This window comes from Myxine glutinosa, chromosome 14, assembly GCF_964187855.1.
Source record: "Myxine glutinosa chromosome 14, kmMyxGlut1.1, whole genome shotgun sequence".
Taxonomy (NCBI): domain Eukaryota; kingdom Metazoa; phylum Chordata; class Myxini; order Myxiniformes; family Myxinidae; genus Myxine; species Myxine glutinosa.
This window is the reverse complement of record NC_136274.1, coordinates 38,416,751-38,560,929: the sequence shown is the minus strand read 5'-3', so window position 1 is coordinate 38,560,929 and position 144,179 is coordinate 38,416,751. Positions and strand designations below refer to the sequence as shown.

The 144,179-nt window shown below is 44.0% G+C and overlaps 3 protein-coding genes and 1 long non-coding RNA gene across 4 annotated transcripts in view; all 4 read left to right on the top strand.

Moving 5' to 3' along the window:
* The window catches only part of LOC137439641 (sodium/glucose cotransporter 1-like), a 61,129-nt gene extending 42,042 nt beyond the window's left edge, over positions 1-19,087 (top strand). The window contains exons 11-16 of the mRNA XM_068135594.2: positions 1,798-1,948; positions 4,798-4,966; positions 12,218-12,433; positions 15,296-15,422; positions 16,320-16,385; positions 18,698-19,087. Coding sequence (XP_067991695.2) covers positions 1,798-1,948; positions 4,798-4,966; positions 12,218-12,433; positions 15,296-15,422; positions 16,320-16,385; positions 18,698-18,927 — 959 coding nt within the window. The 3' untranslated portion in view covers positions 18,928-19,087. The remainder of the gene's footprint in view (positions 1-1,797; positions 1,949-4,797; positions 4,967-12,217; positions 12,434-15,295; positions 15,423-16,319; positions 16,386-18,697) is intronic.
* Positions 19,088-57,605: 38,518 nt separating this feature from the next.
* Positions 57,606-58,680, top strand: LOC144888770 (uncharacterized). The gene is made up of 5 exons (XM_078767963.1): positions 57,606-57,641; positions 57,738-57,977; positions 58,130-58,223; positions 58,358-58,447; positions 58,582-58,680. Exons 1-5 carry the CDS (start codon positions 57,613-57,615, stop codon positions 58,678-58,680), a joined length of 552 nt encoding a protein of 183 aa, XP_078624089.1. The 5' UTR covers positions 57,606-57,612.
* A 122-nt stretch (positions 58,681-58,802) lies between these two features.
* Positions 58,803-59,455, top strand: LOC144888815 (uncharacterized). The gene is made up of 3 exons (XR_013621347.1): positions 58,803-58,895; positions 59,030-59,119; positions 59,254-59,455. It is a non-coding gene; the product is annotated as an uncharacterized LOC144888815 (long non-coding RNA).
* Positions 59,456-83,464: 24,009 nt separating this feature from the next.
* On the top strand, positions 83,465-142,495 carry LOC144888769 (sodium/glucose cotransporter 1-like). The gene is made up of 7 exons (XM_078767962.1): positions 83,465-83,639; positions 96,773-96,844; positions 102,051-102,155; positions 108,327-108,386; positions 117,660-117,764; positions 134,795-134,900; positions 142,395-142,495. The coding sequence occupies exons 1-7, from the start codon at positions 83,514-83,516 to the stop codon at positions 142,493-142,495; spliced, it is 675 nt and encodes a 224-aa protein (XP_078624088.1). The 5' UTR covers positions 83,465-83,513.
* The last annotated feature ends 1,684 nt before the right edge of the window (positions 142,496-144,179 follow it).

The window sequence follows — 144,179 nt, the reverse complement described above, 5'->3', positions numbered from 1 at the left end:
AAACAGCAGAATATAACAGCCGAAGGGGAAGGGGGAAAACACTAACAGCAGAACAGCAGAAGGGGAAGGGGGAAAACACTAACAGCAGAATGTAACAGCAGAAGGGGAAGGGGGAAAACACTAACAGCAGAATGTAACAGCAGAAGGGGAAGGGGGAAAACACTAACAGCAGAACAGCAGAAGGGGAAGGGGGGAAAACACTAACAGCAGAACAGCAGAATGTAACAGCAGAAGGGGAAGGAGGAAAACACTAACAGCAGAACAGCAGAACGTAACAGCAGAAGGGGAAGGGGGAAAACACTAACAGCAGAATGTAACAGCCGAAGGGGAAGGGGGAAAACACTAACAGCAGAACGTAACAGCAGAAGGGGAAGGGGGAAAACACTAACAGCAGAATGTAACAGCAGAAGGGGAAGGGGGAAAACACTAACAGCAGAACGTAACAGCATAAGGGAAAGGGGGAAAACACTAACAGCAGAACGTAACAGCAGAAGGGGAAGGGGGAAAACACTAACAGCAGAACAGCAGAATGTAACAGCATAAGGGAAAGGGGGGAAAACACTAACAGCAGAACGTAACAGCAGAAGGGGAAGGGGGAAAGCACTAACAGCAGAACGTAACAGCAGAAGGGGAAGGGGGAAAACACTAACAGCAGAATGTGACAGCAGAAGGGGAAGGGGGAAAACATTAACAGCAGAACAGCAGAACGTAACAGCAGAAGGGGACGGGGGAAAACACTAACAGCAGAATGTAGCAGCAGAAGGGGACGGGGGAAAACATTAACAGCAGAATGTAGCAGCAGAAGGGGAAGGGGGAAAACATTAACAGCAGAACAGCAGAACGTAACAGCAGAAGGGGACGGGGGAAAACACTAACAGCAGAATGTAGCAGCAGAAGGGGACGGGGGAAAACACTAACAGCAGAATGTGACAGCAGAAGGGGAAGGGGGAAAACATTAACAGCAGAACAGCAGAACGTAACAGCAGAAGGGGACGGGGGAAAACACTAACAGCAGAATGTAACAGCAGAAGGGGAAGGGGGAAAACACTAACAGCAGAATGTAACAGCCGAAGGGGAAGGGGGAAAACACTAACAGCAGAACAGCAGAAGGGGAAGGGGGAAAACACTAACAGCAGAATGTAACAGCAGAACAGCAGAAGGGGAAGGGGGAAAATACTAACAGTAGGGCCAAGGGAGAAAATAGACGGAGACAGACAAACAAGGGATGGGGGCAACAATGAAGGGTAGGAGAGTACGCAATTCTTCAATTGCATGATTCTTCTTCTATGTTCGTATGCAGCACAAGGCTGCAGGGTCGCTTCATTGGTGGTAGCATCGCTGTGTCACTGATGCAATGCCCTCTGTCGGTCAGGGCAGGAATTAGGAATTTGTTCATGGTGGTGGCGATAGCTCACCTACTCTTCATGAAGGACACCACGGGATCTTTAATGTCCACTAAGGAATGCTGGCAGACGGAACGCCCATTTAACGTCAATCCGAGGGATCTACTGGTTGGTACCTGTACCTAATTGGTACCGTTACCTATGATAAAAATGTCAGACAAAAAGCTTTCAAGCTGAAAACCCCTTCTCAAAAAACCTGGATTTTGAGGAGGGGATTTCAAGTTTGGGTCGCGACCCTGGATTTGGGAACCCCCTGCTCTAGGCCGTCCTGCAAGCCCAATTGCATGATGAAATGGTGTTTTTGTTGCAGCTTTAATACATTCGCCTGACATTGAATGTGTTAAATTACAAACGATTCATGCTGAGATTTGGAATCAAAGAGTGTAACCCATAGGTCTGCGTGGCCTCATGATGGCTGTGATGTTGGCATCTCTTATGGGAGCTTTGTCAGCCATATTTAATAGCGCCAGCACCCTCTTCACCATGGACATATATGCAAGGATTCGATGGAAAGCAAAAGAGAGGGAGCTCATGATCGCAGGACGGTAAGGAACACACATTTTATATATTCAGGTGATGTGTATTTTTATTGTTGAATAAATATTCAACAATCGTTGCAACCCTGTTTTAGCTCTAACACGAGCCTCGAACTTGTATACAAAAAAAAAAAAAATTACTCTTATGGATAAGCTGCCAAAATCAAAACTCTCTGCTCACCTTCACCCTTTCATTCCTATTTTCTCCCGCCTCTGGAACAAATTTTCTCCCGCCTCAAACTCCCTCACTTTCCTCAATCCCTCTCCTCCCTCCAGGTCTTTAAAACAGCTGTTTTAAATTATCCCCCATCGAAAACCTTGATCTTTTCTACCCCCGTTAATTCACCCCAGATCCACTTTTTTAAAATACGAACTTCTTTCCTGGAAGTCCTAGCTGTGTCAGTGTTTTTTTTACCTCTCCCACCTCCCCCAAGCCCTCTCCCTCCCACAGATCTCCCGATGTCCCTGCTCTCAAATGTTGTACTTGTGTGCTTCTCTCTCCCCCCATCTTGTCTCCTTCTCCCTTTATCTTATGTTTTATGTGTCCGGTTGTCTTTTTGTGACAAACTAACGGGTTAGTTCCATTTTTTTTCAATAAACCCCGATGGCAGAATCCTCCACTCATGAGCTGATGTATTGATAATAGGCAGTATATGATCTAGATTTTCTAGATCACTGTGATATTTGTTATCCATTTCTGGAGTGTGCACAAGATAATTGTATGCCGACCAGACTGGTACTCCTTCCACTGTCTCCACTGAGAATATGGTACAAGTAGCCAGGCAAGATCATGCTGTGTTGTATCAACAACTTTAGGTTTCCAGTAATAGTACATGATGATGTACAGTGACTGTGTGGGGATTGGAGAAAGGGAACATTTTGCAGGGTTGCTGATGTTTTGTCATCCAGTTTCATTGGCTCATCCAGTCTCATATTCTGATACATGTGGAGGGACTCGTTGGTGGATTGCAAGGGCAGTCCCATGGACCGTGTTGCGTCCATCAGCCGTGTCAATGTTGGCATCTATTTTATCAGCTGAACACCAAATTGGAAATTTCTTCAATAGCCCTGGGGGCACATATACACCATTGAAAATTTTGAAATTGAAGATGGCCACCATAGGGTTTTTTTTTGTTTTTTTTTGGTATACAGAGTCGAGGCTCGTGAAAGAGCTAACATTTATCAAACAAACAAATCAAACAAACAAGCAAACAAAGTATATAATAAGGGGAGCGGTCGACAAGATGGGGAGAGAAGGGGAGGAAGCACACAAACACAACATTTGAAGGCAGGGACATCGGGAGATGTGTGGGAGGCAGAGGGCCTGGGGGGAGGCAGGATAGGTATAAAACGCAAGGACACCAAGAACTTCCAGGAAAGAAGACAAAAGTCACCTCAAAAAAGTGGATTTGGGGTGAAATTAGCGGGGGTAGAAAAGATCAAGGTTTTGGATTGGGGAAGATAAGAGATGGTGGTGAACAGCCGTTTTAAAGACCTGGAGGGAGGAGTGGGATTGAAGAGAGTGAGGGAGTTTGTTCCAGAGGTGGGAGAAAAGAGGAATGAAGGAGTGAAGGTGAGCAGAGAGTCTTGATTTTGGCAGTTTAACCATAAGAGGGTTGCAGGCAGATCTTGTGCGACCTGTAGGAATATTTGGGGGACAGAGCCCAGAGAGAGAGAGCTGGAGGGGCAAGGCCGGAGAGGAGTCGGTAGAAGACGGAAAGACCACCAACCTGCCTGCGGTGAGTGAGTGAAAGGCCCTTGGAGTTAGCTTCATCGCAGGAGATTCCAATGATTCTGAACGCTTTGGTTTCAACAGCGTGAAGACGAGCTAGGTGTGAGGCAGGAGCACCAGCCCAGAGGGGAGAGCAGTACTCCATTGAGCTGCGGATGAAAGCCTTGTATGTGGTGAGGAGCTCAGGTGTGCCAAGGGAGGACTTCGCACGACGGAGGATGCCCAGTCGGCAACTGGCTTTGGAGGCCAGCTTGGAAATGTGGTTTTCCCAGGAAAGATCATGGCAGATAGTGAGACCCAAAAGCTTGAGTGACAGAACTTCTTGGAGAGGATTGTTCAGAAAGTAGATGGGAGGGTTGTCCAGTCGGTCTTTTCGGAGAGACATCGTGAGAGTGTGAGATTTGTCAGGATTGAAAGACATGTTCCACTTGTTTGCCCAGTCTGTGATGTTGTCCAGGTCTGCAGGGAGTGAGGAGGCTGCAGACTGCCGATCTGAGGGATGAGGAATGGAGCGGCAGATTGTGGAGTAGTGGGTTAGTGGAGTAGCGAGCAGAGAGTGGGTTATTTTAAAAATCAGAACCAAACTTCGTTCTGCTATTTAAGATATAAGGTTCCAAGGTACCATTGGTTCCAAGAATGTAGCAAAAAATTCTACAACATCAATGTTAAGAGTGAAGACTCCTTTCGGAACATTTTCAGCGCATTATCTATGTCACAAATGTTGTACCTATAGCATTAACCATTTTGAAGCGATGAATGACACAAAGTTCCATAAATGTCAAAGTCAATGAATAAACTGCTAAAAGAAATAAATGTAAAGAAATGAATGAATGATAATTCTTTAACATCGTTTTTTACAATTAGAAGCAGATTTTCAAAGTTTGTTGCAAATATTATTTGTCTAAGTGTCAACCTCGTACAGTATCTGTTTTCAGAAATTATTGATAATTATTTTTCATTTGCATTGTTATTTTTCTTTCAAAAGTTCAATTTTTTCTTCTATTCTTCTGTTTTTACTATTTTTCTTTTTCTCCATAATTGAAAAATTCTATTTTTAGTTTTTCTTTCAATTTCAAAGTAAATTGCAGGATTATTTAACATGGAGTGATTCAATGTGTATTTTCAGTGTATTTATCTTGGTACTCATTGGTATCAGCATCGCCTGGATCCCAATCATTCAAGGAGCACAAAGTGGAAAGCTCTTTGACTATATCCAGTCTATAAGCAGCTATCTAGGTCCCCCCATTTCCGCTGTCTTCTTCCTTGCTGTCTTCATTAAACGCATCAATGAGCAGGTGAGTTGACAGATCAGATTATCTATCTATAATTCCAGTAATCTCTGTACGTTTGTACGTCTGTTTGTCTGTGACCGCTGTTTCTCGACAACCACGGGTCCGATATACTTTTAACTTGCCAGGTATATTGCTGGGGACCCGAGGATGTGCCTTTTCAAGGTTTCATATTAATCGGACAATTACTTACCGAGCTATGTCCAAAAAACGATTCAACCAATCAGAGAGCAGCGAACGATCGCGTGTGCCGAACGTGGAGGACACACTCTGCCTCGGATGGCACATTTGAGAGCGTATTCATTTATTTCACGTTTGCAAACTATGTTGGCGTTAAACTATGTTTTAAAACTAATAAAACCGAATTTGCGATTCATTCGCTTTCCTGCGCGTTTGTGCACGCGATGGCGATTTCTTTACCAAACTCCGGAAGCCGTTCGCTTTGGACCAAACCATTGCATGTAAATAGAGGGGGGGGATTGTCACCGTACTCGCAAGCCGTTCGCTTTGGACCAAACCATTTCATGTAAATAGAGGGGGGGGGATATAATTTTAGATATAGATATAGTACGGGCAATGCCCTAGTGTATTGAAATGTGTACACACAAATGCAAATACAGAAACATCATGTGCATGCAAACTTTATCTGTTTTTGTCCCCCGTCGCACCGCGGAGCGAAAGGGGGATTATGGTTTTCCCCTCCGTCCGTGCGTGCGTGCGTCCGTGCGTGCATGCGTTAGCAAAGGACCGAATTCGAATTTGGTGTGTGGGTGCAACCCACGTCAAAATCCAAGATGGCCGCCGCCATGTATGTCTGAACCTTGTGAGCGGAATATCTTGAAAAATACGCGAAGTACCAACTTCTAATTTGGTGTGTGGGTGTATCTCGGCATGAGGAAGAACGCCATTGAAAATTGGATCGCCACGTCAAAATCCAAGATGGCCGCCATCATATATATGTCTGAACCTTGTGAGCGGAATATCTTGAAAAATAAGCGAAGTACCAACTTCTAATCTGGTGTGTGGGTGTATCTCGGCATAAGGAAGAATGCTGTTGAAAATTGGGTCGCCACGTCAAAATTCAAGATGGCCGCCACCATATATATGTCTGAACCTTGTGAGCGAAATATCTCGAAAAATAAACGAACTACTAACTTCTAATCTGGTGGGTGGGTGTATCTCGGCATGAGGAAGAACGCCATTGAAAATTGGATCGCCACGTCAAAATCCAAGATGGCCGCCATCATATATATGTCTGAACCTTGTGAGCGGAATATCTTGAAAAATAAGCGAAGTACCAACTTCTAATCTGGTGTGTGGGTGTATCTCGGCATAAGGAAGAACGCTATTGAAAATTGGGTCGCCACGTCAAAATCCAAGATGGCCGCCTTGCGTCTTCCACTTTGTGAACTCACATCACTTCACCGAAGGGGGACCTAGGCGTAACGCTTGTTTATTAGTCCCCTACCGGTGTACACCGGAGGGGACTATAGGTTTGCACGCCGTCCCTCAGTCCGTCAGTCTGTCAGTCCGTCAGTCCATCACGCAAAGAACAGTTTTCCGGACTATTTTTCTAAACGCTTAATGCTAATGATTTCAAACTTGGCTCATGGTTTCTTCATGATAAGATACATGTCAAGTTCAAACTTCACGACGTTTCGATCATTTTAAACAAAGTTATGGCACTTTGAACTTTGGTAATTCTGATAATTCTGATGATCCTTAACTCAGTGCCATTTTAAGTTCTAATTTCCTTTAAAAACCAATTTCTCTGCGATCATTGGACCGATTGAGATCAAATTTTCACCATATGATGGACTCGGTCTGTAGAATATTTTAATGGTAATTATGACGTCACAGGTCACGTGGTTCTGCCGCCATATTGTTTTTCGTGAAAAAACGAAAACCCCTTTTTCTCTGCAACGGCTGAACAGATCGAGGCCAAACTTTGCAGGCAGAATCGCATACCCATGACGAACAAAAAAGTCAGCGAGCATGACGTCATGCATCACATGGTTTCAGAGTTATGACGTTTTTAAGCATGAACCTTTAAAACTGAGCTCCCTCATTTTTGATCCAATCGAGGGGAAACTTCACAGATCTGTTCAGCACTAAAATGTCCTTTTGGAATTTGCGATAGGGCACGTGGTTTGGCAGATATCGTTAATTAAACGAAAATATTTTTTAAAAAATGGATATCTCTTGTTTATTCTCGAGTTCTCCTCAAGCCGCACTGCGCGTCCTCAGCCTCGTCTCGCGAACGTCAACACAGCGCGTGCTTTCCGGAGGGGCGGAGCCAAGCCGAGCAACATATATATACACATCGATCATTGATCGTGAACCGGAAAATATGATAAATTACTGATGGTTTCAGAGTTATGACGTTTTTAAGCATGAACCTTTAAAACCGAGCCCCTCCCTCATTTGTAACCCCTCAAACCCTCCCAGCCTCACAAATCTGTTCAGCATGTCAGTCTACTAAAATGTCCTTTTGGAATTTGCGATGGGGCACATGGTTTGGCAGATATCGTTAATTAAACGAAAATATTTTAAAAATGGATATCTCTTGAATCGCTAGTACCTCAGACCGTGAGTTGGTAATAATTTATATAATTCACACAGTGCAACACGTGCAGGCCGCTCCACGGAGCGACCTTGTGGGCTTATCAATGAGGCGAGGCGTGACACACGTGTCTCAGCATACGTCAGATCAAGTTTGAAAACCAGCATCAACCGTGCATACATTTGCATATTCGATCATTTTTGACAAAGTTATGGCACTTTGAACTTTGGTAGGGGACATGTATTGCAGCGCAATACTCAGAATGCTTGCCCAGAACTTGCAGAATGCTTGCAGAATTGCAGAATTGCAGAATACAGAATGCAGAATTCTTGCAGAATAGAATTGCAGAATGCAGAATTGCAGAATGCTTGCAGAATGCCCTTGTTTTATTTAAAGCAAACCAGTTAGTTTGACTGAGGCCGAGCGAAGCGAGATCAAGGCTGTTTATTCCTGATATGTGAAACACCCTGCAACCCGTGCCTACAGAAACCAGAGTTTTTGGGATGCAAGCCGCATTTTCCATCCAATCATCATGTAATCAAATGGAAGACCAAATACTGCATTGAACCAGATGGAACCCGAATAAGCAAAGAGCAAAGATGGAGTCATCAGGAGGAATTGGATTGGGGTTGCAGTTGCTACTCCTCTATCCTCAAACCCATCCTTTATTAAAAAACAAATTTTCCATGGGTAAACGCTCCTGTGTTGAAAGTTTCGTTTCAACCGCTCAAGCGGCTGTGGAGAAAATTAATTTAAAAAGGAATAAAGGTGAAAAGGTGAGGGCGGAAGAAAAAAAAAAGTAAGGGCCTCGGCTGACGTTCTTCCCCATGGTAAAGGATGGTTGTGGTAACCTACTACTTGTTACAGTATATAATTTTACTATTCAAGGGCTGTGAATATTGGTATCAGAAAAATAGTTCAATTAAAGTTGCAAACTTTGTTTTTGGTAAAAAAAGAGAAAGAAAAAAAAAGAAGACAGTTACAGTGCCTTCAGAAAGTATTCACGTCCCTCGACATTTTTCACATTTTGTTGCGTTACAGCCTAAATTTAAAGGCTGTAACAACAAAATGTGAAAAATATCAAGGGGTGTAAATGAAAAAAAAAGGAGTGAATGTGAAAAACTAATTATTTTCATTTCTTGTTTAAATGCAACGAGCGAGGTATAGCCGAGTCAATATATGGTTTAACCTTAAAGAATTGCAACAAATTTTGGTGGATTTTGGTTTGTTGGGGTGTACTGATGAACAAAAGAAAAGTCCATAGAAATCTGACCACCAGAAAGTTGTAATTTCCAAGATGGCGTCCAAAATGGCCACCAGACACTTTAAATATGGCTTTAAGTCATTTACTATTTACCCTAGAGTGGTTATTTTGGTTTCTATCCTTGAGTTTCAGGGGTCAAGGAACACATTAAAACCAATTTAAGTAACATGAAGTTACTATTTAGTATGAAATGTAACATCATCTGATTTCAATACAGTTTTATACACAATTACCCATTATGAAACCTATTAACGTTCTCACTAGTCATAACTGTCACCTTCCTCAACTGCAGTATTGTGGGATTGTCACAGTAATTGTCTGGCATTGTCCACATTAGGGGTGCATGGAAGTCCATATGTCTTGCAGCTACATCGTTGGTTGCTACAGCCAGTTGTGCAATTGCATTGGATGCCCTTTAGTAGGGTTTCCGGGGCAGGGTTCTTTTTCATCATGATGGGTTGTAGGTTATTGTCCTGGAGACCCCAACCCCAATTTGTTGGGGGGTCATAACAGCATCCTTCCCCAACCAGACTATTGTCTGACAATACAAGCGGAGGCCATGATACTTTGTGGCAGAAGCCGTAGGAGGAAGACGCTCTGGTGTCACAAATTATTTTGTGGTTATAACCTTTCTACTAAGTGCAGAGTTGTGATTACCTACCTTAGTGATGTGAGTTGTGATTGCTGTTAGCCCCATTCAAATGAAGTATGCTTCATCACTGAACTACAAGGAGTTGATCCAATTTGGGTACCTTTCCATTCGGTCATTGACCCAATTACGCATTGTTACTCGTCTTGCCATGTCATTCAGAGTTAGTTTATGCCTTACAGTTATGATGTAGGGGTGAAGTTTGAGTTTAGAAGTGAGAATGCGACACACAGATGAGGGTGAGATCACCAGTTCTTGGGAATGCCGATGGTGGTATTTCTTAGGAATTTCGATAGCAGAATCTCTCACAAGATCAATGTTTTCTTGGTCCTTGGTAACACTTGGTGAGTGGCCACTGTTGTCTTTATTTTTATTTTTCATGCTTCCATGTACTTGGAAGTGCTCCACAAACCGCTGAATGCTCCCATTGGAAGGCCCATTACGGGCTTGAACATCGTAATACTGACAGTATCGTTGGCGCACCTGCATGTAGGATTTTGTCTCAAACCACAAAGTCACGATTTTCACTTTTTGTTCCACTGTGAACACCATAGTTGACTTAGGGTCCTACTGACTATTTGTTGGAAATGGCATAGCACCGCCACCATAACCTGCAAGAGAGAAGGGTATAGCATTAGAAATGACAGACTATCAGTCTCCTCAAATAGTCCACCTTTTTTGAAACAACCTGTACTTAGCTCATATATGAGAACATCTTTCAGTGAAAGGCCTCCATTTTGTGACACAACAATAAATCATTGAAACAGTAATGCAGGGTCAATTGTCTTCTCACTCCCAACTCTGACAGCCGACGCATCCCCGAGAGACTTAGCTTTGTGCTATTCTTTATATGAGTATGAGAATATGGGCTGGTCTACCATTTTTTCAATGATCTTATTCCACACGGTTTCTGACCCCTGTATATTAACATCATCCTCAGCCACAGCACCAGTGATGATGTTTCTAAGAGATGGATCTTGAGAGAATGGAGAGCAGGTCGCCAGCTTAGAATGTATCTTTTCAAGATCAGACAAGTCTCTGTGGACTCTTGATTCAGTGGCCTCCTTATGTTGTTCACTGTTAGTGTACGAGAGATTGCTTAGCTCTTGCATGGCACTATTGTACTCGTAGGATATTGGGGATGACACCTTTTCACGTATGACAACGACATCTTTTTCTCCAATGACTTATGACAAAGCGGACAAACCTCCTGAACATCACTGCTGCTGATCATCGTGAAGATCTGAAAGAGTATCAAAAGTAATATTTACCAAATTGAAATAACAAGGAACATCTACTCATCAGATTATCTGGGCCGATACACATATTTTAGACGAGATTAATAGTTGAAGGTGAGACATTATTGTGAACGGCACAATTCGTAAGGTATGGGATAATACCTGATTACTCAATCGTACTTTAACTGGTTTTACGGGATTCCGTGACCCCTAAAACTAGGCATAGACACCAAAATCATCACTCCAGAGTAAATAGTAAATGACTTGTAGCCATTTTATAGGACTGTCGACCATGTTGGACGCCATCTTGGAAAAAGACAACTTTCTGGGGTCGGATTTCTATAGACGTTTTTGTTTATCAGTATGACCCAACAAACCAAAAACCATCAAAAACCGTTTGTTCCACTTTTTAACAGTCAGCCCATTTTTTTCATATATTGACTTGAATTGTACCCTGATATTGTACCTCCAGGTCTTTAAAACAGCTGTTCACCACCATCTCTTGTCTTCCCCCATCCAAAACCTTAATCTTTTCTACCCCCGTTAATTCACCCCAGATCCACTTTTTTGAAATATCGACTTCTTTCCTGGAAGTCCAAGCAGTGTCCATGTGTTTTATACCTCTCCCACCCCCCCCCCCTTCCCATGCCTCCTCCCCCCAAGCCCTCTCCCTCGCACAGATCTTCCGATGTCCCTGTTCTCTGCTGTTGTACTTGTGTGCTTCCCTCTCTCTCCCCATCTTGTCTCCCGCTCCCTTTATTGTATGTTTTGTGTGTCTGTTTTTTTTTTGTGATTAATGTTAGCTCCTACACGAGCCTCGATCTTGTATACAAAAAGAAAAAATATATATGCATGGGTGGGAGGCCAAATGCAAGAAGACAATGCGGAAATAGCGAATCCAAAACCATGAACCAGTAAGTTCTACATTCCTGTGCTACCTGCAGTCAAACGTCAGGCATGGAGACCAGGTTTGTGAAGGACTCAAAATCTCAAAATCATAATATCATTAACATTTTTACAAAACCTCCCACCCACCTAAGGACACAGCTGAGAACCCAAAAGGTTCCACAGAAGGTTTGGCGGGGCTAGCCCTAAAACTGAGGGAGTAGTTCGGGGGACGGAAGAACACTCCTGCTTTATAACAGAGATATAATCGGGCTTTTAAAACCAAATCAAGCCTGAAATTTGGATCTTTAATTGTTCACCTCTTCTTAAAGTATTGCCATGCACTTCCAGATGGGAGTTTGCTCTGCCCTGTTGGTGGAGCTCTTAATAATGCGAGGTCAGATGCTGGAGTGGAAACCCATTCTGCATATATGGACACCCAGGTCATGTCTGGACTTGCTTTACTGTCCTCATTCCTTCTTCTCCACCCCTACCCTCCCAAACCCCCACATGAATTTAAGTCCATTAACTGTTGGATTGAATGAAAGTGGTGTTGATGTAGCGCAGGCTTGATGAGCCATATGGCCTTCTCCTGCATGAAAGTTGCGACAGTGAAGTATCAGTGGCTCACTTTTGCTTTTTTGGTTTTGTTTTTCAGGGAGCATTTTGGGGCCTCGTTTTGGGATTGTTTGTTGGCTTGGCTCGGTTGATCACAGAGTTCGCTTACGGCACGGGAAGTTGTGTTGAAAAAACAAACTGCCCGACAATCATCTGTGGTGTTCATTACCTGTACTTCGCCATCATTCTTTTCATCATAACCTGCATCATCACTGTGGTTATTTCATTGTTAACGCCTCCTATTGATGAGAAACATGTATGTAAACTTATATATTTTGCTTCTTCACTACTTGGAGTAGCTTTTTAAGTATTTTCTGTGAAAATGTTATCAAATTGAGCTGATATACAGTGCCTCCCATAAGTATTGGAACGGTGAAGTCAAATTTGTTATTATTGTTTTAACTCATGAAATTTGTATTTGAGATCAAAAGATGAAAATTAGGCAAGAGTGCAGGACGTCATCTTGTATTTCTTGGTATTTCTATGTATATATGTTTTACCATTGTACAACAACAGCACTTTTTATGTTCAGTTCCCCCATTTTAGGTAAGCACAAGTTTTGGAACAAATGACTGACAGGTGATTCTTGGTGCTCAGGTGTTTCTTGTTGCACTGATTGCTCACACATAAAAGATCTGTGAATGTCTATTCTTGGTTTTAGCATTTGCTTTTACCTCGGGAGTCTGCCTTTGGAGTCAGTCGGCATAAACCAACAGGAAGACCAGAGAAATGTTTATGAAAGAAAAAATAAGCAATTTGGAAGCTGAAAGAACAGAATAATTCAACTAGAATCACAGCACAAAAATTGGACATTGCAAATGCAACAATTTGGAATATGTTGAAAAAGAAAGAAACCACTAGTGTACTTAACAATAGACAATGGCCAGGTCTACCAAGGAAAACAAGCGTTACGCCTAGGTCCCCCGTCGTTGAAGTGATGTGAGTTGACAAAGTGGAAGACGCAAGGCGGCCATCTTGGATTTTGACGTGGCGACCCAATTTTCAATAACATTCTCCCTTAATCGTAGATACACCCACACACCACATTAGAAGTTAGTAGTTCGTTTATTTTTCAAGATATTTCGCTCACAAGGTTCAGACATATATATGGTGGCAGCCATCTTGGATTTTGACGTGGCGACCCAATTTTCAATAGCGTTCTTCCTTATGCATGGATATACCCACACACCAGATTAGAAGTTGGTACTTCGCTTATTTTTCAAGATATTCCGCTCACAAGGTTCAGACATACATGGCGTCAGACATACATGGCGGTGGCCATCTTGGATTTTGACATGGGTTGCACCCACACACCAAATTAGAATTCGGTCCTTTGCTTACGCATGCACGCATGCATGCACGCACGTTCGCACGCACGCACGCATGGACGCACGCACGGACACATGCACGCACGGACGCACACACGCACACACGGACGGAGGGGAAAACCATAGTCCCCCTTTCGCTCCGCGGTGCGACGGGGGACAACAACTGCAGTTGATGACAGAAAAATCATAAGAGCTGTGAAGACAAACCGTAAAATAACTGTCAGTGACATCACCATGAACCTCCAGAGTTCAGGGTGAAAGTATCAAAACCTACCATTTGCAGAAGACTTCAGCAGCAGAATTACAAAGGCTACATAGCAAGATGCAAACCTCGCGTCAGCACCAAAAATGGAAAGGCCAGATTAGAATTTGCCAAGAAGTACATAGGTGACCCAGTGACTGCTGGAACAAAGTTTTATGGACAGATGAGACCAAGATAAACCTTTACCAAAGCGAAGGAAAGGCAAAAGTGTGGAGAAAGGAAGGAACTGCATTTGATCCAAAGCATACTACCTCATCTGTGACGTGTGGTCGAGGTAGTGTCATGGCTTGGGCTTGCAGGACTGTCTCTGGAACGAACTCACTTATCTTTATTGATGATGTAACTAATTATGGCAGCAGCAGATTAAATTTGGAAATGTACAGAAACATTTCGTCTACCTACGGACAAGAAAATGCCTCCGAACTCATTGGGTGGCGCTTTACCATGCAACAAGACAATGATCCAAAATACACTGCCAACACAACCAAGGAGTTAATCAGGGGAAGTGAAAGGTTTTAGACTGGACAAGTCAATCTCCTGATTTAAATCCAATGGAGCATGTATTTCACTTTCGGAAGAGGAGAATAAAATCAGAAACCCCACAAAACAAACAACAACTGAAAATGGCTGCAGTAAAGGCTTGACAAAGCATCTCAAAAGAAGACACCAAGAGTTTGGTGATGTCTGAGTCACAGACTCGATGCAGTTCTTGTATGCAAGGGATATGCAACCAAATACAAACTATTATACTACTTTAATTTACTTTCAGTTAATCTGGTCCAATACTTATGCTTACCTAAAATGGAGGAACTGAACATAAAAAGTGCTGTTGTTGTACAAAGGAACCACCTATAGAGGCCATTTTTCCCTGCAGAGCGGGGGTTGTTCTTTTCAGGCACCGTGGTCCCCATTTTTGAAGCAATGTTTTATGGCCGGATGCCCTTCCTGCCGCCAACCCTTTAAGTCGCCTCTTGCGGCGACACACAGGGAATTACCAGTGAACTGGTACTCAATTTGCCGACATTGGAAGGATGACAGTCTGAATCAACCCCCCTGGCGTTAATTCAGTGATCAACCAAGATTCGAAACCAGGATCATACCAATCGAAGTGCTGCTGATGGAATTGTGGCAATGCTAGGGGCTGTTTGGTTTGGTTGCAAATCTGAGAGAGTTTGTGATGCATTGGTACCTATGGACAACTCCATCACATGCCGGCACACCGACCATCTTACCAGGTGTATCACTTCAATCCAACTCAAGCTGACTGCCACCACCCCAAAGAGATCGTCTGAGAATCAAGCAGGATCTGACTGCAGTCTACATTAACCTGATCCTTTCCCCTCAAGTCATCAGATACTAGAAAAGATTGAGTAATAATCGCTTGGAAGTGCCCACGCTGAGTCTTCATCAAGGCCCTTTACTCAAACAAAGTAGGATTATCAAAATGCTGGCAAATGATGAACAAATGTCTAGGCGGTGTACACTCGTGTAACCAGTGTTTGCTAAATTGTGTTTTCCTTTTTTGCAGCTGCATCGCCTGTGCTGGACAACTCGACACAGCAAGGAGCCCCGTGTGGACTTGGATTCAATGGAGAACAAACCACATCTGGAGAATCGAAACATCGTTATGAATCCATCATATGTAGAACATGACGGTATTCATTATTCAGTTGATGAATGTTTGTTTCTCAATACTTTATGACATTACTTCAGTCTTCAACCTTACAGTGCCTTCAGAAAGTATTCACACCCCTTGACGTTTTTCACATTTTTGTTGTGTTACAGCCTGAAAATAAATTAAAATAGATTCAATTGAGATTTTTTTTGGCACTGCTCTACACATAATAGCCCATAATGTCAAAGTTGAATTTTTTTTCTTCGCTGACCAAGGTTCTTTTTTCTCCATTGCTCAGTTTGGTCGGATGGCCTGCTCTAGGATGAGTCGAGGTCGTTTCATATTCCTTCCATTTCCTAATGATGGAGCTCACTGTGCTCTTGGGAACTTTCAACACTCTTAGAAATTATTTTATACCCTTCCCCAGAGCTTTGCCTCCTCACAATTCTATCTCGGAGTTCTACGGACAGTTCCTTGGACATCATGGTAGATTTTCTGCTCTGCCATGCACTGTCAACTGTGGGACCTTATATAGAATGGTGTGTTTCTTTCTAAATAATATTCAATAAATTGAATTGGCCACAGGTTGACTCCAATCAAGTTGTAGAGACATGTCAAGGATGATCAAAGGAAATTGGATGCACCTGAGCTCAATTTAGAGTGTCATCGCAAAGGGGTTGAATACTTGTTGACTCAAGACATTTCAGCTTTTAATTTTTAATTATTTTGTAAAAATTTCTAAAATATATTAAATTAATAAATTACATTTTGACATTATGGGGTATTGTGTGTAGATCGGTGACAAAAAAAATAATCAATTTAATCCATTTTTAATTCAGGCTGTAACACAGCAAAATGTGAATAAAGTAAAGGGGTTTCAATACTTTCTGAAGGCATTGTACATAAATACTCATGATGGGTGTTCAAATATTTGCAGAGGTGATTGAAGAACATCCACAAAAAAAAGAAAGTGAAGTCCATACCACAGAAATATCCAACAACGGTGGGTGAAAGAACCTGATGTTTCAATACTTGTTGTTGATTTAATTTTCTTAAAATAATATCCAGGCCATGCTGTGATTCAAATACATTGATGTACTGCCAATAGGCCATTTGCTCATTCCAATCATGCTGTGAAATGAATGTTATTCTATTTTTTCCACATTGCCTTTCACTGTTCTTCAGAATGTGTATTCATATACATATTTTATATATATATATATATATACAATCATGTGAAAAAGTAAGTACACCCCATGTAAAGTTTTGACTTTTTCAACATATTTCAACATACAGCTATTTGATCTTCATTTCAACAATATTGAGAGATAAAGGTGATATAATACAACAAATATCATGAAACATTTACATTTTGTAGTCCATTGTATAATTTAAATAAACATAAATGCAAATTTCGCATGTGGAAAAAGTAAGTACACCCCAACATTTATCACTACTTCAAATATCTAAAATTAGAATCAGGTGCACCAGCTCAGGTGCAAATGATTAGAACATCGTTAGAGAGGATCTTGGAGGAACCTGTCTTATTTAAACCTCAGACATTTAGTTTGGTTTGCTCTTTATTGTTGAAGTGTGCAGCGTCACCATGCCTAGATCAAAAGAGCTCTCTGAGGCCTTCAGAAAGAAGGTTATAGATGCCTACGAGTCTGGGAAGGGATTTAAAAAGATCTCCAAACAATTTGAAATCAATCATTCGACTGTCCAGAAGATCATCTACAAGTGAAGAAGATTCCAAACAACTGCCAACTTGTTCAGGCCAGGCCGCCCCAGCAAGTTCAGCCAGAGAGCAGACCGCAAAATGCTGAAAGAAGTCTCTAAGAACCCCAGAATGTCATCATGGGACCTACAGGTAGCTCTTGCTACTGTTGATGTCAAAGTGCACGAGTCTACCATTAGAAAGAGGCTGCACAAATTTGATCTACATGGGTGGTGTGCCAGGAGGAAACCTTTGCTGTCCAGAAAGAACATCAGGGCAAGACTAAAGCTGGCCAATGAACACCGAGGCAAAGATCAGCTCTTCTGGAACAATGTGCTCTGGACAGATGAGTCAAAGGTAGAGCTATTTGGCCACAGTACCAGAAGACATGTTTGGCGAAAACCAAAGACAGCATTTGACCACAAGATCCTGATACCAACTGTAAAGCATGGTGGTGGAAATATTATGGTTTGGGGCAGCTTTGCTGCATCAGGGCCTGGGCAATTCACCATCGTATAATCCACTATGAATTCTTCATTGTACCAGAGGGTGCTTGAGGATAATGTGAGGCCATCTGTCGGAAAGTTGAAGCTCAACCGAAGTTGGACCTTGCAACATGACAATGACCCTAAACATACCAGTAAATCCACCAAGGAATGGCTGAAAAGAAAGAAATGGAGGGTTCTGGAATGGCTATTCGCAAAAAGTCAAAAGTCAAAGCCCGGATCTAAATCCCATCGAGATGTTGTGGGGGATTTGAAACGAGCTGGGCATGCAAGAAACCCCTCAAACATCGCACAGCTGAAAGAATTCTGCATGGAGGAGTGGGAAAAAATTTCTCCCAGTCGATGTCAGAGACTGTTAGACAGGTATAAGAAACGCCTACTTGAGGTTGTTTTTGCCAAAGGAGGCAATACCACCTATTAGAGCCAAGGGTGTACTTACTTTTTCCTCATGTGAAATTTGCATTTATGTTTATTTAAATTATACAATGGACTACAAAATGTAAATGTTTCATGATATTTGTTATGTTATATCACCTTTATCTGTCAATATTGTTGAAATGAAGATCAAATAGCTGTATGTTGAAATATGGCGAAAAAGTCAAAACTTTACAATGGGGTGTACTTACTTTTTCACGTGACTGTATATATATATATATATATATGTATATATATATATACATACATACATACATATACACACACCGGGGAATTGTGCTTGCATACTGCAAAAACATTAATAATTAATTAAATGAAGAATGAGTGATTAGAATGAGCACTGCCAAAGCAGTCTCTTTGCAAGGATTACACCGAGTGGTTTGCCTTCCAAGAGGTAGTCCTGGCAGGAACTTGGAGCTTGGCCAGGGTGCCGGCGACAACTCGCCTATAATAGACAACAGACAACTCGAGATCTTTAGTGTCGACAAATTAATGCTACAGGTGTGTCCTCAGCATAACGTCCTTAGAAAGATGTCACACTTCGGGAATCAAATCCAGACAACTTGGATGGATTTGTTGGTCATGTTTGTGTTTTTTATTGTTCATATTGGATCATATGATGAAAACCTCATGAAAGCCTCCAATTTTTGTGTGCAGAACCACAAGAGGCAGAAGAGAACTCCTGTAAGAGATATCTTATGCAAGCTTTGATGTGGTTCTGTGGCCTGGGAGGCAGTGAAGGGCCAGAAATGAGTAAAGATGACCTGGTAATGCAAGAAGAAGCCATGACGAGCATCGCAGAATTTCCATTTTGGAAAGCTATTTGTGATATCAATGTTTTTATCCTCCTAAGTGTGGCTGTATTCTGCTGGGCGTATTTTGCCTAAACTGAAATCAAGTTCCTTGGGTCCAATTCAGGTGAATTCAGGTCTGCGGTTTCAGCAATTAGCACTTTAAGGTAACATGCTACACCACTGTGTTCAACTACTTCGGCATCACAATCCCCTTTACTTAAAAAAAAAAAAAAAAAAAAAAATGTTGTGGAATGATCATAGCTAGTAGATAAAAATAAAAATTATTATACTTTAATGATGCATTGGATGCTGAAGTGCATTTGGGATGAAGTTTGTTTCATGAAAATAAAGTGAAAGCTGCTGCTGCTGCTGCTGCTGCTGGCATCTCTCAACATCATCCAGTTTGTGCTTCTTGACGTGTGAATATTGAAATAGTCCAACAAAGAAAATTTCCTGTAATTTGTCCTGATGCTAACAGCAAAACCTTTGCACTTGGAAACTATAACGGCACTCAGTAGAGAGCATACCTCCGCCAGGCTGCAGAGTTTACGCTTTGTATCCCACTGATAGGTCAGATCTGGATTCGGACCTGAACCAAAATTGAATCGGCTTGTTCTTGTCACCTATCCAACTTGTCCACCAAGTTTTGTCATAAGTCAAACGTTCAAACAGTACATAATTAACAGACCAATTGTGGATGGGGGGGGGGGGGGGGTGGGGAGGAGGAAGAAGGGAAGGAGGACAAATTTACCTATGCGAAGAGTGCTTTAACCTCAGCGTTGCCCAGGTAAAAAAAAGGAAATTGTACTACCCTCTACCACCACCACCAGGTGGTGCTACATGGTACATATGTACATACGGAAGTTAAGCCCTTCCCGGCCCCAACACCCCCACGTGAGGCCAGAGCCACATCGCCACATGTTAACCCCACACAAAGTTGTATTTGTACTCAGAGTTTGGAGTTTGTAACTTAAAATATGTGGCCCTGCATATAACACATACAAACAAAGAGGGAGAGAGAGAGAGAGAGAGGAGAGGTTTTTGCCTTTTATAGGTATAGATAAATATACATACTGTAGATATACAGTGACTCGATTAGAAATCGACGATTTATGTGACTTTGACCTCAAAAACAACAAGTACATAATATATATTCAAAGTGCACCACCCCCATGCGAAATAAATAAATAACATATCTTCCAGCACGCGGCATTGCTGGGGCGCCTTCAGCACCCGGTGATGCCGCTGTGCAGCACAAAGAGACGGTATTGGGAGGGAGAGGTGTCCAATAAATAATTGCGTAATTAAAATAAATAAATATCGTAAAATAATTAATTTCTTAATGAATTGGCTATTAGCATACCTACACCACCAGGTTTTTTCATCTGAACCTCTAACTTTAGGAAAATTAATTAAATAACTGATTAATTGAAAAAAAAAATGCATCGATTAATTGATTAGTCAATAAATCAAAAATATCTTTTATAGCCAAATCACTTTTTTTTTTCTTTTTCTTTTTTGTATACTGAATCGAGGCTCGTGAAAGAGCTAACATTTATTTCACAAACAAATCAACCAGACAAACAAAATATACAAAAAGAGGGAGCGGAAGACAAGATGGGGACAGAAGGGGAAGCACACAACCACAACATTGGAGAGCAGGGAGAAGTGTGGGAGGGAGAGGGCTTGGGGGGAGGAGGCGTGGGAAGGGGGGGGGGGGGATTTGGTCACTGTTGTGTCCGAATATCAGTTTCCTAGCTCAAAAGGTGCCTGAGCTATTGCCCAGATGAGGAAGAAAATAAATACGTACTTAATAAATCGATAATAAATAAGTAATTAATGTATTAAATGATTAATCAAAAAATAAGAAGTACCGTTTTTGCCAAAACACGTGCTCACTATTTTGCTCAAATTTCAGCTTCCTAGCTCAAAGGATGGCTGAGATATCGCCCAAACAAAGAAGAAAGCAAGAAAACAAACAAGAAAGAAAGAAAGAAACCGGAGTGAAAACTGAGTACTCCCTTTCAGCTCGCATCATCGCCGGGCACCCTTAGGTGCCTGGCGATGACGTCATGCAGTGCCTGGGGATGGAATTGGAAAGGAGCGGTGTACAATAGGCTTTCAGCTCGTCACTACCTCTACCAGGAGGTGAAGTTTCATGAAGGTCGTAGTAAAGATGTGACCTGTAGGCAATTGACATACAAACAAGAAAGACTTTGGGCAGATACTTGTGAAATCCCCAAAACAAATTTGACCTTAAAAATAATTGGTGGTTGAAATCACTGATCAAATATGCAAATCCTCTTCAAATTTCAAGTCAGAGATGAAAATTGAGGATTTTAGAAATTCGACCTAAGTTGTTGACCTTTGACCTATGTTGACCTTTTGGCCTATGTTTACTTCAAAATAATTGGTGGTTGAATTCAATGACCAAATATGCAAATACTGTTCATATTTCCATTCATTCAGATGAAAATTGAGGATTTTAGAAAATTGACTTAACTTGTTGACCTTTGGCCTATTTTGACCCTTTGGCCTATGTTGACTTCAAAATAATTGGGGGTTGAATTCAATGACCTGACATGCAAATACTCTTCAAATTTCAAGTCAATCAGATAAAAATTGAGGATTTTAGAAATTTGACCTAAGTTGTTGACCTTTGGCCTATGTTGACGCTTTGGCCTATGTTGACACTTTGGCCTATGTTGACGCTTTGGCCTATGTTGACACTTTGGCCTATGTTGACCTCAAAATAATTGGGGGTTGAATTCAATGACCTGACATGCAAATCCTCTTCAAATTTTAAGTCAATCACATAAAAATTGAGGATTTTAGAAATTTGACCTAAGTTGTTGAACTTTGGCTTATGTTGACCTTTTGACCTCAAAATCAATAGGCTTCTTGGTTATGACCAAGTCTACTATTTGGTGTAGTTTAGTGAAGATCGGTTTAAAATTGTGACCTGTACAAACAGACAAACGACGATTGACATAACACACACGACCAACCAATATACTGTACTTGCGAATGACAGCCACGACCACATTGTTGTTACCGTCAGTGGATAGTGGAGGTCCTCCATGACAGCACATCAGGGTGTGATGGAGATGGCTGGATAGTGCTGATTCCTGCATTAAAAGCCACATAAACACGAGGACATTGCGAGTTGCAGACTATCCTAAAATGAATCTGTTGCTCCCACGGCCTTGTGGGAAATCCTTTGTTAGAGCCAGACTGAAGTTCACCCTGAGAGGAAACTACAGTGGGGTCCTACTTTGCTGATAGTGTGACCAACTTCTAAACATCATTCTGTAAGCTGTAACCCCTGCAGCTAAGCTTACTCTCAATGTAGACCTCGGAATTGGGTCAGAGTGCCCACGATAACCCACCTATAAATTGACACCAGACAACGTGAGATCTTTACTGTCCACTATACTAAATGTTATACAGACACGTCTGCAACTTAACGTCCAAAACCTGTTGATATCATTTTCTCAAAAAAGATTCTTCCTTTGCATGCAACAAGCAATGCTGAGACAGAGGCTCTCATGCTGGACAAGTTGCAATCTCTATACTTTTTCGTGAGCTTTACAATAAAGTCATCTTGTAGAGGACACTCCGACCTTACCGTTAATTCAGAGTAGACACAACATGAGGCAACAGTTATGAGTTATAGGCTGACTCAGTTGTTTAGTTAGCCTGGGTGGTCATTGCACTTCACTGGTCGGTCATTGCTCACCAAAGCTTGGCAGCTGGGCGGCTACCTCCTGCCAGCTCAATCGGGTGTGTGGAGCTCATAGTTTTAAATCGACTTGCCTACTCCACTGACTCGGTGCACTTACAAAGCCTGAAGACAAATAACACCTTCTTTGAAGACCTATATTTATTACCTCCTCCACCAAAGGTGGATGGAGGTTATGTATTCATCCCTGTCTGTCCGTTTGTCCTTTTGTTACTTGCAAAATCGAAGATTTTTCAAGTATATTGGTTGGTCTTGCGTGTTATTCTGTCTATCTGTTTGTTTGTTTGTCTGCATGTCAGTCGTCTACTGGTCACAATTTTCAACCGATCTTCACAAATCTTTACCAAGTTGTAGAGGTCATCACAATTAAGAAGCCTATTGATTTTGAGGTCAAAAGGTCGAAGGTCAACTCAAGGTCAAATTTCCAAAATCATCAATTTTCATCCGATTGACTTGGAAATTGAACAGTATTTGCACATTGAGTCATTCAATTGGGAAACCAACTATTTTTGAGGTCAAAAGGTCAAAGGTCAACTCTAGGTCAAACTTCTAAAATCATCAATTTTCATCTAAAAATCATCACTTTTCATCCTATTGACCTGAGCTTTGATGAAGATCGTCAATTTTGATCTTTATGAAATGGACAATTTGCTGGATCAATTTAAACCTTTTTCCGGTGGGGGGGGGGGGGGGGGGGGTAGATTTTGCAAGTATCGTGCTCTGCATGACGTCTTCTTGTTTGTTTGTGAACAAGATATCTCAAAAAGTTGTGGACGGCTTCGGGCGACATTTGGCAGAGAGGTAGTGTATGTGACCAGGACGAAACTATTCGATTTTGGTTAAGATCCGGATTCGGATCTGGCTAGTAGAATTTTTTAAGTGATTCTTCACCATTAGGAGATAGGGCCAAAAACGATATATAGCAGGATATCTCAAAAAGTTGTGGACGGATTTGGACGAAACGTGGTGGAGCGGTTGGGTATCTGGCAAGGACTAATCGATTCGATTTTGGTGAAGATCTGAATATGGATTCGGATATGAGAATTATTAAAATTTTAAAGTGATTCTTCACCATTGGGAGATATGACCATTAACGATACATAGCAGGATATCTCAAAAAGTTAAGGATGGATTTGGCCGAAATTCGGTGGACCGGTTGGGTGTGTCACATGGACTAATCGATTCGATTTTGGTGAAGATCTGAATATGGATTCGGCTACAAGAATTATTTAATTTCTAAGTGATTCTTCACCATTGAGAGATCGGGTGAAAAGCGATATTAAACATGATATTTAAAAAAGTTATGGACGAGTTATGAATAAACTTGGTGGATGAGTTGGTTAGATGACAAGAACAAGCTGATTAGATTTTGGTTTAGGTCCGAATCCAGTTCCGGCCTATCAGTGGGATACAAAACGTAAACTGTTCACCAGGCGGAGGTATGCGCTCTACTGAGTGCTGTTCTAGTTAAGAATGTAACACCTAGAGAAAAGCTCTACATTCTTGGTATCTTCAACACAAGTGTTAGTAGACTATGATTCTAGGCCAACACACCTTGGACCTTGGAAAATTGGAAAATCAATGGAAGTGCACAAAGAGTGCTGGAAATTTTTGCCTCTCATGGGTTTGTATGGTCAGCAGATACACGCAGGGCAAATCTACCACATAAAACACATTGTCCGTTTGTTTGTTTGTACAGATGTCTGTCCACCTTCATAAAAGAAAGTTTTGTGGTGCTGTGCACACACGACTCGATTGCCAGAGATGTAGGCCACAACGCGTTGATACAAACAAGAGTCTTTATTAAGAGCTCACTTATCAGCACTCGGCGGGCTCGAGCTTAGAGCCCGCATTTTTGTCCCGAGGCCACGCCTTACCCCCGGGCGTGGCCGATTGGCCGAAAGGCGGGGCATGCATTTCAGTTCCCCACCTGGACGCTCGCGCCACCCACTGGTGCGCGGAATTATTACCCCTTGTGCCTGCCACACGCGCCCCCCCAGAATTCCCGCGCACCTGAAGGGTGAGCTTGCGGGGAAGCCGGATGACCCGGCCAAAACGCCCCCTGGCGATGCGTGCAGGGCTGGGGGGTAGCGGGACGGCGGGGCTGGGGGGTGCCAGGGTCTGACCGCTGGGGGGAGGCCTCGACGCGGAGGCAGAGCTGCTTGCGGGGGGTGGTCCAGATCGAGGTGGGCCGGCTTGAGGCGGTCCATGGAGATATGATCCGGGGCACCGCCGATGTCCACGGTGAAACAAACGACCATTGAAGCGCTGCCCTCCGAACCACAGTGAGAGGCAACGCTTCCCGAATGTGCGGATGGGTGTACCGTTGGCGGCAAGCAAAGCGGGGCCCCGGCCCGCGGCTTGCTTGTCGGACGAGGAGGCAGGGAGGGCGCTTACCTGCGCTCCCATGTCGCAAAGAAAACGGCGCCCGGACAAGGTGTCCGTGATGAACAGGAGGCTGCCGGAATGGCCGACGCTCAGGGCCGCAAGTGAGCGCCGGCCCAGTCGTTTCCCGACCCGTCAAAAGAACACGGCGGGCGGCACGTTTTAGCCTTGCGGCCGAACCTGGCATGGTAGTAGCACCAGGTTTGCGGCAGTGGCGGCCGCGTCGGCCGTGCCGGCGGCGGTGGTGGTGGCGGCGGCGGTAGTGGGCGGGGCGCAGCAGCGGCCACGAGGGAAGCCGGGGGCGCTGTAGCCTCTGCACCGGGATCCACTACGGCAGCACCGTACACCGACCGCGTGTCGCAGGCCGCGAAAAACTCGTCGGCCTCTCCGGCCAGGGCGCGGGGTTCCGTGATTTTGGAACCGGCCAGTGGGAGGCGCACCTGTATCGGTAGCTGGCGGAGGAAAAGTGCGCGGAACAAGAAATCCGGGCGCTGGTCTCCAAGCAGGGACAGCATGAAATCCATCCGGACGGATGGTCGTGTGTCGCCGAGGGCGGGAAGGTCCAGGAGGCGGTCGGCACGTTCGACCTCCATGAGCCCGAACGTGGCGAGGAGGAGACGTTTGAGCGCCTCGTACTTGTGGTCACCCGGCGGGCGCCGAAGGATGGACACGACGGGAGCGGCAGTGCCGGGCCCGAGGGCAGCGACCACGTGGTAGTACCGGGTCTTGTCCGCCGTGATGCCCCGGAGTTGGAACTGAGCTTCGGCTTGCACAAACCAAACGTCGGCTTGTGCTTCCCAAAACTCCGGGAGTTTGATTGCGACGGCGTTGGTAGCCATGGCGGGTTCGGGGGTCAGCAACGGCTGAACCAATCGGGGTCACCAGTGTGGTGCTGTGCACACACGACTCGATTGCCAGAGAGGTAGGCCACAACGCGTTGATACAAACAAGAGTCTTTATTAAGAGCTCGCTTATCAGCACTCGGCGGGCTCGAGCTTAGAGCCCGCATATATGTCCCGAGGCCACGCCTTGCCCCCGGGCGTGGCCGATCGGCCGTAAGGCGGGGCATGCATTTCAGTTCCCCGCCTGGACGCTCACGCCACCCACTGGTGCGTGGAATTATTACCCCTTGTGCCCGCCACAGTTTTAAGGCGAATCTTTCGACACGAATGTGTGTTCACTATGGTCTATTTTTGAGGATAAAACAAACTCGAAAAACATTTTCCATAAAAGAGTAACTAAATCTCTTCTATTGGAATTGTAGACGGTGGCTTGCAAACAGAGCCTCAAGGGCGGTGTACAGAAGCCATTTTTAAAATAACAATAAATACAAGGCGCCGGGAGGTGAAATTTGCTGCACATGATGTGCAAATTAGCTCTTTCACGAGCCTCGATTCAGTATACAAAAAAAAACAAAAACAAAAAAAAACAAAAACGCATGCAGAGTAACGAGGGGTCATTTCCGTCTGCATGACATCTAATAAATGAAGAAGATATATGAACACCTGACACTAGGCCGAGACTTCAGACTTTAGCACACTCATGAGGCGGCACCGTCGAATAAACTGTTCCAACCCTCTATTTATGACGGGCTTTTCAGTAGTATCAATATAACGTATAATGGCAACACCAAATAGACCAAATCACAAGAAATAAGGATCATCTTGTCCAATGTACTCCAGACTCAGACCTATAATTATCATAGTTCTGATTATGGCACAGATGTGTGAACACGGCTTATACTCATCTGTAAATAGAAACCCACAAAACTTCTCAAGGCTAAAGACCAAAGTCAACTGCACATTGTCATATCCATTATCCAATCAAAACAATCCAGAAAAGTGTCAATAGTTCTTGAGGCATATTAATCAAACTCCCCTTGATGGTTCACCACCAGGTAATGGTTAACTACTCAGACCTATAATCATAGTTGTGTGATTCATTCAAGGGACGTTTTGTACATTGTGCAAGGGACCTTTTAAAGATAAATATCTACACGACAACTGTGTCAATATTTGGGAAAAAGACAGCTCAAAACTGGTTTCAAGCACAGGTGAAAAATACCTCGTCATAGAAATTAAGGGTACAGACCATTTTAATAAAGGACCTGGCAGCAAACGTCCAACTGGAAAAAAAGTAGCTCCATTTAATTGCGGTTTTTCTTCTTCTTTTGAATGCAGCACAATGCTGTGAGTTGCATCATTTCCTGGGGGCGTGGCAATGCCACTGATGCAGAGCCTCTAGGTAATGGTTAGGTATGAATTTGTAATTCATTTAGGGTGCCAGCGATAGCTCGCCTACTCTTCGCCAAGGACACCGTGGGATCTTTAACGTCTATCAACTAAAACCGGCGGAGGGATACCTCGGATACCCCGCACACTGATACCTCGCCCTGTAGTCAGGTTCACTATGCCAATAAATTATATTTCGTTCAAAATCATGGTAGATTAGCAAACCTATACATTTTTGGAAAGGTTATAGCATAAGGAAACTAAAAATCAATGTTTACATTTGGAGAGATACCTGTATGGCGGCCATTTTGGATTTTCAAAATGGCCACTGTAAAATATATATTTTGTTCTATTTCTGCCTCTAATTACCCTAAAAACTTTAAAAATATATACTAAACCTATATTTTCAGGGTCAAGGAATCCAATGAAAGTATCAAATTAGTGCTATGGGGAATGGTAAGACACGAATCAAAGGTTTTGAATTGCAAAATACTGTCTTTATATTCGCGATAAGTTGCATAATCAAATACATGTTATCATTTTGTACAGGCAGTTAATAACATCAAAATGTGTCACAATAATTCATATCACCAAACATACACAGGCAGTCAGCAAAATCATATATACACATGCAGTCAGTATAACTTCACATCTACACAAGCGGTCAATGACAAAATATACACAGGCAGTCAATGGCATCAAACATACACGATTACAGAATATGCCATTTAGAGTTCGTCATCACTGTCCTGTGTGTCGTATCCGACAATATAGTCCGCATCGTTTTCACAGTCCGTTCCACACAAGCAAAGGTCGGTCAAATTGATTGGCAAATCGAATTGGTCGAATGGTCGATCGAATCGAGTTCGATGAATCGAATCGAATCGAATCGATCGAATTGGTCGAATGGTTGAATGGTCGATCGAAGCGATTGGTCGAATGGTCGAATGGTCGAATTGGTCGAATGGAATTGGTCGATTGGTCGAATTGGTCGAATTGGTCGAATCGAATTGGTCGGAATTGGCAAATGTAAACATTGATTTTCAGATTTTCCATGTAATAACGTTTCCAAAAATGTATAGGTTTGCTAATCTACCATGATTTTGAACGAAAAAACATAGTGAACCTGACTACTGCCTGCGAAACATCAGGACGACACTTTATAGCTGGGTCGGGATTCTAACCGAGGCCCGATGGCTCACAGGCAAATGTGCATACCTGTCGACCATCCTAGCAGCTCCTCTATTGATGTTTTATTTGAATGTACGTATTACGTAAACGAAATCTTGGTTGACAGGTCGGTAGCCTCTCTGTATTCTCCCCTCTCTCGGCTCTGGCTATTCCCTTTCCTTGTGGATATCAAAACTACAAATGGTAAAGAAATTATTTCCGTTGAAGTTTAACTGAAATGGAGAGAGTACTTACTGTAAATGATCGAAACATAACCTCCATCCATCTTCGGTGGCAGAGGTAATGACATACATAGGTTCCGTACAGTATTATTATTATGACGTCAAAGCAGTCCCGCAGGTTAACGCAAGATTAACAGATCTGATGGCACACCCCTGTAATCCGAATTACATTTATTTAATAAATTCTCTATTCTCTGTGTTACCTCATCAGAAGTAATGAAATAGTCCTTTGTTGGGTGTCGTGGTATTACATGGATATATATATATACCATGAAACAGCACGTTAACTATTCTGAAACTTTCTGTGCAAAGCTGTTGTGAAAAGTCCACAGACAAATATAAATACAGTCACGTGAAAAAGTAAGTACACCCCATGTAATGTTTTGACTTTTTCAACATATTTCAACATACTGCCAAATACTGCTGCCAAAATATACTGCCACAGTATATACTGCCACAATATACAAAATATACTGCCACACATACTGCTAAAATTTGATTTTCATTTCAACAATATTGATAGATAAAGGTGATATAATATAACAAATATCATGAAACATCTACATTTTGTAGTCCATTGTATAATTAAAATAAACATAAATGCAAATGTCACATTTGGAAAAAGTAAGTACACCCTTGGCTCTAATAGGTGGCATCGCCCCCTTTGGCAGAAACAACCTCTGTTGTGGAAAACCATTCAGGTCCACACAACTTTAGTCCAACGGTTTGGTTTAATTGCATTTAGATCATCACATCATTCCTGTAAGTAGAAATACACAATAAGCATACGATGCGACATCTCATAAAGCCATTCATATCAGTCAATGCAAGCAAGCTAGTTATTCTATAAAGGCGTACCATAAACGAGGCTACAGATGTAACATGTCACAAGGGAGAAGTCTCGGAGCACTGACACAGCAACGGGTCTTATAGTCACGCCCCTAGCGGTGACAACAATGACAGCGAGCAGCGAGCATCCCCACCCGGGTTCAGTACGGATACGATTTCACTACATTCACCCCCCCCGTCAGAATTATACGGCCGCGTGGCTAAAAGCGAGTGAGCGTCAGCATGAATAGGGCGCGGAGTATCAGTCGGCCCAACCGTAGCGGGCCGGGCGGCGAATTTCTCTGCCAGCACGCGTTCGAAACTCCCCGGGTACGGCGTCTCGTAACCCTGTATCCCCGGTGTCAGAGGCGTCAACAGGGTCGGGTGATGAAGGGGGTAACGCCAAGTCGTCGGACCCGGGCAGTCTCGACGGGGGGAGGGTCGGTGGACTGTCGGCGATGGGAGCGTCGGGAGAGGCCATAGTCTCATAGATGGGTTCGACCGGTTCGTCCGATTCCCTACTAAGGTCGTCGACCCCGCAAGGGGCAAGATGACGAACGGAGACAGTAGTCTCACGACCATCAGACGTCATCACACGAGCATGCTCAGGATTAGCCTGGAGAATCTGCACTTTGTCCACAAGGGGGTCGTACTTGCTCGCGCGAACCGCCCGTTTAAGGTAGGCCGGCCCGGGCCCAGCGAGCCAACTGGGCAAAGACCGTATACACCCCGAGCTCCTGGGGTGGTGGAAAAGTCGCTCGTGGGGAGTTTGGTTAGTTGCCGTACTCAGGAGTGCCCGGATTGAGTTCAACGCCGCAGGTAGCGACCAAGCCCATTTATCGAGGCCCCGGCCGTGGGTCCGGAGATGGAGCATGACGGCCCTCCAGATAATCCCGTTGAAGCGTTCGATCTGCCCATTAGCCTGGGGTCTGTACGGCGTGGTGTAACTAGACGCAATGTTGTTTTGGAGCAGATAGCCGCGCACCTCCTGAGACAAGAAGACTGCACCCCGGTCGGTATGGACATAGGCCGGGTAACCGAACATTGAGAACAAGTTCTGTAAGCATCGCATCACCGTGGCAGCAGTCATGTCCGCGCACATATAAGCAAAGGGGAATCGTGAGTACTCATCAACGATAGTGAGCAGATGGCGAGAGCCGCTCGACACCGGCAAAGGGCCCTTGAAATCCATCGCCAAGCGTTCCCACGGGCGTGTAGCCTTCACCAGAGTCCCCATAGGAGGGTTATAGAAACGCGGTTTGATTTCCGCGCAGATAGCGCAGTCGCGACAGATACGGCGGATATCGTCAATCGAGTAAGGGAGATTCCCACTCCGCACGAAATGAGCGAAACGCGTTACGCCGGGATGGCCCGCAGTAGCATGCAGCACCCGTAGGCCCTCCAACGAGGTGATACCAGCACATGTAGTCGGGCGTGATAAGGCATCGGCGGCCTGGTTATCCTTCCCTGGGCGATATTTGATGGTGTAACAGAAGTCGGCGAGTTCGATACGCCAGCGAGTGATTTTCTCGTTCTTAATGCGCTGGGCGTGTAAGGTGTCGTACATGAACGCAACGCTTTGCTGGTCCGTGATGATTTGGAAGCTCCGCCCGAGTAGGTACGGGCGCCATCGCCGAATAGACTCGACGATCGCATACGCTTCCTTTTCAACGGACGAGTGCCTCCGCTCAGCGGAGGTAAGAGTCCGTGAAAAGAAAGCCACGGGACGTCCCCCTTGGGAGAGGGTCGCCGCGATGGCCTGATCCGAGGCGTCACTTTCGAGGACGAACGAGCCGCTCTCGTCGATGGTCGCTACGGCGGCTCGGGCGATGTCGGTCTTAAGACCTTCAAAGGCCGTCAATGCGGCCGAACTCAGGGGAAAAGTGTCGCAGGCCACAAGGGGGCGAAGTTTCGCGGAGAAATTTTGCACCCATTTGGAGTAATGGGCGAACAGCCCAAGGGCGCGTTTCAGGGACGCCCGATCGCAGGGAGGGGCCATGTCGAGCAAAGGTCGCAGACGTTCCTTATCCGGAGAGACAGAGCCATGGGTCACGGTGTACCCCAGAAGATCTATGGTGCGTAGGGAGTATCGGCACTTATCCTCGTTCATAGTTAAGTGATACCGTTGCGCGACCTCAAGGAAGCGCTTCAGATTAGCGTCATGGTGCCCTTGGTCATATCCACAAACCGTAAGGTTATCGAGGTAGACGACAACATCGGTTAAGTGCTCCCGCGCAACGAGGTCATCCATGGCCCTCTGGAAACAAGCGACCCCGTTCGTCACCCCAAAGGGCAATCGTGTAAATTGGTACAACCGCTGCCCCGACTCGAAAGCGGTATAGATACGATCCGCCCTAGAGATAGGGATCTGGTGGTACGCACTACGGAGATCGAGAGTACTATAGACCGAATACTGGGATACCTGTTGCACTAGCGCGTCCATCCCCGGAAGGGGGTAGGCATCCAGCTGTGTAAAGCGGTTAATCGTTTGGGAATAGTCGATTACCATGCGTTTGCGATGGGCCTCGCTGCGCACCACTAAGACCTGAGCGCGCCACGGCGACCTGCTAGGTTCTATGATGCCGTCCTTCAAGAGCTGAGCCGTTTCGTCCGCAATGAATTGCATGTCCGCGCGAGAGTAGCGTCGCGATTTTACCGCGACGGGGGTACAGTCGGAGGTTAGATTGGGGAACAGCGAAAGCGGCCGGACGTCCATTTGCGCTAGGGCGCACACCGTTAGCGCGTCGTCCGGCCCCACAACAAGAGTGTCAGGCCCACCGAACTCCATTACCAGACGTCCATGCAGCTTAAGAAAATCGTGTCCTAGCAGAATATCAGCACATAATGCGGGTAAAACCATAAGGTGTACATCAGGGAAAACCCGTCCCTTTAGCACGAGTTTCAATCGGCATTCCCCTTTCGTGCTGAGCCGCAGTCCCTGGGAAGCCATGAAGATCCGTCTCGTAGACCGCCCGATCCGCCATCCATGCCTGAGCACAAGTCGTTGGTCGATAAAACTATCCGTAGATCCGGTATCCACCAAGGCCTGAACACAATGGCCCTCAACCATAAGGGGAATAAGGGCTTGAGCCAGGCCAGACGAGGCAGCTGGGAGCGGGACTGAGCCCCCCGAATGGGTCGGTCCAGCCTCGCGGGTGGATCCTACACCAGCAGCAGTTTTGCGAGCGCGGCCGGAGGCTGTGTTGGCCATGGGGATCCCATTATCGTCATCAGAGGGCTTTCCCCAGCATTCCGGTGTTTCGCGATTCAAAATCCGACGAGAAAAGGCCTCCGTAGTATTTGACATTGCCTTTTGACACTCCTGGCAGATAAAGGCTTCCGTAGTATCCGAAATCGCCTTTTTACATTTTTGGTCGCTTTGACAAGAGGCTTCCGTAGTATTCGAAATTGCCTTTTTACATTTTACAAAGGCTTCCGTAGTATTCGAAAGTTGCCTTAACTCTTTTGACGGGGCGGGGGCCGCCGTTAGCTCGTGGGCGACTCGAGGAGTACGAGGGGCTTGGTGAAGTGTGGCCCGTGGTTTGGCCAAGGACGCGGCCTTTGTCCCCGATGGAGAATGAGACGGTGGTGGCTGTCCGGTGGCGCCAATCAAGGTCGTCTGAGCGCCCAGCGGGCCGCAGAGAGCGGCCCTCCCCTTCGAAGTCGGGTAAGGTGCTGGGCTCGTGGGTTCTGCTACGAGCCCGTTCAAGGTTGCTGCGCCCGCGCGGCCGCGGCTGCGCGAGTCGAAGGGCCGCGAGCCGCGTGCCGATTTCTTGCACACTTTCGCGTAATGTCCCTTTAGCGAGCACAAATGGCAAATAGCGTCACGTGCCGGACACACGACTCGGGCATGACGAGGCCCTCCACAAAAAAAACATGCGGCCCCGCGCAAGGCCTTGGGTCTGCTGGTCGTAACGGCAGCTGTCAGGGTAGGGTCATCCTCCGGAGCATCCCGGAGTTCAGCAGGCGGATCCACGTCCTCGTCAGTGGTACTCTCCGGCCGGGCGTGTAGTGAGGTGCCCGCCAAAAGGCGCGTGCGATCATAGGCGTTCGATTGCATCCGCGCTTCGGTATACACCGTCGCTTGCTCAACCGCCGTAGCGAAGGTCAGGTCGGTCTTCTCCAAGAGTTTGAGACGTAGTTCCTGGGAGGAGACCCCAGCTATGAAGGCATCTAAAAGTCGATCATCTTTAGCTTGCTCGGGAGTCCGTGGCTCCTTGACGCTGTCCAGCATGAGCTGCCGGAGCTCCTGGGCGTAATGATCCATAGGCTCGTTGGGCTGCTGCCGTCGCGTCTGCAGCAAATAACGCGCATACACAGGGCTTTTTTCTTTTATGTAAAGCCGCTTGAGCTCCGCGATGGTAAGATCATACGTCGTGCATTGAGCGACCGCGTGGTAGACCCGGTAGTCGATTTTTGAGTGTAATATCGCCAGCTTCGCGGCAGGCGTCGGAGCGGTCTCAGGCTCGTCAAAGAGATGCTCCAGTTGTCGGAGCCAGTGCTTGAGTTGCAAGCCTCCGTCCGTGGCTTGTGGGTCGGCGCTGAAAACGGACACCGTCAACGTCTTGTTGCCAGCCATGTCAGCAGATCTTAAATGCAATTAAGTGTTGTGGAAAACCATTCAGGTCCACACAACTTTAGTCCAACGGTTTGGTTTAATTGCATTTAGATCATCACATCATTCCTGTAAGTAGAAATACACAATAAGCATACGATGCGACATCTCATAAAGCCATTCATATCAGTCAATGCAAGCAAGCTAGTTATTCTATAAAGGCGTACCATAAACGAGGCTACAGATGTAACATGTCACAAGGGAGAAGTCTCGGAGCACTGACACAGCAACGGGTCTTATAGTCACGCCCCTAGCGGTGACAACAATGACAGCGAGCAGCGAGCATCCCCACCCGGGTTCAGTACGGATACGATTTCACTACAACCTCAATTAGGCGTTTCTTATAACTGTCTACTAGTCTCTGACATCGACTGGGAGAAATTTTTGCCCACTCCTCCATGCAGAATTCTTTCAGCTGTGCGATGTTTGAGGGGTTTCTTGCATGCACAGCTCGTTTCAAATCCCCTCACAACATCTCGATGGGATTTAGATCCGGGCTTTGACTTGGCCATTCCAGAACCCTCCATTTCTTTCTTTTTAGCCATTCCTTGGTGGATTTACTGGTATGTTTAGGGTCATTGTTATGTTGCAAGGTCCACCTTCGGTTGAGCTTAAACTTTCCGACAGATGGCCACACATTATCCTCAAGCACCCTCTGGTACAATGAAGAATTCACAGTGGATTCTATAATGGTGAGCTGCCCAGGCCCTGATGCAGCAAAGCTGCCCCAAACCATAATATTTCCACCACCATGCTTTACAGTTGGTATCAGGTTCTTGTGGGCAAATGCTGTCTTTGGTTTTCGCCAAACATGTCTTCTGGTACTGTGGCCAAATAGCTCTACCTTTGACTCATCTGTCCAGAGCACATTGTTCCAGAAGTGCTGGTCTTTGCCTAGGTGTTCATTGGCAAACTTTAGCCTTGCCCTGATGTTCTTTCTGGACAGCAAAGGTTTCCTCCTGGCACACCTCCCATGTAGATCAAATTTGTGCAGCCTCTTCCTAATGGTAGACTCATGCACTTTGACATCAACAGTGGCAAGAGCTACCTGTAGGTCCCGTGATAACATTCTGGGGTTCTTAGAGCCTTCTTTCAGCATCTTGCGGTCAGCTCTCGGGCTGAACTTGCTGGGGCGGCCTGGCCTCAACAAGTTGGCAGTTGTTTGGAATCTTCTCCACTTGAAGATGATCTTCCGCACAGTCGAATGATTGATTTCAAATTGTTTGGAGATCTTTTTAAATCCCTTCCCAGACTCGTAGGCATCGATAACGTCCTTTCTGAAGGCCTCAGAGAGCTCTTTTGATCTAAGCATGGTGACGTCGCACACTTCAGCAACAAAGAGCAAACCAAACTAAAAGTCTGAGGTTTAAATAAGACAGGTTCCTCCAAGATCCTCTCTAACGATGTTCTAATCATTTGCACCTGAGCTGGTGCACCTGATTCTAATTTTAGGTATTTGAATTAGTGATAAATGTAGGGGTGTACTTACTTTTTCCACATGCGAAATTTGCATTTATGTTTATTTAAATTATACAATGGCCTACAAAATGTAAATGTTTCATGATATTTGTTATATTATATCACCTTTATCTATCAATATTGTTGAAATGAAGATCAAATAGCTGTATGTTGAAATATGTTGAAAAAGTCAAAACTTTTCATGGGGTGTACTTACTTTTTCATGTGACTGTATATGTATATATATATATATATATATATATATATATATATATATATATATATATATATATATATATATATATACAGTATATATATATATATATATATATATATATATATATATATATATATATATATATATATATATATATATATATATATATATATATATATATGTATACATATATATACATGTATATATATATATACATACATATATATATATATATATATATATATATATATATATATATATATATATATATATATATATATATATATACATACACACTAGCTGAGGTACCCGGCTTCGCCCGGGTTGAATAAGAATAATACAAATATATGATGAAAAGAACATGTATATTTTAGAGCAATATCACAGTACATTTCCTACATGACGTTTTTTCAATTTTCAATTTCTCAATACCTCTGGGTATACAACATTTCTGGTTTTCTTACTTGGTGCCAAGACATAAAGATTGCTTGGTTTTCCAACCCTCGAGCAGCCCACGTACAGCTGGCCATGGGCAAACACTTGTTCTGTGAAGTTCAGGCCTACAACCTTCATTGATTGCCCCTGCGCCAGAAATATGTCTTGAAATATTCCTGAAATAAGTTGTTGACCTTTTGGCCTATGTTAACCTTAAAAATAATTAGTGGTTTAATTCAGAGATCTGATATGCAAATCCTCTTCAAATTTCAAGTCAATTAGATGAAAATTGACGATTTTAGAAATTTGGCCCATATTGATATTTTCACCTTTAGACCTCAAAAATAATTGGTGGTTGAATTAGGTGACCCGATATGCAAATCCTGTCCAAATTTCAAGTCAATTGGATGAAAATGTAGGATTTTAAAAACTTCACCTTAAGTTGTTGACCTTTGGCCTATGTTTACTTTTTGGCCTATGCTGACCTCAAAAAGAATTGGTGGTTCAATTTCAGTGACCTGATATGCAAATCCTCTTCACATTTCAAGTCAATCAGATGAAAGCTGAGGATTTTAGAAATTTGAAATTGTTGTTGACTTTTGGCCTATGTTGCTCTTTTGGCCTATGGTGATCTCAAAAATAGTTGTTGGTTGAATTCAGTTTGCTGATATGTAAATCCCATTCAAATTTCAAGTGAATCGGATGAAAATTGAGGATTTTAGAAACTAAAAAAAAAGTGGTTGACCTTTGGCCTACGTTGACCTTTTGGCCTACGCCGATCTCAAAAATAGTTGGTGGTTTAATTCAGTAAGCCGATATGTAAATCCTATTCAAAGTTCAAGTCAATAGGATGAAAATTAAGGATTTTAGAATTGAGGCTGACGACTGTTGAGAAACTCAGTTGGGAGGTTTACTGCCTGATCTGCATGTCACTTTGTCAAGAGAATCATAATTTCTTTCATGACCGGGCAGCGAACGTCATTATGTGCGACTTTACGTCACTCCTACGGACGTGAAAACATTTGTTTTCCTTAAAAATATATTTAAAATAAATAAAATAGTACATAAATTAACAATAAAAGAAGCTAAAAAACAATTTAAAATACAATAAAAAGCACATTAAAAATATATAAATATGTACGTACAGTATACTGTACAACCGCTGATTCGCATTCAAAACAGGTGACGTACAGTATTCCTTTACTGTGTCTGTGTTAAGGTGGGTTTTCACGGGACACGCGAACGGTTCGCGAAGGATGCGAATGTCGAAAAAATGGCAAAATCCAACATTCGTATTTTAGGCTCCAAAAGTTCGCCAAACATGCGCGGGGGTTCGGAAGCGTCGTCAATTGTTCGCAGGAGTCGTTTTTTGTTCGGCGGGTATTTCAAAAATGTTTGAAACAGGATGCGAACAATTGACGACGCTTCCGAACACCCGCGCATGTTTGGCGAACTTTTGGAGCCTAAAATACGAATGTTGGACTTTGCCATTTTTTCGACATTCGCATCCTTCGCGAACCGTTCGCGTGTCCCGTGGAAACCCACCTTTAGCCATGGGTCCGAAGAAGGATAATGCTAGTGTTTCCAAGCGTAATGTGGTTACGATGGACGATAAGGTAAATCTGATTAAAAGGTATGGAAAAGGTGGAAAAGTGTCGGTGATAGCGCATAGACCTTATCGCGAATCGGAACCGCAATGCGTCATGGGATCGGAAAGGGGCAATAGCGCCGCCACAAACTACACCGTGGAATTGCAGCTGGTGCGATTTTTTAAACCATTGATATTAAAATTAAAAAGTAGCCTATAACCACCGGAAGTTTATGCTGATTCCGAATCTGTGTCTAAAACTTTTCTCCGATGTGTAGTTCTTGAGTTATAAGTGGACATCCAGACAGACACACAGACACTCCTCCTTTATATATAGAGATATATATGTATATATATTGTTGTGGATATGAGAATTGTGTTTTTTTTATTGTGGTAAAATGTCACCCTCCTTCCTCCAGTTGTTGTGTATAAAGGTCAAAGGGCATCCCTTAGTTAGGTCATATACCATCACGTAGCCAAATCATAGATTTCCTCCTTGTTGGTAGTTATTTCCTTATTGTGTGTATTAGATTAAGGCTGTGTCTTCCATTAATTGACACTCCATTGCACCGAATCCAGACAAGGTAGTATCCCCTTTCAATTTCCCCAGAACCTCCATTGGATTCCCCTTTCCTCAATTGCCAGCTGCATTGAGCGGTTCGCTGAATTCTGCTGCAGCTGTGGGTTGTTGTTTTCGCGGCAAGACTCCATTAGCCACGAGGTCATCTCGGAGCCGAAGGTGGGAGGGGTCGGCCCAGCGCCGGGAACAAGGCGTGGCCTTGCCAACGCCTCCTCTAAGGGCGGGATCGGTGAGCCCTCGCGACCAATCAGGGCCGAGGCGATCTCACCGATGGGCGTGTCCTGGAGGCCTGCGGCTTGATCGCCCGAGGGAGATATAAGCGCGCGCGGAAGCCTTTAGTAGAGTTGCGTCAGAGATACGGCAGATGCATGACCCAGCTGATTTCTGCAGAGAGCCGCCTCAACCAGCCCCGTTTCAACCAGCCGCGTGAAGCCCTGACGGGGCAGCGAGTGACCCTGCCGGTGTGCGGTGTAAAGCCGAATACAAGGAGCTGCCAGCTCCTCGCTTCCCGCCCGGAGTGGACCTGCTCGCTGTGCCCTGTGATTCCACCTGCTCATCCCTCCAAACGATTCCTGCCATTCCATCCTCTTGTGTACGTGAGTTTGTTTTGTTTGTTCTGTCCTGGGTTAAGTAAGACTGTTTAAAGGCAAGCTAAGGTGCACTGTGTCCGCTTCTTTTTCTTCTGTTTTTATTTTATTATCCTTCATCCTCCTTGGTTTCTTTTAATTGTGTAAATATTAGTAATAAATTATATTCGTATTTCAAACCCTTTTTGTTCTTCTTCTTCTTCACATCCGTCGTCTTTGTCTTTTCCCAATTGAATACCTGTGGCACGATTTGGCCAATGTTTGAGAATCGGGTCTAGTTTTTGTTAACGGTTCGTGCCGCGGCTGCCATCCGCTCGGCAAATTAACATCTTATCCGCGGTCGCGAACGAAGCTGCTCACCTGCCTCTGGAGGGAGCTTGTGCAGCTTCAGGGACCACGTCGGTCAGTCACAAACGAGGGGACTAATCCCCCCTCGAGAAGGGATCCGAGGCCGACGTTGGGTTCCGTAACAATATATATATATATATATATATATATATATATATATATATATATATATATACATACACATATAATTTCAAAACACACCTGGTCACAAGTGTGCCTCACTGACCGGGTCCTCAGTCGAGGTCCTCAACATCATCCCGTTTCGGCCCTTCAACCTCGATATGGTCAGCTAAGGTGGGCCAGCACGGGCACATACGCCTCCACATGCAGCAGCTAAACCTGGATGCGTACATAGCCCCACCTCCAGCCAGTGAGAACACAGACTACAACAATGAAACCGCCTCCACTCCCAGAATCCACAGCCCTCATCCACTCACTCACACACCAAAAAAAACAAAAACCGACCACCACCCTTACAACATGCACCACTCAAACAAAAACACATTCATGCAAAACCACACCCACTCCTGCAACACACACACCCACTCCTGCAACACACACACACACACACACACACACACACACACACACACACACACACACACACACACACACACACACACACACACACACACACACACACCATTCACACATCTCCATTTCTCTTCCGTGCTCAGCCACTACCCCTTTCGGCTGAAATGAATCACCACCCACAACCTCAACCTACACGGTTCGACGTGCCTCCATAAACTTCCTCCAAATCCAAAGTGAGCCTTTCAAGGCAACCTGGGCCACTTTGTCACAGATCCTCCTACTTTCTGCCCCACACACTCCAACTGAGCAAGAAATGCAGAAAAGGAATTGCCAATATACCCTATGCACCCCACCTCAAATGGCTGACAAGAAACTCGCCAACCCTTCTCCTGACACACTGCCTCCAGCTCACTGTACTTTCCTCTGGTGCACCTCCTCCATGTTCTCTTCCCAAGGTACAGACAATTCCCTTAAGATGACCTGACTTGTTGCACCTGACCAGATGACAATGTCAGGCCATAACCTTGCCACACAGATCTCCTCTGAGAATACCAATTGTGGCTTTAGGTCTGCCACCACCTGCCAATCACAAGCATGTGACAGACCTCTTGCTTTACACCTCCTCCTTAGGGTGGTCCAAAAATGCAAAAAAATCACTTTTTTATCTGGATTTTGATGCTCTATTGGATTATTGTTAGAAATGGTCGAAATCATTCACCCAAAAAATATTTTGTATCTGAGTCATCTATAAACTCATACACACTCAACATATAAATTTGTCATTTTGGTCAATTTTAATGACTTACAAAGACTTTAGAAATATTTTTTTCCTAAATAATGTCATTGATGGTACATACCCCTGTGAAGTCCTCATGGTCGAAACATGAGTCAGACATGTATGAACATGTTTCAAACATGTTTCAAGCATTGTCAAACATGTTTCGACCATGATGATTTCACACTCACAGGTGCAATGCGCATGCAAAAAGTCATGAACCACAAAATGGCTTAGTACAATAGTGCATGTACTTTTTCCACCTAGGTTGCTATTGGATTGTTCTCATCTATCTATAATTCCAGTAATCTCTGTATGTGTGTTTGTTTGTTTGTTTGTTTGTTTGTCTGTGACCGCTGTTTCTCGACAACCACGGGTCCGATATACTTGAAACTTGCCAGGTATATTGCTGGGGACCCGAGGATGTGCCTTTTCAAGGTTTCATATTAATCGGACAATTACTTACCGAGCTATGTCCAAAAAACGATTCAACCAATCAGAGAGCAGCGAGCTATCGCGTGTGCCGAACGTGGCGAACACACTCTGCCTCGGACGGCACATTTGAGAGCGTATTCATTTATTTCACGTTGGCAAACTATGTTGCCGCTATGTTGGCGTTAAACTATGTTTTAAAACTAATTAAAACCATTTCATGTAAATAGAGGGGGGGGGGGGATATAATTTTAGATATATATATAGTACGGGCATGCCCCAGTCTATCTATAATTCCAGTAATCTCTGTGTGTGTGTGTGTATGTGTGTATGTCTGTGTGTTTGTCTGTGACCGCTGTTTCTCGACAACCACGGGTCCGATATACTTGAAACTTGCCAGGTATATTGCTGGGGACCCGAGGATGTGCCTTTTCAAGGTTTCATATTAATCGGACAAGTAGTTACCGAGCTATGGCGATTTCTTTACCAAACTCCGCAAGCCGTTCGCTTTGGACCAAACCATTTCATGTAAATAGAGGGGGGGATTGTCACCGTACTCGCAAGCCGTTCGCTTTGGACCAAACCATTTCATGTAAATAGAGGGGGGGGGGGGGGGGGATTGTCACCGTACTCGCAAGCCGTTCGCTTTGGACCAAACCATTTCATGTAAATAGAGGGGGGGGATTGCCACCGTACTCGCAAGCCGTTCGCTTTGGCTTTGCGAATGGACCAAACCATTTCATGTAAATAGAGGGGGGGGGGGGGGGATATAATTTTAGATATATATATAGTACGGGCATGCCCTAGTTTAGCCAAATTTGGTGAAAAACGCCATATTTCAATTGAAGTGTGTATGAGTTTCTAGATGGAATTGAGCGAAAATATTTGGTGGGTGAATGTTTTAGACCATTTCTAACAATAATCCAGTAGAGCATCAAAATCGGAGAGATCGATGTTTTTTGGACCACCCTACTCCTCCTCTTTCATCCTCTTACCACTTGGCCCTCTTTGACAAACAACACCTCTCCCCCATCGGTCTCCTTCTCCACTCTTCTCTCTCTCGATCTCAGCACCTCTTTTTGCACCATCTGCACTACCACCACCACCACCTGATCATGCCACCACTTGTATCTTCCTGCTGCCAATGCTACTGAGCATGCACTCAGTGCATGCTGCACCATTCCCAAACCTCCACACAAAGAACATCTCTCCTCTTCCAAAAACCCCCACAATCTCAAGTTTCCTGGTGATGGAAGCACATCATACGTTGCCCGCAACAGGAAACTCAACAATATTGCCTTCATCCTCCAAACCTCTTGCCACTTCAATGTCCTCAACCGCACACCTTGCCACCCAGTCCAAGCACCTTGCTGTGCCTGTCCGACTGCTTTCACACATATCTCCCCTCCTCCTCCTTTCTTCTCACCTGCCTCTCAACCATCTTCCTCTTCTCTTTCACACATGCCTTTCCCACATATATATATACAGACTTGTCATTTAATATGGAATATTTTTTTCTGGCGGTGAACTTACTTTTCAAGATGTCTTAGAACCAAAAGTTCATTGGAATTATGTTGAAACTATTCTAGATTTTGTTAATGTGACCTTTAAAAGAAAGAAAAACCACATTTGACATTTCGAAACAGATAAATTGATCCTTGAAAGTGATGGAAACTGATATCGAACTCAATTCATGGACAGTGCTGTGTTAAACTTCTGTACGTTTTCCAGAAGTATCTCTTTATTTTGCACATTAGCCAAATTTTGTTTTTTACAAAAACAAAAGTTAAATTACGACTGGGATTACAGACAGTAAAATTACAGTTCAGTACTTCGGGTAACCCCACGAGCATTCAGGAGAGCACGTACACGTTGAGGCATGCTGTTCACGAGATTTGCCAAGGTTTGGACAGGAATCGCTTGCCATGCAGTGACAACGGCCTGCTGCAATTCACGCACAGAGGTCAGCTGCTGGTCCAAGTGGTCGATTTGACGCGTTAATTCTGCCCACAAGTTCTCTATCGGATTCATATGCGGGGACATGGCAGGCCACTCCATATGCTCTACACCATGGTCAGCAAGAAAGTGTTGGATCATGCGAGCACGATGAGGCCATGCATTGTCATCTTGGAAGACAAAGTTTCCTCGAAAGGCTGCACGAGCAAATGGAAGCAATGTTTCTTCCAGAATGGCCCTGTACTTGAACTGGTTCAGGTTTCCATTCAGAACAACCAGGTCAGTTTTGCCGCCTGCATGAAAAGCAGCCCAAACAGTCACCCCACCACCTTCAGCTTGGACTCTTGGCACTATACAATCTTTGTTGTAGGCTTCATGCACTTGTCTGCGCACTCGGACATGGCCATCTTGACGATAGGCCAGAAATCTAGACTCGTCACTGAAGATCACGTGATTCCAGTGTCCTGGCTGCCATTTGACGGTGCTCTCTGGCCCACTGCAATCGGCGCTGGCAGTGTTGTCTGATCAGGCATGGCTTTCTCAGGGGACGCCTGGCACGGTAGCCTGATTGAACCAGTCGTTGGTTGAATAGCCTTCTGGATACAGGCACATTTGCCAGTTGCTGCCACTCAGCCCTAAGCCGATTAGCTGACTTGGTATGGCCATTGCGGACTAACCGGTGCAGCTGGCGATCATCCCTCCTTGTGGTTCTGCGGGAACGTCCTGGCCTCGGTATTGGAGTAGGGACACCCCTCTGAGCATTTCGTTTCAGGATCTTTGACACCTGACCTTGAGTGATGCCATACTGCCGAGCAATAGCATGCTGTTTCATGCCGTAATTTCGTAAAGCCACCACTCCATGACAAACAGCATTGTCGAGTTGACGGACCATCTCCAGAGGAAGCGGCGATAACCTTTGGAGACGTGTAGCAGTTGTTTTCCACTAATACAGAACGCAACAACCCTTGTATACCCGACTGTGAAGCCAATCATCAAATGCACCTGTCCGTACATTTTGCCACGCCACCTGTGATATAATCCTGTTGTTGACTTCTTGCTGCGACAGACAATCAGTGACATGGTTCTTTTAACAAATAAATCACCAAAGTGTAAAAGAAACTCACTAGATTGATATACTGAGTTAAGAAAGTAAACCCAAGTGAAGAAAAAAAAAAATATTCCATATTAAATGCCAAGTCTGTATATATATATATATATATATATATATATATATATATATATATATATATATATATATATAAATCAGAATATAATTATTTAGTGCTCCAATCTATGAGCACACACAGTGACGTCACCGCCACGCACGTACGCCTTGCCTGCCAAACTCCGGAGGAGCCATCTAGCAGTACGTAATTTAGATCTTATTTCAAATACAATCATGAGTGCATGCAAAACTCACAGTTACTGACCTGGTTTCGCACTGTTGGGGCTTCATTCAGGGCAACGCAGCGAGTCCTGCATGCACTCATGAATCTGAAAACCTTTTGGTTTTCCACCAGTCATTATTTTTGTTTTGTTTTGCAGGCAAGAACTACATACGTGGCGGTGACGTAACTGTGTGCGCTCATTAGGTTGGAGCACTAAATAATTATATTCTGATTGGTTACTCCCGACCGCATCTCGGCGACACCATACAATGAGTGGATACCAGAGATAATGTACCGTGTGGCAGACGGTGCTTATCGCTCCCATTAATGTACAGCGATAGCTGAATGGGATACCTTAATGGCGGTTCACCACTGATAGTATGGAGTCGCATAATGACTGATATACAGTCACGTGAAAAAGTAAGTACACCCCATGTAAAGTTTTGACTTTTTCAACATATTTCAACATACAGCTATTTGATCTTCATTTCAACAATATTGATAGATAGAAGTGATATAATATAACAAATATCATGAAACATTTACATTTTGTAGTCCATTGTATAATTTAAATAAACATAAATGCAAATTTCGTATGTGGAAAAAGTTAGTACACCCTTGGCTCTAATTGGTGGTATTGCCCCCTTTGGCAGAAACAACCTCAAGTAGGCGTTTCTTATAACTGTCTACCAGTCTGACATCGACTGGCAGAAATTTTTGCCCACTCCTCCATGCAGAATTCTTTCAGCTGTGCGATGTTTGAGGGGTTTCTTGCATGCACAGCTCGTTTCAAATCCCCCCCACAACATCTCAATGGGATTTAGATCCGGGCTTGGACTTGGCCATTGCAGAACCCTCCATTTCTTTCTTTTCAGCCATTCCTTGGTGGATTTACTGGTATGTTTAGGGTCATTGTCATGTTGCAAGGGCCACCTTCGGTTGAGCTTCAACTCTCCGACAGATGGCCTCACATTATCCTCAAGCACACTCTGGTACAATGAAGAATTCATAGTGGATTCTATGATGGTGAGCTGCCCAGGCCCTGATGCAGCAAAGCTGCCCCAAACCATAATATTTCCACCACCATGCTTCACAGTTGGTGTCAGGTTCTTGTGGTCAAATGCTGTCTTTGGTTTTCGCCTTCTGGTACTGTGGCCAAATAGCTCTACCTTTGACTCATCTGTCCAGAGCACATTGTTCCAGAGGTGCTGGTTTTTGCTTAGGTGTACATTGGCAAACTTTAGTCTTACCCTGATGTTCTTTCTGGAAAGTAAAGGCTTCCTCCTGGCACACCTCCCATGTAGATCTAAGTTGTGCAGCCTCTTTCTAATGGTAGACTCGTGCACTTTGACATCAACAGTGGCAAAAGCTACCTGTAGGTCCCCTGATGACTTTCTGGGGTTCTTCGAGACTTCTTTCAGCATCTTGCGGTCTGCTCTCGGGCTGAACTTGCTGGGGCGGCCTGTCCTGAACAAGTTGGCAGTTGTTTGGAATCTTCTCCACTTGTAGATGATCTTCCGACAGTCGAATGATTGATTCAAATTGTTTGGAGATCTTTTTAAATCCCTTCCCAGACTCGAAGGCATCTATAACCTTCTTTCTGAAGGCCTCAGAGAGCTCTTTTGATCTAGGCATGGTGACGCTGCACACTTCAACAACAAAGAGCAAACCAAACTAAATGTCTGAGGTTTAAATAAGATAGGTTCCTCCAAGATCCTCTCTGACAATGTTCTAATCATTTGCGCCTGAGCTGGTGCACCTGAAATTCTAATTTTAGGTATTTGAAGTAGTGATAAATGTAGGGGTGTACTTACCTTTTTCACATGCGAAATTTGCATTTTTGTTTATTTAAATTATACAATGGACTACAAAATGTAAATGTTTCATGATATTTGTTATATTATATCACCTTTATCTATCAATATTGTTGAAATGAAGATCAAATAGCTGTATGTTGAAATATGTTGAAAAAGTCAAAACTTTACACGGGGTGTACATACTTTTTCACATGACTGTATATATTGTTGCGGTTTTGGAATAAAGGTAATCCCCCTCTTAGTTGCACCACAACATGTAGCCTCGCTTAGTTCAGTTATTTCTTATTCAATGTTAAGTATAGTCTCCTTTCCTGTGTTAGTATGCGTTGATGCAGGCCAGTCAGTGTAATCTATCTATAATTCCAGTAATCTCTGTATGTCTGTGTGTATGTCTGTGTGTATGTCTGTGTGTATGTCTGTATGTCTGTGACTGCTGTTTCTCGACAACCACGGGTCCGATATACTTGAAACTTGCCAGGTATATTGCTGGGGACCTGAGGATGTGCCTTTTCAAGGTTTCATATTAATCGGAGAAGTAGTTACCGAGCTATGGCGATTTAGCCGTTCGCCGTTCGCTTTGGCTTTGCGAATGGACCAAACCATTCATGTAAATAGAGGGGGGGGGGGGGGGGGGGGTTCTGTGGTCGTTCGCTTTGGCTTTGCGAATGGACCAAACCATTTCATGTAAATAGAGGGGGGGGTTCTGTGGTCGTTACTGCCACGCGGTTTGGAATGTTTTTCCGAACGGGCACCCACGTACGGGCACGTCCTAGTCTATCTATAATTCCAGTAATCTCTGTGTGTATGTGTGTGTGTCTGTGTGTGTGTGTGTGTGTCTGTGTGTCTGTGTGTCTGTGACCGCTGTTTCTCGACAACCACGGGTCCGATATACTTGAAACTTGCCAGGTATATTGCTGGGAACCCGAGGATGTGCCTTTTCAAGGTTTCATATTAATCGGAGAAGTAGTTACCGAGCTATGGCGATTTCTTTACCAAACTCCGCAAGCCGTTCGCTTTGGACCAAACCATTTCATGTAAATAGAGGGGGGGGGGGGGGGGGGGGGTTGTCACCGTACTCGCAAGCCGTTCGCTTTGGACCAAACCATTTCATGTAAATAGAGGGGGGGGATTGTCACCGTACTCGCAAGCCGTTCGCTTTGGCTTTGCGAATGGACCAAACCATTTCATGTAAATAGAGGGGGGGGATATAATTTTAGATATATATATAGTACGGGCATGCCCTAGTAATAATAATAATAATAATAATGCATTTATTTTATATAGCGCTTTTCAGGAAGCCCAAAGACGCTTTGACAGAGTGCAAAACATAATGCATAGCAAAACATAAAAACAATTGCAAAAAAAGAAGAATCAATAGGGAAATATTCAAAGCACAAAGGAGGGAGAAGGAGAGGAGATAGTCAGGGGTTAGATGCTGTGGGTTAAATGTTGAATGCAGTGTTGAACAGGTGGGTCTTGAGTGATGTTTTGAATGTGGTGAGTGAGGAGGAGTCTCTGATGGTGTGAGGTAGCGAGTTCCAGAGGGTGGGAGCAGCGATGGAGAAGGCCCTGTCCCCCCAGGATCTAAATTTGGTCCAGATGGGGGGGGGGGGGGGGGGTCAGGAGGTTGGTACCAGCAGAGCGGAGGTTGCGGGTGGGAGTGTGTCTGGAGAGGAGGTCAGCCAGGTAGGATGGGGCCAGGTTATGGAGGGCTTTGTAGGTCAAGAGGAGGATTTTGTACTGGATTCTCTGGGAGATGGGGAGCCAGTGAAGCTTGTAAAGGAAGGGGGTGATGTGGTCACGGGTCCGGGAATGGGTGAGTAGACGGGCAGCGGAGTTCTGAATGTATTGGAGTTTATTGGTGATTGTTGAGGGTGAACCATAAAGGAGGCTATTGCAGTAGTCCAGACGGGAAGTGATGAAGGCGTGGATGAGGGTTTCTGCAGCCACGGAGGAGAGGGATGGACGGAGACGGGCGATGTTTTTCAGGTGAAAGAAGGCTGTCTTTGTGATCTGTTTAGTGTATTTGTCGAAGGAGAGGGTTTGGTCAAAGATGATGCCAAGATTCCGGATGTGAGGGGAGGTGGATACTGGGAAACCGTCGATGTTGAGGGCAAAGTTATGGGTGGACTTGGTGAGCGTTTTTGGGCCAATGATGATTATTTCAGATTTATCACAGTTAAGTTTGAGGAAGTTGATTTGAAGCCAGGATTTTATTTCAGTGATGCAGTTTGTCAGGATAGAGTGGGTGGCAGTGGAGATGGACTTGGTGGAGATGAAAAGCTGGATGTCATCAGCGAAGCAGTGGAATTGGAGACCATGACGGCGGATTAAGTGACCGAGGGGGGACAGGTAAAGGATGAAGAGGAGGGGGCCAAGAACTGAACCTTGGGGGACACCTTGGGGGAGGGGAGCAGTGGGGGATTTGCAGTTATTGATGGAGATGAACTGACGTCTGTCAGAGAGGTATGATTTAATCCAAGAGAGGGCAGTGCCGGTAATGTTAAAGGTGGTTTCAAGTCGGGTGAGGAGGATGGTGTGATCGATGGTGTCAAAGGCGGCGCTGAGGTCGAGGAGGATGAGAATGTTGAGGTTGCCAGCGTCAGAGGAGAGGAGATGGTCGTTGGTGATTTTGAGGAGAGCAGTTTCAGTACTGTGGTTGGAGCGGAATCCGGATTGGAATGTTTCATACAGGTTATTGGCAGAGAGGTGATGTTTGAGTTGAGTGGCTACAGCGCGTTCCAAAACCTTTGACAGAAAGGGTAGGTTGGAGATGGGTCTGAAGTTATTTAGGGTGTCAGGGTTTAGTCCAGGTTTTTTCAGAATGGTGGTAACAGCAGCAATTTTGAGGGATGGTGGGACGATGCCTGTAGACAGGGAGGAGTTTATTGTTGCAATGATAAGTGGAGAGAGAGCAGGAAGGGAGGCCTTGACAAAGCTGGAGGGGATGAGGTCAAGAGTGCAGGTGGCAGTTTTCATTCCGATGAGGAGTTCAGAGAGGTCAGTAGGGGAGACTGGGGAGAATTGAGACAGGGGATGGCAGGATAAGGGGGGGCAGGTGGTTTGAGGGGGAGCGGGTGCGGCGGTGGTCAAGCTGTTGTAGATGTTTTCAATTTTGCGTTGGAAGAATGAAAGGAAGGAGATGCAGTTGTCTATTGTGAATGACTGGGTGGTGGTGTTCAGGGGGCTGAGGAGTTTGTTTATTGTAGAGAAGAGTGCTTTTGGGTTTCCGGAGCCAGAGTGGATAATTTGAGAGTAGTAGGCGGAGCGGGCACGGGAGAGGGCATCTTTATAGTGTTGTATGTGGTCCTTGTAGGCCTGGGAGTGAACTGTGAGACCTGTTTTATTGCGGAGTCTTTCAAGTTGGCGAGCACGAGTTTTCATCAGGCGGAGTTCAGGGGTAAACCAGGGAGCAGAATGGGTGAAAGAAACTGTTTTGGTTTTTATAGGCGCAAGTTGGTCAAGGCAGGAGGAGTGAGTGTGGTTGTAGTAGTCAGTGAGGTCAGAAGGGGTGTGGAGGTCAACGAAGGGAGAAGTGGACATTTTTTCAGAGAGGGTCGATGAGAATGAGGTAGGTGAAAGAGCGTTTAGCTTACGGAAGTTGATAGTGCGATAATGCCTTGGTGCTGGGGTGGGGATGTTGATGGTCAGAGTGATGGCTAGGTGGTCAGAGAGAGTGAGGTCGGAGCCAGAGAGATGGTGCAAAATTAGTCCAGTAGAGCAGACAAGGTCCAAAATGTGACCACGGTTATGGGTAGGAAAGTTGACATGTTGAGTGAGGTTAAAGCAGGTGAGTAAATCAGTGAAGTCAGTGGTTAGCGTGGAGTCAGTGGAGTCCATGTGGATATTGAAATCACCAAGGAGGAGGATTGAGGGGGAGAGGGAACATAGCTGGGTCAGAAAGTAGGAGAAGTCAGACAGGAATGATGGGTGTGGTTTGGGAGGGCGGTAGACAACAGCCATGACTGACTGTGTGTGACCAGAGAGTTTAAAAGCCAGGTGTTCAAATGATGGAGCAGATGAGATGGAGATGAGGTTGGTCTTGATGTCTTGTCGGTGAATAACGGCAATTCCACCACCTCGGCCCTCCGAGCGTGGTTTATTGATGTAAGAATATCCATTGGGTGTGGTGAGGTTGAGCGTGTAGTAGTCCAGTGGTTGTTGCCAGGTCTCAGTGAGACAGAGAAAGTCCAGTTTATTTTCCAGGATGTAGTCGTTCAGGATGAGGCATTTGTTGTTGAGGGACCGGGTATTGAACAGGGTGAGCTTGATGTTGTTTTGTACGGCGGGTATGAATCCAGGTGATTTGGCCAGGGTTCGCAGACAGGAGGTGCGATTTTGTGCGTTGTTGTGTCCAGGTGTGTTGGGACGATGAGTGGGAGTGCGCTGAGCCGACCAAAGGATGGGGATGGAGTGTAGGCCTCATTGGCCTTCCGAACAAGTGTAGGCCTTCCGAACAAGTGTAGGCCTCATTGGGCTGTAATGCCATGTGCTAGGGCCTGGAACAAGTCTGGGAGGCCTGAGGGAGGAGCTAAAGGGGAGTGGCCAGTAAGCGGCAAGCAGCCAATGGGAGCTAAAGGGGAGTGGCCAGCGACGGCAGCCAGGGGAGGTGCTTGGAACATTCGGGTGGGACTCTGGGAGGGGCTATAAAACCCGGTCCGGATCCCCGAACTCGCTCTCTAGCCCAGGACTCTGAAGCATGAACTCTCTCTCTGTGGCCAAACTCCCAGCTCTCTGTCTGTCTGCGCTCTGTGGTCGGAAGCACAAACTCTCCTCTGTAGTCTGCGTTCTGCCCCTGCTCTCTGCCCCTGTATTAAGCGCTTTCACAGAACGGTCTCTCCCGGGGCCCGAGACTCCAATTGTCTCCCTGCCTGGGCTCCCTGCACGTGCCGCGAACATCTCAAGGGACACGCCCAGCGAGCTGACCGGGGCGAACGGCACCAACGGCCGCGCTTTGAGTGCGTCCTCCTTCTTCCTTCCTTTCCCCGCGTGAGTGAGAGGGCCCTTGTCTGGGTAACCAAGTTAAGGACGTTAAGTTTCTACCCTGTGTCTCTTCCTTGCCTTGACCATTGTACATTTATAAATAAACCTGTGTTCTTTGCTTCCATTTGGCCGTTCACGTCTTTTCCCACCATTGGCCTCACATTGTACGCAATAAAACCGCTCAATTGGGTTCATAATCATTAACGGCACGAGTCACGTGACACGCAAACCGCTCGGGCGTATCAGACTAGCGTGACTCGTGCGAGGTTCAGCCCCCGTCTTCGTGGCGGCGTGTGTATAGAAGGTACTTGGGAATTTGACCAGAGACCCTTCCGCACGCTCGCTACGGGGGTGGCGGCTGGAATTGCTCCGCAATCCGCCCCACGAGTGTAAAGTGGGTAGCGGCCTCATGGACTCGAAGGCCCGAGGGGGAAAAGGGTTTAACCCCCCTCTGTACGTCGACGGGCTCAAGACCCGCAACAATATATATATATATTTTTTCTGACGTGAGTACATTGATTTGAAAGTAAAAACAAAGAACTGAACGTGGTTTTAAATTCTAATATATTTTTAGGTGGTACAGTTAAAAACCCGCCGGGTACCACCCCTAAAAATGGTGTTTGTCATGACGTCATCTGTGTGACGTAATCAAAGCGAAGATCGTCTCAACCCCGAGTGCCCGTCAAGTCCGAATCCACTCCTGACACCAGTTGTCATGCGACTACCCTGTAGTGCACACCGCAGGTTGACACGGATGACCAAACGAGCTTTACTCGAAGGCGCTCAATTCAAAAAATGACGGTATTCTTTAACACGCAAGGGAAAGGAGGATAACGATCTTACCTGGACGGCTTCCACCTGGCGTCTTCGCACCTGGATAACCAATCAACTCAACGACACAGAATGAAAATGTACAAAAATACTGGCTTTATTGAAGAAATGCTGGTAACCAAATGATGCACAATAAAATAAAGTCCGAACTGTAGCGCTCCCATACAGACTCAAATACAAACAATGGGAAAAATAACTGTGATAATAAATATGTGTTTGTGTGGTACTTAGCTCTAATCAGCTCTTGAACCTTGTCAGGAATCGTCCAGGGTCGGGCGTCCTTGCGCGCGAAAAGATGCTCGTTGGTGTGAACAAGCATATTTGTGTGAAGTCTGTGCGCGGGAACGACCTTGGCGCGCAGCTCGCTCTTCCAGTTGCCGAGCTCAAAGCGAGCAGGCCGTGCTCGTCCACTCACCGTCTGCTCCACACCAGCACCCACGTCTCCCAGCGCAAAAGCGATATGAACCACTCGCCGTCGAATCCCGAAAATCAGAGCAAGCCGAGAGAGAAACCACAAGCCAAGAAGAAGAGGAAAATGTCCGGACACGACCGTTCGTTATTGAGGCCAGGACTCATGAGGACGAAGAAGAGAGGAGAGGAGAGATAAAATGTCCGGCAGAGCGTACCTTCATACTCAAGGCTCTGACGTCATCTCACGACGTCTCCGTGTCCGCTTCTATCGGCGAGTGCCATCTAAGCAGTCCTTACTTGAACCAAATTCCGGACCAATCACTGCTCTTCGGGGCATGGCCTCCTGTGCATGTGTGCTCACCAGTTCATTGTTATCAGCGGTAGTGCTCAAAGTCCTGCTTCTGGTTGGTTTTTATTTAGTGTGGTAAATGCACGATTTCCTGGCTAGGTGTGTGTGCTGCTGATGTCATAAGGAACAGAGGAAAATAACAGAGGCCATTACATACAGGGTATTTCCCATTAATCCCTAACTAATTAACATAAACCCACCCCTCATTATGGGAACGAAGATACGCTCTTCCACGACATATGGTCTACTGGATCCCTACTTATGATACATGAGGGTTTCTTCTTCTTCACGACAGTCGGATCACACAACCTATGCAATTCTGCCTGGACTAAGGTATTGCCTACCCCCCACAAACGTAACAATATATTATAAAAGGAGCCGTGTCTGTCTGTCTGTCTGTCTATCTGTCTGTCTGTTTGTCTGTTTGTCGTGTTATAACTTGAGAACGGATTAACAGATTTCAATAAATCCAACTACGGTGGATTCGGGTAACTACCGGGAGTATTTGTGATCCAATTTTTTTTATGGGTACATGGACACACGTATGTGGTATTAGGAATTACATGAATATTATTGAATGCATGATGAACCGGAAAGGATGAGGCGTAACCGGTGGTGACGTGTACGAGCTGTTGTGAGGAGTGAGGAAGGAGACGCCATTAAACGTTTCAGCTGGAGAACCTGCGTGTGGGCTGCCATTGTTATGCAACAGCGTGTCAAAACTGCAAATGCCAACACGTGAGCCATTGGTTATCCCTGCACGGAGAGCAGGATCTCCCAGGAATCCTTTTTGTTTTCTTCCCCCATAGATTAGCCATCGCAGCAAAGATTGGTATTTCCGTCAGTGAAGTGACGGGTCTGATATTCTAGTATATATATATATATAAAGGTGGGCGCGATTCGGAAAATTTTAAGTCCGCTTACCGCTTATCCGCTCCGCCAGCCCGTGTAGTCCGATTCGCTTATCCGCTTCAGCGGCCGAAAATCTTAGTCCGCTTACCGCTTATCCGCTTATCCGCTTCGATTCGATTTTTTAAAAGCGCTTCGACGTTTTTAAAGCGCTTTTTGACGTTTCTAAAGGGAATTTAATGCGTTTTAAGCCTAAATAGCCATTTCTAACTACTACAAAGACAAACAAAGCTTTTAAGATCAAAAATATACATTTTTATTTAAATAAAATTTATTCAAAATTTATTGAAATAAAGTTTTCCACTCGACTCTACTCTACTCTACAGTTAATTTAAATATAATTTTAATATATGCAAGTTACATTAAAGAAAAATCAATTTGCCCGTCCTTTCTTTGACAAGAGAGTACTAGTCAACAGACTCGCAGTCTGTTGACTAGTCCTCGTCTTCCTCCTCCACCTCGTGGGCCTTCTTGAGGAATTGTCTGTGTCCATTGTCACGTTGATCTCAGCCGACTCGATTGAGTCCAGCGACATCCTGCTCTCGCTGCGCGCGAGCTGAGGGGTCAGGGCGCAGATCTCCTGACTGTCCTCCACGTCCCCCATCATGTTGACCGCCGGGTTGTGGATGTCGCTGTGCTGGGACTGCTGGTTTGCGTCGCTCGTGTGCCTGTCCCTGGCACTGCCGCTGGGCTGGAGAGTCAGAAATCTCTCCATCTTGACGTTATTGCCGCTCTAGCGTCCAATAAAATATTCAGTTTTCACTTATTATTCACTTAAATAAATATTCACAATTCTAGAGTAACGGCTCAGGCTAACAGCTGATTTGGCGAATCGCGATGCGCTTTAATTTTTCGGTAGTCCGCTTACGCTTATCCGCTTCGGTTTCCGGGGGTTGTTCCGATTCGCTTATCCGCTTCGAAAACGTTAGTCCGCTGCAGCGGATAAGCGGATAAGCGGACTTTCGAAGCGGACCGCCCACCTTTGTAAAATATATATATATAATAACAACCCGCATCAAAATTCAAAACGAACTTCGCGATGACGTAGCAGGTCACGTGGAAAATCAAACCGCCGTGAACTTGACTCAATCGAGTGTAAAAGGACACCCAAAAGCATTAAAAGATTCCTTCCAAGATATTTTTTCAAAAGAAGAACAACGATTACGTGTTAAGTGAAGCCATATCTATTAATTTAACTAAACATGATTTTCTGTGTCTGTGGTTCATTAAAGTTCAAAACGTTGTGTCATTGTGTGAATTTTGTAAAGTTTGGTTTGATCATGAATGAGGTGAGAATGATGAAATTTCCGTTTGTCAGTTGTTCTTGTTGTTGTGTTATCTTGTTCAGGGCTCTGTAATCGGTATGAATGTACCTTTGCTGAGTTGCTGTGCGTTCTGATTACAATAGATAACATTACACTCATTGTTGGCAAGAAAGAAGTGGGAACGGGAAAACATGACTTATAAATAAGTTCGTTCAACTCATCACATGAATGCCAAAGCATTACTTGTGATGTCACAGGCACAGGCAGACAACCTAAAGCCATGCATGGCTTCTGGTGGAATCCACAACATTATATTCGGATTCTGTCTGTTGCAGAGAGTCAGTGTTGTCTCTTTAGTTGCCTGGCAAGGGTTGTACTAGGTGGTTTGCCATTGCCTTCCAAGGGTATAATTAGAGCAGGACTCGATGGTTTGGCGGATGCCAGGAGAACGCTACCGGCCCGAATCCATAGTGCCAACTGTAAAGTTTGGTGGAGGAGGAATAATGGCCTGGGGCTGTTTTTCATGGTTCGGGCTCGGCCTCTTAGTTCCAGTGAAGGGAAATCTTAACGCTACAGCATACAATGCCATTCCAGATGATTGTGTGCTTCCAACTTTGTGGCAACAGTTTTGGGAAGGCCCTTTCCTGTTTCATCATGACAATGCCCCATGCACAAAGTGAGGTACATACAGAAATGGTTTGTCGAGATCGGTGTGGAAGAACTTGACTGGCCTGCACAGAGCCCTGACCTCAACCCCATCGAACACCTTTGGGATGAATTGGAACGCCGACTGCGAGCCAGGCCGAATCACCCAACATCAGTGCCCGACCTCACTAATGCTCTTGTGGCTGAATGGAGGCAAATCCCCGCAGCAATATTCTAACATCGAGTGGAAAGCCTTCTCAGAAGAGTGGAGGCTGTTGTAGCAGCAAAGTCCCCAAATATTCCTGCAGGACACACAAGATCTGCCTGCAACCCTCTTCTGGTGAAACTGCCAAAATCAAGACTCTCTGCTCACCTTCACTCTTTCATTCCCCTTTTCTCCCGCCTCTGAACCAAACTCCCACACTCTCTTCAATCCAACTCCTCCCTCCAGGTCTTTAAAACAGCTGTTCACCACCATTTCTTATCTCCCCCCATCCAAAACCTTGATGTTTTCTACCCCCATTAAAACACCACAAATCCGCCGCTTTAAATCCCCAACTCCTTTCCTGAAATACCTAGAAGTGTTCATCTACTTTATACCATGTACACCTCCCTCCTCCCCCAGACCTACCCCTTCCACAGATCTATCGACGTCCCTGTTATTTTCTGTTGTTGTACTTGTGTGCTTCCCTTTCTATCCCCCTCTTGTCTCTTGCTCCCTTCATTGCATGTTTTATGTGTCTGTGCATGTTTTCATGTTCAATGTGTTAGCTCTCACACGAGCCTCAATTCTGTATACAAAAAGGGGGGGGGGGGACGGGGGGACGGGACGACGACCAACTCCATATTAATTCCCATTAATTTGGAATGAGACGTGTGATATTCGGGTGTCCACATACTTTTGGTCATGTAGTGTATATATATATATATATATATATATATATATATATATATATATATATATATATATATATATATATATACATACATACAGACTTGGCATTTAATATGGAATTTTTTTTTTTCTTGACGGGTTTACTTTCTTAACTCAGTATATCAATCTGGTGAGTTTCTTTTACACTTTGGTGATTTATTTGTTAAAAGAACTATGTCAGTAGGTGATAAATGTTGCTTCTGGGACACCTCCGTTTAACATGGGAAATCCCTATCTAATGTCATTTACCCCCCTGTCTTTTTCAAAAATCATAAACACCTCTATTTCTCCCTCTATGAACCTATAATCCTTCTCACCTTATGAACCTATAATCCTTCTCGCCTTATGAACCTATAATCCTTCTCACCTTATGAACCTATAAATCCTTCTCACCTTATGAACCTATGATTTTCTTCCTTTATGAACCTATAATCCTTCTAGCCTTATGAACCTATGATCCTTCTCACTTACATGTAATTTTTACCCTATTCCCCCCACTACCCCCTTAATGTAGTTCCTTAGACCACTCTACTAATGAGCCTATAAATATATTATCTCTTTCTAACTTTTTAAAGAGTTCCATTCTCCTATAGAACTCATCCCCATCAAGTATATTTATAAAGTATACAGGTTCCTTAACCTTTTGTTGTGAAAGTATAAAGTGGTATGTTTCACGGAGGGTTCTTGTTTGACCTCCTCCTCTCCCACATACCATTTTAAAATTATAATATTTATTATCCGATTGATAACCATTAAAGTTCTCACTCCACTCTAATATATTTTTCTTCCCGCCCTCCATTACCCCACTTAACAAATGAATACGTTTATCCGTCTTGAGAACCTTCTGACCAGTGATTCTCTCAACCTCTTGAATCTGATATTTTTCACATTCGTTATGTTTTCCATTTATATACCAAGGTTGATTACACCTCCACTCTTTAGTCTGGTTGATACTTGGTTCTATCATTTATGGCGAAACATTGCATCATCTTTTGTTGAGCCAGTTGCCAACGTGGCACAGGATGACTCAGCCATGACTCAGCCTTGCCAATGACCCAGCCTTGCCTATAAAGGCTCTAACCACACCTTGCTTTTTTAAACACATGTTATGTTTCTCTGGAGGATGGAGGATGAAGCTTTATCAGAAGACAGGTAAGTTTTTTTTGTTCTCACGATTAATTATTCATTGTCTTATATGGAACATCATTAACAGCCTCTCAATAATTATTGTTTTTTCTCTTTTTACAGTTTATCTTTATCAAAGCTGGTGATTGATGTTGAAAATGAAGTCAATGATTTTCACCAACAAAGGGAGGATTTGAATGAAACGCTTACAGAATTCACTGAAGTTCGGAGGGGTCTTCATAATGAGATGGTTGAGTGTTTAGAAAGCCTCTCTCACCCGTTAATATTCTCCAAGGTTGTCTCAACAACAGAACCAATGACTGACAACGAATTAAACACCTTGTTTGAAATTCTATGCGAGAGGTAAGAGATATAATTAATTATTCACAAACTTCAATCCATTAATTTTCTCCTTTTTATCAAAGTTGGTGGTTGAATAACTGTGTGTTAAAGGTGCTGTGTGGCAAAGTGAGCTGTGTGTTATTTCCTTTAACTAACTGTTTGTTTTATTCCAGCATGAAAAACCAACCAAGCAACATGAAGTTTGATGAAACCCAGGGATTTCACAACTTCGACGACCGGAGGAGTGTCAACTCATTTCCTGCTCATGTGAGTTGAAAAATTTGGAAAAATGGAGTTTCTCATTTATGGTCCTAGACTGCCCTCGTGTGGTTTTGGGATGGCACGGCAGGCAAATACTGTGTTTGGTGAATTTAATTTAAAATCCCTTTTGTGCCTTGCAGACACAAAAGAAATTGGTGAAGCCAACATGGGAGACAACATTATGTTGGATTGCCTTGGAAGAAACTGAATTCAACTCATTTCCTGCTCATGTGAGTTGAAAAATGTGGAAAAATGGAGTTTCTCATTTATGGTCCTAGACTGCCCTCATGTGGTTTTGGGATGGCACGGCAGGCAAATACTGTGTTTGGTGAATTAAATTTAAAATCCCTTTTGTGCCTTGCAGACACAAAAGAAATTGGTGAAGCCAACATGGGAGACAACATTATGTTGGATTGCCTTGGAAGAAACTGAATTCAACTCATTTCCTGCTCATGTGTGTTGAAAAATTTGGAAAAATGGAGTTTCTCATTTATGCTCCTAGACTGCCCTCATGTGGTTTTGGGATGGCACGGCAGGCAAATACTGTGTTTGGTGAATTTAATTTAAAATCCCTTTTGTGCCTTGCAGACACAAAATAAATTGGTGAAGCCAACATGGGAGACAACATTATGTTGGATTGCCTTGGAAGAAACTGAATTCAACTCATTTCCTGCTCATGTGAGTTGAAAAATTTGGAAAAATGGAGTTTCTCATTTATGGTCCTAGACTGCCCTCATGTGGTTTTGGGATGGCACGGCAGGCAAATACTGTGTTTGGTGAATTTAATTTAAAATCCCTTTTGTGCCTTGCAGACACAAAAGGAATTGGTGAAGCCAACATGGGAGACAACATTATGTTGGATTGCCTTGGAAGAAACTGAATTCAACTCATTTCCTGCTCATGTGAGTTGAAAAATTTGGAAAAATGGAGTTTCTCATTTATGGTCCTAGACTGCCCTCATGTGGTTTTGGGATGGCACGGCAGGTAAATACTGTGTTTGGTGAATTTAATTTAAAATCCCTTTTGTGCCTTGCAGACACAAAAGGAATTGGTGAAGCCAACATGGGAGACAACATTCTGTTGGACTGCCTTAGAAGAAACTGAATTTATGGAAGAAACTGAATTTATACCTCGTGAAAAATGTTTTATTATAATTTTTATGTTTTTAATGTTATTTAATAATTTTGATTTTATTACTGTATTTATACCACATGATACCTTGGAAGAAACTGAATTTATGGAAGAAACTGAATTTACACTTCGTGAAAAATGTTTTATTATAATTTTTATGTTTTTAATGTTATTTAATAATTTTGATTTTATTACTGTATTTATACCACATGATACCTTGGAAGAAACTGAATTTATGGAAGAAACTGAATTTATACCTCGTGAAAAATGTTTTATTATAATTTTTATGTTTTTAATGTTATTTAATAATTTTGATATTATTACTGTATTTATACCACATGATACCTTGGAAGAAACTGAATTTATGGAAGAAACTGAATTTATACCTCATGAAAAATGTTTTATTATAATTTTTATGTTTTTAATGTTATTTAATAATTTTGATTTTATTCGCTTTGTCCAGAATTATTTAATTCTTAATTACAAAAAGAGAATAAAGGAAAAAAAGATGGGAAGGTGCACCCCCACCCTTGATCCCCCCTCATCCCACCCCTCCCCTCCCCTTGTGTGTGTGGGGAAGGTGGGGGTGGGATGAGGGGGGATCAAGGGTGGGGGCACATAGGGGTGGGGGATGATGGGTGTGGTCTGTGTGGGTGTGGTCTGTGTGGGTGTGGTCTGTGTGGGTGTGGTCTGTGTGGGCAGGGTCTGTGTGGGTGTGGTCTGTGTGGGCAGGGTCTGTGTGGGCGGGGTTTGTGGGTGGGGTCTGTGTGGGTGTGGCTTATGATTTTTATTTATTTATTTTTTTTTTTTTATTGCTACTAATTAAATTAGCTAATCTGGGTGGATGAAAGTATGGATGGTTGTTGTTTAATGAATTATCAGTTTTGTTTTTTGTAATTCTTGTGAGTAAAATGAACCCAAGATTTCTTCCCAATTCATCTATCTATAATTCCAGTAATCTCTGTGTGTCTGTGTGTTTGTTTGTCTGTGACCGCTGTTTCTCGACAACCACGGGTCCGATATACTTGAAACTTGCCAGGTATATTGCTGGGGACCCGAGGATGTGCCTTTTCAAGGTTTCATATTAATCGGAGAAGTAGTTACCGAGCTATGTCCAAAAAACGATTCAACCAATCAGAGAGCAGCGAGCTATCACGTGTGCCGAACGTGGCGAACAGACACTGCCTCGGACGGCACATTTGAGAGCGTATTCATTTATTTCACGTTGGCAAACTATGTTGGCGTTAAACTATGTTTTAAAACTAATTAAAACTAATTTGCGATTCATCGTAACTGCGATATGCGACCTTCCGGACAGTCAAATGAGGACGTCACTTCCGGACTTACGGATAGTCATAGTGACGACGTACTGATGCTGAACGTGGCGAGCAGACGCTGTAAGGTACGATCGATTGTAGTACACGTTTATAATAACTCTGCCGATACAGGCCCGATTAACTGCAGCGCCATCCGAGCTGCGGCGTCGGGACGATACATTCATTGTACGGTCACATCACGCACTTACGGGCACGCCCATGGGCCCATGGGCACGCCCATGCATGCATGGGCGAAGACATTTTTTTTTTTTTTTTTGGCAAGGAACAGGCACCCACGTACGGGCACGTCCTAGTATCATATAATTTGTAAGTCCAAGGCATAGTATCCATTACATCAACGATTTTGAATAATTCATTAGTCCATCTCTTTGTATAACCTTTCTCAAAATGACTTTTCCATCTGTATATTCTTACAATATCACCAACTTTGAACTTGGGCTTTCTCAAATTAATCTCCTTTTCATATTCTAATTTTGTAAATGTTTCTGATGGTTTTGATTTTGTTGATGAATGAACTGTATTATTGTAATTATCTACAATATCCTGAATAAAATACACCCATTGTTGAGAATCGAGTTGTGTGAATTTTTAATATAATTTCTCTTTTAAAGTATGATTAAAACGCTCAATAACAACTGCTTTTCCTTCATTAAAGGTGCTGTATAATTTAATACCCTCCCCCTTAAGAAATTTCATAAATATTTTGTTATAGAACTCTGTTCCCTCATCGGTCCACAGTTTCTTTGGTTTTCTTTTACTTTTATTAAATATCTGTTGGAAGGCTAACATCAGAGTATAACCTCTCTTGTTTTTCAAAGGAACAACCCAAGCAAATCTACTCCTCAAATCAATTACGGTTAAAGCATACTTGTATCCCTTATCATTTTTTAGTTCGATTAAATCAGCGGACCATATGTGGTCGGTGTATTTAGAATAAACTTTCCTTCTTTTAAACTTTGTGATTATAGGTTTATGTAATTCATCAGCCAAAAGCTCCTCAGTCTTGATGACATCATTGGAGCCTAATAGTTTTTTGAGGGTGAATAACCAAGGCCAAGTTTCAATTTAGCATTTATCAAATTTCTCACAATAAACCTATCAACCTTCTCTCTCAACGTTGGATTTTGTATCAAAGACAAATTATACAACATTTCTCTGTCGGTTTTATGTTTTTCAGTCAACGTAGTGGTTTTCCCATAAGCAATATCATGCTTCATACACACTTCGTCAACCCTATTTGTAGGTTTAGACCAAGGTTTAGGATTGTCAGCCTCATCTAATCTTTTATCCAGGTTTGTTCCAGGACCACAGAAAGAATATCCAGGTAGATGTAGTTCCCCTGGAATTCCAGTTGTTGTAAATTTACTTCCTGACAAAAACTTTTGTATGTCTCCTCTACTTTTAGGAGAGATGAATTGGCACTTTTTAGAGCCACACACTTGACATATTCCTTTTTGATAAACTCTATTATTTTTAGCTTTAACAAAGGAGATATTTTTAGATTTCGTTTTCTTTTTACATTTGAGACAATAACTCATATTTATTTATGAGAAAAAGTCCTACATAGTGCCAAAGCCTTTTGGGTTTTCAACATATACATTTCTATCTTGATTTTTAAAACATAAAGAATCCTTAGGAATGCCTTCACTCTCTCCTCCATTTATTTACAAATAAAACTAACTAAAGTCAATAACACCAACATCATCAACTATATGTTGTATATCTGCTCTCTGAATTTATTACAGCAAATTAAAAAACCAATATCTTCATAAGAGTCATTAGTTCTTTATTTTCCTCTTCGGTGCGTTGAGATTGATTTATTTGTCATAATAACTTCAATCTTTCATTAATCTCAGGAATGGTCATATTTTTATATTTTTCCCCCCTCTCTCTTTCCTCCCTCTCCTCCTCCTCCTTTTTCTCCCTTTCCTCCCTCTCCTCCTTCTCCTTTTTCTCCCTTTCATCCTTCTCCTCCTTCTCCTTTTTCTCCCTCTCCTCCTTCTCTCTTTCCTCCTTCTCTTCTTCAACTCCTTCCTCCTTCTCTTCTTCAACTCCTTCCTCATCCCTTGCTACCCTTGAGCTTGAGCCCCAAAGAATATTATACATATACTCATCTGGATTTTGAGATATTCTTGTATCTATAATTATTTTTCTCATAATAGGATACCAATAAGATTTGTTGACGATTTCTAAAAGAGTTTTATATTTCATAATTTTGAGAAGTTCATTTTTATTTAATATTTTAAACAAGTCTCTATTTGTGGGTTTAGCAATATCAGTATAAGGCCAGTTTTTAATGACAAAATTTCCATGTATATGCTCCAAATCATAAGGTATGTAATACCGAGCACCCTTTTATTGTAGGTATCCCTGAATACAAAAATTATAATTCTCTTGTAGTCTTTTTCCTGCCATGTATCAGAAATATATGTGAGATTAATATTATGACAGGTAATACCACCCCATCTTCCCACTACCAAATCGGTTTGTATTCCTCAGCTTTCTATCCTTATCTCATTACCTTCCTTCTTTGTCATGCTAACCATCGCTATACTATCATATATTTTTCTTTTCTTAAAACCATGTATTTGTTGTTTATTAATTGTACTTCCACATAAATCCTTATCCTCACCAAGTGGATAATATTCTTCTTTACGAGACTGATTCAAATCATGTAGGTCTTCTATGTTTATTGAAAAAGACCAATTATACCCTAAATCAGGCATATCATACCCCCATTTATTAATTCGCATATTAACTATATGTCCTTCTTTATAAAATTCAATTGTAAGCAGGTAGTTAAATTCAATGAGGAAAGGTGTATGGTCAGTATAACCAGGTGTTGTGGTTGTAAATTTTACTTGTTTAACAAAACGTGCTGTTTTCTTTAAAAATATATATTGTGATAAATCACTAAATCTAATTAAGTCATTCGCATCTGTCGGGTTTGGATAATTGATTAATTTATAAGTATTCTTCATATTAATATTTTTACTTGTACTATATTTTTGTCGTTCAGCCTGTGCCTTTGTATAATAATTTGATAAATCAATATCCTGAGAGGATTTTCCAAAGATAGAACCATCTTTTCCAACATAAGTCATTTATATTAGATTAAAAATGATATTGAAGGAACTGCGCTCCAACGCGAGTCGAAAGAATTGACGCGACCAAAGACGGAATTCGTCCGAGTTGCTTTATTGAAACAAAACAGCTCAGGTATTCTGACAAGCCCGTTTTTCGGGCAACAATATATATATACACATTTATGTCGGGAAGTTTGCCCGGCAAAAGCTATACCGGGCATGCCCGGGTATCAAGGGCGAGCCTTGGAAAGGCGAGTCTGGACCTGCCCGGGCGTGTTTGGCTGCGGCCTGGCAAGTCGAGGCTGGGCGTGCCCGGGCGCTCTGGGCGAGCACTGGAAAGGCGATAGCGGGCATGCCCGGACGCTCTGGGCGAGCCCTGGAAAGGCGATAGCGGGCATGCCCGGACGCTCTGGGCGTGCCCTGGAAAGGCGATAGCGGGCATGCCCGGACGCTCTGGGCGAGCCCTGGAAAGGCGATAGCGGGCATGCCCGGACGCTCTGGGCGAGCCCTGGAAAGGCGAGAGCGGGCGTGCCCGGGAGGTTCGGGCGTGCCCGGGAACAGTGAGTCCGGGCATGCCTGGGAGAGGCGCGTCTGGCCGTGTTCTGGCCGGTGCAAGGCGATTATGTACATCCAGCGGTAACCGCTACACACGCCCCTCCAGAATCGACCTGCACCGGCAGGGTCAATTTAAGGGGGGTCCGGATGACCCGGCCGAAGCGACCCCTGGAGGGTCGTGGGGAGGGGTCTGACGTGGTGGTGGGTGGTCGAGCGGGGGGAACTGTGGACGGGGGGCGGCCTCGCCGTGGAGGAAGGGCCAACCGTGGTGGTCGGTCGACGTCCATGTGCGCCGGTTTGAGGCGGTCCACAGAAATCCGGTCCGGCCGGCCGCCGAAGTCGACGATGAAAGACTTGTCGCCCCGTCACAGGACCCGGAAGGGCCCGTCGTACGGCGGCCGGAGTGGCCCCCGGTGCGCGTCATGACGCACAAAGACGTACTCCGCTGTGCGAAGCGCCGGGGGGACGTAGGACTGGGGGCCACCGTGGCGGGACGTCGGCACGGGGGCAAATCGTCGGGCGGCCTCCTGGAGGTCCGAGCGCTGGCGAGCGGCGGACCAGGGACTGGTAGCGTCAGGCACGAATTCGCCCGGGGCGCGGAGTGGCTGGCCGTAGACGAGCTCGGCGGCGGATGCCTGGAGGTCTTCCTTGGGGGCCGTGCGAAGGCCCAAAAGGACCCACGGCAGCCGGTCGGCCCAACCGTCGTCCTGAAGGCCGGCCATGAGTGCGGCCTTCATGGAGCGGTGAAACCGCTCGCACAACCCATTGGCTTGGGGGTGTTAGGCCGTGGTGCGGTGCAGCATGACCCCCAACGAACGGGCGACCGCGCCCCAAAGCTCAGACGTGAACTGTGGGCCGCGGTCGGACGAGATGTCCGCTGGTGCGCCGAAGCGCGCGACCCAGGTGGCGATGAACGCCTGCGCCACGTCGGCGGTGGTGGTGGAGGTGAGGGGCACGGCCTCCGGCCACCTGGTGGTCCTGACCACCATGGTGAGCAGGTGGGTGAACCCCCGCGAGGGGGGCAGGGGACCCACCAGGTCCACGTGGACGTGGTCGAAACGCCGTTCAGTCACGGCGAAAGGTGCCAGCGGGGCCTGGGTGTGGCGGTGGACCTTGGCTCGCTGGCAGGCCATGCAGGCATTGGCCCAGTCGCGGATGTTTCGTCGAAGGCCGTGCCAGACGAAACGCGCCGACACCAGCTTCTGAGAAGCTTTCCGGCCCAGGTGAGAAAGGCCGTGGATGGAGGCGAAGATGCGGCGCTGCCAGGAAACGGGCACGATGGGGCGAGGCTGGCCCTGGGAGACGTCGCAGAGCAGGACGGTGCCCGCGAAGGGGATGTCGGCCAGGCGGAGGCCCGTGTCCGCCACGCGGAGTGCCTGCACCGAGGCGTCGGTGGTCTGGTCGGCCGCCATGAGCGTGAAGTCCACGCCGAGGTGGACTGCGTTCGCGCTGGCCCGCGAAAGGCAGTCGGCCACGGCGTTGTCTTTGCCGGCGACGTGCTGGATGTCCGTGGTGAACTCCGACACGGCGGAGAGGTGGCGCTGCTGGCGGGCCGACCACGGCTCCGTGACCTTAGCCATTGCGTAGACCAACGGCTTGTGGTCGACGAAAGCCGTGAACGGGCGGCCCTCCAGGAGGTGTCGGAAATGGCGAACGGCCAGGAATAGCCCGAGCAGCTCGTGGTCGAACGTGCTGTAGTTTAACTCGTTCGGCCGGAGTTGCCGGCTGAAAAAAGCGAGTGGCTGCCAAACCCCGTCCACCCATTGCTCATGGACGGCGCCCACCGCGTAGTTGGAGGCGTCCGTAGTGAGGGCGATGGGCGCGTTGAGCACCGGGTGAGCCAGCAGCGTTGCATCGGCGAGGGCCCGTTTGGCACTGGCGAAGGCCGCGTCCATGGCCGCGGACCAAACAATGTCATGCTTGGCCGGCTTGCCCCGGAGGGCCTCGTAAAGGGGCCGCATGAGCTGAGCAGCGCGGGGCACGAATCGGTGATAAAAATTCACCATGCCGAGGAACTCTTGGAGGGCCTTGATGGAACGGGGACGCGGGAACGTGGTGATGGCCTCGACCTTGGTCGGCAGCGGCACGGCCCCGGTCTTGGTGATGCGGTGGCCCAAAAAGTCAACGGTCGTCGCGCCGAAGTGGCATTTGACCGGGTTGACAATTAAGCCGTGCTCGCTGAGGCGACCGAACAGTGTTCGGAGGTGGAGGAGGTGCTCGGCGCGGGATGTGCTGGCGACGAGGATGTCGTCCAGATAGACGAAAAGAAACGGCAGGTCGCGCAGCACGCCGTCCATCAAGCGCTGGAACGCCTGGGCCGCGTTCTTGAGGCCAAACGGCATCCGCAAAAATTCGAACAGGCCGAACGGCGTGATGACGGCCGTCTTCGGGACGTCGGCCGCCCGGACAGGTACCTGGTGGTAGCCCCGTATCAGGTCAATTTTCGAAAAGATGACCCGTCCCGCCAAACGGGCGGAAAAGTCCTGAATATGCGGGATCGGGTACCTGTCGGGGGTGGTAGCGTCATTGAGACGGCGGTAGTCGCCACACGGGCGCCATCCACCCCCCGGCTTTGGCACGATGTGCAGTGGCGAGGCCCACGCGCTATCGGAGCGCCGCACGATGCCGAGGTGCTCCAACGCGTCGAATTCGGCCTTTGCCACGGCGAGCTTGGCTGGGTCGAGGCGGCGGGCCCTGGCGTAGACCGGCGGGCCCGTAGTGGGTATGTGGTGCTCGATCCCGTGCCACACCGCGACGGCCGAAAACGTCGGCCGCGTGAGGGCCGGGAATTCCACGAGCAGGCGAGCGAACTCGTTCGTTGCCGGGAGGGCGCACGCCAGTTCGGTCGGCGCGGAGCTGCTCATTGTGCACGCCAGGGAGCTGAAGGTCTCGGCATGGACAAGGCGACGTCATTTGACGTCGACCAGCAGCCCGTGCGCGCAGAGGAAGTCGGCGCCCAGCAAAGCCACGGGGACGCTGGCGGTAACAAAAGTCCATTGAAAGCGCTGGCTGCCGAAGCAGAGGGTGACGACGCGTGGGCCAAAAGTGCGTATGGCCGAGCCATTAGCAGCGACCAAAGAGGGGCCGCAAACTGCGTCCAGCCTGTCCTGCTCGGAGGCAGGTATGACGCTCAGTTGGGCGCCGGTGTCGCACAGGAAACGCCGTCCAGACGCTTTGTCCCGAATAAACAGCAAGTTGCCCGAGTGGCCGGCGCTCATGGCTGGGAATGAACGCCGGCCCGGCCGTTTCCCGACCTGCCGAAAGTGCACGGGGGCCCGCACGTCCGAGCCTTGTGTCCGAACCTGGCGTGGTAATAACACCACGCCCGGTCAGGTGGAGGCCCCGGCCGTCGTGTCGGAAGCCGGCGGTGCGGCGTGGCGGCCGCCAGTTGCACCGGCAGTTCGGCCTCCAACCGCGCAGGGCGCTCGGGCGTCGTGGGCGTCGCCTCGGACGGCGGCGGGCTCCAGGTAACCGCGCCGATGTGCTGGCCCACCGAGGAGATCTTATCGGCTTCCCTGGCGAGGGCGCGGGAATCCGTGATCAACGTGCCAGCCAGGGCGAGGCGTACCGGGTTAGGCAGCTGACGGAGGAACAGCTCCCAGAACAGGAATGCCGGAGAGTGCTCGCCGAGCAACGAGAGCATATAGTCCATGCGCTCGGACTGGCCCGTGTCGCCGAGCTCGGGCAGGTCAAGCAGGCGCCGTGCGCGTGCTGCCGGTGAGAGGGGGAAAGCGCCGAGGAGGAGCGTCTTCAGCGCGTCGTATTTGTCAGCAGCCGGCGGGTGCTGGAGGAGGCTCAAGGCGCGGGCCGCGGTGGTGGAACCGAGCGCCGCCACAACATGGTGGAAGCGGGTGTCGTCCGCGGTGATGCCTCACAGGGCGAACTGGGAGTCCGCCTGGGCGAACCAAACAGCTGCGTGAGTCTCCCAGAAGGTAGGCAGTTTAAGCGTCACTGCCGTATCCATGTCGGTAGGTCACCAATGAAGGAACTGCGCTCCAACGCGAGTCGAAAGAATTGACGCGACCAAAGACGGAATTCGTCCGAGTTGCTTTATTGAAACAAAACAGCTCAGGTATTCTGACAAGCCCGTTTTTCGGGCAACAATATATATATACACATTTATGTCGGGAAGTTTTCCCGGCAAAAGCTATACCGGGCATGCCCGGGTATCAAGGGCGAGCCTTGGAAAGGCGAGTCTGGACCTGCCCGGGCGTGTTTGGCTGTGGCCTGGCAAGTCGAGGCTGGGCGTGCCCGGGCGCTCTGGGCGAGCACTGGAAAGGCGATAGCGGGCATGCCCGGACGCTCTGGGCGAGCCCTGGAAAGGCGATAGCGGGCATGCCCGGACGCTCTGGGCGTGCCCTGGAAAGGCGATAGCGGGCATGCCCGGACGCTCTGGGCGAGCCCTGGAAAGGCGATAGCGGGCATGCCCGGACGCTCTGGGCGAGCCCTGGAAAGGCGAGAGCGGGCATGCCCGGGAAAGACGAGACCGGGCGTGCCCGGGAGGTTCGGGCGTGCCCGGGAACAGTGAGTCCGGGCATGCCCGGGAGAGGCGCGTCTGGCCGTGTTCTGGCTGGTGCAAGGCGATTATGTACATCCAGCGGTAACCGCTACAATATCATAAAAATTTTCATTATTGTTGAGTTGAAATAATACATATAAACATAATTGACCACAACATTTAGAATTAAGTTCTTGAACATGAAATGTTTGATAAACACCATTCTGTAAGAATTGTATTACTTCAACAGGCGGTGGCATACCATAACTATCAAAATAATATTTATCCTGACTATTATGAATACAAACCCAATGAGAACCATTCTGTGTGTCTAAATTCATAATAATATTCATTGTATTCTTGGACAACTTTTAAAATTCATCTCTCATACAAATAACCACATTATCAATTTTTAGTTTTTTACAATATTTAGTAAGTTCTATATTTGACATTGTATTCTTTCCAAATTGTTTAAACCATTTATCCATTTATTTATGAGAAAGATATAACCCATTACCCCTTTTAGTTAGTTTAACACCCGCTTGAGCGATAGAGGAAAGCATATCTCCAACTAACAATCTAGCTTTATCAGGTAGACTTTCAAGTTTTTGAGCAAAATCCACAATTACACCACTTCCACTAATTTGTTTCTCCAACTCCTTGTTATGTCTTTCCAATTCTTTTTGAGCTTTTAGTTGTGCCTTCCTTTCATTAGCAGTTTTTACCGCTGCTGAAATACCACCAGTCAATGCTCCCGCCGCACTTAAACCAGCAAATAAAGGAATTAGAAACGGGAGAAATCCTCCCTCTTGTATTGAATATTTCTTTAACATAGGTTTTGTCATTTTAATTTTAAGTGAACCAGCATCATTTAGTGCTTTTACCTGCTCTCTTGTAAGTAAAACATCAATTCTTACTGCTCCTTTTCTTTGAATTGTATTAACGTGAATAATACAAGGCTTTTGATTTTGAATACAAGATGTTAATTTATTAAGATTGATTTGATTAACATATACCAGTTCTTTCCTACTCATTTATTTATGAGAAAAAACCTATGTGATATTAATCATAACACCATTATCTGTATTAATCTGTAATTCTGTTTCCTCCAAAAGCAAACAATAAGCATCAACTTCTTCATTCTCTCCTTTTTCAATGTATAGAGAAGTATCCACTCTATTAGACTTTATAGTTTCCTTTTGAGAACTCAGGTCAATTGCATAGATTGTATAAAGTTTTTGAAACGCAACCATATCCAAAATAGGTTCATTATTACCGTTGCTTTCACATACCTTTTGGTAAGACTTGTAGGCTTCCGCATAATCATTTTTTTCCCAATCAATTTCCAATCTATCTCGCGGATAAAATGTTCCATCAAGAGAAACCCGAAGTTGTTTCACCTTAGCATTATCACTCAGCGCATTATTCTTATCAGTACCCTCCTCTCCATCTGGTTTCTTAAAAATGAGCCATAGGTATCGTGGCTTTCCTTCAAGAACACCCAAATTCCAAGTGTAGGTAGTGTGTTCCAGTTTAACGTGTTGACATCTTCTTTTAAGGTATGATACATTTAGCGGTTTCTTTGAGTTAAGTCTTCTATTTAACATCTCTTCCGTTTTAAGATTAGGAGTATATTCACTGATATACCAACACAAATCATTAATAACAAATTTATTATTGTCGCCAAAAGCATTTTCAACCCCAAAAAGCAACCTATTTACATTATCATTCCTTTGTAGTTGAAATCTAATTTTAAGACCATACAAAACTTTATCATAATCACAAAATCCAAATATACCTTTCAGAAGTACTGCTACGGTAAAACTATTCTCTGCTTTTGTATCATCATTATACATTGACTTCCTTTGACTATAACCAGGGTCAGCATTTGTTCCCATTGACATATCAGGAATAAAACCTTCAACAGCTCCCTTACCCATTCTATCACTAAACGAATATAGTGTAAATTTCATCATTTCAGATATAGCAGAGACATAATCAACCGCTTCAACCTCTTGTGTTCCAATATACAGGCGGACACTATCAAACATTTTCCAGAAGAAATCATTTACGAGTGTAGCATTAGTATTATTCGCAGCCTTAGTGAATTTAAATTTACACAGCAAGAAACTATCAGCTATATTCAAGTAAGTTTGTTGATTATTTATTTCAAAACTTTTTGTTCCGTTTGAATTCCAGTCTGTTCCTGTTATAGCATTTACCTTAAAATAGTCTTCCTTTTTAGTAGAGTTTGAAATGATAATCGTATCATCCAAATCATAGATACTATCAATCGCTTCCATACTTGTATTTATATAGCATTAAAATCGTTGAAACCCTGACCCAAGTATTTTAATGATTTTTTGTCGTTCTTGTGAAGATAGTTGAGTTTTACCTTTTTTAATTTCTTTGATTGCTTGTAATTTATGAGACTCCTTTTGAGCATCTTTCATACTCTTTATAGCACCCGCAACTGAGCCCACGGCTGAAGCAGTTGAACCAATTAGGTCTTTATGTTTAAGGATGGTTGAACCAATACCCATTAGAGTATCAATTATCCCATCTCCTTTATTTCTAAATTGATGTCCCGCACCCCGTTGTCTCTTTGGTTTATAGTATCCTCTACCAAGAAACATACCTTCACCCTTATAGTATGGTGAAAGGAACATCCCATCCCCTGTAATTATTTTATATTTTCCCATCTCGTGTTTTCTCACAATAACCACTTTTTTATTTATTGAAAAACTTCACGTAGGTGAATTCTGATGGATATAATTTCATCATTAAAGGATATCATACGATTATCTTGGTCGGTTATCCTAAAATTTACTCTGTATATGGTTTTTCCTGACACAGGTAAATAGACAAGATTTTTTGGTTCCATATTAAATTTATAACCAATCGGGGTTGAGTATGCACTGAATGAAAATATTGTATTTGTTCTTATTCCATCGTTATAAGCACCATCAATCAAATCACAATGAATTAATACTGAATTTATACCGGAGGATATTTGAATGACATTATCACTGTAAGACATCCCGTTAGTTTCAATCTTTTTAGAAGAGAAACCCAATAGCTCTCTGAACGAATTTTCAACCGTGAAATCAACTTTATAATTATTTTTAAGTTTAATAGTTGATTTTGAAGTGTGTTTTTGAATATCTATGACAATATTTTTTGGTTCATCACCTTTTTCTTTCATAAGGCGAGAGACTTCTGAAGATATTTGAGAAATCTCGTAAGCACCGGGTGAAACGGTTATAGTTTTATATCCACTTCCTGGATTATAACTAAACTTGTTGTTTTTCTCTGTGATATTAAAAAGGGTATTTTAAGTCTCCATTGACAACAAAGAAGCCTCATATTCTTTTGTGGGGTCAAGTTGTAGTGGGTAAGGGAATGAAGCTGTGTAATCACTCATTGTGAAATTAAAACTAAGAATTGTGCTTCTCATCTTATTTAATAGCTAATAAAATATCTTTGTATTGACATTTATTAATTATTTTCATATTCATCAACTGATCTAAAATGGCGGATGCTTCATTAAAACAATTGTTGTTTCCAGCCTTCTTACTACCTAACAACAATAATAACCTATTAACTAATTGTGATGGGTCATTTGGAAGAAAACTAACACCCGAACCAAGCTTACTTAAAGCATCAATAATATGTTTCTCCTTCTCATTCTTCTTACTTTTACCAGCAACAGAAACTCCATAATCAAGTGCGTTTAGCAACTCAATATACTCTCTATCTTCCTCTCTTTCCATGTCAAGCGGTTCATCAAAATAAGGTGAATTAGCATGTCCATCTTTTGTTAGAAGAAACATTAATCTTGGGGTTAATTCAACATTTGGTTGGTCAGAACTTAAGAACACCAATTTATCATTAAATATCAATAACTTTTCTTTCACAAGATGGAACTGTGCTGGTTCTTCTGTTGGAATGAGACCTGCTCTGGTTTTTGAACCCTTCAAATATTCATTGTTTTGAAGAGCTTCTACAATATAATTGGAAAGTTTATTTACCTTCTCAAGATGCCGAAATAATCCTTCATCATCATATTCTAATTCTCCAAGTTCTTGCTCTGTCATTTGACTAAAATCTTTGAGCATTTGAAATTTTTTCAGAGTAAATTCTACCGTGGGAACTGTAGGTGAAATCGTTAGTTGAGTTTTTAAAAGTGGTTAAAAAAATTTCTCTTGTTTTCTTTCAAAGGCTTCTTCACCAGTTAGTTTCTGTCTCCCTTTCTTCTTTATGTCTTCCTGTTGCTTTACAACTTTTGAAACCAACTCTTGACGTTCTTTAAACTTTCTTACTCTTTCTTCGGTATTCATTTTCTGTATTTATTTATTGAAAAATATCATTTAGTATCTCATCTTGTTTCACAACAATATATTTATATTTTCCAATCGTGTGTTTCATATTATTTTCAAATTCCTTCTTACTACATAATGTAGAACAATTATCTCTCCAAAAATTATTTGTATCTATTGAATTTAACTTAAATAAAATAAAAGTATTAGCATTGTTTCTTATTGAGCGCCGAGGGAGTTGAAAATATGACTGACTAAGATAAATACAATTACAAGAAGAATGTCTCCCTCTTGTATAGTAGCTATCCATTACTGTTTGGTTTCTCTCATTAACACAATCATCAAAGATAACGAGGTTCTTTTTTGATTTATCTAAATCTTGAGGTGAAGGTATATCATCCGTATTATCACTGAGAATACAAGTTATGGGTTTTGGTTTTGATTTTGATTTCTGTGTATCACAAAATAATTGTATTATATCATCAATATTATAATCATTTAGTTTGTTTTGAAGTTTAAATAAACCGATAATGTCTTCCTTTTTAAGACCCGCATTAAAACCCTGTGAGAGTAGTTGATACTCGGGTTGAAAACTAGACTTTGTAAAAATTATTAAATTATCATAATCTAAAAAATTAGGACTAAGGAGCATCTTTAAAAGTAAACAGGTTTTTCCACATCCGCTTGAACCGACTATTAGACATCTCAATGAATTTGGAAGATTTTTATGGTTATTAAATTTTATCTTATTTTCCCAAACGGGTAAAAAATCATTCATTTATATATTTGGAAAACAAGTCATCTAACTTTTTTTGAGTTTTTTGAGAAACTCTATATTTTATCCTGAGTTCAGGTTTAATTTCAAAATAATCCATTATTTTGTTTATGTAGTATCTTGTATTAACATTTCCATTAAAATTATTTTGAATAATAAATATCATTAAACCCTTATACATTTCCTCAATACAAATAGTCTCTTCCCTTGTAAGAAATGGTGTATTATCACCATAATACTTAACATTCATCTCTCTTATTAATCTTGTAAAATAATTCATTTTTGGTTCTAATTTAAAAGAGTTATATATTTTTCTATATTTTTTATTATCATTAATTAAAATTAAATCACAGAAAATACATTGTTTATATGAACCCTCATTATTAAGCCCTATTCTACCACAACGGTGGCAGATTTCTAATTTATCATATGGAGAGTCTGGAAATTCTAAATATCCTTCAGAATTTATCATATTTATAAAGTAAAATTATACTTAAAACAAAGTGCCTTTTTTAGAGGCTTTTTTAAAGATGAAACTGTGCTTAAAGTAAAACACAAAAGACAAATTTCAATCAATCTCTACTTCGGTGGAAGATATAGAAAAATATGTCAAAGATGTGAAATTGAACAAAGATAAATATGGAAATTTTTGGATTAAACCCATAATGGAGAATAACATGTGTCCTTTTATTAAATTTACGGGACAAGCTATGTTAATTAATAACTCTATTAAAGTAAATTTGACAAATGTTTCTCCACTACTACTAACAATTTACTCAAAGCTTGAAAAGGTCATTGATAAAGAAGCTTTGAAAATGAATGATAAGACCATCAACGATTCTAGAGGAAACATTTGTATATTCTTTAATAGACCCAAAGATGTGGGTGAAATTAATAATATGAATATTAGTGGTGAACTATCATTCCGTACTCTGATTATTAGAGATTATTTGAAAATAACATTTAATGTAAAAAATATTGTGGTTATTAGTTCTAATGAAAGAAAATATCTAGATATTGATGGAAGTTTAATGGTATGTAAATGAGTGATATTAACAGTCAATACTCTGAGAGTTATTATACTGAGAGTCTAGGATCTGAAGATAGTTATGATACTAATAGTTTGTGTTCAAATTATAGTTATGAGAGTAGCTTTATTGATGACTCAGATAGTGAAATTGAAATTGATGAACGAGAGTATCTAAACTTTCTGGCTAATACATAGATGCTTTACTTTAAGTAAAGTTATATACATAAAACGAGTTGAAAAGCTCAAAGGTGTTTTACTTTAAGTAAAGTTATATACATAAAACGAGTTGAAAAGCTCAAAGGTGTTTTACTTTAAGTAAAGTTATATACATAAAACGAGTTGAAAAGCTCAAAGGTGTTTTACTTTAAGTAAAGTTATATACATAAAACGAGTTGAAAAGCTCAAAGGTGTTTTACTTTAAGTAAAGTTATATACATAAAACAAGTTGAAAAGCTCAAAGGTGTTTTACTTTAAGTAAAGTTATATACATAAAACGAGTTGAAAAGCTCAAAGGTGTTTTACTTTAAGCACAGTTTCATCTTTTTAAAAGCCTCTAAAAAAGGCACTTTGTTTTAAGTATAATTTTACTATATAAATAAATATGATCAAAGCAACGTATTGCGACGTTTGTGAACAAGAATATAAACAATACAAAAGACACCTTAAAACTAACAAACACACATTTAATCTACTTCACCTACTATCTCCTATTCAGAAGGAAACAAAACACTGTTCTGCATGTAATAAAAATATCCTCAAGAAAGGCTTCGAAATACATCTTAAAACAATTCTACATTTATCAAATTTTATCACAACTAAAAACTCTGATGGCGCATTCAAAGGACATATTAAAATAAGAGTCTTTAACTTCAAACCTCCTGAACCAGAGTCTATAGTTGATGCTGTAGAAATAGTTAAACCTGCTGTTCAAACGTTGATTGAAAAAACACTAAAAGAAATGAAACCACTTAAATTTTATATGGGAGTAAAATTAGAAATGACAAAGGACGAAGGAATTATAGATACACCATACATGAGAACTGAGCCACACTTTATATCTTCATATCAAGATTTTAAAACATCAGGAGTCCATGATGAACTTATTAAACAAGAGCAAGATGTGGATAATTCAATCGTAGGAAGTGGATTCAATATAGGAAAAATTATTTACATAGACATTCATATTCTTAAATCAGATCCTCTAAAAGCTTCTTCCTACATTGATTTACCCAGTGTTATCAAAAATAGAAAAGCAGTTATCAATATCAAAAATAAAGACAATAAATGTTTTCTCTGGTCTATTCTAGCACACTTACATCCTCCACATTTTCATGATGAAAGAGTATCTCATTATAAAAAATATGAGAATACATTAAATACGAAAGATCTAAAGTTTCCTATGGCTTTAAATGATATTCCTAAATTTGAAAAGATAAATAATTTATCAGTTAATGTTTATGGTCTTACAGAAACAAACAGCATTCAGGTTTTAAAGCTTTCTGACAATTGTAAACAAACTCATATTAATCTTCTATATTTTAATTCAGAGGAAAATTCACATTATACATACATTAAAGATATTGCTAAATTAATAAAACCACAAGTATGTAAAAGAACAAATAAAATATATATTTGTTTGCGTTGTCTTAACTTGTTCCATACACAAGAAAGATTAGATAAACATTCAAATTATTGTGGTGAACATAAATCAACGGTAATCAATATGCCTAAAGAAGGCTCAAATATCACATTCAAAGATGAAAAGAAAAAGATCAAACATCCATTTGTTATATATGCTGATTTTGAAAGTATTCTAGAAAAAATAGATACTGCTTCTCCAGATCCAAAAGAATCATACACAAATAAATATCAAAAACATACTCCTTGCGGTTTTTGTTATTATATCAAATCATGATCTTCGCTCTTCGCTCTCAAATCTTCGCTCTTTCACGAGCCTCGATCCTGTATACAAAAAAAAAAAAAAAAAAAATCCGTTGGTGATAAATATAACAAGTTAGAGGAGTATAGAGGCTCAAATACCCCAGAGGAGTTTGTGAAACGACTAGAAAGAGACTGTGTCCGATTAACCAAGATAATGAGAGAAACTAATAAACCAATGTCCTTGACGAGTGAACAGAAAAGGGAATTTAGAAAAAACAATGTTTGTCATATTTGTGAGGAAAAAATTGGTGAAGGTCTAAAGGTTAGAGATCATTGTCATCTCACTGGTAAATATAGAGGTCCAGCTCATCAAAGTTGTAATATTAATTATCAACTCCCCTCTTTCATTCCTGTCTTTCTTCATAACAACGCTCATTATGATACGCATCTATTTATTAATGAACTTTCAAAGACATCTGGACACATTTCAGCAATTCCTAACACGGATCAGAAATACATTTCATTCACAAAAACAATTCACACATCTCCTATGACTCATATCAGATTTCTTGATACATTTAAATTCATGGCAAGTCCATTGGCTAACTTGGTTCAAAATCTAAAAGAGTTTCCATGTCTTTCAGAGTATTTTTCAGATAAAGATTTTCTAACACAAAAGGGAATTTACCCCTATGACTATATGGATTCATTTGAGAGATTCAATGAAACACAACTTCCTTTAAAAGAAAATTTCGATAACAAATTAAACAACAGTCATATATCTGATAAAGATTATGTACATGCACAAAATGTTTGGGAAAAATATAACATCAAGAATCTTGGCGAGTATCACGATTTGTATCTCAAAACTGATGTGCTTTTATTGGCCGATGTATTTGAAGCCTTTAGATCTGTTTGTCGCACTGGATATGGATTGGATCCTGCTCACTACTACACAGCACCTGGATTGGCTTGGAGCGCGATGTTGAAAATGACAAAACAAGATTTGGATTTGATAACCGATGTCGATATGCTTTTGATGATTGAAAAGGCAAAAAGAGGTGGAATTTCACAAGTATGCTCGAGCAGATATGCAAAAGCAAATAACAAATATCTTCCAAATTATGATTCAACGAAAGAGAGTTCTTACTTGATGTACTATGACGCAAACAACTTGTATGGCTGGGCAATGTCTCAAGCTCTTCCTTATGGGAAACTAAGATGGGTAAAGGAAAAAGACTACACAAAGGTTTTACAAGATGTATGTATCTCTACACAAAAAGAATTGGATGATTCAAAGGTTGGTTATTATTTTGAGGTCGATTTAAAATATCCTGAAGAACTTCATATCAAACATAAAGATCTTCCATTTGCTTGTGAGAAAGAAAGTCCAAAGAAAGAATGGTTGAGTGATTATCAACGATCGTTTGATATAGGTGAATCAACAGAAAAATTACTTACTACATTATATAACAAGAAAAATTATGTACTACACCAAAGAAATTTGCGACAATATTTATCAAAAGGTCTAAGAGTAGAGAAGATCCACAGGGTTCTAAAGTTCAATCAAAGTCATTGGTTAAAGGGGTACATTGATTTTAATACACAAAGAAGAACAGAGTCAAAAACAGATTTTGAGAAAGACTTTTATAAATTGATGAATAATGCGGTCTTTGGTAAGACCATGGAGAATGTGAGGAAAAGACAAAATATCAGACTAGCAACATCTTGGGAACAAGCATCAAAATTAATTAATAGACCGAGTTTTACGAGAGCTGAGGTCTTTACTGAGAACTTTTGTGCGATCCATTTGGTTAAAGAGAGTATTGAAATGGACAAACCTATTTACATTTGAACATCAATTCTTGACTTGTCAAAGTCATTAATGTATGATTACTTTGATATTAATCTAAAATCAAAGTATAAGGATAATGTGTCATTGTTGTATATGGATACTGATAGTTTTATTTTGAAAATTAATACTGATGATGTTTATTCAGACATGAAAAAGGACATTAATATCTATGATACAAGTAATTACAGTCCAGAGAGTGAGTTGTTCTCTTCTAAAAATAAAAAGGTGATTGGAAAGTTCAAGGATGAATTGGGAGGAAATGTTATGAGTGAATTTGTGGGATTGAGGTCGAAGGCTTATGCTTATAAATACATTGTGAATAACGTTGAAAAGACTGATAAGAAGTTAAAAGGTGTAAATAAAAATGTCATTAAAGAAACAATAAACTTTAAGGATTATTATAACTGTTTAACAACAAAGAAAGAAGAGTTTTGAAAGATTAATGGAATAAGAAGTTATAAACATCAATTATATTCAGAAGAGGTGAATAAGAAAGCATTGGGGGCTTTTGATGATAAGAGGTTTATTTTAGAAAATGGAATTGATAGTCTCCCTTATGGTTATATAAGTATATAAGTGATAAGATATATAAGTGATAAGATATATACTGTAAGTGATATGATATAAGTGATAAGATATATAAGTGATAAGATATATAAGTGAAAAGATATATATAAGTGATAAGATATATATATAAGTGATAAGTTAAAAAGGGGGGGTTAGGGATTTTAATGGGCTACCGCCGCCTTTTTTACTATTATATAAATGATAGAACCAAGTATCAACCAGACTAAAGAGTGGAGGTGTAATCAACCTTGTTATATAAATGGAAAACATAACGAATGTGAAAAATATCAGATTCAAGAGGTTGAGAGAATCACTGGTCAGAAGGTTCTCAAGACGGATAAACGTATTCATTTGTTAAGTGGGGTAATGGAGGGCGGGAAGAAAAATATATTAGAGTGGAGTGAGAACTTTAATGGTTATCAATCGGATAATAAATATTGTAATTTTAAAATGGTATGTGGGAGAGGAGGAGGTCAAACAAGAACCCTCCGTGAAACATACCACTTTATACCTTTCACAACAAAAGGTTAAGGAACCTGTATACTTTATAAATATACTTGATGGGGATGAGTTCTATAGGAGAATGGAACTCTTTAAAAAGTTAGAAAGAGATAATATATTTATAGGCTCATTAGTAGAGTGGTCTAAGGAACTACATTAAGGGGGTAGTGGGGGGAATAGGGTAAAAATTACATGTAAGTGAGAAGGATCATAGGTTCATAAGGCTAGAAGGATTATAGGTTCATAAAGGAAGAAAATCATAGGTTCATAAGGTGAGAAGGATTATAGGTTCATAAGGTGAGAAGGATTATAGGTTCATAAGGCGAGAAGGATTATAGGTTCATAAGGTGAGAAGGATTATAGGTTCATAGAGGGAGAAATAGAGGTGTTTATGATTTTTGAAAAAGACAGGGGGGTAAATGACATTAGATAGGGATTTCCCATGTTAAACGGAGGTGTCCCAGAAGCAACATTTATCACCTACTCATGTCACTGATTGTCTGTCGCAGCAAGAAGTCAACAACAGGATTATATCACAGGTGGCGTGGCAAAATGTACGGACAGGTGCATTTGATGATTGGCTTCACAGTCGGGTATACAAGGGTTGTTGCGTTCTGTATTAGTGGAAAACAACTGCTGCACGTCTGCAAAAGTTATTGCTTTTGCAATAACTTTTGCAGACGCTGCACATCAGCTGCACATCTGCAACTGCTGCACATCTGCAACTGCTGCACATCAACTCGACAATGCTGTTTGTCATGGAGTGGTGGCTTTACGAAATTCCGGCATGAAACAGTGTGCTATTGCTCGGCAGTATGGCATCACTCAAGGTCAGGTGTCAAAGATCCTGAAACGAAATGCTCAGAGGGGTGTCCCTACTCCAATACCGAGGCCAGGACGTCCCCGCAGAATCACAAGGAGGGATGATCGCCAGCTGCACTGGTTAGTCCGCAATGGCCGTCAACTAATCGGCTTAGGGCTGAGTGGCAGCAACTGACAAATGTGCCTGTATCCAGAAGGCTAGTCGACCAACGACTGGTTCAAGCAGGCTATCGTGCCAGTCATCCCCTGAGAAAGCCACGCCTGACCAGACAACACCACCAGCGCCGATTGCAGTGGGCCAGAGAGCACCGTCAATGGCAGCCAGGACACTGGAATCACGTGATCTTCAGTGACGAGTCTAGATTTCTGGTCTATCGTCAAGATGGCCACGTCCGAATGCGCAGACAAGTGCATGAAGCCTACAACAAAGATTGTATAGTGCCAAGCATCCAAGCTGGAGGTGGTGGGTGACCGTTTGGGCTGCTTTCCATGCAGGGGGCAAAACTGACCTGGTTGTTCTGAATGGAAACCTGAACCAGTTCAAGTACAGGGCCATTCTGGAAGAAACATTGCTTCCATTTGTTCGTGCAGCCTTTTGAGGAAACTTTGTCTTCCAAGATGACAATGCATGGCCTCATCATGCTCGCATGATCCAACACTTTCTTGCTGACCGTGTTGTCGAGCATATGGAGTGGCCTGCCATGTCCCCGGATATGAATCCAATAGAGAACTTGTGGGCAGAATTAACGTGCAAATCGACCACTTGGACCAGCAGCCTGCCTCTGTGCGTGAATTGCAGCAAGCTATTGTAACTGCATGGCAAGCGATTCCTGTCCAAACCTTGGCAAATCTCGTGAACAGCATGCCTCGACGTGTCCGTGCTCTCCTGAATGCTCGTGGGGGTTGCACGACGTACTGAACTGTAATTTTACTGTCCGTAATCCCAGTCGTAATTTAACTTTTGTTTTTGTTAAAATATTTTTTGGCTAATGTGCAAAATAAAGAGATACTTCTGGAAAACGTACAGAAGTTTAACACAGTACTGTCCATGAATTGAGTTCGATATCAGTTTACATCACTTTGAAGGATCAATTTATTTGTTTCGAAATGTCAAATGTGGTTTTTGTTTCTTTTAAAGGTCACATTAACAAAATCTAGAATAATTTCAACATAATTGCAATGAACTTTTGGTTCTAAGACATCTTGAAAAGTAAGTTGACCCCCACAAAAAAAATATTCCATATTAAATGCCAAGTCTGCATATATATATAAATATAATTATATATATATATATACAGTGCATTCAGAAAGTATTCAGACCCCTTCACTTTTTTCACATTTTGTTATGTTGCAGCCTTCTGCTGAAATCGTTTAAATTCATTTTTTCTCTCATCAATCTGCACTCAATACCCCATAATGACAAAGAGAAAACAGGATTTTAGAAAGTTTTGCAAATTTATTAAAAATAAAAAACTGCAATATCACATTTACATAAGTATTCATACCCTTTGCTATGACACTTGAAATTTAGCTCAGGTGCCTCCCATTTCTCTTGATGATCTTTGAGATGTTTCCACACCTTGATTGGAGTCCACCTGTGGTAAATTCAATTGATTGGACATGATTTTGAAAGGCACACACCTGTCTATATAAGGTCTCACAGCTGACAATGCATATCAGAGCAAAAACCAAGCCATGAGGTCAAAGGAACTGCCTGCAGAGCTCAGAGACAGGATTGTGTCGAGGCACAGATTTGGGGAAGCCTACAAAAAATTTCTGCTGCATTGAAGGTTCCCAAGAGCACAGCGGCCTCCATAATTCTTAAATGGAAGAAGTTTGGAACAACCAGGACTCTTCCTAGAGCTGGCCGCCCGGCCAAACTGAGCAATCGGGGGAGAAGGGCCTTGGTAAGAGAGGTGACCAAGAACCCGATGGTCACTGGCTGAGCTCCAGAGATCCTGTGTGGAGATGGGAGAAACTTCCAGAAGGACAACCATCACTGCAACACTCCACCGATCGGGGCTTTATGGCAGAGTGGCCAGACGGAAGCCTCTCCTCAGTGAAAGACACATGAAAGCCCACAGAGTCTTGTTTCTCACAGTCTGAGAGTCCTTTCGGTGCTTTTTCGCAAACTCCAAGCAGGCTTTCATGTGTCTTAATGTAGAAGGCTCCAGGCACAGACTATGTCGTCCTCATCGAGGCCAGGCCAAAAACATTTTGGTAAACCAAAAACTCAGTATTAGTTTATCAGATGTTTTGTTGCCAAACGTTTACAATTGAAGACCATAGAATTATAACCAGGCTCAGTCACATTTTAGTCATTTCGAGAAAAACGTGCAAAATATTTTGAAAAACGTGAAAAACGTGAAAAACGGGGAAAAAAAAAAAGTGACTTAGCCTGGTTATAATTCTATGGTCTTCAATTGTAATGGCATTCCACTGGTGTACTCGGCTGAAAGCGCCCACTTCACTCGGGTTATGAAGAAGATTCTGATTCTGATGAACCATACTCTGTTACTGAGTGTGGGCGCTGCCGAAGCATTTTTTTGGAAAGGGTTATACTAGCTTGTTTGCCATTGCCTTTGAGGCAGTACTTGGGGCAGGAATTGGGATTGTAGCCTGGCTAGATGGCTTTCAGGTGAGTGCATGTACCTCTAGGCCATCCTGCCAGCCCTAATGAAGAACATAGGGAGGTTTAAACTGGCCAATGAGATGACTCATTCATTGTGAAATGGATGCCCACAATCCGCACATAGTTTGTTGTTCTTTCAGTTGTTGTTTTTTGTATGTGTGATCTTTTGAGAATGGCATGCTTAATACAGCATTCCTTTGTACCTCCAATCCTAACGTTAACCCCACCCTCGTGCATTTTCACCTGGGTTGGAGTTAATCCTGGCAGGCTGGTTTCTTTTCTGCTCTGCTAAGGCCGGCTGTCCACCATGAGCACAACAACTGAAGTCCCCCCAATTACAACTCCACAGACCACCATAAACTACATTGGCAACCCTGCAGACATCGCTGTGATTGTTTGCTATTTCGTGTTGGTGCTGCTCGTAGGATTATGGGTAAGTGCTTTCTTTTTCTCCATTCTCTCTCTGAAGGTTTTGTTAATCATTTCTCAAATGTCGCTGTTGAACCTCGCAAAGGGTTGTTTGTTTTTCTTCTTTTTTTTTAAACTCTCTTTTGGTTTCTATTCATATGTGTAGTTACTTTATTTTATTTATTTTATCCAGGAATAAATATTCTTGTGTTTTCTCATCTCCAATATATATTTACAACAACGCTGCAGGTGTTTCTAAAATGTTTCGAGATTATCACACCTTGTCATATTAATAATCAATAGCGCAGAAGTCCGTCATATTTTAGTGCGACTCGTAATAACCCACCGGGGGCAGCACTATGCCATATATATTTACTAGAGAGAATTGGTGTCACCCCCTACCCTGAACGATCGAGACTATGGGTTGCTTTACCATGTATAACCTTCCCATGCACCCTACCAGTTCAACCAGCAGTTTTTAACTCATTCTGTTCAGTGGTTTAGGAGTGCATTGAAGTAAAAAAAAACAAAAAAACGGACACTTCTCGAATAATAGTATGGCCTGCAAAAGCACCTGTTCCTGTGACAAGGAAATATTAACTTAGTCTATCAATTTAAGTTATTTCATGGACTTTAAAAACGTTAATTGTGTTGCACTCTTGGTTTCACTGAGAGTTAGAGCTCTGAACGACTTATACCGCATGGTGGTGCAACATCTGGTGGTGGAGGTTGGATTTGTCTAAAATGAGGGCAAGATAAATCTATTTTGAATTGTGTTGCTCCCATGAAGATCTGTATTAAATCTACTTTAATACAGATGTTCATATTGATTTTCAAGATTGCTGGAAGGGACAATAAAGTGACTAGTGACTATATCACATCAAGAAAAATGAAATGAAAATGCAAAATAACCAATCAGCGGTTTTCAAACGCAGTACGGAAAGCGGCTGCCCTAAACGGGTGACAGACAAACGCATGTTTCACCTCCTTAACTCTAAAACCATGAAACCTAGCGGCCCCAAACTTTGCATGCATACTTATTGAACTCCAAAGAGAGTGCATGAATGAAAACTGTGTTTTTTGTGTGTTAAAACATGCTGCTCATCACAGAAAAAAAAAAAGCCTTACCAAAATGGCGTTGAGCCATCTTGGTCAACCCTCTGTCACATCGCTGTGTTCTTAAGTTGCCCTTTTGTTTCAGTCGATTCAAACGCACCTTGCCTTGGAAACACGGTGACCTCTCACGGGATAATTAAAGTATATAATCAAATTCTGTATTCACATTTGAGGATCGGATCCCATACACTAAGACATTAGAGATTCTTATTAAAAAAAAAAAGTGTATATCTTTTACTCAGGTTTCAGTAAGGCTGTCCTTCCTATTTCTCCATATTGCCAAAGCATTAAACTTAGCTAATTCTACTGTTCCAACAATTATATAGAGTGAAGGTTTATTTGTTATGTTTATTATCTGTTATTATTACTAGCCCATCCCCCATGGTATTGCAATCACTTCTGTGTGTGTTGCACACACACACACACACACACACACACACACACACACACACACACACACGCGGAAAAACGAACCAAGGGCAATCATTGAAAATGAAGACGTCATGCTAACGTACACCCTGATGATTCCATCGAGCGTGAACATAGAAAATAAAGCATTGCGTCTGGACATTGTACTCAGGAACAAAAAAGGAAAAGACAGCATTGATGATTGAGATACTAGTACCCGACTGCAAAGCCGCAATGAGCCGGCGAAGCCAAAGCCTCTTGCCACTATTTTACCCATCACTATGGCATCAGTAGGTTAGGTAGTTGGTAGTAGGTAGGTGTAGTAGGTACCATACCTAGTTCAAAATGACACCATTTGCATTCTGGATGAGATTAAAATTTATAAAATTTCCTTCTTGATTAATTCGGTGAATTCCGTCTCAACTTCAGAAATTTCCGGCTGTGAAAAATTATCCCCTACGGCCGCGAGATTTCTAAAAAATAATTCTTTGTCAATTTTAGAATATTTGACGCCGTTTTCAGCCTCCGAAACGCGGGAATAAGCTTTTTTGAAATATTTTTTCAAATGCTCGAATCTCATTGGTTCCGGTGTTTGGTGACGATTTTCGTTGAAGATAACCAGGGCCCATGTGGGCCCGGGGAATGAGGTTGGTCTTAAAGTATTTTAATTACAAATTAGAGGTGCATAAGTTTGTGAATAAAACAAAGACGGGTGAAACAAACTCCTATTGAACTTTTTCGCAATTGTTTATGCATACTTGCGCATCCGCAAGATAGTGGCCTCCATGGAGCGATTTGGTGCATCAAAGCTTCGAAATTGTCAACGGATCCAGCAAAATCTGGCTTTTCAACATAATACATACGCGTTCATTCACAACACCGGCTTCGCCGGCTATCAGTACCCAGCAATTTTGGCCAAAACAACACAGAAACCAAGAAAATGACCGAATACCAGGACCTCAAAAATGAGGTCAAGAGATCTTGGAAGCCGGCGAGCATCGAAATTGTACCAGTGATAATTCGAGCAACAGGAATGATGAAGAAGAACCACACTGAGATTTAAAAAATCATCACTGGGAATATTACCACAAATGAACTACAACTTGAGGCAATCCGGGGTTTGGTGATGATCCTGAAAAAACTCTGAAAAAGTTCAACAGCTTGGTCCCTCACCGAAGAGAAGGTGGACACTTTGGGTCCTGGGAGGACTCCTCCGTTCCACCTCCTGAAACCCACAAATGGAGATAACAACCAAATGCGCACACACACACACACACACACACACACACACACACACACACACGGGTGACAGACACGGTGACAAACACAGATCAACACAGACACACACACACACACATACACACACACACACACACACACACACATACACACATCCACATACACACATACACACACACACACACACACACACACACACATACACACACCCACACATACACACACCCACACCCACATACACACATACACACCCACATACACACACACACACACACACACACACACACACACACACACACACATACACACACACATACACACACACACCCACATAGACACACACACACACACACACACACACACATACACACACACACACACACACACACACACACACACACACACACACACACACACACACACACACACACACATACACACCCACATACACACACACACACACACACACATACACACACACACACACACACATACACACCCACATACACACACACACACACATACACACACACATACACACACATACATACACACACATACATACACACACACACACACACACACACATGCACACATGCGATTATAAACCCCCGTCTTTCGCTGCATGGGTGGACGGGCTATATTCAGGAGATCAACTTGTATCACCCCACCGTAGTGCTGGAGCGTGCAGACTGCAGACACTCAAAAACACAGAGTTGGTATATTATTCTCTCTCTCTTCACTCTCTTCAATCTCTTCGAACCACTCTCTTCAATCCCACTCCACCCTCCAGGTCTTTAAAACAGCTGTTCACCACCATCTCTTATCTTCCCCCATCCAAAACCTTGATCTTTTCTACCCCCGCTAATTTCACCCCAATTCCACTTTTTTGAAATACCAACTTCTGTCCTGGAAGTCCTTGGTGTTCTTGTGTTTTATACTTCTCCCTTCCCCCCCCCCCCCTTCCCACGCCTCCTCCCCCCAAGCCCTCTCCCTCCCACACATCTCCCTGCTCTCAAATGTTGTGTTTGTGTGCTTCCCCTTCTCTCCCCATCTTGTTTTACGCTCCCTCTTTTTGTATATTTTGTTTGTCTGGTTGATTTGTTTGTGAAGTAAATGTTAGCTCTTTCACGAGCCTCGATTCAGTATACAAAAAAAACCAAAAAAAAAAAAAACCCCCACTCACCTACCCTTCCCCCTCCCCAGCCCCCCAACCGAAAGCTTCCAAGAGCACAATTCCAGCAGCCCCCATAATGATACCAATTGCCAATGAACACAAATGTTGACCACATTATATCTTTGCTGATAAAAGCCTTATTTTCATACAGAGGATTTTTTTTATCTTGAGGATGGTATCAAATGAACACAAATGGACGGCAAGCGGGGGAAGGGGGGGGGGGGGGGGGGGTGGACAGGAGTTCATAAAATGAATGGGAAGATAAGGATTGGGGTGTTGGGGAGTCTCGTCAAGCAGGTCACGTGGCGCATGCCGCTCGTCTATAATACTGGTCACGCACGAAAAAGCGTGCATGCATGCACATGGTAAACCGTGAGCGAGCAGATCCTGCAGGAGAATAATATGCCAACTCTGTGTTTTTGAGTGTCTGCAGTCTGCACGCTCCAGCACTCCTGTGGCTCTTGAGTGTCTGCACGCTTCGATGGCCCGTGCGTGCATGCTCACCAACTCCAATAATTGGCACTGCCTACAAATCAAGTCAATTGTTTTGTTTTCTCTCCAACTGCAATGCCAGCACTGCATCTCTGTCAAATTTGAACTCCAACCGGTTGCGGGCACCCGCATGCACTGATGGCTGACTCACTCACTCTCTCTCTCTCTCTCTCTGACATCTCATATCTCTTCTATCTTCCTTTTCTAACTCCCTCAAGAGCTGGCTGTTCGTTCTCCTTTGAAAAGTGTGAACATCCACACCCCTCCCCCACCCCCCCGCCACCCACCAGTTTTCTGCAGGGCACACGCGGACCACATGTGACCCATTTGTCATGAAATCCGAAAATCCCGAGTCATTGCTCACCTCTACTCATTTGTTCCTCTTTATTCCTGGTTGTGGAACCAATTTCCACATTCTCTTCAATCCCATTCTTCTCTCTAGTTTTTTAAAGACAGCTGTTCACCACCATCTCCGATCATCCTCCATCCCAAACCATGATCTTTTCTACCCCCTGTAAAAGCACCTCCCCTAAATTTCCATTTATACTTCCTGAGAGTTTGTTTCTGTATCCATCTTGTCCACCCCCTGTATTCTCCCCTACCCCTCATCCCACATCCACATCCCTTATTTTTACCCACATCCCTTATTTTTCCATCTCCCTCTATTTTGTTCCCTGGTCCTGCTGTTTTTTTTCTCCTCCATCTCTTTCTGCTGTTCCATTTGTGCTGTTGCTTCCTCTCCGGCCTTGCTCCCCCCCAGCTCTCTCTGGGCTCTGTCCCCCCAATATTCCTACAGGTCGCACAAGATCTGCCTGCAACCCTCTTATGGTTAAACTGCCAAAATCAAGGCTCTCTGCTCACGTTCACTCTTTCATTCCCCTTTTCTCCTGCCTCTGGAACAAACTCCCTCACTCCCTTCAATCCCACTCCTCCCTCCAGGTCTTTAAAACAGCTGTTCACCACCATCTCATATCTTCCCCCATCCAAAACCTTGATCTTTTCTACCACCGCTAATTCACCCCAGATAAACTTTTTTTTTTTGAAATTCCAACTTCTTTCCTGGAAGTCCTTGCAGTGTTCATATGTTTTATACCTCTTCCACCCCCCCTTCCCATGCCCCCCCAAAGCCCTCCCCCTCCCACATTTCTCCCGATGTCCCTGCTCTCAAATGTTGTGTTTGTGTCCTTCCCCCTCTCTCCCCATCTTGTCTGCCGCTCCCCTTATTTTTTGTGTTTTGTGTGTCGGTTTGACTTTTTGTGTGATTAATGTTAGCTCTTTCACGAGCCTCGATCTTGTATACAAAAAAAAAAAAAAAAAAATCCGTTCTGTGATCTAGCTCTTCCACAAGCCGTGACTTTCGATACAAAAGTAAAAAAAATATTAAAATTCGCAGCTTGTAAAATCTCTACTGTTGCTCTACATTCACTGAAGTTAAATATTACGTTACTCTGCTGTTTTTAATTCATGAATATTTTTTTTTACAAAATATGGGATTGCACTGTTCTTATACGTTTTAGATTTATACACAAGTTGCGTGATGTTGGACCTGTCTAAGAGAGTATCTATCATATAAAACACAATGTCAGTTTGTGTGTTTGTACAGATGTCTGTCCCCCTTCATAAGGGTACGTTTTAAAGGCCAATCTTTTAACATGAATGTGTGTTCACTATGGTCTATTTTTGAGGATAAAACAAACTCGAAAAAATATTTTCGATAAAAGAGTAATTATGTGTTTTCTATTGGTAATGTAGACGGTGGCTTGCAAAGGGAGCCTCAATGGCGGTGTACAGAAGAGTTAAAAAAACCAAAACAATAAATACATTTTGCACAGAGGTGAAATTCGCTGCACGTGATGGGCAATGCTCGCGGAGTAAAATAAGTGTTCATTTATGTCTGGAGGATGTCTAATAAATAAAGAAGATATAAGCACACCTGACACTAGGCCGAGGCTTCAGACTTTGGCATGCTCACGAGGCTGCACCGTTGAACAAACTGTTCCAACCTGAAATTTTTGATAGGCTTTATACAAGTTCCAATCTCGCGAGGATCTCGCGAGATCTTGGAGACGGTGGGAGTGATTTTCGAAGCTCCACTCGGTCTCCACGTTATTCGAAGTTAAGTCTGTTCACAATTGTATTTTGTCGAAACTGTATTTATCTTTCGGTGTGTGAAGTTATTGTGTGCAACTTTGGTTGTTTCTCAGTGTTTATCTTTCATAAATTGATCGTCTGTTTGCCGTGTCGCGAGCAAGGCCTTTGCCGCGTCGCGAACGATTTGAAATCGAAGTTAAGTGATTGTTCCCATTTGTATTTTCGTTAAAACTGTATTTATTTATGGTGTTGTACGTATATTGTGTCCCGACGAAGATTTTTCGGTGCAAATCTTTCATACCTGTATTGAAAATCGTGTTAATTCTTGTCGTGTCTTGAGGCCTTGTACAGTGCACACTGTACAACCTTGAGGCTTTGTTTTTCTCTCGGCGGTCCGTCGTTTGTGATCCAATAACTTTCGTTCTCTGTATTCCCAGTCTTTTCACCCATAGCCTACTTCCTTGTGTAAATCTCAACTCAAAAAAACAAAACAAAAAAAAACAAAAAAAACATTTCCTTCTCTTATTCGTTTATTCATTCTTATTCGTTCGTTCGTTCTTCGACCACGTGTTTCTCCCCCATTTCCCCAGATAGTTTTCACTGTTATTAACCTTCAATGTTTACACTTTCCCCTCAAGTTATGTATTCCGTCATATTTTATAACACCTTTTTCTTCTTCTTCTTTAAAAGGCTGCTTTCGACTTGCTCACCAAATCAATTCATCCCAAAAAAAATGTCCATCTCCTATAGTGCCTTTTTTCTACATTCCCTAAACTCTCCTGCACTCCATCCTCCATCCAGCGTCCTTAAACGTATTTTTAACTCGAAGGTCACAAGAAACTCATTTTGCAATAAATGTTCGTTTCCCATAAATCGTACACTTTCTAAAATCCAATCTCACCCCTCCCCTCCAAATCTTCCCCATAACCCCTCCCCTCCAAATCTTCCCCATCACCCCTCCCCTCCAAATCTTCCCCATCACCCATCCCTTTCAAATCTCCCCCCTTGCCCCTCCCTCCTAAACTACCCCCTCACCCCTCCCCGCCAAGACGCCCCCTCGCCCCTCCCCTCCTAGACTCCTCCCTCACCCCTCCCCTCCAAATCTCCCCCATATCCCATCCCTTTCAAATCCCTCCCCTTGTCCCTTCCCTCCCAAACTCCCCCCTCACCCCTCCCCTTCAAATCTCCCCACCCTCATTGCTTCTCAATTTCCCCCCTCTCACTCCCCCTCCTCAAAGCGTCCTCCCCGCTTCTTCCCCCTTCCAACTCTCACCTCCATCTCCCCCAACCTTCTGCCTCGCTCTTCCCCCTCCTCAAATAACACCTCATTGTGCCACACCCAATCACCATCAAACCTTTTGTCCGCCCCATCCTTCCCTTTCTCCGAGCTATTCTGAAATCTCTGACACACCTTCAACAGCTCTCCCTACCTCTTCCACCTCTTCCACATCTTACCCTACCCCTCCTCCCCCCTGTTCTGTATCTGATGCTCCCCCTTCCTCTTCATTAACGGTATGGACCTCAAACATCCGGGGCCTTCGTTCAAACTTAACTGATCTCTCCATACAGGTTGCTTCTGTCAAACCAGATGTGATCTGCTTAACAGAAACTTTCCTCCTTTATGATGTTTCTGATTCCTTAGTATCTCTCCCGGGCTACTCCCTCCTCCGGTATGATAGACCTGAGCCTCGTCCTGGAGGCGGGGTTGCTATCTTTATCAAAAACTCTCTTCCTCACTCGCCCTGCACTGCACTCTCTCCACCTCACCCCCAGGAATACCTCTGGCTACGGCTTCCCCTTCGCTCCCACCTCTTGTTCATATGTGTGTTGTACTGTCCACCAAACAGTGATGACTCCATCTACATCTCGCTGTCTGATAATATGGACCAACTTCTATCTACTCATCCCAACTCTCTCTTTCTCATATGTGGTGATTTCAACTGTCATCATGCCAGTTGGCTGGGTGTGGGTACCTCTCTCACCAGCCATGGCTCCTCAGCAAAGGACTTCTGCGACTCACTGGGACTGACACAATCTGTCAATTTCCCGACCCGGATCTCAGTCAACGGAACATCTTCTCTTCTGGACTTGGTTATGACTAACTTCCCTGAAAATGTCTGCTGCTCTTCTTCTGCTCCAATCGGATCATCTGATCATGTCCTTGTTAAAGTGGACATCTCTCTGACCATCCTCAGGGAGCCTGCTCAGCGTCGACGAGTCTGGCATTTCACTCAGGCCAACTGGCACGGTCTTCAAGCAGCCATCAATCATCTGGACTGGTCTCCCATCTCTACCACCTCTGACATCAACTCATCCTGGGAATTCTTCCAAAGTAAATTGCTCTCTCTCATGCACAGATTTATCCCATCTCGTCTTCAGTTGTCATACCCTTCCTCCCGTACATGGTACACGGAATCTTGTGGTGAGGCTGTTGCCCAGAAACAACTTGCCTTCGTCTCCTGGAAAGCAAATCCAACGGAAGGAAATCTCATTTCCTTTCACAAAGCCCGAAACAAGTGTGTGTCCACCCTCAGGAGAGCCAGGAAACAATATCTCTCCGTTCTCAAGACCGAACTCTCTTATCTGTCTCCCTCTTCCAAATCCTGGTGGCGTCTGGTCAAATCCGTTTCTGGTGTTTGTTCCCCCTCCATCCCCTCCCTTACCTCAAACGGCTACACAGCTGACTCCGCACGTGAAAAAGCTGAATGCCTCAACTCTGTGTTTGCCTCTAAATCTTGTGTCCCAAACCCATCCCTCTCTGTACCCACCATACCCAGTCGTACCCTGCTGCTCCTGGACTCCGTGTCCTTTCCTCCTGACAAGGTGGAAAAGTTTCTGTCAACCCTCGACTCTGATTCTGCAAATGGACCCGACGGCATCAGCCCACGGGTCCTAAAATCCTGCTCTGCTGCTCTATCTCACCCTCTCTCTGTTCTCTTCACCCTCTCTTTTGCTCAAGGTCAACTGCCATCTGCTTGGAAATCAGCCAACATCACCGCTTTGCACAAAAAAGGTGCAAAAACAGATCCTAGCAACTACAGACCAATCAGCCTTCTCCCAATTATCAGCAAAGTCATGGAATCCATCATTGCTTCGGATATGAAATCTTTCCTCTTCTCCAATGGCTTGATCTCTGATCATCAATTTGGTTTCAGACCAGGTCACTCTACTCTGGACATGCTGCTTCTGCTGTCTCAACAATGGATGGAGGTCCTCAATGCCAAACAGGAAATTAGAGCTGTCTCCCTTGACATATCACGTGCCTTCGACACGGTCTGGCACCCCGCTCTGCTCACCAAACTCTCCTCCTTTGGTATCCATGGAAATCTCCACGCATGGCTGGCGGACTTCCTCTCTAGTCGTCGTCAACGTGTGGCCCTGAATGGGTTTCTCTCATCTCCTCTTCCTGTTCAGGCTGGAGTTCCTCAAGGCAGTGTTCTGGGCCCCGTGCTTTTTCTGGTCTTCATCAATGATCTCTCTGACTCTCTTGAAAATCCTCTCTATCTCTTTGCTGATGACTCCACTCTCTGCCGCTCCATTCCTCTTCCCTCAGATCGGCAGTCTGCAGCCTCCTCACTCTCTGAAGACCTGGACAAAATCACAGACTGGTCAAACAAGTGGAACATGTCTTTCAATCCTGACAAATCTCACACTCTTACTATGTCTCTCCGAAAAGATCGACTGGACAACCCTCCCATCTACTTTCTCAACAATCCTCTCCAAGAAGTTCTGTCGCTCAAGCTTTTGGGTCTCACTATCTGCCATGATCTTTCTTGGGAAAACCACATTTCCAAGCTGGCCTCCAAAGCCAGTCGCCGACTGGGCATCCTCCGTCGTGCGAAGTCCTTCCTCGGCACACCTGAGCTCCTCACCACATACAAGGCTTTCATCCGCAGCTCAATGGAATACTGTTCTCCCCTATGGGCCGGTGCTCCTGCCTCACACCTAGCTCGGCTTCACGCTGTTGAAACCAAAGCTTTCAGAATTATTGGAATCTCCCACGATGAAGCTATCTCTGAGGGCCTTTCACTCACTCACCGCAGGCAGGTAGGTGGTCTTTCTGTCTTCTACCGACTCCTCTCCGGCCTTGCACCCCCAGCTCTCTCTGTGCTCTGTCCCCCAAATATTCCTACAGGTCGCACAAGATCTGCCAGCAACCCTCTGATGGTTAAACTGCCGAAATCTCGGCTCTCTGCTCACCTTCACTCTTTCATTCCTCTTTTCTCCCGCCTCTGGAACAAACTCCCTCACTCCCTTCAATCCCACTCCTCCCTCCAGGTCTTTAAAACAGCTGTTCACCACCATCTCTTATCTTCCCCCATCCAAAACCTTGATCTTTTCTACCCCCGCTAATTCACCCCAGATCCACCTTGTTTGAAATTCCAACTTCTTTCCTGGAAGTCCTGGCAGTGTCCATATGTTTTATACCTCTCCCACCGCCCCCTTCCCATGCCCCCCCCCCCAAAGCCCTCGCCCTCTCTCAGATCTCTCGATGTCTCCATGTCTCTCGGTCCCTGCTCTCAAATGTTGTGTTTGTGTCCTTCCCCCTCTCTCCCCATCTTGTCTACCGCTCCCGATGTTATATGTTTTATGTGTCGGTTTGTCTTTCTGTGTGATAATGTTCGCTCTTTCACGAGCCTCGATCTTGTATACAAAAAAAAAAAGAAAAAAAATAAATAAATAAATAAATAAAAGTTGTATCATATTTTGCCTGTGATCTGGCAACGAATGTCTAAACACTAGAGTTTTGATCATTTGACTTGCAAGTTTCAAACAAATTTGAAATCTCTGGTCTTTCAGGCTTTGGACTTTGCATAACTTAAGAGCCTGATCACAGTTAGGATACGAATTGTCCTATAATTATCCTTAATGATCTTTTCTGAATCCCTTCCAAATAATTGTTCTGGTAGTCTAAGACCCGTGTTCCAGACTGGGACAGCATGTACTCTTCGAGTGATCAGACATAACCTTTATAAATAGTCATCAAATCCTCAACGGAGAAGTTAAATTTCTTCAACAACTTCAACATATACAATTTAGTATTTGCTGTAGTTATCTATACATACTATGTATACAGTACCTTATGTAATGAAATGTTTTCTCTTTGCTGTTACTCTTTGTTTCCGTCCCCTCAAACGTATACCAATCAGACCTGAGGTTCTGGTCACATGACAGGGTGATGTGATTACATCTGATGTCATTACGGCGGTACGGCGGCTGACTCTCCACACTCCAACATTTTGATTCCAATTTCGTTCAGGCTGAACATATCGTCGAACCTGTCATATATCACAATCGCCATGCTCTACCTTTACGTTTTTCATTCAGTGTGAAACACAAACAAACCGATTGTTAAAATGATCATCAAATATCGAAAGCATCGGCGTTAGCATGTTTTTAACCCAAGCCTTGTGGGGTATATAGATTACAGTAGATCTTCCCTTAGTTCTGTAAGTAAAACTTACTTCACGGATGTCGGGATTCCTCCAAATTTCTTTGTTTAATGTTATGAACAGCATTAGCGACTGTTTAAAAAGCTAATCATGTGTGTTTTTTTTTGTTGCTTTTTTTGTATACAAGATCGAGGCTCGTCTAAGAGGTAACATTAATCACACATAAACAAACTGACACATAAAACATTTGATAAAGGGAGCGGGAGACAAGATGGGGGAGAGAGAGGGAAGCACACACGTACAAGATTTGAGAGCAGGGACATCGGGAGATCTGTAGGAGGAAGAGGGCTTGGGGGGAGGAGGAATGGGAAGGGGGGGGGGGGGCGGTGTGAGAGGTCTAAAATACATGGACACTGCTAGAACTTCCAGGAAAGAAGTCGGTATTTCAAAAAAGTGGATCTGGGTTGAATTAACGGGGGTAGAAAAGATCAAGGTTTTGGATGGGGGAAGATAAGAGAGGGTGGTGGACAGCTGTTTTAAAGACCTGGAGGGAGGAGTGGGATTGAAGAGAGTGAGGGAGTTTGTTCCAGAGGTGAGAGAAAAGATGAATGAAAGAGTGAAGGTGAGCAGAGAGGCTTGCTGGCAGATCTTGTGCGACCTGTAGGAATATTTGGGGGACAGAGCACAGAGAGAGCTGGGGGGCAAGGCCGGAGAGGAGTCGTTGGAAGACAAAGACCACCAACCTGCCTGCGGTGAGTAAGTGAAAGGCCCTCAGAGTTAGCTTCATCGCGGGAGATTCCAATGATTCTGAAAGCTTTGGTTTCAACAGCGTGAAGACGAGCTAGGTGTGAGGCAGGAGCACCGGCCCAGAGGGGAGAGCAGTACTCCATTGAGCTGCGGATGAAAGCCTTGTATGTGGTGAGGAGCTCAGGTGTGCCAAGGAAGGACCTTGCACGACGGAGGATGCCCAGTCGGCGACTGGCTTTGGAGGCCAGCTTGGAAATGTGGTTTTCCCAGGAAAGATCATGGCAGATAGTGAGACCCAAAAGCTTGAGTGACAGAACTTCTTACTGTATACCGCTTGACGCGTCGAGTAAGAAAACATGAATCGATAGCCAAATCCACCATGTTTTTAAAATTATCACACTTTGATTGAACATCTTGGTTCTCATTACCCTCCGTACAGTCATGGTAGGTTATCCACTGACTAAATTCCCACTTGTTTATCTTTGTCCCTGACAGGCAATGTATCGCAGCAACCGTTCTACAGTTGGAGGATTCTTCCTCGCTGGTAAAACGATGGTTTGGTGGCCGGTAAGTGCAGTTCATTTTAAATCGGACCAAGGTAGTCTATTCTTCATACTGTTTGGACGAAAATGCAATAGGTTATTCAACATTTACTGTGGTGGAGTGAAAATCGTGTGTTGTTTGAGTGATTTCGTTTTGGGGTGTGTTCGCATCTTGTGATGTCACTCAGCTGTGATACCTCAAGCCTAAAATGCTCCACGTAATTGCAGGAATGAATCCCTTATGAGGGCTTGGGATTTCATCCCCCTTTATTCACAGCCTTCATCATTATTGTGCACCGCTTCCTCCCTATTCCATGTCGAGGAGCTGCATGACGTCATCCCCGGGCGGGCACCAAAGGGGGCCCGGCGATGACGTGTGCCAAAAGGGAGTACCCAGTTTTCACCCCGTTTATTTGTTTGGTTTCTTTCTTGTTTTCTTGTTTGTTTGTCTGGGTGATATCTCAGACATCCTTTAAGCCAGGAAGCTGAAATTTGGACACAATAGTGAGCACGTGCTTTGGCTGTAAAGGGCATTTTTGATAAATTACTTCATTTTCATTTATTTATTTTAATTACACAAGTAATCAATCAATTATTGGACACCACTCCCTCGCAATTCCGTCTCTGCGTGCTACCTGGCCGAAGGTGCCCCGGCAATATCACCTGCTGGAGGATATGATATTTATTTATTTGGCATGGGGGCGGTGTATTTTGAATGTAGCTCTACTTATCTGAATCTTTTCTGGGCCAATCACATATTTAAGTTGGTTAAAAGGGTAGAGTGGAATTTTTTGAATTTTGGACTTCCAAAAGGCATTGGAAGTCTTCATCGTGCTTCGTTAATTGGGTTGTCAACCTCAATTCCCGGCATTGTAAAATTCTATCAGTGGTAGCCCCAAGTGTGGCTCTCCATTTCGGGCTAGTGCCTCTCATCTTGCACCCAACAAGGTAGTGCAGGCAAAGGTCTTTTTATATGGTAACGGGTGTCACTACCCAGGAGTGCAGGGCCAGATCTTCTAAAGTCTCAGACAATTGGTGGCCTGCTAGTTTTCCACCACAGCATATCTGGTCTTACACCACCTGCCTTCTCAGCTCTTGTCACTCTCAAACCACTCATACTCACTCATTCAGCAATCCAAAACTTATTGTCCTCTCCAAATATAAGCCTCCACCTCCACTTCCTTGCTTTCACCTCCACTTCCTTGCTGAGGCTTTCTTGGCCTTTCTTGGCCTTTCTTGGCCTTTCACCTCCAAGCTGAGGCTTGGAGGCTTTCACCTCCACTTTCACCTCCACTTAAGCTCACCTCCACTTCCTTCCTTTCTGGTTTACTCTCACCCTTTGTCCACATTTACCTTGTTGATCAGCTTTTGTTGTCTGCTAATATATTTTTTGTCTACTTATCCACCTACAGTCACGTGACAAAGTAAGTACAACCTTGGCTCTAATAGGTGGTATTGCCCTCTTTGGCAGAAACAACCTCAAGTAGACGTTTCTTATACCTGTCTACCAGTCTCTGACATCGACTGGGAGAAATTTTTGCCCACTCCTCGATGCAGAATTCTTTCAGCTGTGCGATGTTTGAGGGGTTTCTTGCATGCACAGCTCGTTTCAAATCGCCCCACAACATCTCGATGGGATTTAGATCCGGGCTTTGACTTGGCCATTCCAGAACCCTCCATTTCTTTCTTTTCAGCCATTCCTTGGTGGATTTACTGGTATGTTTAGGGTCATTGTCATGTTGCAAGGTCCACCTTCGGTTGAGCTTCAACTTTCCGACAGATGGCCTCACATTATCCTCAAGCACCCTCTGGTACAATGAAGAATTCAGAGTGGATTCTATGATGGTGAGCTGCCCAGGCCCTGATGCAGCAAAGCTGCCCCAAACCACAATATTTCCACCACCATGCTTTACAGTTGGTATCAGGTTCTTGTGGTCAAATGCTGTCTTTGGTTTTCGCCAAACATGTCTTCTGGTACTGTGGCCAAATAGCTCTACCTTTGACTCATCTGTCCAGAGCACATTGTTCCAGAAGTGCTGGTCTTTGCGTAGGTGTTCATTGGCAAACTTGAGTCTTGCCCTGATGTTCTTTCTGGACAGCAAAGGTTTCCTCCTGGCACACCTCCCATGTAGATCAAATTTGTGCAGCCTCTTTCTAATGGTAGACTCGTGCAATTTGACATCAACAGTGGCAAGAGCTACCTGTCGGTCCCGTGATGACATTCTGGGGTTCTTAGAGACTTCTTTCAGCATCTTGCGGTCTGCTCTCGGGCTGAACTTGCTGGGGCGGCCTGGCCTGAACAAGTTGGCAGTTGTTTGGAATCTTCTCCACTTGTAGATGATCTTCCGGACAGTCGAATGATTGATTTCAAATTGTTTGGAGATCTTTTTAAATCCCTTCCCAGACTCGTCGGCATCTTTAACCTTTTTTCTGAAGGCCTCAGAGAGCTCTTTTGATCTAGGCATGGTGACGCCGCACACTTCAACAACAAAGAGAAAACCAAACTAAATGTCTGAGGTCTAAATAAGACAGGTTCCTCCAAGATCCTCTCTAACGATGTTCTAATCATTTGCACCTGAGCTGGTGCACCTGATTCTAATTTTAGGTATTTGAAGTATGTTTCATTTATGTTTATTTAAATTACACAATGGACTACAAAATGTAAATGTTTCATGATATTTGTTATATTATATCACCTTTATCTATCAATATTGTTGAAATGAAGATCAAATAGCTGTATGTTGAAATATGTTAAAAGTCAAAACTTTACATGGGGTGTACCTACTTTTTCACGTGACTGTATGTTCCATTGTTCTTGCTCTACGCTCTTATACCTAGTATGTATATGCTGTGTATCTATTCATTCCTTGACTTTCTCCATTCCTTGTCTATATGTTCCCCACTGTTTCATTGTTGGTCTGTTGAGCTCTTGCCACAGTTCAGGTTTTTCAGAACCCTTGACATGAGCTTTAAACTTGGCTCAGCATTAACTTTTTTTCTCGCCTATCCGTGGGATGAGGAAGGTTTTGGATTTTACAGGTTCCGTCAACCATTGCAACTGCGTCCAACTATTTGTGGCACATAATTGAATTGTCACATCTCAGAGGTAGCCCCACTGGGCCAACACCCCAATTCACATTTTAATGAATTTAACATCATGTACACAATGCTTGCTGTGTAATGTTTCTCAGATTAGTACACAGAGACTGCACCTCTCTGACGTCCCACTGAGTGATTCATTTCTCTTAGGCTGCGTTCTCCGAATACACCAGTAACAGTATCTTTCGGTGTTAGTCAAACACAATTGCTAACATAGTAGGTCGTGGTTTAATTATTACTTCGTGTTCAGCTCAAAGTCATTTTTATTTCCCTTGTTTGAATGAGTTGTCCCGCCATGCATCATGTGAACTTCTGAGTTTTGACCTTGTTGCTTTGGCCTTGCGACAATTGGATGTAGCAGTTCTCATCCTGTGATAGTACAGTATGTTTCTTTGAAGTTTTCCCCGATGCGTGGGGTTGGTCACGTCTAAAAAGACAACTTTAGTCAGTTACTGCTAACGGACCGGAAGTTATGCCCGTGGCATTACACGAAGAACAACTATGTTCGAACAACTATCGGGGATGCTTCTTTGTGGTGGTTGTACCCCCCAATGCAAGTCGTGAGCCAAATCTTCCCCAATATTCCCTGCTACCCGGATTTGTCAGGGCAGTGCGGTCATGGTCAGAGTTTCAATCAGCCTCCATGGACCGGCCCTTTCCCTTTTGCGTCTCTCTTTTCTCACTCTTTCTCTCTAACTCTGTCGTGGCCCTGACTTTGTGAATGGGGTGGTACACCATCCTGGATGTGGGGGATCTCTGGGTCGCTCCTGCGAGTTCGGCTGTCTCCGTGCAGCGGGCTTGTTCGAGAGAACTTTCCAGGCTCAGCAACAGCAACAACTATCTTCGAGGTCAAGATATGTCGAGTTTATTAAACTTCCGGGTGGTAAAATTGACCTGATCTTTGGTGGACAGTTTTTAAAAATTATTTATTTATTGAGGTTTTCACTTGCCCGACAGACAAAATTGTCTGCCCCGAACAGTCAGACATGAAGGAACTGCGCTCCAACGCGAGTCGAAAGAATTGACGCGACCAAAGACGGAATTCGTCCGAGTTGCTTTATTGAAACAAAACAGCTCGGGTACTCTGAAAAGCCCGTTTATCGGGCAGCAATATATATACACATTTATGTCGGGAAGTTTGCCCGGCAAAAGCTATACCGGGCATGCCCGGGTGTCAAGGGCGAGCCTTGGAAAGGCGAGTCTGGACCTGCCCGGGCGTGTTTGGCTGCGGCCTGGCAAGTCGAGGCTGGGCGTGCCCGGACGCTCTGGGCGAGCCCTGGAAAGGCGATAGCGGGCATGCCCGGACGCTCTGGGCGAGCCCTGGAAAGGCGATAGCGGGCATGCCCGGGAAAGACGAGACCGGGCGTGCCCGGGAGGTTCGGGCGTGCCCGGGAGAGGCGCGTCTGGCCGTGTTCTGGCCGGTGCAAGGCGATTGTGTGCATCCAGCGGTAACCGCTACAAGACAACCATTACCACTGGGACCCTGCTAACCTTGGCTCCTTGTATCGGACTGGCAATTGGTCAAGAGAACAGTTTCACTTTCAGCTTCAGGAATGCTAAGGATAATTCATGGATGTTCCTTATTCTTCTTCCTCTTCTCCTTTCGGATGCAACACATGGCTGCAAGTAGCACATTGGCTGATGACGTGGCTGTCCCACAGAGGCAGGGCTGCCTGTTGGTCAGGGCAGAGATTTAGAATTTTCATGGTCAGGATAACAGTTTATAGCTAGGCCGAGATTCGAGCCCAGACTAGATGGCTCGGACGCGGGTGTGCGTACTTCTAGGCCATTTTTCCAGCCCTATGGACATTGCATTGCCCTGCTCTGAGTGTTACTTGTTTCACATGCTATCTCGTTTAGTTTTGCCATTATACGGAATGTCTTGCTGTTCATCAACTGTTTTTGTTTTTACTCTTCTTACAATCCACTTTAAGCATTTCAAATTCCCTTTCTGAACAATTTATTTCTTTATTTCAAATTCTGAGTCTTTCTGAGCTTGTTTTTTTTTTTTAATGCTTACCTTGTGCCATATTGATTTACTGTTATTGTTGTTCATCAAATTCAGGAATTATTTTGAACCAACAAGATTTCAGATTAATTTACATGTGTATCTTTTTGTTGTGGTTGTGCAGATTGGCGCATCACTCTTTGCCAGTAACATTGGCAGTGGTCACTTCGTGGGCTTGGCCGGGTCGGGAGCCGCTTCCGGAATTGCCATCGGTGGCTTTGAATGGAATGTAGGTTAATTGTTAAAACTGGATGATGAAGGTGAAAACCAAAGTTGTAGTATTTTTCAAGTTACACTTCAACAATGTTAAACAGTGATAGTGCTCGTCTTCATGTTTATGTTACTTAATATGTATTTGTAAGTCCACTTAAGGTCATGAGGTGACTTTCATTTTAAGAGAGAATGATGACAAAACATAGTTTGGGGATAAATAAATAATTTTATGTGACGAAGGACGATTTCTGAAGTGTAAAAAAAATAACAAATTATAAATATAATATTTAATGTGAGAAGCTTTTTTTTGAAAACGAAGTCGAGGTTCTTGAAAGAGCAAACACATGGACCATATAATTTGAGGTTCTTGAAAGAGCTAACACATGGACCATATAAGAAGTTGAGGTTCTTGAAAGAGCTAACACATAGACCATAAAATAAGTTGAGGTTCTTGAAAGAGCTAACACAAAGACCATATAATAAGTTGAGGCTCTTGAAAGAGCTAACACATAGACCATATCATAAGTTGAGGTTCTTGAAAGAGCTAACACATAGACCATATCATAAGTTGAGGTTCTTGAAAGAGCTAACACATGGACCATATAATAAGTTGAGGTTCTTGATAGTGCTAACACATGGACCATATAATAAGTTGAGGTTCTTGAAAGAGCTAACACATGGACCATATAATAAGTTGAGGTTCTTGAAAGAGCCAACACATGGACCATATAATAAGTTGAGATTCTTGAAAGAGCTAACACATGGACCATATAATAAGTTGAGGTTCTTGAAAGAGCGAACACATAGACCATATACTAAGTTGAGCTTCTTGAAAGAGCTAACACATGGACCATATAATAAGTTGAGGTCCTTGATAGCGCTAACACATGAACCATATAATAAGTTGAGGTTCTTGAAAGAGCTAACACATGGACCAAATAATAAGTTGAGGTTCTTGAAAGGGCTAACACATAGACCATATACTATGTTGAGCTTCTTGAAAGAGCTAACACATAGACCATACAATAAGTTGAGGTTCTTGAAAGAGCTAACACATGGACCATAAAATAAGTTGAGGTTCATGAAAGAGCTAACACATGAACCATATAATAAGTTGAGGTTCTTGAAAGAGCTAACACATGGACCATATAATAAGTTGAGGTCCTTGATAGCACGAACACATGGACCATATAATAAGTTGAGGTGCTTGAAAGAGCTAACACATGGACCATATAATAAGTTGAGGTTCTTGAAAGAGCTAACACATAGACCATTTTTAAGTTGAGGTTCTTGAAAGAGCTAACACATAGACCATATACTAAGTTAAGGTTCTTGAAAGAGCGAACACATGGACCATATACTAAGTTGAGCTTCTTGAAAGAGCTAACACATGGACCATATAATAAGTTTTGGTTCTTGAAAGAGCTAACACATGGACCATATAATAAGTTCAGCTTCTTGAAAGAGCTAACACATGGACCATATACTAAGTTGAGCTTCTTGAAAGAGCTAACACATAGACCATATACTACGTAGAGCTTCTTGAAAGAGCTAACACATAGACCATAAAATAAGTTGAGGTCTTGAAAGAGCTAACACATAGACCATATACTAAGTTGAGGTTCTTGATAGAGCTAACACATGGACCATATACTAAGTTGAGCTTCTTGAAAGAGCTAACACATGGACCATATACTAAGTTGAGCTTCTTGAAAGAGCTAACACATAGACCATATAAGTTGAGGTTCTTGAAAGAGCTAACACATGGACCATATAATAAGTTGAGGTTCTTAAAAGAGCTAACACATGGACCATATAATAAGTTGAGGTTCTTGAAAGAGCTAACACAGACACCATATAATAAGTTGAGGTTCTTGAAAGAGTTAACACATGGACCATATACTAAGTTGAGGTTCTTGAAAGAGCTAACACATGGACCATATAATAAGTTGAGGTTCTTGAAAGAGCTAACACATGGACCATATAATAAGTTGAGGTTCTTGAAAGAGCTAACACATAGACCATATAATAAGTTGAGTTTCTTGATAGAGCTAACACATGGACCATATAATAAGTTGAGGTTCTTGAAAGAGCTAACACATAGACCATATAATAAGTTGAGGTTCTTGAAAGAGCTAACACATGGACCATATAATAAGTTGAGGTTCTTAAAAGAGCTAACACATGGACCATATAATAGGTTGAGGTTCTTAAAAGAGCTAACACATGGACCATATAATAAAGGGAGTGGGAGACAAGAGGGGAAGAGAGAGGGAAGCATACAAGTACAACAACAGTAGAGAACAGGGAATCAGGAGATCTGTGGAAGGGACAGGGCTGGGGCGGGGTACACATGATAAACAAGAGGGATACTACGATGACTTTCAGAAAAGAAAACGGAATTTGAAGAAAGTGAATTTGGGGTGTATTAACGAGGGTAGAAAAGATCAAGGTTTTGGATGGAGAAAGATAAGAGATGGTGGTGAACAGCTGTTTTGAAGACCTGGAGGGAGGAGTGGGATTGAAGAGAGTGAGAGAGTTTGTTCCAGAGGTGGGAAAAAGAGGAATGAAAGAGTGAAGGTGAATAGAGAGTCTTGATTTTGGCAGTTTCACCAGAAGAGGGTTGCTGGCAGATCTTGTGCGACCTGGAGGAATATTTGGGGGACAGAGCACAGACAGAGTAGGGGAGGAGTCGGAGTGTTCAAAGATTGGCTCTTAAAACCTACCCTTATGAAGGGGGGCAGACATCTTATATGGTACATAGCTGAATTAAAACTGTCTGTGGTTTTTCATCAAGTTTTTGTACATCTTCTGTTGCAAAATCGAATGTTGCAAGTAATTATTTGAATGTTGCAGCTGACCTGTTTTTGCACACAAAATGTGCATGCCTCTCAGTTAATGTAGTTGAAATCTTACTATAATGGAGCAAGCGGGTATGTCTCCGACACTCCAAAATTGACAAGAGGTGGAAAGCTTTGGTGGTATGTTCCTTTATCATCATCATCATCATCATCTTCGTTTATCTTATGATATGGAGCATGATATGTTGTGATCATTAAAATTTCTTTCAAAAATGTCAAAAATTGTAAAGTGGATTTCCAAGAATGTACCACAGCACATTGCCCACCAAAGGTGGGCTGAGAAGGGTACTGCCACCCGGAAGACCCGGAGGGCGGCAGAGCCTGCTTGTTCCATCAAGTTCCTTTAGATATTGTATATACAGTCACGTGAAAGAGTAAGTACACCCCATGTAAAGTTTTGACTTTTTCAACATATTTCAACATACAGTGATTTGATCTTCATTTCAACAATATTGATAGATAAAGGTGATATAATATAACAAATATCATGAAACATTTACATTTTGTAGTGCATTGTATAATTTAAATAAACATAAATGCAAATTTCGCATGTGGAAAAAGTAAGTACACCCTTGGCTCTAATGGGTGGTATTGCCCCCTTTGGCAGAAACAACCTCAAGTAGGCGTTTCTTATAACTGTCTACCAGTCTCTGACATCGACTGGGAGAAATTTTTGCCCACTCCTCCATGCAGAATTCTTTCAGCTGTGCGATGTTTGAGGGTTTCTGGCATGCACAACAACAACAACATGCATTTTAAGGCCATTTTCCCTGCTAGAGCGGGGGTTAGCCTTGCGGTCCCCATGACAATCTTCTCAATTTTGCCCTATTTTCTGCATCTCTCCTTGTTAACCCCCTTGCCCGCATTTCTTCTTCCACCATCTTTAGCCAAGTCTTTCTCGGTCTTCCCCGTCCTCTACTTCCTTCTACATCAATTTCCATCACTCTTCTCAACCAGTCACTTTCATCCTTCCTCAACACATGACCAAACCATCTCAGCCTGTTCCTCTTCACAGCATCAATCACAGGCAATATTACCATCATCTTTCGCAATTCATCATTTGTCTTCCTCTCTCTCAACGATACTCCGCACATCCATCGAACCATTCGCATTTCCACCCTTTCCAGCCTTCGTTGCTGCTCTACGTTCATTACCCATGTCTCGCTCCCATAAATCATAACACTTCTCACACATGCAGCATACACCTTTCCCTTCAGCTTCAGCGACACTCTCCTCCTCATCAGCACGCCACTCAGTTCCCGAAACTTCTTCCATGCACATCTCACTCGAGCAACCGTTGCCGAGTCTGATCCACCTTCTCCATTCAGCATGTCTCCGAGGTAGCAAAATGTTTTCACACCTTCCAGCTTCACGCCGTCTCCAAGATCCAACTCAACATTTCCTCCATCTGCAGCTCCCTCTGTGCACACCTTACATTTGAATGTAGCTGCCACACTGGTAAATGACCCTCCCAGACCACTACATTTTTGATGAAACCCACTCAGCGCACATTGTACATTGAATGGAGTTCACTCCAACACCCTTCCTGCACACAGCACACGGCCACTTCCCAGTTCTTTCCACCTCACCACATGCACCACATGCATGTCTGGCATGCACAGCTCGTTTCAAATCCCCCCACAACATCTCGATGGGATTTAGATCCGGGCCTTGACTTGGCCATTTCAGAACCCTCCATTTCTTTCTTTTCAGCCATTCTTTGGTGGATTTACTGGTATGTTTAGGGTCATTGTTATGTTGCAAGATCCACCTTCGGTTGAACTTCAACTTCTCTGACAGATGGCCTCACATTATCCTCAAGCACCCTCTGGTACAATGAAGAATTCAAAGTGGCTTCTATGATGGTGAGCTGCCCAGGCCCTGATGCAGCAAAGCTGCCCCAAACCATAATATTTCCACCACCATGCTTTACAGTTGGTATCAGGTTCTTGTGGTCAAATGCTGTCTTTGGTTTTCGCCAAACATGTCTTCTGGTACTGTGGCCAAATAGCTCTACCTTTGACTCATCTGTCCAGAGCACATTGTTCCAGAAGTGCTGGTCTTTGCCTAGGTGTTCATTGGCAAACTTTAGTCTTGCCCTGATGTTCTTTCTGGACAGCAAAGGTTTCCTCCTGGCACACGTCCCATGTTGATCAAATTTGTGCAGCCTCTTTCTAATGGTAGACTCGTGCACTTTGACATCAACAGTGGCAAGAGCTACCTGTAGGTCCCATGATGACATTCTGGGGTTCTCAGAGACTTCTTTCAGCATCTTGCAGTCTGCTCTCAGGCTGAACTTGCTGGGGCGGCCTGGCCTGAACAAGTTGGCAGTTGTTTGGAATCTTCTCCACTTGTAGATGATCTTCCGAACAGTCAAATGATTGATTTCAAATTGTTTGGAGATCTTTTTAAATCCCTTCCCAGACTCGTAGGCATCTATAACCTTCTTTCTGAAGGCCTCAGAGAGCTCTTTTGATCTAGGCATAGTGACGCCACACACTTCATCAACAAAGAGCAAACCAAACTAAATGTCTGAGGTTTAAATAAGACAGGTTCCTCCAAGATGCTCTCTAACGATGTTCTAATCATTTGCACCTGAGCTGGTGCACCTGATTCTAATTTTAGGTATTTGAAGTAGTGATAAATGTAGGGGTGTACTTACTTTTTCCACATGCGAAATTTGCATTTATGTTTATTTAAATTATACAATGGACTACAAAATGTAAATGTTTCATGATATTTGTTATATTATATCACCTTTATCTTTCAATATTGTTGAAATGAAGATCAAATAGCTCTATGTTGAAATATATTGAAAAAGTCAAAACTTTACATGGGGTGTACTTACTTTTTCACGTGACTGTATATATCAGAGGTGGTATATATATATCAGAATAATCCTCTCTTCACATAAAATAAAACTTGTTCAAGGTTCCATATGAGAACAATGCCAGGTGTCGGCTTGACAGTGAAGGTGGTTGGCTTAAGATCTGAGGGTTTTGTGTTTGAGCTCCTTTCGTGCCGTTAAATAACACCACGTGGGTTGACATTCCGAGATCGGCAAAATGAGTACCACATTACTGGGAAAAGGGAGTATTGCATCAGCAGTGTTGCCGCACTCCCAGCAATTAATGCAGCCAATCAACCACAGGCTGCACAGGAAATGATGACATGACAATAGTTGTGATTATGGTGGCACACTCGGTCCAATGGATAACACATGAGCTGACAAGAAAAATAAGAGTAGCATTGGCTATGGACCTGTAGTTGTAAGATGCTACAAACATACGGTAACGGTTCAGTGTGTTGTACATTTTGTTTTTCAGGCGCTTTTCATTGTTGTGATCCTCGGCTGGATCTTTGTTCCCATATACATCACTGCTGGGGTAGGTCACGTTCCTTTACTTCAGTTAAACCAAAAAAACATCTTATTCGCGTGAAGTATCAGTGGTATGTATTGTTAATTGTTTTGGCAAGAGTGCCTCGGCCTCCTTTTTGGTATTATATACTCTCTGTATTATACCGCCTCCTTTTTGGTATTATATACTCTCTGTATTATACCGCCTCCTTTTTGGTATTATGTACTCTCTGTATTATACCGCCTCCTTTTTGGTATTATATACTCTCTGTATTATAGCGCCTCCTTTTTGGTATTATATCCTCTCTTTATTATACTGCCTCCTTTTTGGTATTATATTGTTGCGGCTCCGGGGGTCGGCGCTCCCCTTACCAAGGGGGGGGGGGGGGGTTTAGTCCCCATGTCTTTTAAGCTGGCCATTCCCCCAGTCCTGGAAGTTATAACGCTCCTCCGCGGGAGAGATTGGCCAGGGTGATTGGTCAAGATGGAGTCCCAAATACCTGTGTGCCAATCGCTCCACGAAGCAGGGAAATAACTCCCGCTCGAACCACGGACAGGTGGAAATTGCCAAGCGGTTTAGCAATACGGGATTCGAGCCATTAGCAAAAAGACTAACCCGATTCTGAGCGGTTCTAATCGTGCCACGTATACTCAATTGAGAAATCACGAAAGCGATCGGATGGAGAGGAAACCAAAAGGTAGGAAGAACAGAGATTTATTAATTACGTACAAAATCCCGAAGAGGAAACGAAAGAAGGGCATGTACAAGGGAAGAAGAAGAAGCAGACACAAGGCAACCTTATACAGTCTTAACTAACACGCACAGGACAACACAAACAGACTTACATGAAAGGGGAATAGCAGGAAGGAAGGTCCAAGCAGATGGGCCAGCATTGGCTCCGGCCCCAGTTCACGCTCCACTCTGGTCCACGCTCCACTTCGGTCCACGCTCCGGTTCCGCGGCGAAACCCGGCAGACAGCGCGGTTGGTATTGTCGGCGCGAGCGGACCTTACATGCGGGGGGGGGGGGGGGGGGGTGGGGGGGGGGTTCATATACCGGGGAGGAATTGTGTCCTTGAATTGAAGGAATCGTGACGCGTGCCTCGTGACTCTCCAATGGTGCCACTCTCCCCGGCAGACTCTCAGACTCGGCAGGCTCAGACTCGGCAGACTCCAACTCCAACTCCGACCGACTCGTGTCTCTCACTCCCACTCTAGAAGTAGTCCCACGTGAGCGCTTATATTACGCGCTCGCGTATCAAGCCACGTGCTTTTAGGACACACCCACCGGTGAGATCGCCTCGGCCCTGGTTGGTCGCGAGGGCTCACCGACTCCGCCCTTAACAGGGCTATGCCTCACTCCGATAACTCCTCCCCCTTTTTCTCCGCTCTGACCGCATGGTTAATGGCGGTTGGAGCGAGCGCTGCGGCTGGCAGAGGCGCGCAATACAATTTGGAGGGAGGCTAAGCCGCAAAATGAACGGGATGAAAAAGGGCCGATGTTATTTGATTAATGCAACGCAGAGTCAAACGATTGGAAACAGAGCCTTACCTGAAACACATATTAAGGAGATAACTAAAGTCCTATGGTGACCTACGTGTTGCATATGGCTTAAATAGGGTGCGACCTTTGACCTTTGGAAAATGGGAATATTTACAGGGAATTATTTACAAGTGCCGGTTCTAAAAACCGTAACAATATACTCCCTGTATTATACCGCCTCCTTTTTGGTATTATATACTCTCTGTATTATACCGCCTCCTTTTTGGTATTATATACTCTCTGTATTATACTGCCTCCTTTTTGGTATTATATACTCTCTGTATTATACCGCCTCCTTTTTGGTATTATATACTCTCTGTATTATACCGCCTCCTTTTTGGTATTATATACTCTCTGTATTATACCGTCTCCTTTTTGGTATTATATACTCTCTGTATTATACCGCCTCCTTTTTGGTATTATATACTCTCTGTGTTATACTGCCTCCTTTTTGGTATTATATACTCTCTGTATTATACCGCCTCCTTTTTGGTATTATATACTCTCTGTATTATACCGCCTCCTTTTTGGTATTATATACTCTCTGTATTATACCGCCCCCTTTTTGGTATTTTATACTCTGTATTATACCGCCTCCTTTTTGGTCTTGCACCCTCTGCCCTCTCTCAGCTCTGTCCCTTTTGCCTGCAGGTTCTGCAGGTCGCACCTCGTCTACTCGTAACCGTCTTTTAGCTAAACTCCCAAAATCCAGGAACACTGCTCACTTCCACTTCTTTGTTCTTCTTTTTACCAACCTGTGGAACCAACTTCCCCAGTCTGTTTAGTCCAGTCTTTCCTCCAGGGCTTCAATGCAGCTGTTCACCATGACCTCAGGTCATACCCCATCCAAACGCATGATCTCTTATAACCCAAATGATCCCATTGCCAGGAAATCCCTTTTTCCAGGTAATTGTTTCCCCGCCCCCCTCCCCCCCTCCCCCCCCCCTCACCTCTCTTTGTTTGTTTGTTGTCGGTTGATTTGTTCCTTTTCTGTTTCATCCCTGATTTCCATTTCCTCTTCTTCTTGTGTTTCATTCAGTTTGAGTTCATCTTCTTCACCCCATGTGTCCTTCTCCCCCTCCCTTTGATCTCACTCTCACTTCTACTCTGATATTTAGTGTTGATGTTTCCCCTTTCCATTCTGCTTCCATTTAATTCTGCTCTCGTTCTTCCAGGAACCTCGACGACCATGCATTGCATTATGACACCTCCATTGCATCATGATAAAGCCTGGTGTTGGTTTAGCGGTTAGGGTGTGGCTGGGGATCCTAGGATCCTGGGTTCAAATCCCGGTTGATCGCTGAATTAACGCCAGGGGGGATTGACTCAGCCTGTCATCCCTCCGAGGTCGGCAAATGGAGTACCAGTTCACTGGTAATTCCCTGTGTGTCGCAAGAGGCGACTAACAGGGTTGGCGGCAGGAAGGGCATCCGGCCATAAAACATTGCTTGAAAAAGGGGACCACAGTGCCTGAAAAATGCGGTTCTTCATTGCATCATGACAGAAATGAATAAGAGTAAATAAAAACAAGTTTATAAACTGTTAACGGTATATTGCCAAACGGAATGTGACTGAAACCCATGTGACCACCGACCTAAGACAGACAAGAAAGGTAGGAGAGCTTTACAAGTGAATGTGTGTCTATCTATATGTGTCTATCTATAATTCCAGTAATCTCTGTCTGTCTGTCTGTACGTTTGTCTGTGACCGCTGTTTCTCGACAACCACGGGTCCGATATACTTTTAACTTGCCAGGTATATTGCTGGGGACCCGAGGATGTGCCTTTTCAAGGTTTCATATTAATCGGACAATTACTTACCGAGCTATGTCCAAAAAACGATTCAACCAATCAGAGAGCAGCGAACGATCGCGTGTGCCGAACGTGGCAGGCACACTCTGCCTCGGATGGCACATTTGAGAGCGTATTCATTTATTTCACGTTTGCAAACTATGTTGGCGTTAAACTATGTTTTACAACTAATAAAAACGAATTTGCGATTCATTCGCTTTCCTGCGCGTTTGTGCACGCGATGGCGATTTCTTTACCAAACTCCGGAAGCCGTTCGCTTTGGACCAAACCATTGCATGTAAATAGAGGGGGGGGGGGGGGGGGATTGTCACCACTCGCAAGCCGTTCGCTTTGGACCAAACCATTTCATGTAAATAGAGGGGGGGGATATAATTTTAGATATAGATATAGTACGGGCATGCCCTAGGGCAAGCCTGACAATATGTTTTTAGTGCCTGAGCGACCCTTGGGACACACCTAACATCCCTCGACAGCCAAAACGCCCTAAAAAACCAAGACAATCATGTTTGTATTGGTGGAGATTTTAACTGCACCCTCCAACCCCAACTAGACAGGAACAGTGCAGAGCCCCATCCTGCCTCCACAATCCCTCTCACCAATCAACCTCTCACCAACCAATCAGAGAGCAGCGAACGATCGCGTGTGCCGGCGTTGCGAATGGACCAAATCATTCCATGTAAATAGAGGGGGGGGGGGTCCGATATACTTTTAACTTGCCAGGTATATTGCTGGGGACCCGAGGATGTGCCTTTTCAAGGTTTCATATTAATCGGACAATTACTTACCGAGCTATGTACAAAAAACGATTCAACCAATCAGAGAGCAGCGAACGATCGCGTGTGCCGGCGTTGCGAATGGACCAAACCATTCCATGTAAATAGAGGGGGGGGGGGTTCTGTCTGTCTGTCTGTCTGTCTTATACATGTCTTATACATACTCTGTATACATGACAGACAGACAGACAGACAGACATATAGTACGGGCATATATATAGTACGGGCATGCCCTAGGTTGAAGTTGAATGCTGTGTGTTGCATCACAAATGTGTGCAGACGCAGACGGTTGCATCTGCGAGCGAACATACATACACCGTACGCCCGTATGGGATGGCATGCCCGTACTATATATATGCCCGTACTATATATCTATCTATCTAAAATTATATCCCCCCCCTCTATTTACATGAAATGGTTTGGTCCATTCGCAACGCCAAAGCGAACGGCGAACGGCTTGCGAGTACAGTGACAATCCCCCCCCTCTATTTACATGAAATGGTTTCGTCCATTCGCAACGACCACAGAACCCCCCCCCCCCTCTATTTACATGGAATGGTTTGGTCCATTCGCAACGCCGGCACACGCGATCGTTCGCTGCTCTCTGATTGGTTGAATCGTTTTTTGGACATAGCTCGGTAAGTAATTGTCCGATTAATATGAAACCTTGAAAAGGCACATCCTCGGGTCCCCAGCAATATACCTGGCAAGTTAAAAGTATATCGGACCCGTGGTTGTCGAGAAACAGCGGTCACAGACAAACAAACGTACAGACAGACAGAGATTACTGGAATTATAGATAGATATACTCTCTGTATTATACCGCCTCCTTTTTGGTATTATATACTCTCTGTGTTATACTGCCTCCTTTTTGGTATTATATACTCTCTGTATTATACCGCCTCCTTTTTGGTATTATATACTCTCTGTATTATACCGCCCCCTTTTTGGTATTATATACTCTCTGTGTTATACTGCCTCCTTTTTGGTATTATATACTCTCTGTATTATACCGCCTCCTTTTTGGTATTATATACTCTCTGTATTATACCGCCTCCTTTTTGGTATTATATACTCTCTGTATTATACCGCCTCCTTTTTGGTCTTGCACCCTCTGCCCTCTCTCAGCTCTGTACCTTTTGCCTGCAGGTTCTGCAGGTCGCATACAGGTCGCCTTTTCAAGGTTTCATATTAATCGGACAATTACTTACCGAGCTATGTCCAAAAAACGATTCAACCAATCAGAGAGCAGCGAACGATCGCGTGTGCCGAACGTGGCAGGCACACTCTGCCTCGGGTGGCACATTTGAGAGCGTATTCATTTATTTCACGTTTGCAAACTATGTTGGCGTTAAACTATGTTTTACAACTTTAAACTATGTTTTACAACTAATAAAAACGAATTTGCGATTCATTCGCTTTCCTGCGCGTTTGTGCACGCGATGGCGATTTCTTTACCAAACTCCGGAAGCCGTTCGCTTTGGACCAAACCATTGCATGTAAATAGAGGGGGGGGGGATTGTCACCACTCGCAAGCCGTTCGCTTTGGACCAAACCATTTCATGTAAATAGAGGGGGGGGGATATAATTTTAGATATAGATATAGTACGGGCATGCCCTAGGGCAAGCCTGACAATATGTTTTTAGTGCCTGAGCGACCCTTGGGACACACCTAACGTCCCTCGACAGCCAAAACGCCCTAAAAAACCAAGACAATCATGTTTGTATTGGTGGAGATTTTAACTGCACCCTCCAACCCCAACTAGACAGGAACAGTGCAGAGCCCCATCCTGCCTCCACAATCCCTCTCACCAATCAACCTCTCACCAACCAATCAGAGAGCAGCGAACGATCGCGTGTGCCGGCGTTGCGAATGGACCAAACCATTCCATGTAAATAGAGGGGGGGGGGGTCCGATATACTTTTAACTTGCCAGGTATATTGCTGGGGACCCGAGGATGTGCCTTTTCAAGGTTTCATATTAATCGGACAATTACTTACCGAGCTATGTACAAAAAACGATTCAACCAATCAGAGAGCAGCGAACGATCGCGTGTGCCGGCGTTGGGAATGGACCAAACCATTCCATGTAAATAGAGGGGGGGGGTCCGATATACTTTTAACTTGCCAGGTATATTGCTGGGGACCCGAGGATGTGCCTTTTCAAGGTTTCATATTAATCGGACAATTACTTACCGAGCTATGTACAAAAAACGATTCAACCAATCAGAGAGCAGCGAACGATCGCGTGTGCCGGCGTTGCGAATGGACCAAACCATTCCATGTAAATAGAGGGGGGGGGGGGGGGGGGGGGTTCTGTGGTCGTTGCGAATGGACGAAACCATTTCATGTAAATAGAGGGGGGGGATTGTCACTGTACTCGCAAGCCGTTCGCCGTTCGCTTTGGCGTTGCGAATGGACCAAACCATTTCATGTAAATAGAGGGGGGGGGATATAATTTTAGATAGATATATAGTACGGGCATATATATAGTACGGGCATGCCCTAGGTTGAAGTTGAATGCTGTGTGTTGCATCACAAATGTGTGCAGACGCAGACGGTTGCATCTGCGAGCGAACATCCATACACCGTACGCCCGTATGGGATGGCATGCCCGTACTATATATATGCCCGTACTATATATCTGTCTAAAATTATATCCCCCCCCCTCTATTTACATGAAATGGTTTGGTCCATTCGCAACGCCAAAGCGAACGGCGAACGGCTTGCGAGTACAGTGACAATCCCCCCCCTCTATTTACATGAAATGGTTTCGTCCATTCGCAACGACCACAGAACCCCCCCCTCTATTTACATGGAATGGTTTGGTCCATTCGCAACGCCGGCACACGCGATCGTTCGCTGCTCTCTGATTGGTTGAATCGTTTTTTGGACATAGCTCGGTAAGTAATTGTCCGATTAATATGAAACCTTGAAAAGGCACATCCTCGGGTCCCCAGCAATATACCTGGCAAGTTAAAAGTATATCGGACCCGTGGTTGTCGAGAAACAGCGGTCACAGACAAACAAACGTACAGACAGACAGAGATTACTGGAATTATAGATAGATATACTCTCTGTATTATACCGCCTCCTTTTTGGTATTATATACTCTCTGTATTATACCGCCTCCTTTTTGGTATTATATACTCTCTGTATTATACCGCCTCCTTTTTGGTATTATATACTCTCTGTATTATACCGCCTCCTTTTTGGTATTATATACTCTCTGTATTATACCGCCTCCTTTTTGGTCTTGCACCCTCTGCCCTCTCTCAGCTCTGTACCTTTTGCCTGCAGGTTCTGCAGGTCGCACCTCGTCTACTCGTAACCGTCTTTTAGCTAAACTCCCAAAATCCAGGAACACTGCTCACTTCCACTTCTTTGTTCTTCTTTTTACCAACCTGTGGAACCAACTTCCCCAGTCTGTTTAGTCCAGTCTTTCCTCCAGGGCTTCAATGCAGCTGTTCACCATGACCTCAGGTCATACCCCATCCAAACGCATGATCTCTTATAACCCAAATGATCCCATTGCCAGGAAATCCCTTTTTCCAGGTAATTGTTTCCCCGCCCCCCTCCCCCCTCCCCCCTCCCCCCTCACCTCTCTTTGTTTGTTTGTTGTCGGTTGATTTGTTCCTTTTCTGTTTCATCCCTGATTTCCACTTCCTCTTCTTCTTGTGTTTCATTCAGTTTGAGTTCATCTTCTTCACCCCATGTGTCCTTCTCCCCCTCCCTTTGATCTCACTCTCACTTCTACTCTGATATTTAGTGTTGATGTTTCCCCTTTCCATTCTGCTTCCATTTAATTCTGCTCTCGTTCTTCCAGGAACCTCGACGACCATGCATTGCATTATGACACCTCCATTGCATCATGATAAAGCCTGGTGTTGGTTTAGCGGTTAGGGTGTGGCTGGGGATCCTAGGATCCTGGGTTCAAATCCCGGTTGATCGCTGAATTAACGCCAGGGGGGATTGACTCAGCCTGTCATCCCTCCGAGGTCGGCAAATGGAGTACCAGTTCACTGGTAATTCCCTGTGTGTCGCAAGAGGCGACTAACAGGGTTGGCGGCAGGAAGGGCATCCGGCCATAAAACATTGCTTGAAAAAGGGGACCACAGTGCCTGAAAAATGCGGTTCTTCATTGCATCATGACAGAAATGAATAAGAGTAAATAAAAACAAGTTTATAAACTGTTAACGGTATATTGCCAAACGGAATGTGACTGAAACCCATGTGACCACCGACCTAAGACAGACAAGAAAGGTAGGAGAGCTTTACAAGTGAATGTGTGTTTGTGGTGGGGTGTATGGACTGGTCAGGAAGGGAGGAGGGAGTGGGAGGGGGGGGGGGGGGAGGCGAAAAAGAAGCGGATGTTGGGAGATGTGGATTAAAAACACAATAGGTCGTTGTTGTTGTAGTTGTATTGCCCCAGACAGTTCTCTGAACAAGCCCCCAGCACGAAAACAGCCCAGCCAATCGATCTCGCAGGAGCCCCGACATCCTGGATGCTGTGTCCCCACCTTCATAAAGACAGGGCCACAATATAGTTAGAGAGAGAGAGAGAGAGACAGAGAGAGATAGAGAGAGGAAAGAGGGAAAGGGCCGGTCCATGGGGGACCAATCAGCTCTCTGACCGTGACTACGCTGCCCTGACGAATCCGGGCAGCAGGGAAGAATGGGGAAGATTTGGCCCCCGACGTGTGTTTGGGGGGTACAACCACCGCGAGGCATCCCCGATAGTTGTAAACACAACAGGTAGTATAGATAGGTGGAAGAAATGCAGGTTCAGGAGTGTGGACAGGAAGTGCAAGTCAAAATTCCATTACAAGTTGATTTGAAAACATTCTTTTCTGCCAATATGTTTGTTTCGCGTTTGTTTGTTGTGCGGTTTAACACGAAATACAACATGAAGTTGTGGAGTTTATTACCTTCCCATTCTTGATATTCGACTTCTCCATTTGCAGATACTTCATTCACCAATAGCCAGCAACGTTCATCGTCTTTATTAGTTTATTTAAAGTTAATTAAACAGTCATTAAAAGCTAATGAAACGAATCTCATTTTCACTCTTAATATACCTGCCCTAAACTGCACCTAACGATGGTGAACAATAAGAACATCTTGTGTTCTTCTGGTCCGTTGAGCTGCTGAAAGTTTACCTTGCTTTGTTCCAGGTGATAACCATGCCGGAATATCTGAAGAAGCGTTTTGGAGGGCAGCGTATCAGGGTTTACCTGTCTGTCCTCTCTCTGCTCCTCTACATTTTTACAAAGATCTCGGTATGTTCAGGTAGAAATTTTGAAACATTAATTTGATTTGCAAGTCTCAGATGGGTTAACAAGACCAAACCTTTATGTACTGACTTTCATTGGCGCACACACCACAATTCTTGAAATTCAGATTTAGTCCAAAATAACTTTTCCAAGTGAACAAAGTTCAAGATTCAAGCTGTAAAACATTACCTGGTTTGAACATTGCTCCATATTAGTTGTTTTCATTATTAACTCTTCGGAGAGATCTCTCTCAGGAATGTAGAATTCAGTCAAGGATAGAAATCCAGGAGAGAAATCCAGAAATCCTGGATCAACAACAAAATGATTTCTCCTGTATGGTTTCCCCAACCGTGATTGGTCAATCCATTCTCTCATCATTACCTCCGCCACCGAACGTGGATGGAGGTTATATTTTCACCATTGTCTGTCTGTCTGTCTTTGTTTGTTTGTGAACAGGACATCTCAAAAAGTTGTGGACTGATTCGGCCGAAACTTGGTGGACAGGTTGGGTGTGTGTTGGGTGGACAGGTTGGGGGGAAAAGGACAAATTGATTCGATTTTGGTTCAGGTACGGATCCAGATCTGGCCTATCAGTGGGATACCAACCATAAACTGTTCAATCTGGCAGAGGTACGCGACGTGCTCTACCGAGCGCTGATCTAGTTGATGACGTTTTGGGCGAGGCCAATTAAATATTTACTTTTATAAACTCTCATGCATTTTGTTGTTAACATTTTACAGTTGTCGCCACTTTACCTTTTAAGGCCTATTTTGTCTTCCTTATGGTAGAAAATAGCAAGGAAGGAAGCAGAAGGAAGAAAACTGTTGGTTTCAAGCCAAAAACAGCTTTTTTGTGGGGGTTTCTTTTAGCTTGCACCTTGCCCTTTGACCTTATAGGGTCAAACTACTTGTGTATTGTAATGAAATTGTGCCTAAGTTGAACCCAGGTGTTATGCGGCCTCTGTCCGCTGCGTGGCAGTTATAATAACTCGGACAGACAGCGCTACGATCATTCCTGTGACATTTATTCTGTGTAATGTTGTGCATACTTAGATGGTGCGTATTACTCTTTGTTCCAGGCTTGCTTGTGCTAGTTGCAAATCCATTACTGATTCCTATGAATGCTGAATATTGATATGTTGCTTGTTGATTTTCTTACAGGTATTGCTGGAGATCGATTCAGAATTAAACTCACAATCTCTGAGACAATGTTGTAACTCTGGTTTTTACAACATGTATTGTTTGGACAACTTTTAACATTTACAATTTTGAAAGTGCAAGTCTTTGCCTTTGTCATAAAGGTTTGAATATTCACCTTGGTTTTAAGAGAATGAAATTTGGCTTTTGGTCGATCAGGATGCACAGGCCTTTTGTATGACGTTACATTTCGGCCTCTGGTTCAAACTGAAGGTGTATGTTTGTGTTTTGGAGAAACATTCCCATGTTCGCTTATCTTCCAGGTAAGGCACATGTTATGTTTGGAATTGTCATAATGTTGAGTTGTATTTTTTCTAAAAAAAAATTTTATCAACAAAGCATCATCAGCTTTGGTCAGGGGCAAAGCATATACAGTCACGTGAAAAAGTAAGTACACCCCATGTAAAGTTTTGACTTTTTCAACATATTTCAACATACAGCTATTTGATCTTCATTTCAACAATATTGATAGATAAAGGTGATATAATATAACAAATATCATAAAACATTTACATTTTGTTGTCCATTGTATAATTTAAATAAACATAAATGCAAATTTCGCATGTGGACAAGTATACACCCTTGGCTCTAATAGGTGGTATTGTCCGCTTTGGCAGAAACAACTTCAAGTAGGCGTGTCTTATAACTGTCTACCAGTCTCTGACATCGACTGGGAGAAATTATTGCCCACTCCTCCATGCAGAATTCTTTCAGCTGTGCGATGTTTGAGGGGTTTCTTGTATGCACAGCTCGTTTCAAATCCCCCCACAACATCTCGATGGGATTTAGATCCGGGCTTTGACTTGGCCATTCCAGAACCCTCCATTTCTTTCTTTTCAGCCATTCCTTGGTGTATTTACTGGTATGTTTAGGGTCATTGTCATGTTGCAAGGTCCACCTTCGGTTGAGCTTCAACTTTCCGACAGATGGCCTCACATTATCCTCAAGCACCCTCTGGTACAATGAAGAATTCATAGTGGATTATATGACGGTGAGCTGTCCAGGCCCTGATGTAGCAAAGCTGCCCCAAACCATAATATTTCCACCACCATGCTATACAGTTGGTATCAGGTTCTTGTGGGCAAATGCTGTCTTTGGTTTTCGCCAAACATGTCTTCTGGTACTTTGGCCAAATAGCTCTACCTTTGATTCATCTGTCCAGAGCATATTGTTCCAGAAGTGCTGGTCTTTGCCTCGGTGTTCATCGGCAAACTTTAGTCTTGCCCTGATGTTCTTTCTGGACAGCAAAGGTTTCCTCCTGGCACACCTCCCATGTCGATCAAATTTGTGCAGCCTCTTTCTAATGGTAGACTCGTGCCCTTTGACATCAACAGTGGCAAGAGCTACCTGTAGGTCCTGTGATGACATTCTGGGGTTCACAGAGACTTCTTTCAGCATCTTGCGGTCTGCTCTCAGGCTGAACTTGCTGGGGCGGCCTGGCCTTAACAAGTTAGCAGTTGTTTGGAATCTTCTCCACTTGTAGATGATCTTCCGGACAGTCGAATGATTGATTTCAAATTGTTTGGAGATCTTTTTAAATCCCTTCCCAGACTCGTAGGCATCTATAACCTTCTTTCTGAAGGCCTCAGAGAGCTCTTTTGATCTAGGCATGGTGACGCTGCACACTTCCACAACAAAGAGCAAACCAAACTAAATGTCTGACGTTTAAATAAGACAGGTTCCTCCAAGATCCTCTCTAACGATGTTCTAATCATTTGCACCTCAGCTGGTGCACCTGATTCTAATTTTAGGTATTTGAAGTAGTGATAAATGTATGGGTGTACTTACTTTTTCCACATGCGAAATTTGCATTTATGTTTATTTAAATTATACAATGGCCTACAAAATGTAAATGTTTCATGATATTTGTTATATTATGTCACCTTTATCTCTCAATATTGTTGAAATGAAGATCAAATAGCTGTATGTGGAAATATGTTGAAAAAGTCAAAACTTTACATGGGGTGTACTTACTTTTTCACGTGACTGTATATATATATATATATATATATATATATATATATATATATATATATATATATATATATATATATATATATATATATATATATTGTTGTGGTTTTTAGAACCCTCCACTTTGTAAATATTGTATTAATCCCTTATAAATAATCCCCTGTAAATACTCCCATTTTTGGTGTAAAGGTCAAAGGTCGCACCCTAGTTAGGTCATATTGCAACACGTAGAGCACCATAGGATCTTCTTTAGTTGTTTGATTAGTCTATGTTTCAGCTAAGGATCTGTTCCCAATAGTTTGACTCTGCGTTGTATTAATCAAATAACCTAGGCCCCTTTTTCCAATTCCATTCATGTTGCGGCGTAGCCTTTCTCCAAATTGGGCTCCCTTGCTTGCCAGGAGCGTTCGCTGCCTGGCTCAGCCGCCATTACACACGCGGTCAAGCTGGAGAGGAAGGGCGGCTGCCAAGAACGAAGGCGTGGCCCCTCAACGCCCCATCAAGGGGCGGACCGGTGAGCGCTTGCGACCACTCAGAGCCGAGGCCACCGGTAGGTGGATCCAAAAGGCAAGCAGCTTGATACGCGAGTGGGCGATATAAGCGGCTGCGTGGGACTACTTCGGGGGGATGAGCCAAAGAGATGAGCCAGAGAGATGAGTGAGAGAAGAGAGGTGCCCGGGAGAATGACTTGAACAGATGAGAAGAGTCCTTGCTTGCCGTTTACGAACTGTTGGAGGCGTGCACAACTGGCCGAAGGCTAAGGGTCGATTTATTACGTACGCCGCATCCCAGTCTTCCCCCCCGCGATATAATTGTCCGCTCACGTTAAACGCCACGCGAAGCTGCCGGCCGCTCGTTTCCACGGTACGAGTGAACACCCGGAGCGCGAGGTCGGAGCCGGACCTCACCGCCTACCATCGACACCTACCTACCACCTGCCTGGACCCTTCTCTCCCTTCCCACCACCACCACCACCTTTTCGTGTAAGTGTGTTTGTTCTGTCCTGGGAGTGATAATATAAGACTGTATAAGGCTGCCCTGTGTTACTGCTTCTTCCTCTTCAACTGTACATTACCTCTTTCGTTTCCTCTTTCATTCTTGTATAATAAATTCTGTGTTCCTCCTTTATCTGATTTCTTCTCATCCGATCGCTTTAGTCTTTTCCCAATTGAATACCGGTGGCACGATATAGGAACCGCTTATAATCGGGTCTAGTCTTTGTTAACGGCCTGAGTCGTGGCTCGCTTCGCTCGGCGTGTCTATTACAGCCGCGGCTTGGGCGGGGCTCATTTCCTCGCTTACCGGAAGGCGCTGGTAATTAGGTAATAGGAGCAATTGGCCTACCACCCTATTCAGCGCTGACCGGAAGTGACGTCATAGCTCCAGGACTCGGACGGCCAGCTTAATAGACGAGGGGATTAACCCCCCCTCGGTAAGGGGAGCACCATAACCCGAGATCCGCAACAATATATATATATATATATATATATATATATATATATATATATATATATATATATATATATATATATATATATATATATATATATATATAGTCATAGCCAAAAATATTGGCACCCTTGCACTTTCTTCAAATAATACACCATTTCTTCCAGAAAATTGTTGAAATTAAAAAATATTTTGTTATCCACATTTGTATTTCTTTGGTTTTCAGTGGAACAAAACAAAAAAGCTGAAAGAATTACTAAATCTTAGCTTATTCCACACATAAATCCTAAAATGGCCCGGACAATATTATTGGCACCTTTTCGAAGTTGTTATAAATAATTAGATTTCAAGCAGATGATTCTCCTTTACTTTGGAATGGAACTTACCTATGGTGAGTTGCAGGTGCCTGCAATATAAAAATCACTCAATCAACCATTTTAAATGGAGAAAAAGAGTCATTCTGCTGTTTTGTGTCACTGTGGGTACCGCAATGAGCATGGAGAAAAGAAATAAAACGAGAGAATTGTCTGAGGAGGTCAGATACAAACAAGATTGTAGCCCAGCATGGACAATCTCAAGGCTACAAGTCCATCTCCACAGACCTTGATGTTCCTGTATCCACCATATGCAATGTTATCAGGAAGTTTAAGGCCCATGGTACTGGAGCCAACCTCCCTGGACGTGGCTGCAAGAGAAAACCTGATCAAAGATTGCATCGAAGGATTGTTCAAATGGTGCAGAAAGCACCTCAACCAACTGCCAAACAGATTCAAGCTGACCTTCAACACAAGGTACGACTGTTTCAACTCGCAACACCGGTCACCAACTCAATGAAAGGGGGTTCTATGGTAGGAGACCAAGGAGGACCCCACTGCTGAGAGAGCCCGACTGGAGTTTGCCAAAACACACATGAACAAGTCAAAATTGTTCTGGAAGAATGTCCTGTGGACAGGATAGATAAGACAAAATTAGAGCTTTTTGGTAAATTGCATCATCTCTATATCTACAGAAAACAAAATGAAGCCTTCAAAGAAAAGAACACCTTCCCTGCAGTCAAACATGGAGGAGGTTCAGTGATGTTTTGGGGTTGCTATGCTGCCTCTGGCACTGGGTGCCTTGAATGTGTGCATGGCATCATGATATCAGGAGATTACTAAGGTATTTTGGAGTGCAATGTTCAACCCAGTGTCAGAAAGCTGGGTCGCTGTCGAAGGTTATGGGTCTTGCAGCTGGGCAATGACCCCAAACACCCTTCAAAAACACCCAGGAATGGTTCAAGACAAAACACTGGACTGTTCTGAAGTGGCAAGCAATTAATCCAGATCTAAATCCCATTGAACACCTGTGGGGAGATCTGAAAACAGCAGTTGGGAGAAGCACCCTTCAAATCTGGGAGAACTGGAGCAGTTTGCAGAAGAAGAGTGGGACAAACTGCCAGTAGAGGTGTCGGAAACTCATTCATGGCTGTAGGAAGCGCTTGACTGCAGGTAATTTGTCCAAAAGCTGTGCTACCAAATATTAAGTCCATGGTGTCAATAAATTTGTCTGCCATTTCTTTTTATTTTCTGATTTAAAAGGATATATTAAGTTCTGAATCAAAAACAAAGGTTCTGTAATGTTAACAGTGAAATAAAGAATTGTGGAGACCAAATACCTTTGTCAATTTCAACTTATTTTTAGAGAAAATTGTGAGTTATTTGAAAAAGGTGCAAGGGTTCCAATATTTTTTGGCCACAACTGTATGTACACACACACACACACACACACACACACACATATATTATTATATATATATATATATATGTATATATATATATATATATATATATATATATATATATATATATATATATATATATGTATATAGACATTTCTCAGAAGAGAAGTACAGATTGCACCCTTGGAATCGTACCAAAACCCCAGTTCATGACATAGTTGCATAGAACAACAGGTTGGGCCCGTTTCCCTGGACTTACATCAGCCATTCGATAATGCTCACTGTCTTCAGCATACAATGTTCCCTCCATACCAGACCTTGTGACTTCCCACAGTCAGCTTTGTGTTATCAAGAGAATCCTTTCCTTCCTTCTCGTAGTGGAGGCTGGACTGCACCAAGATAGTTTATTAGAACACTTTTATTCCTCATATATATTGTAACGAAAATGCCTTTCGGTGGTAAGGAGATAATTAGCCTCGCTCTAAAGGGGATGCGAGACTATTGCAATTCCCTTGTCTTTGTGTCTGTATGTAGTTGTGTCTATCGGTCTGTCTGTCTGTATGTATATGTCTATGTATATATATATATATATATATATATATATATATATATATATATATATATATATATATATATATTGTTGCGGATATGGGATTTGCATCCATCCATATCCGCTTGTAAATATTCCCCTATTTCCTCAATACTTCCCAACTATCCCCAATCCCCCATTCCCTAGTCCCATTTTCTGTAAACAACACTCTGTAGACCCGACCTCCCCCTATTTCCCCCATTAAATGTCGTGCCCAGGTTTACCGCATCTCATGTAAGACAACTATAGGACATCTTGCTAGTTATTCTTAGTCTATGTCAGTTAAGGACTCGTTTCCATTAATTCTGACCCTTTGTTGCACCAGAATGTGATTGTATGGCACCGTTAGGAAGTTTAGGACCTCCCGATACCTCCCCGCAGCTCTTCCTCACGGTTCAGCAACAACAACAACAACAACAACAGCAACGGCAGCAGCGGGCGCGGGAAGTGCGTGTCCTCACTCCGGCTTGGTTGGTAGGGGGTGTTGGGAGGGCACCAGGCCTTCCCAACGAGCCGCCATCGAACATGTGCTCAACGGGGTTACCAAAAAGGGGCTCCCTGTCAGCTGCTCGTCAAGGGCGGAGCCCGGTAACCCCCGCACCCAATGGAAGCGGCGGACCGGGCCCAGTGGGGCGGAGCCAACCAGCCGAGGGCGTGTCACTCCCCGTTGAGCATGCGCAGCAGGGGGAGTGGTGACGGGAGATGCGCGCAGAGCTGAAGGAGAAAGGACGCATCCTCCGAGCACCGAGAGACCTCTGCCATTAAGAAAGACCTCCCAAAGACTGAGCTGTATCCTGTCCCCGGGCCAAGGTGCACCTTGTGCCATCGGTCTACCTGCCATCAATCCCTGTGGGAGTCAGCCTTGTCCGTTTGTCCGTGGTCTGTCTGGGCCTAAGTAAGCCAGTTAGATAAGCTAATCTTTGCACTGTGTCACCTGCTGTAAATAACCTTGACTGCTCCTTTTCGTTTGTGTGGTATAAATAATAAATCCTGTTCCTCTTCTGTACGTCTTCGTCCTCTTCTTCCTCTTTCCATTCGATCGCTTTAGAGTTTTCCCCAATTGAATATCTGTGACGCGATTTGGCCAACGTTCGGGGTAATCGGGTCAACTGTACGAACACGGCGGCCATTCCGCTCGGTCAAGCAACATCTTTAGCCGTGTCCGTAACATTTGGTGTCAGGAGTGGGATTGGACCCGAAGCGCGCTTCACGCGCTCGAAATTATTAACTGTGAAATTTGTTTTGTTGTAAAATAAAAACCCGAATTTTGAAATCACGCCATGGCTGGTCAAGGCGATCGGATGCCGGTGGGTGAGCTAGAGGAGGGGTTAGGAGTAACCTAGGATCAAATGGAGGGGAGCAATGAGGAGGCGGTTGAGGGGGTATCAGATACACAAAATGGCGCTCTCGCGCATGAGGGTACGGGCGCGCAAAATGGCGCCTCGCACATGGCTACGGCGACCGCGCCCGCGACCGTAGCAGCGCCACTGGTGGATTTGAACCTTTTTTTAATACAAATGAAGGCCCTTATGGACAAGAATAGCGAAGAAATGGAAGACAGAAGGAGGGCTGATAGTGAAGAGATGGAAAACAGAATGATGGGGGCCCTTATGGGACAAATGGGAGACCAAATTGGAGGTTTGAAAAACAGTATGGGGGCAATGAGGGACGAATTGGGGGGCAAAATTGGGGCAATGAGGGACGAATTGGGGGGCAAAATGGGGGTAATGGGCGAGATGGGGGGCAAAATGGGAGAAATGGGGGAACGGCTAGAAGCTAAAATTGAGGGGTTAGACAATGGGATAAAAGAGGTAAAGAATGGGTTAACGGGGGTGGAAAATAGAATGGCTGCCCAGGAGAATCAGTTAGAGGGGGTGAAAAATGGGTTAATGGGGTTAGAAAATAGGATGGAAGACAAATTACGGGAAATAGGGGAGCAATCCGCCCGGGAAATCGAACAGATGGGGAACCAGATGGAGGAGATAAAGGAGGAGATACGACGAGGTGTAAGTGAGGAGGTCTCGGGGGTACGCGAGGAGGTAAAGCGAGGCGAAAAGCGTATAGAGAAAGAGGTGAGAAATAATACGGCGAGGTTACAAGGGGGAATAGAAGATCTGACGGAGGAGGTGGAACAGCTGACAGAGGGACAAACGGAGTTAGTGGACGGAGTTAGAAACGGAGTTCAAAGGAACACTGCGGTACTAGGAGGGTTAAAGGCGACACAAAAAGAAATAAAAAATGACTTAATAGCGACACAGAGGCAATGTCAGATGGTACGTGAGGGACTGACAATGAGGTTGGACGAGGTGACAGAGGTAATGGAGACAAAGGACCGGCAGGTGACGATGCACATAGAGACGGTCACGGTAGCCTGAGAGGACGAACTTGAGGAGACGCACCGGGGAATAAAAGAGGTGAAGCAAAAGTTAAAGGAGGTGTTAGAGGGGGTGATTGAAATTAAGAAGGGACGGACAGAAACTAAGAGGGAGATAAAGGAGGAAGTAATGGAATATGTACAAGGTCGGTGCTCAACTCATGATGTGCTGCTCACTAACCAAATAAAGAGTGTGCAGGTGGCAAAAGAGGTGCGGAGACGAGGTGCCAAGGTGAGTGGCGAAATATTCGGCAATGTATATGATGTGAGGAAAGCTTCAGTCGGCTTGGGGATTGGTTTGGATCCGGGTGTTCGTGAAAGGCCGTTGGTGAAGTGTGCGACAGGTCTGGTGTGCGAAAAAAGAGGTGTGCGAGAATGTCCGACCATGGGGTGTGTGAGGAAAAAGTGCACGCCGAGGAGTGAGTGTGCCGTCAAGAGTGAGTTGGTCGAAGCGCGTGTGCGAGGGGGTACATGGAAGCGTGGTGTGGTAAGTGTTACGGAGGAAGTAACGAAAGAGTGTGCGCAAGAGGATGCGCGAGAAAGGTGTGTAACGGACAGGTGCATGAGGAAAGAGTGCGCTGTCGAGAGTAAGGGTGAGTGCGCGACCGAGAGTGGAGGTGAGAGTAGTGAGAGTGACACGGAGCGTGAGTTGGTTGTGACAGGTGAGCGAGGATGTACACCTGGAATAGAAGGATGCACACCTGGAATGGTAGAGCGTGTGTGGGAATGCACACTTGAGTTGGTCGTGAGGCACGTGGTTGGGTGTGCGAGTGAGAGCACACCTGTGATTGTCACAGAGGAGGTGACCGAGGAGGGGGCGCGAAGAGGTGTGTTGGTGAGGGGTGCGAGCGACGAATGTGTGCCAAGGTGTTCGGTGGTCAGGTGTGTGACCAAGTCTGTGAGCAGAATGAGCGTACCGAGGTGTGTAAGGAAAGGTACGAGGAGCATGGGAACAGCTGGAGGTATGAGCAAGAAAGGGGTAGCGTATGCGTGTAAGCATGCAGGTGAGGCATCGACGGTAACCGGGTTAGCGGTTAGAGCGACTTTTAGCCGAATCGGGCCCTCGGTGCGTGCCGGGCTTCGCGTGCCGCGAGAACCAGCGGGGATCCGAGCCACGGCGGGTTCGAAAGGACCGCCGTACGCGATCCACGCTGGGCCTCGCTTGGAACGGCTGCGTCCGTGCTCAACTAGGCGGAGCGGGCAGCTCGATAGGAAGGGTCGTCATGGCGACCACTTTTTGTTGAGACGTGCCGGCAGGTCGAGATCGGGACATTGGATGGCTCCACGCCAAGGTGGTGCGTGGGATCTCGGCCCGGGTAAGCCCCCGTCCCTGCCCCGAATGCGGGACGTATCCAGCCGCTGGCACAAAACAACCCGCATTCATTGCTCGGCTGTACGAAGCCGAGCTTTAGAAGGGAATTGGCGCACCGAGAGGATCTAATAAGTAGACGAGTGATGAGGTTAGTGTTTTGGACCCAAAATTAGAAAAAGGCAAAATTTGATGATTGGTACGGTGATTGGCAGATGATTGGCAAAATTTTTGATTGGCTGAAATTTGGTGTGCCAAATTGATAGTAGGACCTCCCCGATGTGGTGGGATGGCAACTCTGTCATCCCTCACAGAGGGGGGCAAAGGAGCACTAGTTATGGGGTGTATGGCAGTGAAAACTAGCCCGGGTGGGTTTGGATAATGTGTAGGGACCTAGAAGATGACATTAGGTAACGTTAAGGTTAGTTAGTGACAATGACACCTGTAGTGGGGACGCAGGTAGATTAGTGTGGATGATAATGACGTGGTATGTGCTTAGTTTAAAGGGAAGACGGGGAGCACTAAGTTAGAGGGGAGTAGGTAGATGAGATGATGCCGTGTGGGTGAGGATTGAACAGGTGTGATTGAACAGGTGTGATTGCACAGGTGTGCAACTGAACAGGTGTATGGAGCAGTGTTTGAGTGATGGTAATGGTGAGGTGTGTTGTGTTGACCAACTGGTCCAGGAAGAGGAGGAGGGTGCAGGTGGCACCAGGTATGATTGCACAGGTGTGCACCAACAGGTGTGTGGAATACATGGAGTGTGGAGTAAATGGAATATTGGAATGGATGGTCGTGGAGTGAGTATGGTGGAAATTGTGGAGTGGAGTGGATGGTGCGAAGGTGTGAATGGGGGAAGAGTGGACCCCCATCACGGATACCCGGGGCGGGTAGTGTAAGTGTTGGGTAGAGGGTATAGGTAAATTGTGGTTGGATATTGGCATCTGTGGTGCGGGTGGAAGAATGGTATTTGGATGGGTGCATTAGTGTTGTGGAAATGGCTGGGCGTGTAGCCTGTTAGTGTGTGTAGTTGGTTTGGGCACTCCACCACTGTGAGGATGTCGGCCAGGTGAGGCCGCAGGTGGGCTCTGGGAGCCGGTAGTGGTGGATGGGGCCCGAGGACCCGGAGGACGGACCCGGGTAGCCCAGTGCCAGAGGGCACCGAGGGGTGACAGAGCCAGGAGGGGCCTTCCCCAGTTAGTTAGGTTAGGGTGAGGAGCTAGGTAAGCTCGGGTGGCAACTGCAGTGGTGGAGGTGTGCAGGTGGGTAGACCTGCTGGGAGAGCTACACGACCCAGTCCTGAAATTGTGCAAGGGCACAGGGAGTTGCATCGGGGGGGGGGGGGGGGGGGGGTGAGACCCCAAATTGAGGAAGCACCACAGTTTGGTCAATGGGAATTTGGTTTTTAAAACCGCATAGAGTGTAAGATGGCCAATGGTTTGGCAGGGCAAGACCCCGGGTAGTGTAAAGCGTGTTAAAGTCATTTAGAGGATAGTTAGGATGAAGAATCTCCTCGCACCATCTACATCCACTCACCTGAGGTGACGTAACTCCACACCATGCCATGTTTTATTATTTTTATTGTGCAGATGTTTTGGATTGTGAGACGCATCATGACGTGGGTGTGACATTGTGCTTTGTTGTTCCATCTCTCCCTCCTTATGAGGATTGATGATGAATTGGTGATAGCAAATTTTGGTTAGAGGGATTGTGGTAACGAATTTGGTATAGGAGAAAAATGGGGAAGACGTGACAGTAGTGACGAATTTGTAAAGATGTAGATTTTTGTAAATATGGGGTAAGGGCAAGGGTAGGGTAGGTGACAAGGGGGGTGACGTATGGTAGGGACGAGCTTTTCTCACTTCGCTCTCCGTACGCACTTCACCTTGCATTGCCTTTATGGATGTGTACCCTTGAGACCTTACCCCTCGCTCATCTGTCTTGTTCCCCCTTTTTGTCTCCCACATGAGGACCTGTGCGCCATTGGGCGCCAAGGGGAGTGTGCGCGAGTCCGCCATTGGGCGCCCGAACCTCTCGCAACCACAGCTGTCTGCATCGATGCACCACATTATGGACCACATGTCTGTGGCCGAGCACCACTTATGGACCCCATGGGTTGGGGCATGGCCCCTCTGCTGGAACCGGCCATGAGGGCCCGAGATTCTGCTGGCGGACCTTGGCCACAGGGCACCGATGCCCCACAGGTGAACCACCCATAGTCGGCTCCCTGTGGGCCATAAAGAAAATAAAATGGACACGTTGGGCACACTTTATTGCAAATAGGCCGCCAGTAAGAAAATGAGAGAGAATGACAACAACTGGAAGACATAATAATAGCCAGCAGAGGGAGCCGAAGAGCAAGAGATCACCTGCAGGGTTAGGGGTTGTTTGGTTATTTTTTTATTGTTGAACATTGATGAACAGTGGTGACTGCACTGATTGGTGCTTGAGAATGTATTGGTGCGTTTTGGGTGTTTTCATGGTGCGTCGATGCAGAGCAGACTGTCTCCCCCCAGAAAGAACAATCGCAGGACCTGGGTTAGTTTTATAAATAAAGTAAATAATGCTCCCCACCGTCAATGTATAGTTTGAAGACCATTCCGCGATTTGGTTATCCTGTGGGTGTGTTTCTGTTAGGAGAAGGGTGCAACGTCGCAGGGGGACATATTTACTCATTTGTGAATATCTGTAAAACTGTCGCACTCAGGGTTGAGTTAATAGTAGAGGGAACTACATCTGAGTGCCACACTAAAGTAGGTAAAAATTTATCGGGTCGGGACGCCCCGAGGTAGAGAAGGGTGCAATGTTGCGGATATGGGATTTGCATCCATCCATATCCGCTTGTAAATATTCCCCTATTTCCTCAATACTTCCCAACTATCCCCAATCCCCCATTCCCTAGTCCCATTTTCTGTAAACAACACTCTGTAGACCCGACCTCCCCCTATTTCCCCCATTAAATGTCGTGCCCAGGTTCACCGCATCTCATGTAAGACAACTATAGGACATCTTGCTAGTTATTCTTAGTCTATGTCAGTTAAGGACTCGTTTCCATTAATTCTGACCCTTCGTTGCACCAGAATGTGATTGTATGGCACCGTTAGGAAGTTTAGGACCTCCCGATACCTCCCCGCAGCTCTTCCTCATGGTTCAGCAACAACAACAACAACAACAGCAACGGCAGCAGCGGGCGCGGGAAGTGCGCGTCCTCACTCCGGCTTGGTTGGTAGGGGGTGTTGGGAGGGCACCAGGCCTTCCCAACGAGCCGCCATCGAACATGTGCTCGACGGGGTTACCAAAAAGGGGCTCCCTGTCAGCTCCTCGTCAAGGGCGGAGCCCGGTAACCCCCGCACCCAATGGAAGCGGCGGACCGGGCCCAGTGGGGCGGAGCCAACCAGCCGAGGGCGTGTCACTCCCCGTTGAGCATGCGCAGCCAGGGGGAGTGGTGACGGGAGATGCGCGCAGAGCTGAAGGAGAAAGGACGCACCCTCCGAGCGCCGAGAGACCTCTGCCATTAAGAAAGACCTCCCAAAGACTGAGCTGTATCCTGTCCCCGGGCCAAGGTGCACCTTGTGCCATCGGTCTACCTGCCATCAATCCCTGTGTGAGTCAGCCTTGTCCGTTTGTCCGTGGTCTGTCTGGGCCTAAGTAAGCCAGTTAGATAAGCTAATCTTTGCACTGTGTCACCTGCTGTAAATAACCTTGACTGCTCCTTTTCGTTTGTGTGGTATAAATAATAAATCCTGTTCCTCTGCTGTACGTCTTCGTCCTCTTCTTCCTCTTTCCATTCGATCGCTTTAGAGTTTTCCCCAATTGAATATCTGTGACGCGATTTGGCCAACGTTCGGGGTAATCGGGTCAACTGTACGAACACGGCGGCCATTCCGCTCGGTCAAGCAACATCTTTAGCCGTGTCCGTAACAATATATATATATATATATATATATATATATATATATACTCGTGTATATATATATATATATATATATTGTTACGGACACGACTTAAGATGTTGCTTGACCGAGCGGAATGGCCGCCGTGTTCGCACAGTTTACCCGATTACCCCCAACTCACCCGATTCCACTCGAACGTTGGCCAAATCGCGCTATGCTAAATCAATGAAGGAAAGGACACAACGGCTGGGATAAATGAAACGACACAAGGGGTACAGTTCTCAAGACCTCCGAAGGAGGATATAATTGGTGGTGCAGAAAAGGGGTAGATTACAAGGTAAGAGGTAAAGCACAGAAAAGATGGGCACTTCGACACAATCTTGTCTATTCCCGACAGACCACAGACAAACGGGACAAGACTGACTTACACAGGGATTGATGGCAGGGAAGGACAGGCAGTCGATAGCACAAGGTGCACCTTGGCTCAGGGGCAGAATCAACACGGTCCGGTCCAGAGATGCGGGGAGGTATTGCAGCGCTCGGAGGTGGCGTCTCTCTTCCTTCAAGTCCAGCGCGCATCTGACGTCACCTCCCTCTTCCTGCGCATGCTCAGCGGGGAGTGACACGCCCTCGGCTCGTTGGCTCCGCCCCAGATGGAATCGGTCCGCCGCTTCTATTGGGTGCGGGGGGTTACCGAGCTCCGCCCTTGACGAGGAGCTGACAGCGAGCCCCTACGTGGTAACCCCGTCGGAGCACATGTTCGATGGCGGCTAACCAAGCCGGAGTGAGGACGCGCACTCCCCGCGCCGCCGCCGTTGTTGTTGCTGTTGTTGTTGTTGTTGTTGCTGAACCGTGAGGAAGAGCTGCGGGGAGGTATTGGGAGGTCCTAAACTTCCTAACGGTGCCATACAATCACATTCTGGTGCAACGAAGAGTCAGAATTAATGGAAACGAGTCCTTAACTGACATAGACTAAGAATAACTAGCAAGATGTCCTATAGTTGTCTACGTGAGATGCGGTGGACCTGGATGCGACATTTAATGGGGGAAATAGGGGAAGGTCGGGTCTACAGAGTGTTGTTTACAGAAAATGGGACTAGGGAATGGGGGATTGGGGATAGTTGGGAAGTATTGGGGAAATAGGGGAATATTTACAAGCGGATATGGATGGAGGCCAATCTCATATCCGCAACAATATATATATATATATATATTCGCTTTTAAAATGGTTTTCTCTGCAACCGGTTGTCCAATATATGCAAAACCTAGGTGGGACTTTCCATGGAGAATATTTAATTGTTTATTCTGAAGTCATAAGCCTGGTGTTGGGCTAGCGGCTAGGGTGCCAGCTTAGGATCCGAGGATCCTGGGTTCGAATCCCGGTCGATCGCTGAAATAATGCCAGGGGGGTTGACTCAGCCTGTCATCCTTCTGAGGTCGGCAAATTGAGTACCAGTTCACTGGTAATTCCCTGCTTGTCGTAAAAGGCGACAAACAGGGTTGGCGGCAGGAAGGACATCCGGCCGTAAAACATTGCTTCAAAAAGGGGACCAAAAAACAACAACAACCACGGTCCCCGAAAAAGGCCAACCCCTGCTTTGCAGGGAAAAATGGCCTCTAAAGGTGGTTTTTATTCTGAAGTCATAGGCCTCATGGTATGGCAGTCATATTGGATTAAAGGGAAAAAAAGTGGACATTTTTTCTCTGAAACCGCTCAACGAAAAATAATGAAACTTAGTATATAATTAACTCTCCATGGGGTATATAGAGTGATAATGATGATGTCATCAGTGAAGTGGTGTTCCAGCCATAATTGGTTGAATTGAAATTATTGTCCAAAAAATCTGAAACTTCATGTGTCTGATATATGACCAATGTGAGTGTAGAATTAAATAACTGATTCTTCACCATTGAGTGATCGGACCAAAAACGATATATAGCATGAAATTTCAAAAAGTTGTGGATGACATGTCAAAACTTGGTGAATGAGTTGGGTAGGTGACAAGAACAAGCTGATTAGATTTTGGTTAAGGTCCAGATCCAGATCCGGCCTATCAGTGGGATGCAAAATGTAAACTCTTCAGCCTAGTGGAGGTGTGGTCTCTACCGAATGCCGTTCTCGTCAGACATTAAATCTGTATTTTCTTTAATCCTTTGCTTGGTGTAGTTATACAGACATTTCCTCCACTGTAATAAGTTTTTGTAACTCCAAAAGTAGCTTTGTGCATTCATCGGAATTGATTTGCCTTCTGAATGCCGTGTGAGCTGTTCTGACACATGGTCACATGACATTATCATCATAATGAAGCTTTCAAAAGAAACGCCATGTTGGATCCGCGCTTTCTGTCTCTTCCGGTTCCAATGAAAGCTACGATCATTTAATTTAACCGATTTCAAAAAAGATCTGTTGATAGAATATTAAGTGGGAATACAGAGAATTGAGGTTACGTTACAATTTTGACAAAAAATATTCTAGCAATGTGATTGGTTCTGCTGATGCTTATCCATTCATATATTTTTTTAAACTCTTTCAGGCTGACATGTTTTCTGGAGCCATTTTCATCCAACAAGCAATGGGTTGGAATCTGTACGTTGGTGTCGTTTGCCTTCTCATCATCACTGGACTTTACACAATAACAGGTCCAGTATCATTAAAGATCCCAATGTATTGCATGATACAAATGAAAGCCTTTGGGTAACTATTATTTTAGTAAATTCTTCCTTACCCTGATGTTCTACATCTTTTCCTTTTTCTGATATCTCTTATTCTGGACCAGCTTCCATTCTCACACAACTACCCAACTACTATGACCATATATACAAAAAGTCAGAAAATAAAATAAATTTAAAACATGTAGGGATGGAATTCCTAAAAAAACAACCAAACAAGGTAGGAAGGAATGGATTGTCGCCACGACATCTTTTGACGTTTTCCATCTCAATCCCACAACAAATAAAATAAACAATTACACCAACCCACACTACAAGTCTATAACTACCTCTAACATAGACATCTTCATAAATTACTATTGCCCCCATGACAAAAATATCAAAATACGTTGCGATGGCAATCCATAAAAGGATTGTGGTGTTATTCCCACCTTGTCATTCCTTCCTATCTTGTTTGGTGTTTTTTGGAGATTCCTTGTCCCGTGGTTTTTTTATTTAAAAAAAAAAAAAATTCTAACTTGTTAAACTCTATTTTTCCTGATCTGGATGCCAATGACGTCATCATCCAGTAAATTACTTTGAGGAGCGTTTACATGGGGAACCCCCCACCCCCCGACTCTCACCCCCATCAACGATATATCTCATACAATTCCCTCTCCTAGTTGCATTTATATTTATATCCGGTCCAATATTCCCGTCCCTTCCGCTCTAGCGGGGGAAATGGCCTTAAAACGATCATTCATTCATTCATTCTTCTGTCTGCACTCGGACCTTCTGCTGCCCTGCTGTCCTTCTCTTTTGGAGTTATCTATTTATTTTGGACACCAACACCATACTCCTATATCCTCCCAATCTTCCTTCCCTTCAATTCCAAACTCCGCTCACTTATTGTCCTTCTCCTGCCGTCCCACATTCTCTTCTTTTCCTCAATTTTAATTTGCTAAATTTACTCCCTACCTATACTTACACAATAAAGAGAGATACCTCCATTCCTGTCTTCTTCCCTTCTGTTCCTTTTCTCAATGTTGCCATTTCCAATTTCCTACCCTGTGTATGTGTAATAATCGATGCCTTATAAATGGGTCATGTGATCACATCTATTTACAGTCGTGGCCAAAAATATTGGCACCCTTGCACTTTTTTCAAACAATGCACCATTTCTTCCAGAAAATTGTTGAAATAAAAAATATTTTGGTATCCACATTTGTATTTGTTTGGTTTACAGTGGAACAAAACAAAAAAAGCTGAAAAAAATACTAAGTCTTAGCTTATTCCACACAGAAATCCTAAAATGGCCCGGACAATATTATTGGCACCTTTTCGAAGTTGTTAGAAATAATTAGATTTCAAGCAGGTGATTCTCCTTTACTTTGGAATTGAACTCACCTGTGGTGAGGTGCAGGTGCATGTAATATAAAAATCACTCATTCAACCATTTTGAATAGAGAAAAGGAGTCATTCTGCTGTTTTGTGTCACTGTGTGCACCGCAATGAGCATGGAGAAAAGAAAGAAAACGAGAGAATTGCCTGAGGAGGTCAGACACAAGATTGTAGCCAAGCATGTACAATCTCAAGGCTACAAGTCCATCTCCAGAGAGCTTGATGTTCCTGTGTCCACCGTACGCAATGTTATCAGGAAGTTTAAGGCCCATGGAACTGTAGCCAACCTCCCTGGACGTGGCCGTAAGAAAAAACTTGATCAAATATTGCAGTGATAGATTGTGTGACTGGTAGAGAAAGCACCTCGATCAACTGCCAAACAGGTTTAAGCTGACCTTCAGACACAATGTACGACAGTTTCAACTCGCACCATCCGTCGCCATCTCAATGAAAGGGGGTTCTATGGTGAGAGACACAGGAGGACCCCACTGCTGAGAAAGCTGGACTGGAGTTTTCCAAAACACACCTGAACAAGCCAAACTCCTTCTGGGAGAATGTCCTGTGGACAGATGAGACCAGATTAGAGCTTTTTGGTAAAGCACATCATCTCTATGTTTACAGAAAACAAAATGAAGCCTTCAAAGAAAAGAACACCTTCCCTGCAGTCGAAGATGGAGGAGGTTTTTTTGTATACTGAATCGAGGCTCGTGAAAGAGCTGACATTTACTTCACAAACAAATCAACCAGACAAACAAAATATATAAAAAGAGGGAGCGGAAGACAAGAGAAGGGAAGCACACAAACACTTGAGTCAATGATGTTTTGGGGTTGCTGTACTGCCTCTGGCACTGGGTGCCTTAAATGTGTGCATGGCATCATGAAATCACCTTGGCATTTTGGAGCGCAATGTGCAAATGCAACCCAGTGTCAGAAAGCTGTGTCTCCGTCGAAGGTCATAGGTCATGCAGCTGGACAATGACCCCAAACACCCTTCAAAAAGCACCCAGGAATGGTTCAAGATAAAACGCTGGACTGTTCTGAAGTGGCCAGCAATGAGTCCATATCTAAATCCCATTGAACACATGTGGGGAGATTTGAAAACAGCAGTTGGGAGAAGGCACCCTTCAAATCTGCGAGAACTGGAGCAGTTTCCACAACAAGAGTGGGCCAAACTGCCAGCAGAGAGGAGTGGGAAGCTCATTCATGGCTATAGGAAGCGCTTGACTGCAGTTATTTTGTCCAAAGGCTGCGCTACCAAATATTAAGTCTCGGGTGTCAATAATTTTGTCAATGCCATGTCTCTTTTTATTTTCTGATTTAAAAGGATATATTAAGTTCTGAATCAAAAACAAAGGTTCTGTAATATTAGCAGTGAAATAAAGAATTGTGGAGACCAAATACATTGTGAATTTCAACTTATTTTTAGAGAAAATTGTGAGTTATTTGAAAAAAGTGCAAGGGTGCCAATATTTTTGGCTACGACTGTACGTAATGAGGAGGTACTGCACAACTTGCTTTAACAATAGTACGCATCGACAATATAATAATCTCCTCCAGTCTATCCATCTGTTCATGGGTGGAGCTTCCCCTGTTGAGGGAGTGTTTTCACCTGTTCTGGGAGGGGATTTAACATCAAATCTCCACCATTTTGTTCAAACTGCAAAGCTCTGAAGCCTCTTTTGTTCGGCTCACGCTATCTGACCCTCTCTCTCTCTCTCTCTCTCTCTCTCTCTGGTTTTATCAAAACTCTAATTCGATATCTGATTTCATATATATATACACACACACTACTCACAATAAATTAGGGGTATTGTGGGAGTGAGTTTTTTTTTATTATAGGGGTTAGGGTTAGGGTATTGAAATCAAGAATGCTGTGTTTTTTCACACATTAATAACCATAGAATTAGAACCAACAACTTTTTTCAACATAATTAATACACAAAATCAACCACCGAAGAACCTGCCAATATCCCTAATTTATTGTGAGTAGTGTATATGTACCCCGGTGTGTACCCCGATTTAGAATAGGTACACCGTATCCCTGCGCATCGTAAGAGGCGATATCGAATTAGAGATACTAGCAACGGTACCCGCCCTATGAATGGGGCTTCAATTGGGAGGCCCAAATGAAATGGCAAAATATCAGAATTTGAAGGCTTTTTATTTTATTTTAAACGATTCATATAAACATCCGTTAAATCATATCACACGCAAATCATCAAATTACAGTGATGTGGTTTTTTATTGAAATTCTAAAAATACTGTTTAGATTTTGATGATTTGCGGGTAAAATTTAACGGATGTTTATATAAATCGCGCCTCCCAATTGAAGCCCCGCCTTTAGGGCGGGTACCGTTGGTCGTCATATATAATGGCGATACAACAATTTTTACCGCTTTGCTTTGAAGAACGGGAATGAAGGGTGAGGAGCGTGTTGATGTTTGGTTGAAGGCTTTGGGTGGTGAGGGGGCTTGAAGCCAGATTTTAATCTTACAGCCGCCATATTGGTGCTCGCCGTCACTGCGATGCCAAGCGAAAGATGCCTCAGAGCTGTCACATTCACAATCGCTATGTCGTACGTACTCCCGATACGTGTACCAAATTCCCGATACGTGTAACTGTACCAAATCAACAGTTAAAAGGATTTTGAGCCGATAGCTGTTACGGCTTTGGCAATATCGATGGAGAGAGCGATCTGTTAGCGTATTCAACGCCCAAATAGCTTTGTGAAATTCTCTCATGTAGAGATTAAATGTCGTTTGAACTTTGGCCGAGGTCATTATTTACTTTTAATGATGTTTATATACGAATGATGTTTAATGATGTTTATATTGGTTTTGGGTCGTCCTTTCCGCACATCTCGTGGGATTGTAAGTTGGAGAGACGGCCGTGATGGCGGGGAGGGGTTTGGAATTCTCTCAAGCAGGGATTCAACCCGGGTCCATATAAAAGGTCTTTGTCCGAGGTCACCGAGTTCGATCGGATCAGCGATCGGTGCCGCCGTTTGTGCGGCACCCGGGAAAACAACATTGTCACAATGAAAACATCGTCACAATGAACGTTATGCGAACGCGAATGTTATGCGGGAGTCCAAACCTGAGAATGCTGGAGACCAAAGCTGAAATTGGAAAAACTAAATAGCCTATTTTACTCCTGGAGATCCCAGGATTACCCACCCAAAATATCGTTGCGATCGGTTCAGCAGTTTTTACGGTACCTTCGAATGGACAGACAGACAGACGGACGGACATTTGGTGAATTATAGTAAGATGGGAGCGTACGCTGGATCAGCACGTCGCTGATCCAGATATATATATATATAGTCAACACCAGGCTCTATATATACATATATATAGAGCCTGGTGTTGACTTAGCGGTTAGGGTGCTGGCTTGGGATCCTAGGATCCTGAGTTTGAATCCCGGTCGATTGCTGAATTAACGCCAGGGGGGTTGACTCAGCCTGTCGTCCTTCTGAGGTCGGCAAATTGGGTACCAGCTTGCTGGGATGAATGATCCCGGTGTGTACCCCGGTTTAGAATAGGTACACCGTATCCCTGCGCATCGTAAGAGGTGACCAAGGGTTGGCATCAGGAAGGGCATCCGGCCATAAAAACATTGCCTCAAACAGGGAACCATGATTGCCATGGGGCCCGCAAGGCTAACCCCTGCTCTCGCGGGGAAAAATGGACTATATAATTAAACAATACGAAAAACTTTGTACGTAATAAATTGTATTTGTAGACTGACTGGAGTATATAATATTTATTAATAACGTTTAGTTTTAATCAATTATTAATTTGTAAAGCAAAGTGTATTTGATGCTTTCAAATTTAAAAATGAACAACAGAAGTAAGTCAGTCAAGATGGGTTCTCCTTCCATACTCTCCTCCCCTTCTCAAGTCAAGTCAATCAAGTGAGTCCTCTCAAGTCAAGGTAGAAGTGTCACTTCACGGGTTCGGCGTTATCAGTTTCGCCATTTACAACATACGGTGGAAACATTTACTGGTTTGTACGATGCGGATCTTTCTCCATGTGGGGAAAACATTCGCAGATTCGACAGTACAATTGAGATTTTTGGTTTCCACCCGTGAAATGCCGGAATTTTTGGCGTCTTTTCCATAAACATCACACCACATTCGCTTCAGACTTTTTGCCATTTTTCTGTCATAACCCATTTCCTTCATCATGACGCATAAGAGCCAATCCCCCGCCCCAGCGGACAACATCACCATCGTCATTGTTATCAGCTTCATCATTAAAAAGTGCATTGATTTTACACACTACTAAAACCACCTTTAGAGGCCATTTTTCCCCGCAAGCGGGGGTTGGCCTTTTTCGGGAACTGTGGTTGTTGTTGTTTTTCGGTCCCCTTTTTGAAGCAATGTTTTACGGCCGGATGCCCTTCCTGACGCCAGCCCTTTTTGCTGCCTTTAACGACAAGCAGGGAATTACCAGTGAACTGGTACTCAATTTGCCGACCTCGGAAGGATGACAGGCTGAGTCAACCCCCCTGGCGTTAATTCAGCGATTGACCGGGATTCGAACCCAGGATCCTAGGTATCCCAAGCCGGCACCCTAGCCGCCAGCCCAACACCAGGGACTAGCCCGGGATTATGGACAATTTTACACACTACTACTCGCACATATTTGGGGACACCCCCACCGAATTTTGTCTGCAGCTTTTGTGGTCCCTGCACGTGTCCTAAAGTGGGTGAGAGTTTCCATAAAATTCCTGAAAACATTTTTTTTTTTCGATCATGGCGTCCCACCCGTTCACAGCACGGGTACCTCTCCATAATACAAATGTTTTTTGTTTTTTTTTGGTTTTTTTTGTATACTGAATCGAGGCTCGTGAAAGAGCTAACATTTACTTCACAAACAAATCAACCAGACAAACAAAATATATAAAAAGAGGGAGCGGAAAACAAGATGGGGAGAGAAGGGGAAGCACACAACCACAACATTTGAGAGCAGGGAGAAGTGTGGAAGGGAGAGGGCTTGGGGGGAGGAGGCGTGGGAAGGGGGGGGGGGGGAGAAGTAGAAAACACAAGGACACCAAGGACTTCCAGGACAGAAGTTGGTATTTCAAAAAAGTGGAATTGGGGTGAAATTAGCGGGGGTAGAAAAGATCAAGGTTTTGGATGGGGGAAGATAAGAGATGGTGGTGAACAGCTGTTTTAAAGACCTGGAGGGTGGAGTGGGATTGAAGAGAGTGAGGGAGTTTGTTCCAGAGGCGGGAGAAAAGAGGAATGAAGGAGTGAAGGTGAGCAGAAAGTCTTGATTTTGGCAGTTTGATCATAAGAGGGTTGCAGGCAGATCTTGTGCGACCTGTAGGAATATTTGCGGGACAGAGCCCAGAGAGAGCTGGGGGGGGGGGGGGGGCAAGGCCAGAGAGGAGTCGGTAGAAGACGGAAAGACCACCAACCTGCCTGCGGTGAGTGAGTGAGAGGCCCTTGGAGTTAGCTTCATCGCGGGAGATTAATACATGTGAAGGTGAATTTAGAATGCTCTTTTCGATAACCAGTATAGACCCCCTGTTCGTCCATAAACCAGGGGTCATTTATTTGCTGGAAATGACCAAGTGTGTGGTTATTATTTTTGGATGGATATATTATCAGGCATTCCAAAAACCCATGACCAAGAAGTTTCAGGCAATTAAAAAAATTAATTGTCTTGGGAGTTCAGGGTGGGGGGATGATGTAGATTCGATGTAAATGTGTATCATATAGCACCACTCTCAGTGGGAAGGGGTATTACAGTTCGTACTAAAATATGCCAATTCTGGGGGAATGAACCTGCCCTTAAGGACGGGTTCTTCGCAAGTGCTTTTTAAATCTTCTTAAGTTAGGGCATTCTTCTTAAAATTTTAACCCAAAATTAGTGCTTCTTAAATCTCCCAGTAGTCAGGCTCAAATGAGTGAGTGGTCAGTCTTATTTTATGCCTGCACTACCTTAGAACCCCCCAGCTTTGGACATTTTGTTCTTTAAGGATTCTACCTCCTAAAAAATCTGATTGAAAACTTTCCTTTTCTGCACAGCCTTTTCTAAGTTATACTCTCTTTTATTTATTTTTCTTTTTTCCAGGTGGATTGACAGCAGTGATTTACACAGATACACTACAAACTATCATTATGGTCATTGGAGGTTTCATTCTCACAGGCTACGGTAAGTATGCTACATCGTAACCTTAGTTATGGTAAATCGTACCTATTTCTCAAAGAAAGTAAGTGGATGGATAGGATATGCATATACATCACCATATTGTCAACCACCATAAGGATGTAAAATTAACCATAACAGCTAAATTAGGTGTAAAGAAAACAAATGGATTGTTGCAATGAGCCCGGACTCGGAATCTAACCGGTTTTCGTCCTGTGCCGGTGACTCTTTTCGATCTGGTCTTTGATGACCAGATAACAAGTTGATTCAAACAGGTGTGTGTGTGTGTGTGTGTGTGTGTGTGTGTGTGTGTGTGTGTGTGTGTTTAAAAACCAAGCACAGCAAACAAACAGTAAAAGCAATGAAAATTCCCTTTTTAGCCCAATCAAAATGTGCCCAACAAATAAACCAAGCGACACACGGTATTGCCGTATCGATATAATTTAGGGCCCACAGACATTCGATAGTCCTGTCAAGGGTAACAACTAACAGGTCATGAAAGAAGATGCACTCCATCTATTAGGGAAAGGTGCCTGATGGGCTCTTCCGGCTCGTCCAAAGAACAGGTCCAGCAATCGCTCGGTTGCACCATCGGGTTTGGTCAGGTTGTGGCATTGGCACTGCTATATTGATTGCTCTTTTGTGAATTCCACTGACCACCGAGTGAGACACACTAACTCCTTTCCCTGGAGTAGCGCAGGAATCGCAAGCACCTGAGAAAAATGACCCACGGCCAGGAACAGAATCATCAGAACAAGAGAGTCGACCAGCCCCAGAACTCATAGGCACCAACCACCAGGAACACAGGAACTGACCCTGCACACCGCCTTTAATCCCCTCTAGGGCCTTCTACAGGCCATCTTGACCAAGATCGGTGCATATATAAATCAAGGGACTAGAGGTGTAGCATACTTCAGATCACTCCTACATGCCACACTTGTCCTGATTGGTGCTTTCCAGGCTCCTACTACAGGCTGTGGTGGGACACTTGGACAGTATGGTTATCTATCTATTACAAACGCATGCAATGCAGTCCTATCACATGGATGGTATAGTACGCTTAACTAAAATACTAAAGAAACAAGAAAGAGCAATCAGAGATTGCAGACCCTCGCCAGGATTGCAGACCCTCGTCTCGCCTCGAGCTTTTGGTGGTTTTTAAGGTTTTGTGTTAAAATAAATATGGCGGCCGAACCACGTGACCGATGACGTCATCATTATTTTTTTCTCCACAAATTTATCCCTAGGTGACACTCAAGAAATTTCATCTGATCGGATGAAGTTTTGTACTTGTCGAATTATGACGTCATAATGGAGGAACCTATGACATAATCATTAACATATGTAATTATAGTATAATTTTTGATTTTTGGCTCCGCCCCCTTAGGTGGCGTCAAAAGGTCAAATTCCGGAAAATGCAATTCCGGGCACATTTTACAACTTTTTAAAATGAAACTTTGTATATGCATCAACATTGGGGGTTGCATGAAATATGTCGCGTTTTTTTGTATTTGACCCTGGGATCATGCCCCCGAAGAAGTGTCGACTTAAGGTCACAGGTGTCAAAATGGGGAAAAACTCAAAATTTGGTATTGGTTTATTCCTGGTGGAAGGTTTTGCCATCTTTTAACTTTGCTTTAGATGGGAAGTGTGGGCATTTGCGATGGCGTGCCATCAACTTCGCTCTAGTTGAATATTTCCATCCATATT

What these genes read in the sequence shown, in the direction of transcription:
- LOC144888770 (XM_078767963.1), top strand. Translation starts at nt 57,613, where the DNA reads ATGGAGGATGAAGCTTTATCAGAAGACAG. An exon ending in GAAGCTTTATCAGAAGACAG is followed by an intron (nt 57,642 to 57,737) that starts GTAAGTTTTTTT and finishes CTCTTTTTACAG; the next exon opens with TTTATCTTTATCAAAGCTGG. An exon ending in TCAACTCATTTCCTGCTCAT is followed by an intron (nt 58,224 to 58,357) that starts GTGAGTTGAAAA and finishes TGTGCCTTGCAG; the next exon opens with ACACAAAAGAAATTGGTGAA.
- LOC144888769 (XM_078767962.1), top strand. Translation starts at nt 83,514, where the DNA reads ATGAGCACAACAACTGAAGTCCCCCCAATTACAACTCCACAGACCACC. An exon ending in TGCTGCTCGTAGGATTATGG is followed by an intron (nt 83,640 to 96,772) that starts GTAAGTGCTTTC and finishes TGTCCCTGACAG; the next exon opens with GCAATGTATCGCAGCAACCG. An exon ending in TGGACTTTACACAATAACAG is followed by an intron (nt 134,901 to 142,394) that starts GTCCAGTATCAT and finishes TCTTTTTTCCAG; the next exon opens with GTGGATTGACAGCAGTGATT.